The following is a 144,179-nucleotide window of genomic DNA, read 5'->3' as shown; positions in this document are numbered from 1 at the left end:
GCCTCTGACACAGTCCTCCTTACGTTGTATCGCGCCACCTTGTGGTCATTCATGTTGCCTGCCTCTAGGCCGTCGTTGTATGCTTTGGTGCGCTCTCTCAGAGCTTCACGGACGGATTTGTCTACCCAGGGTTTTTGATTTGGGTAAACTTTCATTTTGGTAGTGGGGATTGTTTCTTTCACCCTAGTACAAACATAGTCCAGCACTGTCTCCGTGTAGGCATTAATGTTATCTGTGTCGCGGAACACATTCCAGTCTGTGTTGTGAAACACTGACCGGATCGTATCCTCTGACGTCACATCCCATTTCTGCACCTCTCGCGAGACTACGGGAGTACTTTTAATTTTCTGTCTGTACTTCGGTGTAAGAAAAATTGATGCGTAATCTGACTTACCGAAGCCACTATCAGAATGAGCCTTGTAGCCACCTTTAAATTGCGTGTAACAGTGATCTAGGATGTTACCGCCTCTGGTGTTGCAAGTCACATGCTGATAGAAGTCGGGCAATACCTTTCTCAGATTGGCGCTATTGAAATCTCCCAGAACTAAAATGGCGGCGTTAACATTCGCCTCTTGGATTCTGTTTACCTCGTCGTGTAGTCTGGAGAGCGCAACCTTGTTGCTGGCTTCAGCTTGCGGTGGAATATACACTCCGACCAGGACGATCGCCGTTAACTCCCTCGGGAGGAAGAAAGGACGACACTTGATGGTTATATATTCCAGTTCTGGGGAGCAGTGGTTGGATAGTTCCTTCACGTTCGTTGGGTCACTCCAATTTTTGTTAAACATGAAGGCAATACCCCCTCCACGTTGTTTACCGGACTCTGATGATGACCGATCCTTTCTATGGATAAAGAAGTGATCCGCTGGTTGAATCGCGTGATCTGGAACCTCCGGCGTCAGCCATGTTTCGGTGAAGCAAAGGACATTGCAGTCCCTAACGTCTCTTTGATATTGAATCCTTGCTCGGATGTCATCCAGTTTATTGTCTATTGATTGTACATTGGCTAGCAATATACTGGGAAGTGGTGTACGATGGCGTCTGGATCTCAGCCTGTTTCGGATCCCAGCCCTCTTTCCTCGTCGTCTTTTCCTGGGCTCTGGGAACAAAGGGTCTGGTCCTAATCTCCGGAGGATTTCTTCAGGCCATTGATGTGGTTCGGAAAGCTGATCCAGCGAGTAATCCAGTTGGTAAGTTTCCCGTAATCCAATGTCTATGAGTGACTGACGGTCATATACATTAAATGCACCAACAGTTGGTACGCACAAAACTCTAAAAACTATAAATATTAACAAAAGTAAACACAGTCTCGACGGAGCGAACAGAGAGGCAGCCGAACGGGGCGGCGCCATCATCCTTAGGGGTGTTCTGCCCAGCGGTAGAATATGAATATTGCACCCCGGAAATAAGCTTCCGTGCATTAGTTTCAACACTGCTGTGTTCTGTATGACCCGTAATTCATTATAGTTCATTGTAAAATAGCGACAGTAGTGTAATTATAACGGGCTCACTCGCGAACAAGAGGTTGGCCTGCTTGTTTGTCACGGGGGGGCAGACGCAGAACACCCACCTCCAAACACGATTAAATATTGTTCCCGCACAGACGTGATATCAATAATAATAATAGCTTCATTTTATATAGCGCCTTTCAAGAGACCCAAGGTCGCTTTACATAGATAGGGGAAAAAAATAACAAAGTAACAAACATAGTGGACAGACACAACATATAAATATGATGATGGAATTCATTCAAGTTCGCGTTTTTATTGATCACATAGGCAGGCTATGGCAGTGAGATTCATTATAGTTCATTGTAAAATAGCGACATTAGTGTAATTATTGTCAAACCCTATAAATATAGCATTTGGAATAGGTCTTTCTTTCTGAATGAATGCAGCATGGTTTATATATAGGGTTATCGGAATACTATGGGGTGAACTGACTGCGCTCCGCGGGGAACTGTTTTCAGAGATAGCAGATAGGAATGAATGAATGAGGGGCAGTCTAATTGCAGAGAGAACATAATATTAACTAGAGTAAGTAAGTAAGTAAGTATTTATAAAGCACCTTTCATACATGTCATGTAGCTCAAAGTGCTGTACACAATTATAGGCATATATAACGATAAAAGCAATAAAGTCATAGTGATCAGTTAAGATCAATGTTTAAAAAATAATAATAATAATAATAGTAACGTAAAAATGAAAATAACGTAAAAACAGTCATTTGCTTACCAGTTTGGGAGAACAGGTCCGCACAAACATTTCCGCTCAGTGGCAACCGGAAGTGCACTAAACCAATGCACTTGTATTGTAGGTAGCAATGTTTAGCTCTTATAACGCTAGTGTAGTTACGTTTTTATCAGTGGTCATAGTTGGGTCCATAGTGCTTTACCAAGTCCCATGGATCCATCAGTGGCCGTGTATTGTGGTAGAAAGAAAGAAAAAGAAAAACGTATAAAGAAAACAGTCTAAAGTTTGAAAGTTTGGGAGGTCCGCAAAAACACGCCTTCAGCTCAGAAGCTGAGGCGTGTCAAAAACTTTTGAAAAACTGGAGGCGTGTCTCCTATTGTACCCATTCCTTCATCTAAAAAGTTTGAAAGTTTGGGAGGTCCGCAAAAACACGCCTTCAGCTCAGAAGCTGAGGCGTGTCAAAAACTTTTGAAAAACTGGAGGCGTGTCTCCTATTGTACCCATTCCTTCATCTAAAAAGTTTGAAAGTTTGGGAGGTCCGCAAAAACACGCCTTCAGCTCAGAAGCTGAGGCGTGTCAAAAACGTTTGAAAAACTGGAGGCGTGTCTCCTATGTACCCGTTCCTTCATCTAAAAAGTTGGGTCCACAAGGCTTATCCTAGCCTCATGGATCCATCAGGTTTTTCCAAGCCATAACTATTTGTAAGCTAGACTGTATAGGTATGTTTTTAATTTTCCTTTAAAAATGTGTATAGAGCTGGCGTTTCTGATGTGTGTTGGTAGTGTGTTCCATAGTTTTGGGGCATAGTTGGCAAAAGCCATACTTCCTCCGCTATACCCGAGACACCTCCTTTATTTGTACCGCAATTTGAGACCGAAATTGGAGCGTGGAACAAAACTCACAAATGTCATCCCCATGCACATTCAAGTCCTCTCCACCCTCGGCTCTTTGGCCACCGGCACGGTCCATCGTGATATTGGAGATGGATCGAGCAATAGACTGTTACTGTACCACCCATGTAGCTGTCAAAGCTCCATCACAAATGCAGTTATGTGAATAGAAAGGGATTCCACTCAGTCAATGTTGCGATGCGCATTTGCCTGATACATATCGTTGCTGCATGCCGGGAGGAAGGCAATGCTGCATGTTTTCAATTCATTAAATAAAACTGAGACCTTTTGCAAGGGTTTACTGACTGTCATACAAATAATCAACCAACTACATACTGTAACATTTCAGTGCACGTTTTTATTTACATTGTGACAACAGCCTTGTGAGCTCCCGTACACAGACATGATGGAATTCAAGTTCAAGTTTGTATTGATCACATCAGTGGAGGCTGCTGACAAAATTTTTAGGTGAAGCACAAATTATTATATTATATATTAAATTATATTTTTTAAACATCCCCAACGCTGCAACACCCCCATTCCTCCCAGGTGTCAGGCTCCTCATTTGCTTCCATTCATTTTGGGGACCATGTTTAAATATCATACTTCTGAAGTATAAACAAACTATACTGCTGTGACGATTTCAATAAAACAGACCATTCTGAGTCAATGGTATGCAAAACTGTACATTGGAATATCTTAACATGTATTTACCACCTTCCTCTGCACGAGGCCACAGATGGGTTTTATGTAACACAAGGACAATGAATGAATGAATGAATGAAAACTTTATTTAACAGATTGCAGAATGGGTACAATACAGTACGGCTCAAAACACACAATTGTTAAGGGGATGCAGACCAGAGAAAGACTTTCGTCTTGTTTACATCAGGGTCCCCCATTTTCAATTCATCATAACATGACATACAGATAGACAGTACTGCTACATCTATATATGACATACAGAGATACATGTATAGACAGTACTGCTACATCCAGACATTTATGACATACCAGATCTACAAATATACATTACTGTTTAAGAGTACAACGCCTGTCATATTTAAGCATTACATCACGCGCAGGAGTGGTTTGTGAACAATAAACCATGCCTAGGGGTGGTCGTTAGGCCCGAGGCGCAGCCGAGGGTTGTTAGACCCCCCTAGGCATGGTTTATTGTTCACAAATCACGACTGCAAGTGGTGTAAAGCTTTTATACAACTGCCACATTCATCCAACCTTATTTCTATACAATAAACACACATTAATCGAAGATTTATTGAAAAAACCATCCGCCAGAAAAAGTAGTTCCCTCAACTACAAAAAAGACAATTTGCCTCCATGTGGAAGCAGATCGGAAGTGCATCCAACCAACTAACACATCCAACTGTGTATTATTGGAATGATTGAGAGAAGTTGCCTCATGTGGAAGCAGCTTGAAGTGCATCCAACCAACTAACACATCCAACTGTGTATTATTGGAATGATTGATTGAAAATTGTATTACCAGATGCAGAATGGGTACAATACAGTACGGCTCAATACACACAATTGTTAAGGGAATGCAGACCTACTTTCCATAGAACTTCATTCTTAGATGCTTCTATAGAAAGTAGGTAAAACAAATTAAAAAGTTTTCTTTGCCCTATAGGAAAAAAACGTTTTCTTCGCCCTATTCTTTTATTTATTTTTTTAAACCTACTGTAGAGGGCCTAAACTTAACCAGTTGGAAACCAAGCGTACAGTAATAAAATTAGCAATCAATCAATCAATCAACTCAATAGGCCATGCTCACTTAGAACAGCGCAGCGCCGCAGCACCCAGCTCTCTCTCAGTCTGACTATCCCCCGCGTTGCAGGCAGAGTGTGTGTGTGTGTGTGTGTGCGTGTGTGTGCGTGTGTGTGTGTGTGCGTGTGTGTGCGTGTGTGTGTGTGTGTGTGTGTGTGTGTGTGTGGGGGGGTGTGTGGCGGTGGGTGGAGACTAGAGCGAGCGCTGACAGTCGAATGGAAAAAGAAATTGAAAAAGAAATTGAAAATTAATCAATCAATCAATCCGCGATTTTTCTTTTGTTACAGAATGATTCAAGACCCATCAATTACATCATCCAACATTGTTTAAACGACTAAGACATTCGCTGTGACAGAATCGCTTGATATTTAGTCGTTTAGTCGCTATCAACATATCCATTTGTAAAGATTATTGTCCACCTTCTTGTGATCCGGCGGATTGATGTGATGTGATTCGGTTGTGGGCGGGTCTTGGGCCAGCAAGTGTGGACTGATCGCAATACATACGTGTAAATGGACTGTTTCAGCCAATCAGAATCGAGAAATTTGCATGCCGTTGTATAAAGACCTATAGCGTTGGAAACTCTGATTAAGGAGAGGAGAGGAAGAGGGAGAGGGAGAGGGAGAGGGAGAGGGAGAGGAGAGGAGAGGAGAGGAGAGGAGAGGAGAGGGAGAGGAGAGGAGAGGAGAGGAGAGGAGAGGAGAGGAGAGGAGAGGAGAGGAGAGGAGAGGAGAGGGAGAGGAGGAGGAGGAGGGGAGAGGAGAGAGGAGAGGGAGAGGAGAGGGAGAGGAGAGGAGGAGAGGAGGAGAGGAGAGGAGAGGAGGAGGAGGAGGGGAGGAGAGAGAGGGAGGAGAGAGAGGAAGAGGAGGAGGAGGAGGAGGAGGGAGGGGGCCACGGCGGACCAAAATAAATCGCTCGTTACCCACAGAAAGGCAGAACGCATACGCAGTAAAATACAACCAATTAAATCTTAATCAACACAGACCCGCCCCACACAGCTACTAAATATAAAAAATTTAAAACTCCGACAGGTGGTCACTCAGACAGTCACCCAAGCGATTCACCCAAATAAAGTTTTCATTCATTCATTAATTTGCTGTCTCATTATAACACAAACAGCTCACCATGAACCATGACCAGCTTAATTACGTTAGTTAGCATCCAAGCTAGCGTGATAACGTTAGTAGTTATTAGCATCCAAGCTAGAAACTGCTAGGCTGCCTGCTTACAGTACCTGCAATAATGTTGTCATCCTCCTGGACAGATAGACATGTTAAATCATAATATCCACATGTGTGTTGTGCTGGTTCTCAGTAAATGTCCCGCCGGCGAAAAATAAGTTGCTATTAAAGTGCTAAATGTTAGATACACTAATATAGAGGTTTCGAACGTGGCTGCTCTGTTAATAACATTTTCAATCAATCAATCAATCCCGCGAGGGGAGAAACAGCCGTGTAGCTACAGAGCTGCAGAGTAGGAGCCATACTCTGATTGGATGTCAAGGCTGTCAATCATTCAACCTCTGTGTAGCTACAGAGCTGCAGAGTAGGAGCCATATTCTGATTGGATGTCAAGGCTGTCAATCATTCAATCCCCCATTCAATGGCAAGAGTTTAAATGCACGGACCGTGCTTAGATGACATTAATAGCCTATTTTGATTGGCTATTATTTATTATTTATTTAATCCTGGGTCAACCTGTGCAGTTATTCTGCACGAATATTTACTGCAGTCATTACTGCAGTGCAGGCCTGCTCAGAGCTGTACATTTTGGCCATTTTTGAAGAAAAGAAAATTCACTGGCATTTTTTACAGAGGAAAAAATTTCTAATAAAAAAAAAAAAATATATATATATATATATATATATATATATATATATATATATATATATATATATATATATATATATATATATATATATATATGTATATATGTATATATATGTAAATTAATAATAATTATGAGTGAATTTGTGTTTCATGTGTTGTCATAGAGAAACCTCCACTGGATCACATTTAGGCAGGCTACACATGGCGTAGGCTACATGGCAGTGAGATTCATTGTTCTTGTATATGCTCTCATATTATTGTTTATATAGGCTACCTAATACCGACATCAAAATAGATTGAATGTATATAGAAAATCAACTGATTAACAGTATTAACAGACTGTTAACTGATTAACAGTCAATGCGGTTTCATTGCTGGGTTAAGTACTTCCATTTCTATTCACATAATACGCCTACTTCATATATCTACTCCTTTCACATATATGCCTACCACTTGTATCTATTGCTATGTCCGCCTACTACAATCTCATGAGCCGTCTAACGCCTGTCCCGTCTCCCTGTCTCCCTATGACTTGCTGTCCTGGAGTGTTGACCGGAGTGTTGGACGTCCCGTGACGAAGGCCGGGAGGTTGCGACCCCCTCTGCGTGCCCCCCTGTCTCCGGAGGTCTCGTAGTGGTGACCGGAGTGCCGGATGTCCCGCGATGATGTCGGGGAGTTCGTGACCCTCTCTGCGCCGCCCCTATCTCCCTGTCTCCGGCTGTCCCTGAGCAACGACCGGAGTGTTAAATGTCCCTTGACTAAGACGGGGAGGACGTGACCCTCTTTGCGCCGCCCCTGTGCCTCAAATAGATTGCTATCAGCTCTATCTTTAATCTTTCAAAATGTTCAGTTGCTATCGCTATTAGCTCTATCTTTAATTTTTCAAAATGTACAGTTGCTATTGCATGCACTCATCTGTGTTCCACTACACACATGAGTGCATGCTTACCAACTGTCCGTCTGCAACACTACTATCACCAACATCTAAGAAGGGAGATCCCCCCTTGAATGGCCCTTCTATGGTTTCTCTCCTCCACACTGCCTGTGGAGCTTTTTTTTCCCCTATTGTTAGGTTTTAGTGAGTTTTTCCTTACCTTCGCGTGGGGTATGTCTGGGAGTGCTTGCATTCTTTCATTTATTTGCATCCATCTAAAAATGTTTGCACCTTATGGTGTTCTTGTTCTGTTCTTGACTTATTGTTATGTTTTCTTCTTGACTTGTTTAAAGAAGATCTGTACGGCCCATGGGGACATTAACGTGTGTTGTTGGGCCCTATAAATAAATTTGATTTGATTTGATTTGATTGTATGCCTCTACAAATCATATGCAGGTAAAACATTTACGGAAAATCCGTCGCGATTTGGAATCAAATTGACGGAGAACTTTAATCCCTGGGTATTAATCGAACTAAACGGAAAAAGGCAGGACATATTCCAGCATGGTTATTAATGACACCAATGGCAAACAGTGGTTAACTTTTGGTTAATCTTTATTAGAGTTTGCGCTGCCCAGGCAGCAATGGTCTTTAGATATCATATCCGACATCACCGTACGTGTACATGTCTCTGTCAGCCTGTCACGTATTTCTCCCATAACACGCTTCGCTCGGCTTAGTCCACCTTTCACGTTTCATTACCGTATATGGTTAATTATGGGCGGTTCTATATGCAAATACTTAAAATCGTGCACGAGCGCGGAGCGTAGAACAAATGGTATTTATCAACACGGAGTGTGCGTAGAACCTGTGTACGCATGTTTGATCAATCCCGACTGTGCGTACACACATTCTAAATTCTGTGCTTAAGAACGAAATTAGAACACTTTCTACGCATTGTTGATAAATGAGGGCCCTGGCCCTGGACAAGCTCATTTACACACGACAGTGGAGAAAAACAAGTGCAGCACTAACGTACACAACGTGAGTTATAGATATGATGTAATGACACAAATAGATAGGAATAGCTTACAGAGTGTATGAGAGATGTAAATGGGTAAGAGAGAGAGAGAGAGAGAGAGAGAGAGAGAGAGAGAGAGAGAGAGAGAGAGAGAGAGAGAGAGAGAGAGAGAGAGAGAGAGAGAGAGAGATATGGTAAATGTTCCATGTCACCGTGTTTTAATTAGCGTCTCACAGAGTGGAGGCCTGTTCCAGTTGATGTTGACTGGCAACATGTGCTGACAAATTGCTCAAGTGAAAGGCATATATGGATATTAATAAGGATACCTGCTATCCACGGCACCGAATTAATGGCCTTTCATCTGTCCTTAGCGAGTTGTCGCACAGTACATTTTAATGTTTGTCGGACACAGTGAATTCAGAGATTCAAGATTCAAGATTCAAGATTGTTTATTGTCATATGCACAGTTAAAATGACAGTTTGCCATACAATGAAAATCTTACTTTGCTAGTCCACCCTTCACAAAAAATCACACAGTACTTAACTTAAACATATTTAAATACAAGCGAGTGCTAGAAAATAAGATAAAATAGATAAAAATAGATACAAATATATATACAATACAACAAGGCACAGTGAGTTACATTGCACGTTCCATGGAGGTGACAGTGGGTCATAGCAGCAGTTAAAAGTGTCTTTAGTGATTCATAGTTCATAGTTCATAGTAGAAGGTGTGTGTGGAGGGGGGGGGGGGGGCTAGGCATTCAAGAGTCTGATGGCCTGTGGGTAGATGGCCTGTGGGTCTCGTGGTTCTGGCTTTCAGACTCCTATATCGCCTGCCTGATGGCAGGAGGTTGAAGAGTCTGTGTTGGGGGTGTGCACTGTCCTTAATGATGTTGTGTGCTCTCCTGGTGGCCCTGGTAGAGTAAATGTCCTGTAGTGAGGGGAAGGCTGCTCCAGAGATGTACTGAGCAGTTTTAATCACTCGCTGGAGTGCCTTCCTGTCCTTAGCAGTGCAGTTTCCATACCAGACTGTGATTGAGCTGGTAAGGACACTCTCAACCGTACTTCTATAGAGATTTCATTACACAGCGCCTTGGAGTGCAAGCTGTGAGAGTTTTACCACTACCGTTAATGATTGACTGGGCAACTCTGAACGGCATCAGGAGTTGTATGGGTTTATATATGTATATATGTTTATATATGTATATTAGGGATTGCACAATACCACTTTTTCATTTACCGATACCGCTATCACAGCCTTGAGTATCTGCTGATACCGATACCCATCCGATACCCATTTTGTATAATGTCCATAACTCTGTATTTTATGGCAATAATGTTGAGGTTTGTTCGACCCGTGAGATATAAACACGACATTCACGTCAATATTTGTGAGAGAAAAATGGTTGGCATCGTCTGTCTACGGCTGGTGTGAGGTGGGTAGTGTATTTTTCTGAAATTCCATCGTAAAAGCACTGAATCTCTTCTTTCTTATAAAATTGTATAAGCTCATGTAACGGAGGTACCGCAGTATATCCACAGTCACGTGGTACAAGTAGTTCGGTGGCTGTGGATGGTAAGCGGTACTGCAAGTAAACTCACTCCCCAGAGGCATCCAAACTGAGCACTTAGAGGGGATATCCTTTCTTGATGCAGCGGTTTGTGATGTCGGCCCTATTGTGTATTCAAATAACGCACCGGACTGCGACGTAACGTTTTACCGTTTATTTTACCTGCTCCACCAGTGCACAACACATACACATCATCTCCCGTTACCACAACGCTTTACGGTATATTACAGCAGTGTCGCAACATTACCGTGCCATCTTAAAGGGCCCGGTGAACACCGTTGTGATTCACATACACAACATATCCCCCCCCCACAGGGAACCCCGAAGAACATCCCCATACAGTTTAATTCATATTTAATTCATACTAACAGTCCCTGCAACCTACCTAGGTGAACCGGGTAGACTGCCAGTCACCGACATAGTCTTGTGGATTATTCTGCCAAGCAACAGACTATGCTCTGACTAAAACGGTTAATGAATAAATAATCTGTAACATAAATAGTCTATCTCTCAAGTAACATAGTCTCTCAAGTAGGCCGGTCTATTCCGGACGCGGACTGGACGGGCGTCCCGGTGAACCTGGGGCTCGACTGGCAATGGCAATGGTGAGCCCCGCTGGGCGCGGTCTGGAGAGGCCTCCAGGTGAACCTGGGGCTCGGCTGGCAATGGCGGGCCCCGCTGCGGCTCATCTGGCAAAACCCAGTCCTCAATGTCCAGCTCTAAACCCTCCCTGGACTCTGGGTCCAAGATGGGGTCGTTTGCCACCTTCTTAAGCCGGTTTGCGTGCCACCGTGATCCATCGGCCAGACGAAAGGTGGCCGGGCCCAGCCGGGCCGTGACCCGTATCGGTGCCGACCAGAAGGAGAGCAGCTTGTGGTCCCGGTGGGGACGACGAATTCGGACCCAGTCTCCTTCTGTGAAGGAAGGCGCTTTCACCCTCTACCTCCTGTTGAACCGCTGCTTCATTCGACGCTGAGCATCTGCGACCCTGGTGCCCTGGCAGGGTATCACTGCCGGCGCGATGCTTGCCGGGACCTTCATTCACATACACAACAGGCCCCGGTGTGGGAGACCGGGGTTCAACTCCCACTCAGGGCGATCCCTTAACAGGAGTCGAATAGGAATTTGAAACACAACGCAGAGCAATACGAGACCGGTTACACTCATATAGCAAAGGTAGACTGACTCTAACGTTACTGAAGATGCATCGGCAGTAAGCTCTTCACCCAGCCCGGCCACCACTAGCAACCCCCCGGTCAGCTCCGAGTCCAGGCAGACAGCAGACACACAGCCCAGCCAGGCCCCCAGCCACGCTACAGCCGCCCAGACAGGTTAGAATAATAGAACGTTTTATTTGCCATAACCAGTACGAGTAGGCTACAGGTTACATTGGAATTGGAATCTAATCCGTAAATTTTTTAGTACATGGTTTGAATTGTGCGCATAACACGCCATAAGTTTTATGGTAGATAAGAAATTACCATTATCTATATCACCTATTTTCTCTCACTGACTCCGGAAAGCAGAGTTGCGAGAGGCCAGTGTTTTAGTGTACTAACATCAGTTATTCTGGTTAGGACCTTGGTCCAAAACCCCAACTCTCTCATAAAACTATCAGATGATATTTGCGTGTCAATGGTCAGATTATGTTTCCGCGTATCATAAACGACACATGCTGATGCTGCCAAATGAGAGCGAGAGAATTCGTGTTCTTTAGACCCTGCCAATAATTTATTCCTATTCTCCACGCTTGGTGGAGGTGATGGGCAGACGGTCTGTCACCGAACAGCCAGCACAAAATTATGTTGTGTCTGTCCACTATGTTTGGTACTTTTGTTATTTTCCCCCGGCCTTGGGTCTTTTGAAAGGCGCTATATAAAATGAAGCTATTATTATTATTATTATTATTATTATTAACGTTTCTAGTATTGAGAGCCGACACGTGCGCAGTCTAGATTTAAAGAGTGTTGGACTTTGCACAGAAGAATGCCAGGAGACGTGCTCGTATAAAATAATAGGCTTACTACAATAGAAAGCAGCTCCTGACTACATCCTCTACTATGTAGCCAATAGGATGTGTTTATTTTTATTTTTTTGGCTACTTTTCATTTATACAGAATTATGTTATGTGAACCATTCCGTTGTGTGAACTCTAATTATGATATGGCTATAACGTTCTACAATACCTTCATGTTACAAAAATGAATCAATCAATGAATGATGCCTGAAAAAATAAACATTTAAAAAAAAAAGCTTCAAGTGGCCGCGATGTCTATCCCATGTCACTTTATTATTGATTTAGGGGAGTGGGAGGGGCCCCATGGTCCGACCTGCGGGGGAGCCCCGAAATATTGCGCAACACCACTGAGCAGGATCTCCAAACAGTACCAGCTGCTGACTCCCTTTGTGCTCTGAGTTTACAGCTGTGGGTCATACCTATATGTAAATTAGTTTTTGTGTTGATCACATTCCAACCTTGGCAAACACACACAATGGTCTTGTTTTGATGTCTCAGGCGTTTTCCTTAACACTAGAACAGCCATGGAGAAAATTTCACTGATTCCCGCCGGAAGGGGTCAGATGACCCCACAGCTTATATGAGAAATATGAGAAAAATAAACAGTGTAAACTATACAATTACCTCTTAATATAAAAATACGAGGTTTACCACAGGTTTGAGTGACAAAAAAAAAAAAAAAATGTAATTGTTATTTAAAAAACAATAATATTTTTTTTGATGGAAGAGCCACACATTGACGGGCAAAGAGCCACATGCGGCTTGCGAGCCATGGGTTGGCCACCCCTGCGCTAGACGTTCGCAAAGTGCTGTGACTTTCCACATATATATTCCATATATATGTGGAATAACGTTCTAATTACATTTTCCTGAAGTCATTTTGAAATTTCAGAAACCATGCCAGATAAAACGGGTACTTTTAGGAAAAGTCATTGAGTGACAGAGCTGGAGCTCGACCGAGTGACGAGGATACATTTATTGAAAATACCTAGGGGTCATTTGACCCCTTGTCGGCTGTGCTAGTAACTCAGGTTCCAAGAAAATGTAATTATCAAGATATTAGTCAATGATTGTTTAAACTGGAAATATGAGGCATTCATATTACCACACATTTGTTATACTATAATTATACTTTTTCCGATATCCGATCCTGTGAATTTGGCCAGTAGCCTATTGGACCGATACAGATACTGAATATCGGATCAGTGCCATCCCTATATGTATAAACATGATGGGTTGCATACTCGTTTTCTTTCAGGTGGGTCCCCACGTGACTGAAGAGCACAACCCATTTTCAACACGCCTGGGATAATGCTCAGTTACTCACGATCTAAGGCGACACTCATCTAATCCACTCATCTTGCTCACAGTGTGTTGTAAATGCAGTACTAGTACTACTTACTGCCAGCAGTAGTCCTGAGGGCTCCTTCCTCTTATCTCCGTAGAGGAGAAGAAGACAAGACAGCATTAAGCACCAGCCACTGCTCCAGAGAGCTCTGCAGATCATACAAAGTATTTCACGACTAAAGAACAGCGAGGCCTGAAAGTTGCACAGAGCTTCAAACATACCGGGAGGAGTAATCCTCTGAGCCGTGTGCGGTGTGAATTGGAATGATGAAGACATTTTTATTTAAGCTGCAGGACACGCCGAATGTAACCATGGAAGAAAAAGTTGTGAAGGGGGTGGTGTTGGGGTGTGTGTGTGTGTGTGTGTGGGGGGGGGGGTAATAATAATAATAATAATGCAGGACCTGTCGCAGAGGTCGATCATCAATGTTAGCGGCACACACACACCGGAACACACACGCATGCATTGTCTGTAGGATCGCCGATGCGATACTCCTCTGCGCTTAACCCATCCCGCCGTCTTTCCCCCCAAGGGCAGCTGGGAGCAGACGAGGGCTGTGGCGTGAGCCACGCCCGGGGACCATCCAAGTGCTCCTGCCCGTCTTCGGCACGGACGCGACAGCGTTAGCGATCTGTTGTTTTGCATGTTTTTCCATTGGGTTGCTCTTATCGGGGGGGGACCCTTGCGAGCACGGGGAGAACATGCAAACTCCACACAACTGGCATCATGGAAACCTGGTTCCCAAGCGGGAATCGAACCCTGGACCTTCTTGCTGTGAGGCGACAGTGTTAACCATTACACCACTGTGCCCGAAGGGGGGGTGTAATGGTTATCTGAAACAGCAATGTTGTTATGGTTTGACACCGACCCCAAACGCTAACGACACAAGAGAGTTGGATTCAGAGTTGCCAAAAACGAGGGCTTGTTTATTTGATATATGAATAAGTGAAAACAGGGAAAGCAGGTCAACAAGAACAGGTACAATGAACAAGGGGCAAAGTTCTGCTGCTCTGCAGCTTCTCCCGGAAGGGTAGTCTTGGGAAGCAGGAGCAGACCTCTGTACCGCTCTGCAGACTCTCACGGCGGACCTCTCAGATGTTGTGCAAGACCGAGAGAGGGAGAGAGGGAACGGGTCAGTGACAGAGCAGACTTGAAAACGAGCTGGAGGACAGGGTGTTATATTCTTCGTGTTAAACAACACAGTGATGTGCAATATTCCAAAAACAGCCCAAGTGAAATATCTTCATGTAATCACACAGTGAGCAAAAATCCAAACACCGTCCAAATGTGAAATACTATCTTCGTGTAAACACACAGTGAGCAAAAATCCAAACACAGTCCAAATGTGAAACAATATCTTCGTGTAAATACACAGTGAGCAAAAATCCAAACACAGTCCAAATGTGAAATAATATCTTCGTGTTAATACACAGTGGGAGGTGGAAGATCCCAAAATATTATTCCATAAAGGAAAGGGCAAAAACGATAAAGGCTGGGTGAGTGACTGTCTGACAAAAAGGTGGTAGACTTCAGTGTAAAGGTTACACACGAAAATCGGAAATAGGTCAAGACAGTCAATCTAGAAAAACTCACCCAGACGAGCTGCGTAAAAGGAACAGGAACAAACAGTGGAGGCGAGCGCGCGCCACGGAGCAGGTATCCAAGCGAAGGCTTCTAGGAATTTCCTGGAGATTAGCACAGTGAAACAGAAGCAACGGGGAAAAACATCCAGCGACAAATCAAGACGAACCAACAACTTAGGGTGGGGAAAACGGGGTATAAATAATGAGGGATCGATTGATTGAAAGGCAGTGACAGCTGGGGAATGTGATTGAAAAGCGTGGGGAAGTGAGGGAACCAATCAGCGACGTCTCAGATGACGTCAGCGGGGAGAAACGTGTGAACGAGGGAATTGAAATACTTGACAGAAAAAATGAATGAAAACAAAGCGAGGGTGGTTAAAGGAACAGAACGAGTGAGAAGGCAAGGACAGAAACCTCACAAATGTGCTCAGAGGGCTGTATTAGAATAGGTTGCAGAAGAGAGAGTGACTAGGGCGGCTACGTGGTGCAGTGGGCAAGGCGCTCACCACAAATACTGGAGACGCTGGGTTCGCCTGTTCGAGCCCAGCGCTCCGCATTGCTTTCAATTTAGCTGGTCGTCCGTACTAATACACATTGGCAGTATTAGGGGGTGGGAAACTGATGGGTGGGGATCGGGCGTTGTGGACAGCGACTCCTACAGGTCGGTTGGTGCGCCTGCGCAGTAGAATCAGGAAGCGATGGGGGCGGCGCCCCTCCAAAGCCCAGACCCCTGACGCTGAAAGATCGAGCCGCGCAGGTGAAAAGATGCGACTGCTGTTACCTCAAGTACCGGAGGGGACTCGTGCTATGTATGACTTAGTCCACATTGCAGACGGCTTGTGGGAGGCATGAAACAGCGTTCGAGACAGGGGAGGGTTGAATTGGAAGATACGAAATTGGGATGGGAGAAAAATAGAAAAATGGGAGAAAAAGTGGATAAAAAAAAAAGAAGAGAGTGACTGGAAATGAGAGGAACAAAAAAAGTATCCAAATAACTCTTCATGTCAGACATAAAAAGCCTTTATTTACTGGCTAGTTTATAGAACAATGATAAAAACGGACATGCTTTGGCCACGTGTGTGTGTGTGTGTGTGTGTGTGTGTGTGTGTGTGTGTGTGTGTGTGTGTGTGTGTGTGTGTGTGTGTGTGTGTGTGTGTATGTGTGTGCATGTAAATGGTAAATGGCTGCCTTTAGATAGCGCTTTACACTTTGTTCCTCACGTTTTACCCACTCACTCAAACATTCACACATCGACAGCAGAGGCAACCATGCAGGGTGCCAACCTGCTCATCTGGAGCAGTTAGGGGTTAAGTGTCTTGCTCAAGGACACTTCGACACGCTGCCCGGGAGGAGCGTGTTATGGAAAATACTAAAGGACAAAATAACATTTTCCATAACAAGCGGGAATTGAACCGGGAACTTCCGGATAACCAGACGACTGCTCTACCTACCGAGCCACTGTTGCGCCATGCGAGTGTAAATGCATACACATTTGTGCACGCAGATGTAGTAGAAATGACTTGAGAGAATCAAGAATGCTTGGATCTATATCAGATAATTAGCGGTTTGACCTTCCCACCAGCCAGCTCTATCCATTAGGTACACTCCGCCCCTGCAAGACCCGGCCCTATAACAGTTAAGTGCTACTAGAAAACTGCTTGATCATAAATCATTTAAATGGGAACTTCACCAAAAACAATGTCTGATTTATTTTGCACATAATCTCGAACACATCCAAAAACCACCAGTGATGTCATCGGGGACATTGTGTTGTGTTCATTTTCAGCTCAAGGAAATTGTGTAGATGCATACAAAATAGCAATACCATGTCTTATAGGGACTGCTACCTTGTTATTTCATTGAGCTGTAATTAACACGGCAATAACAAGGATTCAATGTCCCCGATGACATCGCTGGTGGCCACTTTCAAACTAATTTACTCTGAATAGCTGTCAAACTAAATTAATGTGTGCAAAACGGTGTGTGAGATTATATGCAAAATCAAATCAGCAGTGTTTTTTTTGGTGAAGTGCCCCTTTAACACGTATTGTGGATCAATGCTTTCGAGAGAGAGAGAGAGAGAGAGAGAGAGAGAGAGAGAGAGAGAGAGAGAGAGAGACGATACATATTAGATCGCTGCTTGCCGGGGTAACACGGTAAATAATATGCTATACTACTTAATTGCAGCACTTTGGCTGCAGTACTATACAAGATAGTTTGCACCCAGAGAGAGATATTGGCATGCTCTGTAAGGACAAGTCCTGCTGACTGCTCAAGTTTCATCTTTCTCCAAATGTTACGGTGCTTGCACGTGTCTTGCGTGGACCTTTTATGGTGAAGAGAGGGATACTGTTCAAAGACTGAACCCCCCCATGACTTAATTAGTGGCTACAGTAGAGTACATTTTATAACTGTCCCCTTTGTCTTCAGCTATTCTTTTGGGTTATGCTCTTGGTTTGTGTGAAAATACATAATATTATGCATACATACTGTGTGTACAGAAATGTTCAGAAATATTACTCATCTAACCTTTTGAGTTTACAGAAATGTATAAGATAAGATACGATAAGATACGATATTCCTTTATTGATCCTCTTGGGGAAATTCACGTGTCATAGCAGGATGGGGGGGGGGTACAGGTATGGGCAGAGTGTTATTGCATCTTAAAGTTCTTCTTCTTCTTTAATACATTTTAAAGTCCTTCTAAAGGAAAAAGTTATTACATTTTAAAGTCCTAAAGGAAAAGGTCATTACATTTCCCAGTGTTATTACATTTTTAAGTCCTTCTAAAGGAAAAGGTTATTACATTTAAAGCCCTTCTAAAGGAAAATGTTATTACATTTCCAGGTGTTATTACATTTGAAAGTCCTTCTAAAGGAAAAGGTTATTACATTTCCTGGTGTTATTACATTTTAAAGTTCTTCTAGAGGAAAAGGTTATTACATTTCCAGGTGTTATTACAGCAAGTAGATGATGATGACAATCAAGAGCAAGAGACAGGCTTTTGTTAATTGTTGGCCCCCCAAACCACAGAGGCCTGTTTGAGGACATCTCCCTCAACTTTGATACTTGTCATGTATCCCAGAGCTCCACCATAAAAAAACTCTGAGTAATTTTTTATTCCTCTCATTTAATGCACATATTAAAAGATTTCACCAAAATTGCCTTCTTCCATCTTCATAATATCGCAAAAATTCACCCTATTTTAACTCTGGCTGATGCTGAAACCCTAATTCATGCTTTTGTCTCATCACGTCTAGACTACTGTAATGCACTTTTTTCAGGCCTACCTAATTCAAGCATCAAAAATCTTCAACTTGTGCAAAATGCGACTGCACGGATACTAACTAAAACTAGAAAATTGTATCACATCACACCAGTTTTGTCCGCCTTACACTGGCTTCCTATTCAAGCCCGATCTGACTTTAAAGTGCTACTCCTCACCTACAAAATTTTAAATGGGCTCGCACCGCTCTATCTATCCGATCTCATCTAATACTCATACTAATATTCATGGTGATCGGATTGGGCGCGCTCAGCATTTGGATCTGGCAGTCTTAACCTAATTCGGAGGAAGGTTGATCCTTTGGCTATGGACATGGCCAGGATGAAAGCCAACCAGGTGGAACTGTATAAGAAGATCGCTGTCTATAATACTAAGGAACAATTGAGCTTTATCTTTATCTTTATTACGGATCCCCATTAGTCATCACCGCAGCAACAACTAGTCTTCCTGGGGTCCACACACAACAAAAAACAGTACATACATACATAACATTATAGTAGCATACATTTAAAAAATATATTCCAATATTCCTACATATAAAAATATTTCCAAATAGCATTACAGTACACAAACAGAGTATCAGATCACAGAAAATACAATAAAAGGGATTAAACTCTCAGACAGTCATATCTTTACAGTGTAAACTACAGTATCTGTGTTTTTCTTTAATGTAAACTAAGCTCTAAGACCATGTTGGAGAGGATCGAGATCTACCACTCTGACGAACAATCGAGCTCGAAGGCTATTCTTGAGAGACTCGTTGCCTACCACGCAGATGAACAGTTGCGGTCTCAGGCCATTCTGGACATCACGAAGGAAATTAGGGCCGTGATATATGATTAAACTAAACTAAACTAAATTGGAGCAGCATTTTGCAGCAATCTGGTCAGGCTGCAGGCTGAATCCCCCCCACCCCCCCCATCTCTGTCTGCTCTGAAACCAAGGTCGAGGTCAAGACGGGAGTATGGAGTTCAGTGGAGCCGTGCCAGGAACGGATCCTCCCGAAGAAAAGCGAAGCTGTCTGGAGTAGATAAGATGGATGGCAGGCCCCCCCCCACCCCCAATCCCTACCCAGACCCCCCCTCCGCGTGTACGCCTAGCGCCTATGCCTTTATGGACGGCTGCCAACTAGTACGCGCGCTGGAGGGGGGGAGCCTAAGACTGTCTCATCACCAAAGCCCGATCCCCCCCGTCCCTGCCCCCTCCCTCTGGACAATCTTTTCCACCCTCCCTCCCGCCACCTGGCGCGACGACACTTTGTTTAACCACTTTGTTGTTGTTGCAGCCGACTATCGCATATGGTGTCTCAGGCATTCTGTAGTTGACATGTGTCAACAAATGTACATGTTTGTTTGGATTTATGTTGTGCCGTTGTTACTGTAAACATGTAATGATTGTGATATGTTGAGCTGTATGTGTGTGTCACTGGAATTTCCCCAAGGGGATTAATAAAGGAATATATTATCTTATCTTATCTTATCTCTTGATACTCGCCCGCTCGTGCTCTGTGCTCACAAAATGCGGGGCTTCTATCGATTCCTAGGGTTAAAAAGAAATCCGCAGGCCACAGAGCCTTTGTCTACCGCACTCCCTACCTGTGGAACAAATTACCTGCCATCATCAGGGGCGCCTGCTCTGTCGAAGCTTTTAAATCCCTGCTCTCTCCTTCAACCTACCCTGATCTCACCTGGTCGGGGACTGACCCTTAGATTAATCTGTCTAGTTTAGTTAGGATGTCTATTTGAACCTTTTTAACCTCTGTCTCTGTCTCAACCGGTCCCATGGAACAGCTTCATACCGCCTTCTGTCTGGCCTGCAGTGCTGAACCTTCTGAGTGGCTTCTCCTGCCCCCCGGGGCATACGGCCCTGAGCTATTGTCTTGTATCTCATCCTGTATCCATACGCCTGCAGTAGTTCTATCTATTACTCAATTTCAAAATGTTCTTATATACTATGATTCTACTGTCACCATGCATGCATATGCTCACTACATGTATTTATTGCTCCATCTCCGCCCACTACAAACATGGGAACTCTCTAACCCCTGTCCCAACCCCCCCCATCTCTCTGAGTGGTTGTCTCGTAGTGCTGACCAAGGTGGTGCATGTCTCGGGGTCTTGGCCAAGATTGCAGTGACTGTTCTACGTGCACCACCGAGGCCATGGATCAGCTTCTTACCGTCTTCTGTCCGTGGTCTGTCAATGTGGTTTAGACGTGGAGTTCATTGCTGGGTTAAGTACTTCTATTCTATTCACATAATATGCTTACTACATATATCTATTCTATTCACATATATGCTTATTGCTTACCACTTGTATCTATTGCTATGTCCGCCCATCACAATCACGCAAACTGTCTAACGCCTGTCCCGTCTCCCTGTCTCCCTGTGAGTGGCTGTCTCGGAGTGATGATCGGAGTGTTGGACATCCTGTGATGATGACCGGGAGGATGCGACCCTCTCTGCCTCAAATAGATCCGCTATCAGCTCTATCTTTAATCTTTCAAAATGTTCAGTTGCTATCGCATGCACTTATCTGTGTTTCACCACACATATGAGTACATGCTTACCAACTGTTTGCCTGTTTTACTGCAATACTACTATCACCGACATCTAAGAAGGGAGATCCCCCCTTGAATGGCCCTTCTAAGGTTTCTCTCTTCCACATTGCCTGTGGTGCATTTTTTCCTATTGCTAGGTTTTAGTGAGTTTTTCCTTACCTTTAGGAGTGTTGCATTTATTTTGCATTTATTTAAAAACAAAATTACTTTATGGTGTTTTTGTTTTGTTCTTGACTTATTGTGATGTTTCTTCTTGACTTGTTTAACACTTTGAGTGCCAACGACGAGAAATCTCGTTGTTCGCCGTCATACGACGAGAAATCTTGTTATTTAATCGGTATTGCTTTTATTAGCGATATCCATTCATTTTTCATCAATCCAGCCTCACGTTATCATTGGGACTGGCTCTGACCTCGAAAAGGGAAAATACAGCCCCCTATCGTCTCCCGGATGGTAATGTACCCATTGGATTGGACTCAATGGAAATGCATGGCAAAAAAAAATAAACAGATTCCACATTTTACTTCTCAGGCATGTAACCCGAGACGATTGTTGATGTACCTCCTGATGAATTGAAAATGGGGGACCCTGATGTAAACAAGACGAAAGTCTTTCTCTGGTCTGCATCCCCTTAACAATTGTGTGTATTGAGCTGTACTGTATTGTACCCATTCTGCAATCTGTTAATAACATTTTCAATCAATTCAATCAATCAATCAATTGCATTCATTGGGGACCCTCAGAGCAGCGTGGAATATGTGTTTCGAGGTTGGATCGTTGGATCAATAAACGTGATCGATATTTGGAATGGCGATCAGGAATTGGAATAATCTTTTTGCAGAACATCTGAGGTGAGGTAAGGAATCTATTTTACCAGTCTTGGGGTAATCAGATGTTTTTTTCACATATTCCACAACGTGTCCCCTATGTGTGTATGTGTGTATATGACGTTAGCTCTGACCAGGTCATAGATAATCGATTTTTCAGCCCGCTTCTCTAGCGTGCATAAGTACACATATACTATTGATAATCTAGCATTTATTTGAAAACGATTTATAAATCAGCCGGAAAACAACAACGTGTTGTGTGTATTCCAGTAAATGGCTATTTCTGTGGAATCTTTTAAATTTAAATTTGTTTTTGTTTTTTTTGTTTGAAATGTCCAATTTGATTTGATTTTGTACACGTGGAGTACACATTGTTTGGTTGTCAACAAGTTCATGCCTTATGTCATTCATGTCTTGTCCTCGAGTAGCTTTATCTCACTTTTTATATCGGTGTATTGCATTTATGAATAGCCATGTCTGTTTTAGGTGAATTCGTAATCTAATCTATTTTAATTCTTAATCTTAATTACTACTACTAATTGTTGGATGTCTCAAAACCTTTTGCAACTCAATGAAGGTAAATCAGAAAATGCTATTTTCGCTTGTTCCACACCATTGGTTCTTAATCTAATGAACTAGGCACAAATCATACACATATTTTTGTGGAACAGGTAAAGATTGTTCTGTCTCATTAGGGGCTCTGCTTGGCATCACTCTGCACTATCTCGCGTACGTGCACGCGCACTGAATAAATTCCACAAATGTACCTTTAATACCAGTATTAGTCTGACCACACCCCTCATCAGCTTACCTTCATAAGCAGGTGTGTGGTCACCTGCTCTCCTCCTTCTCGCTTTCACCACAAGGAAGTGCCTGGTAGTACCCCACTTGACGTGTTGTTAGTTGAAAAGAGTTGTGACGAGTTTACATTGTGCTTAATTTTTTCTTCTCTCACATCTGTTGTACAAGAAAAAGTTGGGTCATAATGTATTCCGCGGAGAGTAGACCCGCTAGACCTACTCTTCACCAGCGGTTCTCCATTCCCGCCTCCGTCGTGCGCCTTGGTGCTGGGCTGTTGCCACTTTCGTGGTTGCCGACCCAGCCCAGGAGGCAGCCGGTGGATAGTTTGCCTCACCGAAGAGCCGAGGAGTCGGTGCCGTCGCTCCGGCGATGGCCTGGTCTCGACTCTGGTTCCTCTGGTTCCGGGGAATCGCCCGTTGGTGAACGGGGGGTTGTCTTGGAGCCAGAGGATTTGCGACGCAAACTTTTCGCGTCTGCCCGTTCACGTCGCAAGATGGTAGCGTGCAGGCGCGAACGGCCTGGGTTTGGGGAACTGCTGGAGACCAGCGAAGATGCGTCCGGCTCTGGATTTCCAATGGAAACTGAGGACTTCATGGAAGAGGCGGACGGGTTTTTGTATGATGGCCCCGTGGAGGAGAGTATCCCTCCTCAGGAGACCCCGGAGGGGGGGGAAATGGCTCCATGGGGCGCCCTGTTCGAGGATGTCGAGGAACCACCTTGGCCTCATCAGCAGGATGCCCTACTGTCGGCCACATCAGTGGCTCCACCACTGTGGCTCCTTGACCAGTCGCAGCCTGCTGCATGTGAGGGATGCGGGGTCGGTGGAGGAAGGTCCGCAGGGGGAACTGCGGGCCTTGTTTCCCGAGCTCATGGCGGTAGCCGCCGCCGCAAACGGCGTGCCGCTGCCGCTGCCATTGCCTGCACCTGTCCCTGATGACCTCATAGGTCATCCCTGGCAGCGTCCCCCAGTGAGAGGGGTGGACGTTGTCTACCCATTTTTCCCATCGATGGGGGCCTATGTTCGTCGGGGTCAGGCGGTGTCCAACATCATGGGACTAACTCCCGCCTACGTACCAGTTACGCGGGTGTCGGGGTTAGTCAAAGGTATGGGGGAGGGCGTGCCTCGGCTTGACAGTCCGATGGCCGCGCTCCTCTGTCCGGATATGGTGTGGGAACCCCTATGCAAGCCGGTCCTCCAGGGGAAATCGGCTAGGCGATTGGCTTATTGGGGTGACCAGTCATTCATCGCTGGTACACAATCGCTAGCTGCGGCGTCTAACATCGCCCACCTGGCTAGATTTGTATCGGGGATAATGACGGGCGGCACGGATCTGAACGAGGTGAAATGCGATCAGATCACCCAGGCTGCGGGAGCTGTCCTGCACCTTTCCCAGGTGCTGGCCATAGCCATGGGGAAAGTGTGCGCCCTGGCCACCCTGGGCCAGCGTCACCTTTGGCTGGAGCAGGCCCGTGTGCCAGAGAAGAAGAGAGCTCCTCTTCTGACGGCCGCCCTCTCCGACGCTGGCCTATTCGGGAAGGCCCTGCGGTTGATGACCTCAACATGCAGAGAGATGGCAGAGGAGAGGTCCATTCTCCAACCCCATTTTCCGCCTCCCGTCAGAAGGCTTCCGCGACGTCGAGCTGTCTCCGTCGCCGCTACCACTGCCTCCGCCGCCGCTGCTGGCCCTGCCAAGAGGGCCAGGGGACGAAACGGCGCTTCTGCCACCGCCGGCCCATCCACGACCGGAGGAGACGGTAGGGAACGTCGTGTCCAGCAGACAGTAACCTACCGTCCCTCCGGGGCTCCTCGGGGTGGCAAGACTCGAGCGGCGCGAGGTGGCAGACGCCGTTGAGTGACTTTTCCCCTCTGTGTCCCCTCTCCTCTACACCCTCCCCGGCCCCTCTATGATTTTGTGCCTTAGAACACTTTATAGTTTAATAAAAAAAGTTCCCCGATATAAGGGGGACTGTGTTTTGGCCGAACAAACTGTGTGTTTCTTCAAACAATTCATATGGTGGGGTTGTGTATATATGAATCTGCCCTTTTATGTTGTGTGATGAGTTGTGTTGTGTTACGAGGTTAAGCAAGGTCTGCAACGTACACTCAGTAATAGGTTCTATTAGCTTGATGCTCCACATGCAGGTAGAAACTGGTGTTATTCCATTGCTTGAACTAAGTATATGTGTCTCACAATGCTGTGTTGTTTAGTTGCAGTAATACTCGTACACACACATTTCACGGCCTAGCCGTTTACTCTCGATCAGCGTTTTTTCCTATGTACGACATAGTCAACGGGTGTAGGATTCACACACAGGCGACTTGTGTTTTGTTGTAAAATCCTGTTCACATTTCTGTGGGTAGCGGGCATTGTATTAGCTTATGCTATGCATTGCTTTCTACCGGAGGTTTTCAAGATGGCTACGGTTGTTTTTCTGTGTGTAGGGTATGAAGGGTGTTTTTCGGGAGGGGGTGTCGAATAAACCCCTCCTTTTCCCACTTGATTGGTTTAGGGGATTTTTGATCTCTTCTGCTGAGCCAGTCAGGGCCAAGCCGGTGGGACGTCTTGGTGGGGGGGGGGGGGGGGGAGGGTTATTCTACCAACTCCTATTACATGACAGGAGCCGGCAGGTTTCCCCGCCCGTTGTAGCGGTGTTGCTATGGCGACGCCTTCCATGAGTTGAGGTGTCTTAAAGGTGTCGAGTTAGGGCGTAGGGCTCACAGTTCTGCTGCGCCCGATTTATGTGTAAACTTGAGTCGGTTGGTCACGTGACCATATCTTTTTCATGACTATGAACTCATGTGGGAAGGTGTTTCTGGGAGGGTCTGGTCTTACACTCTGATTAAAAAGAGTGACTGGATTAAAATCATGTGAAAACAGGTTTTTTACTCCCAGCTGTGCAGTTGGGTCATACGGGTGATGCTTTTTCTTTATTATTATAAAGAGTTGGATGTGTCTGTGTGGATTGGAAATGAGGGTCCCTGATGGAAACAAGACTAACGTCTTTCTCAGGTCTGCCTCCCCTTAACCAATTGTGTGTATTGCCGTACTGGGTTGTACCCTTTCTGCAATCTGTTGGGTAAAGTTTTTCATTCATTCATTCATGGAGTTGATTGCATCTCGCCCCTCTTGTCGTTCCCCTGGGCGTCTTGGGGATTCAATAAGGTGGTCTAAACAGCCTATTGTTGATGTGGGTATGTCAAAATGCACACATAGTGCTAGCTCAGGATGTTCTGTTGGACATTAGCTGACTGGCGCGCCTTGATTGCTTGGGGTTAAAACAGCGTTTTTATGAAGCAATTGGGATGGGGGTTTTTCCTCTTCCGACACCCTGTATGGTTGTCGATGGGTTCCCGTTCATGTCAGGGGATGATAACGGAATGGGTCTGGACATATGGGGAAGGGTCTCACGCCCTGGGGGTGGGCCGCCGGGCGCGGTTCGCACCGAAACGTCTGGGTGGCGCCTTCTTTTTATGTTTTAGGATCAACACGCATATCTGCCCCTTCTCCTGGGGTTGGCAGGTCGGCGTGGTTAGGGCACGGGACTGGTTCTGGTCGCGCTGGTCCAGATCAGTTACACCCGTTGTCCGCCGGGGATGCAGATCTGCTGTTCTGGTACCCTGAGGGACTTGGGTTTTTTTCAGGGGGAAAAAATGCTAGGTCGGTCCGGGTGTCACAGGGTTGAGCGTTATGGAACCCTTGTTGGGTACGTTGTATTCTGCACTGTCGTAATGGCTTACGGCCGTGCCAACCTGTACGCGCCCGATCTCGTCGGATCTCGGCCGCTGTGCAGGTTGGTCTTGGTTGGTACTTGGTTGGGTGACCTCCTGGGAATACCGAGTGCGGGGTGCTGGGGCTGGTCTTCCACTTTTTACGCTCTTCTCTTGCGCTTGGCGAAGAGGGGCCTGTTGGGGTGGTTTTAGCCTCCTCGGGGGACCCTGTGCTCCCCGTATCACGGGGCCCGGTCCGGGGTAATGTTTCGTTGACCCGTAGGCCCGGGATAGCCCTGTTGGAAACCGGAACGCGGGCTGCGGCAGTGCCGCAGGTGTGTTTTGGGGTTTCTTTCCTGAGGGGTTATGGGACCAACCATTGCATAGGGTAATGCCTGGGTGGTTGGTTCTCTGGTGTGTTGCTGCAGTGTCAACTCCCGGTTTCACCGGTTGAGGGTGCCCCTGCACGTTCATGACGTCTGCCGATCGTGTCAGCCTTCTCTGTGGAGGCTTGGTTATGCGACAACGCCAGCATACGCCCCTTCCGCCGGGGCGGCTGTGTTCAGCTGTCCTTTCTGGCGCCTGTCTCGTCCGCAGTCTCCAGGCTTGGGTTGACAGCCTGTTGCCTGGTCTTTTTTCCCGGTGCACTGCCTGCTTCCGTTGGTTAACTCTTGTGTGTTACGACCATGCTGTCTGCCTGTTGCAGGGCCAGTGTGCCAGGCGGTGTACTGTTGGGGAGGACAGGGCCCGCTCGGCTGAGGGGCCTTTGTCCGAATACACTGGCAATGTGGGGGGTGGGGTCACTAAGTGCCCACCTGGTGGGGTCTTGATGCTGGCATCATGGACTTCTCCGGGCCCCCATTCCAGGGAGTCCAGTCCTTTTGGTGGGTCTGGGTCTTCCTTCGCGCTCCGCTGCTACGGCCTTGCCACGGGGTTGGGTTTGCCCTTGATCCCGTGATTCTGGGGGCAGTAACGAGGTTGTTCCCTACGTTCGTTCCCGGGTGGCATGCGGGTTGTGCGTGGGTGTAGTCGTGGGGTCAAGCCACGGTCTGCTCACCCTGTGCGTTGAGTTGCTTGAGTGCCTCTTCGCGCGGTCGGGTCCGTCGCCCTCTCGGTAAACCTCTAATAGGGAGGGTGCCCTCCATTAGGGGGGGTCGGGGGGGCTCGGCCCTCCCTGTTCTGTTGGTTGTGGGGGGCCTTCAGCGGGGTGTATTTGTCGGCCAGTGGCTCCGCTTGGCCTCCCTTTGTGCAGAGTGATGCCAAGCAGAGCCCCTAATGAGACAGAACGTTAGGTTATAACTATAACCAAGTTCTGTTAATTAGGGGTGACGCTTGGCATCCGACGGCCGCTGCAGCCCTTGACCTCACCTTGTGGTGAAAGCTTGGGAAGGAGGAGAGCAGGTGACCACACACCTGCTTATGAAGGTAAGCTGATGAGGGGTGTGGTCAGACTAATACTGGTATTAAAGGTACATTTGTGGAATTTATTCAGTGCGCGTGCACGTACGCGAGATAGTGCAGAGTGATGCCAAGCGTCACCCCTAATTAACAGAACTTGGTTATAGTTATAACCTAACGTTAATGAACATCTTGACCTCTTAATAATCTGGAGAAAGTCATTCATGCCTTTGTCTCCTCTTGTTCAGATTACTGCTTCTCTCTCTATTCCTGCCACAGTCAAAGGTCTCTCTCACGCCTCTGACTTGTACAGAACAGCAAGAATTCTAATGGGTAGAAAAAGATGGAGTCACGTCTCTCCTACTTTAGCGTCTTTTCATTGGTTGTAAGTTTAAGAATAGATTTGAAAATGTCACTGATTTACTTTCAAAGCACAGCGAGGGCTAGCCCCTTGTTGCATTTCTGTTATCTTACCCCTGCAATGAGTCTCTGAAAAAGTGAAAATTGACAAGTTCTACTGAAGTGAAACATCCCTTTTAAGAGGAAAATACACATGCTGCACTGGTGGGTTGAGAAATACCCTGAATAATGGAGAAAATAACCCACACTCTTCTGTTTACTGGACAAGCTAGTGATTCAAGATTCAAGAGATTTATTAGTCACATACATACACGAGACATGTAGTGAAATGAAGGTGGCCATGACCGCCTTGATTGTGCAAAAAAATACAAATAATAATAGAATAAAATAGAATAGATAATAAAATAGACATGATAAAAAGTACTAGGATAAAATACAATACAATGCTAAGCTTACGAATGTAAGGTAATGAGTCCTATATACACTACTATACAATATACTATACAATATACAGTTATGCTATATATAACTATACTATACAAAAACATACAGTTATGTTTTTTAAAGTGACCTTTTCTTTCCTAAAGTGACCTGTAGTGTGTTTGTGTGTGAGAGAGTTCAGGATGTGGTGTGTGTGTGTGTGTGTGTGTGTGTGTGTGTGTGTGTGTGTGTGTGTGTGTGTGTGTGTGTGTGTGTGTGTGTGTTCATGTGTGCTTGTGTGCAGTGGCGGCTGGTGAAAATTATTCTAGGTGGGGCGGAACCATGTGTATAAGGGTTCTGCACGGACAATATTGTTGGTTGCTGTCGGCAAATCAGTCCCGGTTGCTTATAGCTTATCCGCAACAGTAAGTTACTTCCGGGGTAGGCCTGATTGGCCCAGACAGGCACGTGACGCGCAACTTTCTCTGCCGCGCGGCACGCTCCGCGGAACCGAGCGGCAGAGCTTGCGGAATAACGTAACCGTCCAAATACGCCATGACTTTCATTTGGCGCTTCAGCTCACCTGGCAGAGCAGCGGTCCTGCGATCCTGCGGTCCGTTGTTGATGAGTTCGAATCCCATCAAATTTTTTTTTTTAACATGATTTTTTTTTAACGTGTATTCTTTCGCCGGTTAAGGTTAGGCATGGTTAAGGTTAAGGTTAAGGTTAGGCATTGTTTCGGAGTTGGTTAAGGTTAGAACGGTTACGTTTAGGCGCTGTTAAGGAGCTGGTTAAGGTTAGAGTTTGTCTTAGAGAATGGCAATATTCTTTCTATGGTTAAGGTTAGGCATGGTTAAGGTTAAGGTTAAGGTTAGGCATTGTTTCGGAGTTGGTTAAGGTTAGAACGGTTAAGTTTAGGCGCTGTTAAGGAGCTGGTTAAGGTTAGAGTTTGTGTTAGAGAATGGCAATAGACAGCCTTTTTCCGCGCGACAGCTCTCAGCAGCCTCGTTGCGCGTCCTGAGTTTGCCGCGTCACGTGCCTGTCGGGGCCAATCAGGCCTACCCCGGAAGTCACTTACTGTTGCGGAACAGTTACAGGCGTCCCGGTTAGCTAGCATTAGCAAGCAGACAGTTTTAAGATGATAAGATGACGTTGTATTGATGTCAAATCTTAGCACTTTGAGATTTGGTTCCAATGTAAAGTGCACTACAAATTAAATGTATTGTTATTATTATTATGTTGAATAAACAAACTATTTTACCCAAGGATATATCCATGAAATTCGGATTTCGGACAGAGCAGATAGCTAACGTTAGCTCAGTTGTAAAATCAACCAGACAACTTCCATAATTGCCAAGGGTGTTGACTAAGTAGCTAACTTATATGTAGTTTTCCTTCAGCTCATGAACTGATCTGAATGTTTTAGGGAACTCTTTTGGGCGACGTTTTACCATGTTTTGTCCTGATTATATAGCATTAGCGTTAGCTTTCTACTGTTGTGTGGTGGAGGTCTGGAGAGGAGAGAAGATTAGCTGGCGACCTAACGACCGGCTAGCCATCTATCTATCTATAAGATAACAAGTGATGACTTCTGTTTAACTCAAATGTTGAAGCATACTGAAGCATATTTTTCACTTGCTTACCTTACCTTCGAGCATACAGCCTTGTTGATGTCTACATTCAGTGTGTCCACAAGCCTTAATCCGTGAAAAAAAGCCAGCTTAAACTTTCCATAAACGTGTCCATATAAATCCATTTAGTTAGATCCAAGTCCTACACTGTCTGAATGTACAGTATCTTGTGATTATTATCAATGTCCGACTACGATATATCTATGACAACAACTAGTAGCCGAGCGGAGAATATGGGATTTTCCTGGTGGACGTGATGTCACACGAATGCCACTCTATTACTCTACTTCAGGCGCTAGAGAAAAGCGCTCACAGGCATCATATTTGAAGACGCTGATTGGATAACATTTTGTTGCTATGTTCATTCATGTTGCCCTGTGAATTTTTCAATTGGCTGAGTTGCCACTGACGCTGGCGCTGATTTCTAGCGCCCGAGAAGAGAGAGGGGGGATGAATAGGACACACAAACAATGATTTATATTTGATATATTACACGTTATTGTGCATTTTAAACACAAACATACTTAAAATGAGTAATTATTATTTATTTAAAAAATTATTATTATATTTTTAGGGGTCGAAATCTAAAATCCAAAAAGACTTTCTTCTTTCTTCTTCTCTTTCCACCAGGGGGGGTGGCACCACTGCTTGTGTGTGGAGAGATCAGTGTTCAGTGTTCTGATGGCCTGGGGGAAGAAGCTGAGTCTGAGTCTCTCTGTTCTTGTTGCATGTATGCGCATTGCGTAGGCACTTGCCTGACCGCAGCAGCTTGAACAGGCTATTGTTGGGGTGGTGAGCGTCCTTTATTTTCTGCAGGCTCTGGATTTGCACCTCCTGTTGTGTAAGTCCTGCAGGGGTGGTAGTTCAATACACGTAGTACGCTATGCTGAGCACACTACTCTCTGTAGAGCCTTCCTGTCCTGGGCAGTGCAGTTGCCATACCAGGCAGTGATGTTCCCAGTCAGGATGCTCTCCACAGCCCCAGAGTAGATGGACTGGAGTATCTTCCCTGATACTCTGAATTTCCTGAGTTGTCTCAGGTGGTAGAGGCGCTGCCTCGCCTTTTTTAACACAGTGTCTGTGACTCCCAGGTACTTAAAACTGCTCACCCTGTCCATGATAGCCCCATTAATCCACAGTGGCATGTGTGTGTCCTGCTGTATTCTCCTAAAATCCATGATCAGCTCCTTTGTCTTACCAATGTTCAGGAGTAGGCTGTTATCCCGGCACCAGAGTAGATGGCGATTGGCTGTAGCCTAGTCTTTGAATGAACGTAAGCTGATTGGATGTAGCCTTTGAATGAAAGAAAACGGACAGCTTGAATCGAGGGGAGGTGTGTAGGAAGCAGTTTGAATAAACAAGCTCTACCCTTTGAAATGACATCATTTAACTCCACTAGTTTAGACACAGCAGCACAGACTATCTGGATACAAATCTGGATAATAATACATCTCTATTTCAATCATTTGTCTCTGGTATATGTTATGAATAAAGAGGAAAGGACCTGCTCCAACACTTTTCTACTGGACAGTGATTTGACATGATGAAGAGCCACAAACAAGATGGCGTGACCGAAGTCAGTCACCATCTGGCTATAGCTCGGCGCCATATTGCCTTTCCTTTCCTCTCATCCTCCAATCGTATTCCCACAGCATTTAAATGGTGTCAGACTCTCTGTATGAGAGTTCAGACTCCTGTGAATCCCTATGTGAGATGTTTCTATCCAAATCGGATCACACACACACACGCACACACACACACACACACACACACACACACACACATACACACACACACACACACACACACACACACACACACACACACACACACACACACACACACACACACACACACACACACACACACACACACACACACACACACACACTTTATACCACAGGTCCATAAGTGCACTAAACTCGGCTAAGATCTAAGCAAAACAATCTCCTCTGCAACCCCCCCCCCCCCCTGTACAGCACGAGAAACTGCTGTGCAACACCAAGGGAATCGTCCAATGTTCTACAACCCTGCAATATGCTTACATTACATTTACATTTACATTTAGTCATTTAGCTGACGCTTTTATCCAAAGCGACTTACAAGTTCTGTGCGACAAGACAGCAAGAAGGGTATAACTCTATCAGCTGAGTAACAATGTTCATCAAAGTGTTGCGTGTTACAGTGTAGGTTAGTTTATTAGGACAAGTGCATGACAGTAAGGTTAGTCGGGGTTAGATTTTTTTTTTTTTTTTTTTTTATCATTTCAGATAATGGTTGAAGAAGTGAGTCTTTAGTCGACGGCGAAAGATTGGACGGGATTCGGCTGTCCTAACTGGGATGGGTAGTTCATTCCACCATTGTGGGGCAAGGACTGAGAATAGGCGGCTTCTCTTTGATGACCCTCCGGGAGCTTGGATAGGAGTAGATCTGAGGCGGCCAGAAGATGCAGAGCGTAGGGGTCTTGAGGGTGTGTAGTTAGAGACCATTGACCGGAGGTAGGCGGGAGCGGTTCCCTTTGCCGCACGGTATGCTAGGTCGAGGGCCTTGAAGCGGATACGTGCAGCAATGGGGAGCCAGTGCAGGTCCCTAAGAAGTGGGGTGACATGGGCCGACTTCGGTAGGTTTGAGATCAGGCGGGCCGCTGCATTTTGAATGAGTTGAAGAGGCTTGGTGGCAGTGGCCGGGAGGCCAGCTAGCAGTGCGTTGCAGTAGTCGAGGCGGGAGATGACTGTTGATTGGACGAAGAGTTGGGTGGCTTCTTTTGTCAGGAAGGGGCGTATCCTTCTGACGTTGCTCAGGAGGAATCTGCAGGTTCTGGTTGTCGCTGCGATGTGAGCAGAGAAGTTCAACTGGTCGTCGAGGACAACACCAAGGTTCTTGGCGGTCGGCAATGCGGTCACAGCTGCATTCTCGACTGTGATGGAGAGGTCGGTCAGGGGGGAGGATTTGGCCGGCAGGTGGAGCAATTCTGTTTTGCTTAGGTTCAGTTTGAGGTGGTTGGTCGTCATCCAGGCGGAGATGTCGGACAGACAGGCCGAGATCCGCTCAGAGACGTGGATATCTGAGGGAGGGAAGGAGAGGAAGAGTTGAGTATCATCGGCATAACAATGATATGAGAAGCCATGAGACGTGATAATGTTACCCAGTGATTTAGTGTAGAGGGAGAAGAGAAGGGGTCCTAGGACCGATGCTTACATTCTTGTGTTATGGTTTCATATACTGTATATAAGTTACTAGTTCATATGTTTATATGCTTATAAAAAGTACACAGTTACATGCTAACTCCCCTGTAAATAGGCCATACAATGTATATAAGTTTACAAAATAGATACATTCTCAGATTCCTACCGATCACTCCCCCTATTTTATATCCCCCCTATGTATGTCTATTTATGTATCACTCTTTATTATCCTAGGACTGTGTTGATTGTTAGCACCTAGGGCTTGGATTTTAAGTTGCGTTGTGCCTGTTACAATGACAATAAAGATCATTCATTCATTCACACACGGACAGGAGTGATTGCAAGGTGTATGGTTTTATTAGGATCCCCATTAGCTGATGCAGGGCTAAAAGTCTAATAAAAATGTGTGGGGGGTATCATCTCATCCCCTGGTGGGTGGTGACATGACCTATCATCTCCTCCCCTGGTGGGTGGTGACATGACCTATCATCTCATCCCCTGGTGGGCGGTGACATCACATGACCTATCATCTCATCCCCTGGTGGGCACTGACATGACCTAACATCTCATCCCGTGGTGGGCGCTGACATGACCTATCATCTCATCCCGTGGTGGGCGGTGACATCACATGACCTATCATCTCATCCCCTGGTGGGCGGTGACATCACATGACCTATCATCTCCTCCCCTGGTGGGCGGTGACATGACCTATCATCTCCTCCCCTGGTGGGCGGTGACATGACCTATCATGACCTATCATAAAGACCGTCGCCCAAAACACATTCTAGAGATTCCCACTTTTTACTGGTACATACGTTCATATCTAATAGTCTTTAGATTACTAAATATAGATGAATACTCATGAAATTTGATATATATATTCTAAAATAAGTATAATTTCACTTCACCTACCTGTCGACATGAAATTCCCAAACGCTGACAGTAAAAAAAAGCCTGGATGTCGCGCAAAATGGGGCATGACCGAATTTGGTTTTGGGCGTTCCCAGATAAAGAGAGTGACCGAGATTGGTCTACGTTCCGTTATCATCTCATTTACATTTACATTTAGTCATTTAGCTGACGCTTTTATCCAAAACGACTTACAAGTTCTGTACGACAAGTCATCAGGAAGGGCACAACTCTGCAAAACAATCTCCTCTGCAACCCCCCCCCCTGTACAACACAAGAAACTGCTGTGCAACACCAAGGGAATCGTCCAATGTTCTACAACCCTGCAATATGCTCACATTCTTGTGTTATGGTTTCATATACTGTATATAAGTTACTAGTTCATATGTTTATATGCTTATAAAAAGTACCGTTACATGCTAACTCCCCTGTAAATAGGCCATACAATGTATATAAGTTTACAAAATAGATACATTCTCAGATTCCTACCGATCACTCCCCCTATTTTATATCCCCCCTATGTATGTCTATTTATGTATCACTCTTTATTATCCTAGGACTGTGTTGATTGTTAGCACCTAGGGCTTGGATTTTAAGTTGCATTGTGCCTGTTACAATGACAATAAAGATCATTCATTCATTCACACACGGACAGGAGTGATTGCAAGGTGTATGGTTTTATTAGGATCCCCATTAGCTGATGCAGGGCTAAAAGTCTAATAAAAATGTGTGGGGGGTATCATCTCATCCCCTGGTGGGCGGTGACATGACCTATCATCCCCTCCCCTGGTGGGTGGTGACATGACCTATCATCTCATCCCCTGGTGGGCGGTGACATCACATGACCTATCATCTCATCCCCTGGTGGGCGCTGACATGACCTATCATCTCATCCCGTGGTGGGCGGTGACACGACCTATCATCTCCTACCCTGGTGGGCGGTGACATCACATGACCTATCATCTCATCCCCTGGTGGGCGGTGACATCACATGACCTATCATCTCCTCCCCTGGTGGGCGGTGACATGACCTATCATCTCCTCCCCTGGTGGGCGGTGACATGACCTATCATCTCCTCCCCTAGTGGGCGGTGACATGACCTATCATCTCATCCCCTGGTGGGCGGTGACACGACCTATCATCTCCTACCCTGGTGGGCGGTGACAAGACCTAACGTCACGGTGACCAAATGCGTCCAATTTCTTTTAGGATTCTATCACATTTTCATAACAATAGCGAATATAACTTACCCTGCGCCGTTTTCATTGAGGTTTCTTACAAATGAACAATGTTTTATTTGTCCTTTATATGCGGATAACATTCAAATCTTAAATTGTACCATTATGTTCCCCTTTAGACAACAAACATAATGCTAATGATGCACTTTTGTTAAGATAATTAGGTGACCATTCTCGGTCACTATATGCAGGTCGCATTAATAGTTTAACGCTCCTGTGTTGAGATCACGTTTTCCTAATCCGGTGCTGACCTGTGAACAACTAGGTGATAAAGGTCTTGGGATTTGTAGTAATTTTGTAGTCATAACATTTTCACCTTTTAAACCAATGCTGCCATCTACTGACAACAGAAAGTGTTGTGTATAACGTCAAGTTGATTAGAGAGGCTACCCGCACACTTGTAAAGACCGTCGCCCCAAAACACATTCTAGAGATTCCCACTTTTTACTGGTACATACGTTCATATCTAATAGTCTTTAGATTACTAAATATAGATGAATACTCATGAAATTTGATATATATATTCTAAAATAAGTATAATTTCACTTCACCTACCTGTCGACCAGTGTTGTGCTAGTTACTGAAAAATAGTAACTCAGTTACTTTACTAGTTACTTCATTTCAAAGTAACTTCGTTACTGTACTAGTTACTTACACCCAAAAGTAATGAGTTACTGTGAAAAGTAACTATTTAGTTATTTAAAAAAAAATAAAAAAAATAAATTGCTCAAGTCCCATGCCCCATATACTCAAAATCGGTTGATCAACTTGACAGTTTCCATTCACATCACCGAACTCTGCTAAGCAATGTGGTCTAGAGCGTTTCATTATATATTCCCTCCCCGCTGTATGTATATTTCTCTCCCACCCACCCACCCCCTCCTAATGTACAGTCCCCTCCCCATCATATGTATATACTCTGTCAGGATCTAGGGGTAACAGTACTGTATATTTGAATACCGCTTATGTCACAAATGTATCAGTACTAAATACCTATATGTCCCTATGCCATAAATGTCATGTATGTTGTGTATGTCATAAATGTCTATATGAATTGAAAATGGGGGACCCTGATGGAAACAAGACAAACGTATTTCTCAGGTCTGCATCCCCTTAACAATTGTATGTATTGAGCCGTACTGTATTGTACCCATTCTGCAATCTGTTAAATAAAGTTTTCATTCATTCATTCATTCATTCATCCATTCATTAATTCATTCATAACCATCTTGCAGCGTTGTTATCAAAGCATTGCAATGTTAGAATAGTTAGGATATCAATTGTGCATGAAAGGACTATATTTATATTGTTTGATTAGTATTATGAGATTCCCTGGCAGATTTCGTGTATACAGTCAAAATCCGTTGATCTTGAGTTTCAGTGAACACATTGCACTCACCGTCACCAGTCTGCGGTGGTCGAGATGTAACGTTAGTCCAGTTGACTCCAGCAGCCCTTCAAACATGTTCTTTATCTCGTTTCCATGTGTATATTAATTATCTCTAAAGTAGTTGCTAAATGGTTTGTTAGTTCGTTATTATTACTGCGTTCTTATTATGTAGATTCATAGCGAGCGTCCTCTTGTTGTTTACTGTAGAGAGCGCCTATTTCTTTCAGAACGTCAGTGGCCAATCAGAAGTGCGAAAACAGAATGAGGCTACGGAAAGAAATAATAATAATAATAATACTTCGTTTTATATAGCGCCTTTCAGTCTACAGTAAACAAAACAAACGCAGGCGAAATAAGGACGCTCGCTATGAATCTACATAAAAAGAACGCAGTAACGAACTAACAAACCATTCAGTAACGTAAGTAGCGTTACTGAATTTCAAAAGTAATGCGTTAGAGTACTAGTTGCGGCAAAAAGTAACTTCGTTTCTGTAACGCGTTACTTTGTAACGCGTTAGTCCCAACACTGCTGTCGACATGAAATTCCCAAACGCTGACAGTAAAAAAAAGCCTGGATGTCGGGCAAAATGGGGCGTGACCGAATTTGGTTTTGGGCGTTCCCAGATAAAGAGAGTGACCGAGATTGGTCTACGTTCCGTTATCATCTCATTTACATTTACATTTAGTCATTTAGCTGACGCTTTTATCCAAAACGACTTACAAGTTCTGTACGACAAGTCATCAGGAAGGGCACAACTCTGGTGGGCGGTGACATGACCTAGGGTTGACACCACCCTCAAGTTGGGTCAGCACAACCTTGGTCGCCATGGCCCCCGGGCTGATGCCCCCCCTGCTGGATCCGAGTCAAACCAGCCTTCAATTAATCGTACGTCCATAACCTTAATCTTCATCCAATAATTTCATATCACACAGCTTGTACTCGTGAATTCAGTGTATTTGCTTTTTTGCAAGCGTACCCTACAATTATTGTATGTTATATTGGTACAAATAAATGGTAAATGGTGCATTTATATAGCGCTTTGAGCCAAAGCACTTTACAATTTTGTTCCTCACATTCACCCATACATTCACACAACGACGACGGAGGCAACCATGCAATGTGCCAACCTGCTCATCGGGTGCTATTAGGAGTTAAGTGTCTTGCTCAAGGACACTTCGACAGGCTGGCTGGGAGGAGCGGGAATCGAACTGGGAACCTTCTGATTACCAGACCGCCAACATGATTGTTACGTGTGGGGTGTGTCTGTACCTGATCAGGTGTTCCCAGTGTGTGATGTGTTATGTCTAGTTGTAGTTCCCTGTTCTGGTCTTGTAGTCCTTATCGTTTTCCCTCCCAGGTGTATCCATTTGCAATCAACTCAGGTGTGTCTTGTCTCGTCATCCCCTCCTGTATAACTGTTCTGTTCTCCCCTGTGTGAGGTGCTGATCCTGTTTGTACAGTTCTGTTTTGTTTGTCATTATTTTATGTTACTCTTTGATTACAAAATCATGGTACAAAACCACAGTGTTGTGAAGAAGGCACGGCAACGCCTCTACTTCCTCAGGCGCCTAAGGAAGTTCCAAGTCAGTCAGAAGATCCTTAACACTATGATCGCCGGGGACGAGTTAAGACGTCATTCCTAGCCATGCTCATTCTGCCGAAGACGCCGTAACTCGTCTTTGATGTCAATATTTCAAAAATCTGTGACCGAAATCATATTTCCCCTCCGGAGCCCTGAGACACACTGCAAAGCTCCACTCAACTCTCTAGCGGTTCAAGAGCGCCATCTGGTGGCCGATCGGCAGATCGCCAACCGGAAATGAGCCTTTGAACTGGTAGTGCTCATCCATATGTGGTCCGGGCACTCGCTATCGTTAGAGAGACTCAGTCTTGACACAGTGAACATCGATCGGTGCAAATAACTCGAAAAAACAACATGATTTGGACGTATATACTATTATACAACCTGGAAATGGATCGGGCATTTCTCCATCCCATAATAGAAAAAAATCTGTTCCACGCTCATCTGCCAGCGGCGCGAGGAAGCCACGGTAAGATTCAGCGTTATATTCTAACGTGTTCCATATAAACTGCTATGATGAACATATGACCCACTCTGGATGAATCATCTAACGCTGCCCACGGAATTATAAACGATCCCCCGCCCATCCGGTCATCATCAGATGACACGTAGTAACTTCTAGAACCACGTCCAGTTGAAATTTTTTATCTCGTGCCGATTGCTATCAAACTGTATTTCATCATCAATATAATGCATTTGGAGCTATAAATCAAGTTCTGGAGAAAGCTGCAGAAAACGATAAAAACATACTTATACTTTAGACCATATTTTAGTATCAATATGTGAATGAAAAAGTTTAACGTTGCTACACCCGGAACAATACATATAGGACATTGAATGGGACATAATAATGGCAATTTAGCAATAGAATTTAAAAAGTTATAGCCCTGCAAAGAAGGGGAACTTCTCCATAGACAAATAGAGCTGGCGAGGGATGGTAAATTATGAATTTAACCCATGGCGATCAAAGTGTTAAGAACTTCTACTCATGCACAATAGAGAGCATCCTGACTGGCAATATCACCTCCTGGTTTGGGAATAGCACCGCACAAGACCGTAGCAGACTACAGAGAGTGGGCCGTTCAGCCAAACGCACAATTGGAGGGGGGCTTCCCACTCTCCAGGGCATTTACAACAAGCGGTGCATGGGCAAGGCTAAGAGAATTATCAAAGACGCGAGCCACCCAAACAACTGCCTCTTTGAACTGCTGCCGTCAGGCAAGCGATACCGGAGTCTCATGGCAAGCACAGAGAGACTCAGAAGAAGCTTCTATCCCCAGGCCATCAGGGTGCTCAACGAACAATAACAATATGTAACAACCATCAAATGCACTCACAGCACACACATCCACACGCACACACTCACTTTAAACATACAACTCACTGCAGCACCCACTTTAACCACTTTAGAACACCTAAGCACACTTTATATTTATTGGTAAAGAATTTGCACTACAACCCATTCCTCATTACACCTTACTGTAAATTGTACCTAAATTGTACCTCATCCTTTGCACTGTATAGTATATTGTATGGTAACTCAGTTACTTCTACTCTACATTGAGCATTGTATATATGTATATACTGAAATTTTTTGTCTACGTACTTGACTTCTATTTTATACTTGCTATACTTATTTTATACTTATCTATTTTTGCCTAGCACAGTCTCTGGAGCGAAACAGAAAGAAGCATTTTGTATAAAAGTATTCTGTACTTTTAGTTGTATGACAACTAATAAAGAAACTTGAAACTAGAAACTTGGTAACTATAATTAAATATCTTTTGTTGGTTACTTTGGCTACCGTCTCCTCATTATGTTACATTGACAAGACAACGAGCACTCCTTCAGTCAATGGTAACGTAATACTGTATGTATGTTGCGATATGATACACACTTGCTCCGTATGTTCAATATCTGTTGTCGCCTGTATGTTGGTTTGTGATTTGGAATATGATATGCTTTTGTGTTTCATGTTTTATAGTTTCGTTTTATTTTTTGCGTTTATTACATTTTCAAAATGTCGGCCCTCTTGCCTGCCATGTCTCGCTCTCATCTTTATTATTGTTTTCGAAGCTACCGCTGACGCCGCTTGGTCTGATGAACCCTCTGCGACTCAGAGTCCTCCGCGTACGACACGACAACAGAAAGTCATAAACTAACGTCAGGTGATAACATTTTGATCGTTTCGCCTGTTTTACGATTCCGGACACAGGGTTCTCGCCAAAAGAAGGTTACGCCATCTGTCTTAAGACGACATCGGTGCCGGCCAAGGAAATGTTGTTTTAATCAATCACTGGGATGAAGGCCCGGAGCGGCATCATCATTATGTTCATTGTAGGAATAAATTATAACCCACAGTGAATGCACGGTTCTTCAGGGGCATCTTAGTCTTCATTTTGTCCCCAGTCATCCCCGACGGTCAGCACTTCAGTTTTCCATTGAACCATTGACAAGGATGAATGGTCCTGATTTACTCTGGATAATTGCACAGCCAACACCACTGATGACAGTTTGCTGTCTTCTGATACGCCCACACTCTCACCTCCTACACTCTGCCTGCCTTCTAAAGAGAAATATTCAATTATATATATATATATATATATATCCCATGTCTTGTGCTGCAGTAATGATAAACTATATCCATACATTTGTCCTGAAATGAACACCATTGTATGTTGCATTTACATTTAGCCATTTAACTGACTCTTTTAGCGACTTACAAGTTCTGTACGACAAGTCAGCAGGAAGATTAATTAGTGGAAGAGTGCATGATAGTAGAAGACGGTAAGAGTTTAATTTGAGATATTGATTGAAGAAGTGTGTTTTTAGTCGATGGCAAAATATTGGTCGGGTTTCGTCTGTCCCAACTGTGGTGGGAAGTTCATTCCACCATTGTGGAGCAAGGACCGAGAATAGGCGGCTTCTCTTTGATGACCCTCCCAGAGCTCTGATAGAAGTGGGTCTGAGGTGACCAGAAGATGTAGAGCGGAGAGGTCTTGAGGGTGTTGCTTGTGCAAATCAGAATGTGATGGTCCAAGAATGAGTATATATACTCAAAGCAAGATCAGATGTTTTGCTGTTATGTACAATCAATCATAACTGTAATGTGCATGTCTGCATCATAAAGGTAGACAAACTAGAGAGACAAATATCCACATTTGTATGTACGGCCAACTTGCTTTGGGTTTCGCTAGTCGTATAATTAAGGTGTCCGTGCGTGCACGATTTTTGTCTTTAGTCTTGTAATTGTGGAGGAGTCAGCTATTTGATTCCCTAAATAGAAACAAAATATATATATATATATATATTTTTTTTAAACCTTCATCCCACTAAAAACAAACAATACTGGATATTGTTGGACATTTCTTGATGCCAACATTGTTTTTGATGCAATTGCATTATGTAGTGGAGTAAATTATATTATTTCTCTAAATTGAATCGGAGGCTCTGGGTATTTCCTATAAAAAGAATACCCAGCAATTAGAAACATGTGTGTCCACATGCTTTTTAATATGTTTCAGATTCAAATAAAAAATCAATAACCACCCATTTTGACAACCTAGGATGGCTTAGAGTAGACGGCAGAGTACAGCAACTTGCAATGGGCCTGGTCTACAAGATACACTACACCACTAAGATACCCATGTACATGTCAAAATACTTCCCAAAGGTCAATGAATTCCACGACCACAACACCAGAGGGAGTTCCACAAATCATGTTCAACCCAGATTCGGCTCAAACAAGGGACTAAACTGTCATGGTTTTTGCCTTATTTCACCTTTCTGTGAGGGACAGCTGTCTATTTTTGCTTTATTTCACCTCTCTGTGAGGGATAGCTGTCAATCCCTGTTCCCTGTGGTTAATTGCCTTATGGGTCGGCAGGTGTGTGGGCTTGATTCCACCTGATGCAGTGCAGCTGTGCCTATGGCCATGTGGAGTCTATTTAAGTTTGGAGATTGCAGTGTTAACTGCTTTTTCATTTTCCTTGTGCTGGCTATACTTTTGGTCAGGCTTCTTATATTTAAGTGTAGTGCTGCCCTATTCAGCATTTAGCCTTCTTTTGTAGCTATACTCGTTTTCGTCTACTGGCTTAGTTTACACTTTATTTTATAAAGGCTGAGTCCTTTATGGTAGTGTTTTCTTTTGTTCTTTTGGAACTGCCCTTTGCACATAAACTCCCTTGGTGGAGGTTTATTGTTTTATGTTTGCAATATAAACTCTGTTTTTAGGAGTTGCCTTTGTGGCTTATTTATTTTCTCTACAATACCTCTTTATTAATGAGTGTCGTCCTGTTTTTTTGGACATTACTTATTTTGTTGAATACTCACTTTGAGGCTTCCACCTGTAAAGGTTGTTTTGTGTTGTTTATTTTTCCCCTTCTCCTAAAACGTCTGCGTAAGCAGTTAGTGGTTATTCGTTTTATGTATAACTTTAAGAGTCCCTATTATCTGCTCATGACCCACACACACACACAACCACAGAATCACGTTTCGCAAATATGCCACAACAATGTGGAACACCCTACCCACAGCCGTAATATAATGTGAATCCCTACTGTTACAAAGGATCAGATTAAACCGAATATATATATTTATTGATTGATATATATTGCATAGTATTTGTATATCGTTTGATATCCCTTGTATATTCCTTGTACATATACACGGAATATCCCTTTAGCCTAGTACAGACCATAATATTTCATTCTCCTATTGGACAGCGGTCCACAGGCGCCAGGGCCATGCCTCCAGAGTCAGGTTCAAGGCCACCGTCAAGACATGTCTGTACATGCCCGGCCTTGCCCAGGGATACGAGACAGAAATGAGGTTGGCACTAGATTGTTCGCCGTGCATATAAATATGGCGCAGGTGAATACAGAAGTAGAGTTACCCAATAAATTGAAGCCTCACCCACGATACTCCGTGCGGTGAAGTATGGCCTGTTTGGCCCCAAATAAGAGCATTGAGACCGCGTGCGAATTAATAACTGAATTGTCAGAGTTTGGCGCTATACCGTCGAGTGCGACATATTTCTATTAAGTCAGTAATAGTCTATTTGTGTATAGTGTATCGTGCGGCTAAAGTTCTACAGTGACCAGCATCACCAACGCTTCCTCGTACCAGCTAGAGTGCTTATCCAGGCTGGGCTGCTTTCATGGCGCTTTCACCCGAGGAGACCTAGACGAGAACCGTGTGGACATGTACACTGGATTAATCTACCCGACGACTACATAGCCCTTTGCGGCTGGATTATATTTGTTTTGGTCCTGTGATTTATGGAGCGGAGAATCGCCGACGCCTACACGTGTGGGATTTACCCTGTGAGGAGCCACGTCGAGTCTGCGCCTCAGAGAGCCTGAGGCCGGCTAGCTTTCTTCACTGTGGAGCTACAGTCTACGGAGAACAGCTGTATTCGTCTGTGGATCAAGAGACTATTGCACCGTCTCCTGTACTTGGAGTCTCCTTAGTCATCGTTGACCAGACTCTCTACTACCGACAGATCCTCTACCCCTGCTGGCTTACAACCGGGGGGACCCTTCCAGTATCTCCCGCTATATATTACTAGTGTACCATAGATATAATTCCCTAAGATTCAGGTTGTATAATTACCTCCTGCGTAACCAGAGAATGGACATTCATTATTGATTTGCCTACGCACATTCCTTTGCCTTATAAGCGCATCCAAAGTAAAATAGAGAAGTATATTATGTACCTTTTGCTGCAATAAATACTTAATTACCACTTTGTGTGGAACCGATTCATTGTGGGAAGTGTTCATCATATTTATATATCATGTACTGTATGGCCAATAATTAAAGTACATAAAGCGGTAGTGGTTTAATGATACCATACTTATCAATACAGTCAGGGAATTGTACCCCTCAGTTACACCTACCCTCCTTCCAAACCGCTCTCAAAGAGCACCTACGGGAGGCTGCAATTCGAAACTCTCGGCTCTGGGGTTGAATTAACATCTCTTTTGTTTTCCTTGTTATTTTGATTACTGCTGTCTCCATAGTCTTTTAGGTTCCCATGACTGAGACTATCTTTAACACTTTGAGTGCCAACGACGAGATTAGTCGTCCTAACTCTCCATGCGTTGAGTGCCAATGACGAGTTTTCTCGTCTTTTAATCATTATTTCTTTTATTAGCGATATCCATTAACACTTTAATTGCCGATGACGTGTTTAGACGTCATTCCTCGCCATGCTCATTCTGCCGAAGACGCCGTAACTCGTCTTTGATGTCAATATTTCAAAAATCTGTGATCGAAATCATATTTCTCCTCCGGGGTCCTGAGATATACTGCTGATCTCCACTCAACTCTCTAGCGGTTCAAGAGCGCCATCTGGTGGCCGATCGGCAGATCGCCAACAGGAAGTGACTCGTCAAACAGGAAGTGCTCATCCATATATCGTCCGGGCACTCGCGATCATTAGCAGGACTCTATCTCAACACACTGGATAATCAATCGCTCGCCCTAACTCAATAAACAACGTTATTTGGACGTATATAGTATTATACAACCTGGAAATGGTTCATCAGGATCAACATCCCATAATCGAAAACTGTCTACTCCAAGCTGATCGTCCAATGGCGCGAGGAAGATACGGTGAGTTTCAACGTTATTTTCTAACGTCTTCTATACTAACTGATCTGATGATCATATGACCCACACTAGATGAATGGTATAACGTTGCCCACGGAATTATAAACGCCCCCTCGCCCATCCGGTCAATATCAGATGATACGTAGTAACTTCTAGAAGTACCTCCAGTTGAAATTTTTCATCTGGCACCGATCGCTACCAAACTGTATTTGATCATCAATATAATGCATTTGGAGCTATAAATCAAGTTCTGGAGAAAGCTGCAGAAAACGATAAAAACATACTTATACTTTAGACCATATTTTAGTATGAATATGTGAATGAAAAAGTATATCGTTGCTACACCCTGAACAATGGATATTGTTGACATTGAATGGGCCATAATAATGTCAATTTAGCAATACAATTTAAAAAGTTATAGCCCTGCAAAGAAGGGGAACTTCTCCATAGACAAATAGAGCTGGCTAGGGATGGTAAATTATGAATTTAACCATGGCGATCAAAGTGTAAATTTTTCATCCATCCAGCCTGACGTTATCATTGTGAATGGGTCTGAGCTCGAAAAGGGCAAATACCACCACCTATCGTCTCCCGGATATTGTTTATTACTAGGCTTGCTTAAATAGTGATGAAACAAAGGAGAATATGAATTATGAAAAACGTTACCTTTTGTGGCCTATTATCGCGAATCATAACAATTATTGATATGATTCATTCAGAACGCTGAACTTTGAACCCCCCAGTCTCTGACAGGAAGTGTAGTTCGGAAAAATTCCAACGCTGGTCAACAGCTATGCATGTCCTCTACAAAATGGCCGCAAAAAGGCTACAATTCCCATGGTTCAAAATGTCCATTTCCGTTTTAGGCTTGGAATAGACGATCGAAAATCGAACTATCTAAGGACACTTTTAACCTATTGCTAAACTAACGTATTGATGATAATATACATTCTACATGCTTTTGTGACATGTTAGTGATGTTAATACTTGAAAACGTTTGATTTTAAAATCGCGAATTTTTTGCATCACTCTGAAAAATATGGATCTATGACCATAATGTCATTTTGGGGTCGGTACCGATCATAAGGGGTGGAACAGGGATATCGTTTAAGCGTTCGCAAATGTCCCCCTTCTCCCATTGACTTCAGCGCTGGCACGGAACGGCCATATATGGTCAAAGGGGCATGGCACTCATGTGTTAATGGTACTGAAATTTGAGTTACACTGCTTTCTAATCTAGCAAACCATCTGTCTCACAGTCAGGTCTAACATTTCACATGTTGATGTATCGGCCAGTTCCATTGTCTCCTGATTAACAGCTGCCACGCCTGCATTTATATGTAAATGTTTTTATCAGCTGACGACATTCCAGTTTTCAGTCACACTCAGAGATCTCACTTAGTGTCACCATTTCCTGAGGCCTCTCTAATCAAATTGTCCCAGGTCTGTTTGATTCCATCAAGGAATATGCTGATTATTGAATAACTTGGTTATATAATTGAGTGATATTGGAAAATAAACACTGATTATTAAAAGACTGGTATTGTGAGGCATTCATGATACCACAACAGTACATTTGTATATCTTGTATGTCATAAATGTCTGGATGTAACAGTACTGTATATCTTGTATGTCATGAATGTCATAAATGTCATGATGAATTGAAAATGGGGGACCCTGATGTAAACAAGACCAAAGTCTTTCTCTGGTCTGCATCCCCTTAACAATTGTGTGCATTGAGCCATACTCTATTGTACCCATTCTGCAATCTGTTAATAAAGTTATCAATCAATCCAATTTATTACTGCCATCGTAATGTAGACCCAGTCCTAGATGTTTTATTTCTTTAGCTAAATTGTTGATAAATACAGCAAACAGAGTGGGTGAGAGACAATCCCCCTGTTTGACCCCAGATGGCATGTGGAACCACCCTGAACTATATTCATTAACTTTAACACAAGCCTGAGGATCTTTATACAATGCATTGTATGGCCCAGTAGAATTTCCCTTCTATCCCTTCTTCAAGAAGATGATAGGAATACATCTCTGTTGACAAAATCAAACGCTTTTTGTAGTCGATATAACAGGCAAATGATGACTCTAGCCTTTCTAAATCCATTCTGCTCCTCCACTAAACTGTTGTTTTCTTCTAGATAGGCCATACACCTCATGTTGAGAATAGTTAATTTATATGCTGTACTCAATAAACTATGTATGTGTATGTTTTTTTTTTACAATTTACTCCTTTCTTTTTATCCGCCTGATTTTTTTTTTTTTTTTTTTTTTTTACTTCAACTTCTTTTATTCATTGTATATAAATGTTTTGGTCAATAAAAAACAACATGTACATGTATGCTAAATACATACTATTTTACCAGACAGCATTTCAAATAATTTAAATTTAAATCATTAAAATATTTTGAACACTTTTTAAAGACCCTATAATTCAAGCAGACACCACAAAGTGCTGACTCAGAATATTACTCAGAATATTTTGAAGCTTCATTTCTTATTAATGAAGCTTCAAAAGCCCCTGTACAATAGCTAAATAAGAAACGCACAAACTCTCGCCAAGCGTAAATTGCATAAATGCCTCTTGACAATTTGTAAACAGTTTTCTCCTTAAAAAGACAACCTGACAAATGATATTCACGTGTAAATTAAGATATAAGTATCTCAAAGGCTAGTCAGTGCAATATCATCCTTCAAGAGCAGGGAAATTAAAAACCTGCCAGGAGTCAAATGCTGGGAGGACACTTTGGCAAGTATATATATATATGGCCAGAGAAAATGTGTATATTATATATATGTTTGGCCAGTAAAAAAGCTAAAATAGGGAGTGCATTTCTCTGGTGGACCACAAAGTTAAGTTCCCTGAACCTGGAGATGTCATTGTCGATCGATGGCAGTACAGGGTAACTATACCACTACACTTGTGCCCATGTTTTTTCAAATACACCTGACCCTTTTTATGAACCATCATGAAATTACAGAAGCCATTACACTGTCATTGAAAACCAACAAATATTACCCGTACTGGCTGTAACATGCCAAGGGGATTTAAATAACCCAAGGGGAAATGGCAACAAACTTGGAACTATGGAACTATAGTTGGAACTATATTGTTGTGAATTTAAAATAATACATTTGACCAGACAGCATTTAAAATAATTTAAATTTAAATCATTAAAATATTTTGAACACTTTTTAAAGACCCTATAATTCAAGCAGACACCACAAAGTGCTGACTCAGAATATTACTCAGAATATTTTGAAGCTTCATTTCTTATTAATGAAGCTTCAAAAGCCCCTGTACAATAGCTAAATAAAAAACGCACAAACTCTCGCCAAGCGTAAATTGCATAAATGCCTCTTGACAATTTGTAAACAGTTTTCTCCTTAAAAAGACAACCTGACAAATGATATTCACGTGTAAATTAAGATATAAGTATCTCAAAGGCTAGTCAGTGCAATATCATCCTTCAAGAGCAGGGAAATTAAAAACCTGCCAGGAGTCAAATGCTGGGAGGACACTTTGGCAAGTATATATATATATGGCCAGAGAAAATGTGTATATTATATATATGTTTGGCCAGTAAAAAAGCTAAAATAGGGAGTGCATTTCTCTGGTGGACCACAAAGTTAAGTTCCCTGAACCTGGAGATGTCATTGTCGATCGATGGCAGTACAGGGTAACTATACCACTACACTTGTGCCCATGTTTTTTCAAATACACCTGACCCTTTTTATGAACCATCATGAAATTACAGAAGCCATTACACTGTCATTGAAAACCAACAAATATTACCCGTACTGGCTGTAACATGCCAAGGGGATTTAAATAACCCAAGGGGAAATGGCAACAAACTTGGAACTATGGAACTATAGTTGGAACTATATTGTTGTGAATTTAAAATAATACATTTGACCAGACAGCATTTAAAATAATTTAAATTTAAATCATTAAAATATTTTGAACACTTTTTAAAGACCCTATAATTCAAGCAGACACCACAAAGTGCTGACTCAGAATATTACTCAGAATATTTTGAAGCTTCATTTCTTATTAATGAAGCTTCAAAAGCCCCTGTACAATAGCTAAATAAGAAACGCACAAACTCTCGCCAAGCGTAAATTGCATAAATGCCTCTTGACAATTTGTAAACAGTTTTCTCCTTAAAAAGACAACCTGACAAATGATATTCACGTGTAAATTAAGATATAAGTATCTCAAAGGCTAGTCAGTGCAATATCATCCTTCAAGAGCAGGGAAATTAAAAACCTGCCAGGAGTCAAATGCTGGGAGGACACTTTGGCAAGTATATATATATATGGCCAGAGAAAATGTGTATATTATATATATGTTTGGCCAGTAAAAAAGCTAAAATAGGGAGTGCATTTCTCTGGTGGACCACAAAGTTAAGTTCCCTGAACCTGGAGATGTCATTGTCGATCGATGGCAGTACAGGGTAACTATACCACTACACTTGTGCCCATGTTTTTTCAAATACACCTGACCCTTTTTATGAACCATCATGAAATTACAGAAGCCATTACACTGTCATTGAAAACCAACAAATATTACCCGTACTGGCTGTAACATGCCAAGGGGATTTAAATAACCCAAGGGGAAATGGCAACAAACTTGGAACTATGGAACTATAGTTGGAACTATATTGTTGTGAATTTAAAATAATACATTTGACCAGACAGCATTTAAAATAATTTAAATTTAAATCATTAATTTTTTTTTATTTTTTTTTTATTGCAAAACAAAAATTATTAAAAGTCAGTACTCAACACACAATGCATAATGAAACTTTCAGTCAAGGTGGTTAAAATACATGCAAGTACAGAAACAAGATAAAACAAAAATAGTCTATAATAACATTTTAACCGTATACAGTGTATATCCCGCGAAATTACTATTATATAAATGTTAGTATAGAATATACCCCTAATACCTATTTTCTAAAACCCTACACACATATGGTCCAGCTCGAACCCCCCCCTCCCGGACCCCCTCTTGGATAGTACCTCCATTATCCCTCACTCCTAACCAGACACTACCACTATAAGCTAGCTTTTATTCTCTCCACCACTTCTACCCACATTGACATTTTGGATTCATTGAGACCCAGAATTCTTGCTGTAGATATTTCCTGATATATCACATCGAGATATGTAAGGAACCAAACTCTCCGGCACATTTTTTCCGGTTGAAACCAGCGTGATGCGATCAGTTTTTTAGCTACTGTGATACCCGATAAAACCAATCTCTTTAGCTGTGGATTCACTGCAAACTCAAAAACATCATTCAATAGTAATACCGAGGGGTGTACAGGTATATTCCAAGATACGAGTATTGATAATTGTTGGGACACATCTTTCCAGAATGCCTTAACTGGTGGGCAGTCCCAATACATGTGCATAAATGTTCCTTCGTCCCCATTTGTACATTGGGAGCATTTGGAGTCTTGTTTAAGCCCCATTTTGCACAGCCTTATAGGAGTCAAGTATGTCCTGTGAATATAGTTCAGATTGATTTGTTGATGATCCGGGTTCCTTGATGTAAGTCGGACATTTGCCCAGGCTCCTTGCCAATCAAAGTCATTTTCCAGGTCTGGTATATCCCTCCTCCAGACAGTGTCTAGTTGAAGGGTTTCATACGAGGACGTTAGTAATTGATAATAAAAACCTGATACAAAACCTCCCAATGTATCTCTTTCATAGAAAAATTTGTGGTATCTGTGGTGTTCGATTGGTATGAGTAATGGAACACCGTGAGACCTCAGACATAGCTTTAACTGTATGTAAAAAAGCCATGTGGACTCGGTGAGGTTAAACTTTGTGCATATTTCGACATAACTGCAGAAGCCCTGGTTATTAAAAATATCCCCTAATGAGTGTATGCCTTGCTCTTCCCATATAGGGAATCTTATAGGGCGTTTTCCCATTAAGAGTGCATTGTTATTGAATATGGGAGTGTGATTATGCCATTTTTGAGGGTTAGGATATTTCTTTTGTGTTTCCCGCCATGTTCTGATTGCATGGGTAATTATGGGGCCAAATTCCCGCTCACAATGCTTGATTGAAAGTTTAGTGTGTGCTATGTCTTTCAGTCTCTGTGGGGCTACTATGTTTTCTTCTAATTCTCTCCAAGATACCAAAGCCTGGGGATCAAACCATATTTTCAATGGTCTTAATGTGAAAGCCTTAAAATATTGTAAAAAATCTGGAACTGCCATGCCACCGTCTGCTTTATTTCTCTGTGCGGTGGATCTTTTTATGCGAGGTGGTTTGTTATTCCAAATAAATTTGTATGTGGAGGATTGTAATCTTTTCCAGTAGCCCTCTGGAGGAGGTAACGGTAGCATTGAGCTGATGAAATTGATTCTTGGTAATACATCCATCTTAACTATTGATACCCTTGCCTGTACTGAGTTTTTAAGTTTTGCCCACCTGTCCAGGTCGTCTTTGATTTTGTTCTGTATTTTTGTGTAATTGTGCTTCGCCGTTTGTCTTATGGTGGGAAATATTTCCACACCCAAGCATCTAAAATGTTTAACCATGGGTATCGCACCTGGGAGGGTTGTGTCTTTTTTTGCACGGATGTTAAGAGGAAGAAAAGCCGACTTCGGCCAATTTATTTTAAATCCCGATAAATCACCAAAGTTCTCTATCAACTTGAGTAGATGCGGCAATGTGGTGTTGGGGTTTTGCATGAACAATATTACGTCGTCCGCATATAAACAAATTTTATGTTGTGTGCCCTTGATTACTATTGGTTCTATGTGTTGGGATTGTCTTATAAATTGTGCTAAAGGTTCTAATGATAGATCGAATAGTCCGGGACTAAGAGGGCAACCCTGTCTGGCTGAGCGTGATACCGGAAAGATTTCGGAGATGAATGTGCCTGTTGTAATCACGGCCGATGGGTCCTTGTATAGTACTTTAATCATATCAATGAATCCTTTTCCTAACCCCATCCTTTCTAATACTGCCCATAGAAACGACCATTCCAACCTGTCAAATGCTTTCATAGCATCCAGGGATAGCATCGCCTTAGGTGTGGTGTCCTCTTTGTCTGCATCTAGTACGTGCAGTATTCGCCTTATGTTATCATTGATCAGGCGACCTTTTATGAAGCCTGTTTGGTCCGGATGAACTAAAGACGTCATATGCTTTTGCAATCTGATGGCTAATATCTTAGAGTACAGTTTGACATCGGTTCCGAGGAGGCTTAAAGGTCGGTAACTACCGCACTCAGTGGGGTCTTTGTCTTTTTTGAGAAGAACTGAAATGAGTGCGATATTGTGGTGTTTATGGAAGCTCCCCTCCTTGACTGAGTATAAGATCATATTTAGTAATAAGGGTCCAAATATGTCCCAGCAGGAAAGGTACATTTCTGATGGGATACCGTCCTTTCCCGGAGCCTTACCGTTTTTCATTCCGGATATGGCCTTCTTGAGTTCTTCTAATGTGATCGGTGCTTCTAACTGTTTAGCGTCGTCCTCCGAAAGTTTAGGGAGAGTAATTTGATTAAGATATGTGTCTAATTTGTTTTGATCGAAGGTCGTTTCTGAATTATACAAGTCGGAGTAGAATTCTTTGAATGTATCATTTATTATTTTGGGGTCTGTTACAAGAACTTGTTGTTTTCTAATGGCAGTTATGTCTGCAAATTTTGCATTAATTCTTAATCGCATGGCTAATAGGTGACTAGGTTTAGAACCTTGGAAATACTGCTGTTGTCTTGTGCTGCGTATTTGCATTTCCGATTTTTGTCTGTATATTGCTTTGATCTCTGTCTTTAGAATGTTAACTTGGTTTTCTAGTCTAGTAGAGTTGTTGTATTTTAAAGAATTAAAAAGCGTTGAGTAAAGCGTTTCCATTTCAGACAGTTTTGTGCATTGATTTTTGCGCAATATGGAGGAAAATCTATCCGTGAAATCCTTGATCATACCCTTTACCGACATCCATAATATTCTGGGGTCTTGCTCCGCGTTTGCATTATCCCGTAGGAATACTGTGAGTGCTTCTTTAATTTGTGTAATGAATTCCTTGTTGTTAAGCAGCATAGTATTAAAACGCCATCTTGGGGCCCGGGAAGATAGTGTACCAAATGTTGCTTTCAGGATTAAGTAACAGTGATCTGATAGCGCATTGGGTATCATTTCCACTTCATATTTATCAAATATTCTCGGGGATGCAAAGACGTAATCAATTCTGGATAATGTGTTGTGTCTCGTCGAACGACAGGAGTACTTACGGGTCATGGGATTAAGTGAACGCCATAAATCAATTACCCCTGTAGACTTTGACCAATCTTTTAATGCTTTAGATGATTTTTTTTGTTCGCTGGAAAAGGCAAGGTAAGATTTGTCCATCCTTGGATTCCAAATGGCATTAAAATCCGCACCTATTATATATGAGTACTCGGGATGGTTTAACATTTCTCCGGTTAGTGAAGTGAAGAAACCCACTTCGTACAAATTTGGGGCATATACCGCTGCCAACGCAATTTTCCTGTTATTATGTACAATCCTAGCTATAGTTATACGCCCCTCAGCATCCGACCATACCCCTTTCAATTCGATATTTATTTTACGTCTGACGACTATGGCTACACCTCTAGTTCTCGTACCAAAAGAAGAGTGACTAATATTATGGTATATGTTATCCGCTAACGTATTTATGTCTGCCTCTAAAATGTGCGTTTCGCTTAAAAGAGCCACGTCCACATGTTCTTTTTTCATCAGTGTGAGCACGCTTTTGCGTTTGTGTTGTTTGTTTATCCCACCGGTGTTCCATACCATTATATTCAAACTAGCCATAATCTATGCATGTTATTGTGTAGTTTTTGGTAATGCTTCTGGAGTGTGAAGCTACAATAGATGTACATCCAATTAATGAGGTCCCGTTGAGAGCCGAGCTTAAAAACATATATATATACAAATAAAAATCCCCTATTTTCCCCTCGCCCAGAGAGTCGTACAGGCCTGTGTTCCAAAAACACATCCTCCGTGAATGACTCTCCCCCTTAGTCCACCGGATTGCCCAAACTGAGCATTGTAATCCTAATCTTCCTATGCTAATTGCCATAGGATCTAACATTTTCATTCTAATGCAATAGAATGTCGCTTTTGGTCTTGCACCTTCCCTTACTGTAAAGAAATATTGTGATAAATGACAAAAAATAAAAAAGAGAATAAACTTTCATCGACATATTCATTTGAACCCTCTACTAACATGTAGGAAAGTCAGGAAAAAGGAAAAGATTGTAGAGAAATATTGACACCTTAATGTGAAGAACAATGGAAAAGAACAATGTAAGTTAAAAGATAAAGATAAAAAATAGAATGAGAGAAAAAAGAAAAAAGAAAAAAGAAAAGAAAGATATAGATAAGGAATGAGTAATCAACGTGGAGAAGCCACTAGAACCGAATTAACTGATTAGATAAAATAGAAAATAAAATAGAAAAGCAGAGCCTTTTAGAGCTTCAATGAGCCAGTCACTTCAACAGTGGAGTGATTACTTAAATTGTTAGAATAACCTTGTAGTGTTCATACGTTTAGATGTGGTTGATTTTTAAAGTATTATTAAGGACTGATCCGCCTGATTTTCTATGCTTTTCTCCCCATCCCAATTGAGTTGTTATGCCAATTCCCCCCTCCCCTACCTGGTCGTTGTGCGCATGTTCCCCCTACTGGTCGGTACAAGGGAACCCTGAAGTCTACCACATGCTTCCTCCGACACATGCAGAGACAGCCAGTGGCTCTCTTTTCACCTGGCAGCGAGGACTCTCATTGGTGAAGTGTAACGCGTGGGAGGTCACGCTGCCTTCACCACTTCCTGCCTTTTGCTGAGCAGGCGCCCAGACCTGACCTGTAGGCGTCACTGTCCACAACGCCAGATTACCACCCACGACTTCCCTCCCGCTAACTCAGCCAAACGAGTTAGTATGACGATCAGCCCAAGCCGCAGACAATGCTGACTCCGGGAGTCGAGACCGCAGCCTCTTGCATTGGTGACGAGCGCAATCTCCGCTACGCCACCCGACCGCCCCAATTTACTCTTTTTGACATGAATTAGGCTAATTATATTTAAGATTCAAGGTTGTTTATTGTCAGGCGGCTGGGTGGCGCAGCGGACATTGCGCTCGTCACCAACGCAAGAGACACCGGTTCAAATCCGGCTGTCGGCGTTGCCTCCGGCTTAGCCCGGCCGCCATACTGACTCAATTGGCAGAGTCAGCGGGTGGAAGTCGATGGGTGGTAATCTGGATGTTGTCGACAGCGACTCCTACAGGTCGGTTGGGGGACGCCTGCACAGCAGAGACAGGAAATAGCGGGGGTAGTGTGAGCCTCCCACACGTTACACCTCGCCAATGAGAGTCCGCGCTGGCAGGTGAAAAGATGTGACAGGCTGCCTCCTCGTGTACCGGAGGGGACACGTGATGCAAGGCTTCTATCCTCCCTATAACAGGCCAGTGGGGGGCATATGCGAGCAACATTCAAGACAGGGGAGGAGAGAATTGGATACAGCGAAAATTGGGATGGGAGAAAAATAGAAAATAAGGAGAAAAAGTGGATAAAAAAAATATCGTTTATTGTCATGTGCACAGTTAAACAGACAGTTTGCCATACAATGAAAATCTTACTTTGCTAGTCCGCCCTTCACACAAAATCACACAATACTTAAATATATTAAATACAAGCGAGTGCTAGAAAATAAGGTAAAAATAGATAAATATAAAACAATGCACAGTGAGTAACATTGCACGTTCCGATCAGTATTTACATATAAATGGAGGTGACAGTGGGTCACAGCAGCAGTTAAAAAGTGTCTTTAGACACTAAAGTGTCTTTAGTGATTCACAATCCTGATGCAGAAAAAGCCCATTTTATTCAAAGGGAAGATACTGATCTATATAATCCTTTTATTATAATAATTTGAATAAAAACCATGAAACAGTGATATTTCCTCACAATAATCGTAGCATCAAAATATCATATCGGGACAGCCCCAGCGCCGTTACCCACAATGCCACCTGCCACGCCACCCACCACCACAATTTTAACTATTTTGAAATTAATGAATGGTTAAGCATCGTCCATCCCTATGCATGGGAGAGTGAGGGACAACTGTGTTTACGGATTTCTTGACGAGTAGTAGCGCAAAAATCTCTGTATAGCCACCGTTCCAGAGGAGCCACACAACTTTCATTTGTGCCAGGGAGCGATCCACCACCCGATCTCCTTGAAATCTGTGCATATTCCCTCTTTCATTCCTCTTTAACACTTTCAGTGCCAGCCATGCCGTGCCCCGGAACCCCGTTGCGTGCCAATGCCCACTTCAATGATAGAGCTCTCATATTTGCAAACGCATAAACTATATCTTATATTATGGCTATGTGTATAATATGGCCGGCGCTTATCAATGACTTGTTTGCATTCATTCAACGTTTCATTTCCGTTTTATACCATTTTGAAAAACGCTTGTTTTATGAAAGTTCCAGAAAATGTCAGAAGATTCTGTGATAATCGCCCTTTACTGGAATATACTGGAATACACAAAAAACGTTGTAATTTTTCGGCCTATTTATGAATCGTTTTCAAATAAACGCTAGATGATCGATAGTATGTGTACTTATGCACGCTATAGAAGCGGGCTGAAAAATCGATTATCCATTTCCTGATCAGCACACACACACACACACACACACACACACACACACACACACACACACACACACACACATACACACACACATATGGGACACGTTGATATATCTGTGAAAAAAGCTCTGATTATCCCAAGACTGGTAAAATAGATTCCTTACCTCAGATCAGATGTTCTCCAAAAAGATTATTCCAATTCCTGATCGCCATTCCAAATATCGATCGTGTTTATTGATCCAACGCTGGGTACTGGGAACACACATTATCCGCTGTTCTGGTGGTCGGCAATGACTTCGATCGTCTCAGGTTACTTGTCTGACAAGTAAAATGTGGAAGCAGGACCTTTTTTCCCCCATGCCTTTCATTCAATCCAATCCAAAGTTCAAGTTCAAGTTTCCTTTATTGCCACACAACCAGGTTGGTGGTATTCTTGATCGGTACAGGCCAGGGTGGATACATAATACAGTACAACATGACACAATAAATACATAAATACAGCACAGCACAACTGCACAACACAGCACAACATAAACACACAGAAGAATCTAGTCCATCAGTCAGGAGCTTGGTTAGTGTGGCGGCGGAAGGGGGAGAGGGGGGCCAAGGGAGTTCAGAGTCCGAATGGCGGTGTGGAAGAAGCTGCCTTGAAGCAGGTGGTTTTTGAAAGGATGGACTTAAAGCGCCTACCTGAGGGTGTGCTGGGTGTGAGGGGTCCTTAGCAATTTTTCTGGCGCGGGTGGTTGTGCGGGAGGTGAAGATGGAGTCCAGGGAGGGAAGGTCACATCCTATGATTTTGGAGGCCTTGTTTATGATGCGCTTAAGTTTTTGAATGGAGAGTTTTTGTGCGGAACCGTACCAGACTGTGATTGAAGAGGTGAGTATGCTTTGTATGATGGCGGTATAGAATTGGACCAGCAGGTGGCGTTTGACCCTGTACTTCCTCAGTTGCCTGAGGAAGTACAGGCGCTGCTGGGCCTTTTTTGTGATGTTGGTGATGTTGGTGTCCCATTTTAAGTTATTGTTGATGTGGGTGCCGAGGAATTTGAGTGAGTCCATCAGAGTTATGGATTGGTCAGAGATTGATAGTGGGAGTTTGTGTTTTGTTGGCAGATCTGAAGTCGATGGCTATTTCTGTAGTTTTGGAGGTGTTGAGCAGGAGGTTGTTGATGGAGCACCATCTCGCTGCTCTGTCCACCTCTCGCCGGTATGAGGTCTCGTCGTTGTTTGTGATCAGGCCGAGGATGGTGGTGTCGTCTGCATATTTAAAGATTTTTACTGAGCTGTCCAGGGAGATGAGTTGGTTGGTGTAGATGGAGAAGAGCCAGGGGGAAAGGATGCACACAGTGCGGAGTGTCAGGGAGTGGGATGTGAGGTTGTTCACATTGACTTTTTGGGTTCTCTTGTTGAGGAAGTCAAGGATCCAGTAGTTTATGGCCGGGTTGATGTTCATGTCCTGAAGTTTGGAGAATAGTTTGTTGGGGGAGATGGTGTTGAAGGCTGAACTAAAATCGATAAACAGGATGCGTGCGTATGTGTTGGGGGTTTCTAGGTGTAGGAGTGTGTGGTGGAGTACTAGACTAATGGCGTCCTCTACTGACCTGTTGGCACCGTAGGCAAATTGGTATGGATCTAGTTGAGGTGATATGACGGTTTTTAGGTAGTGTAGGACCAGGTGCTCAAATGATTTCATTGCTGTAGATGTGAGTGCTATGGGTCTGTAGTCATTGAGGCAGGTTATTTGAGGATTTTGGGATTGGAATGATGGTTGACTGTTTAAACCACTGGGGGACTGAACATTGGCTTAGTGATGTGTTGTAGATGTCGGTGAATACAGGGGCTAGCTGGTCAGCACAGTAGCTGAGTACTGCAGGGGAGAGATGGTCAGGCTCAGCTGCTTTTCTTTTATTGCTTTTTTTGAAGACCGCCCTTACTGGATGGAGAAAGGGGGAGGGAGGAGGGGGGGCCGAGGTGGGGGGCAGGGGGGGTGTGCTGTGAGTGACATTATCGAACCTTGCATAGAATTGATTGAGTTTATCAGGGCGGTCAGGGTCTTCATCTGCTGCTGGGGGGGGGGCGTGCTTTGTAGTTTGTCATCTGATTTTTCCAGACTGCTCTGGGGTTATTGTCATTGAATAGATTTTCAGTTTTGTTGAGTGGTTTGATTTGGCCTTCCTGATAGCAGACCGGAGTTCATATTTGGCTGATTTGTATGCTTCCTGGTCACCACTGAGAAATGCAGTGTTTTTCTTTTTGCAGAGGGGTGCAGTACCATCCGGAGAGACGGTAGGGGGTGGTATTTTCCCAATGGAGCTCAGAGAGAGTTCCAGTGGTAACGTGAGGCTAGATTGATGAAATATGAATGGAAATCGCTAATAAAAAAAAAACTATCAAAAACGAGATCTCTCGTCTCTCTGGCACTCAACGGTTGGCATGAACTAACGAGAAATCTCGTCGTTGGCACTCAAAGTGTTAAAGGCGAACTACTCCAAATTCATACATGTTATCCGTGTGGTCTAAGAGAGTCCAACAGTATTAGTGAATGTTACGACCCCTGTGGGTCTAAGGGTAAAGGGCTGTAACATAACTGTTGGTTGAAAGAAATGATGGACCAGGTTTGTAAATACAATGATATTAATTAATAAATGCAAAGGAAGCACATGTAGCTCAAGGGGGAGCCAAGGCCAAAACAACAAACAAACACCACTATTCTCCAAATAAACCAACCTAATCTATGGTAACATAAATTACATTACCTAAACTACCCTTACCTAACCAAAACAGGAGAATATCCAAATGAAATGGCAGCTCACCCCATCTGTGCTTCCTGAAAAAGAGGAAAAAACCCATTAATGATACATACAAGAATGGAAAACATATAACAAAACAATCTATAGCTAACAAAGCTCTCTCTGTGGCCATACACACAAATGCAATGTCACTAATACAAAGGCCAATAAACAAATGCAATATTATCCAAGTCCAGGTTACAAAATCACACCAGGCCTAGCCTCATAATAATAATGCAGGACCTCTTTAGGGGGGTCTTTATTCGGCATGCAACGAACTGGACATGCAATTGGAGCGGCACACACACACACACACATGCATTGTCTTTCCTCAGTCGCCGATGCGATTGAGTCTCTGCGCTTGACCCATCCCGTCGCCCTTCCCCCCATGGGCAGCCGGGAGCAGATAGGGCGTCAACGTGAGCCGCGCCCCGGGGACCAATCCAAGTCCTCCTGTCCGTCTTCGTCAAGGACACCACAGCGTTAGCGATCTGTTGTTGTGCATGTTTTTCCATTGGGTTTATCTTATCGGGGGGGAAACCCTTGCAAGCACGGGGAGAACATGCAAACTCCACACAGAAAGGCCTGGGAGATACCGCACCTGGGTACCTGGCATCATGGAAACCTGGTCCCCAAGCGGGAATCGAACCCTGGACCTTCTTGCTGTGAGGCGACAGTGCTAACCACTACACCACCGTGCCGCCAGAGAGAGAGAGAGTGACTGAAGTGAGCAGCCATGTTTTAACAGGGTGTGGTGATCCATGATTGGGTGATGGCTTCTGATTGGGTCTTGAAACCCATCCACCAATCGGTGCTGTGCTGCTATGTAGTCCACCAATGGAAGGGCAGGCATAGCAGGGACCAATGGTGAAGGACAGGTTCTGGCTGGAGGGAGGAAACAAAATGGAGAACAAGACACACACTGGGGAAGCACATACATTGGGATGTAACACCCCCACACATAAGACAAAAACATGTTTGACATATAACGCATAACATCAACAAAACATGTTTTTTTTTTAAATTTTTTTTAGATTATTTTTTTGGCGTTTTATCGCTTTATTACTACTGGGCAGTCCAGTAGGGAGAGACAGAGGAGAAATGGGAGGAAGACATTCGGGAAATAACGGCGGATTCGGGAATCGAACCCGGGTCGCCCGTGTCGCGGCTGAGCGCGCTATGTGGTTCGCCACTGGGGCGCCCAACAAAACATGTTTTTAACAATGAGATTCCCATCTCCAAGATAATATGTACTTGAAAGTAAAGAGCTATGAAAAAAATAAAACAAGCAGTTGGTACAACAACCACTCGGGTCAACAACAAATAACAAGTCAACAGCATGAGATTCTCATCTCCGAGATAGAGCATCCGCCAGCACATTCTCGGATCCCTTCTTATGCCTTATTTCGAGGTTATAATTTTGGACTATGAGCGCCCAACGCATGAGGCGCTGATTGTGGTTGTACATCCGCGACAGAAATATCAATGGGTTGTGGTCGGTGTATACTACCACTGGTAACACGCTTGAACCGACATATACCTCAAAATGTTGCAAAGCATACAACATAGCCAAAGTCTCCTTTTCCAATGAACAATTCTCTCCCATATTCAAAAACCAGAAGTGCTACTGATTCAGAACCGAGAACACTACTGTAGAAGAATGCTCATTTGCAAACTCAAACAAGCACACCGTGGGTTCACAAAATCAGCCTCCCATTCATTGTCAACAAAGCAGCTCCGGACTTTATACCTGAGGACATTTTCTCAATAATTTCTCTGGTCTCTGGCTTTGGGAGAGAGTAGCTCATGTTCACAAAATATCGATTGAACTTTCCTAGGCCATGGAAATAACATATTGGAATTGTTCATTTGGACGGTGTTCCCCTTTAAAGCTGGGTTGTGCAGTGAGCAGTGACGGCAGCACAACCCTGGTGGAAGACCGATGGCTCGCCGCTCACGTCTCCTCGCTCTGTGTCGGGCCAAATATATGCCATGCATGACATTCAGTGATTCACATTACTCTTGTGCAAGTCAGTTGATGAAGAAGGAGCTCAAACAAGCAAAGTGGAAGCAAGAGAAGGTTGAAATCCGTTCCATAGAGACGTGGTCAACTCCACAGAGCTTTGTGTTTATCATAGAGTGTAATTGTCATAACTCAGATAGATTTTTTAAAATTTTATATTGTAATACAAATATTGTAGTGGCCGACTGTCATTCCTCTGTGTGCTGACAGTCGTCCACGATGCACCCGCTATTGCCTTTTCACACTGTACCAAGGTTGTGATGAGAATGAATTGAATGTCCAAAGTTGCCGCCGGTTCGGTTTACAGGTTTATTGTTGTCCAAGGGTAAATGATAGTGATAGTGAAATAAAGGTTACACAGAACAGTCGTCAGTTGCTCCGTGGTCGGTTCCAACAGTAAAACAGTGAAACAGTTCCAACAGTGAGACAGCGAAACAGTTCCAACAGTGAGACAGCATTTGAAGGTAAGTCCTCCGCAGGTGCATAAGATTCCGTTGATCACCTTGGCCATTTATAGGAGTGGGCTGCAATGGGTGGTGAGCCCTCTAGTGGCCAAACAGTCTAAAGGTTCTAACAATAAGACAGTCTAAAGGTTCTAATATAAGACCGTCTAAAGGTTCTAATGTATATATATAATATAATATATATATAAATAATAATATAATAATATATAAATCCACCAAGTCGGTTTCTGCCTCTACACACCGGCCCCTTAATTGTGCACCAAAACACAATTATAAAATTATATATATCAAAGAGGCAAAGAAGCCGACATAACTTACAGTCAATGCCAATGTCCTCAATAATAAACAACATGAAATCACAATTCTAAACATAAAGAAACTTGACTGGGTCCTGTGGTTTTCACCTGTTGTCCCTGAGCATGGGAAGAACAAATCAGTTAGTGAGTCAAGTAACAGATAAGGTAACTCAATAATATATATATATATTTTTTTATATATATAACAAACAGAGCCATAAAGCTCCGACAGGCATATAGCCAATGTCTATTCAAAGTTCAATGTTGTGACTCTCCACCAGGGTTAATCAGGACTGTCTGCGGTAGGTCGGTCAGGAAGTCTCAGCCGTTCTTCCCAGGTTTCCCTGCTCCGTCTTCTCTTATAATTCTTTCTCCTGGAAACTGGCATGATTGCAAGTGCTTGGTCATCACCGGCCCCGGTAACACCATGGGCTTCCAGAGAAACCATTCCACTGCCGGTTGACATACCCGTTTCAACCGTCTTTTGTCCTTCATCCTCTTCATCTTCATCAGATATCAGAACACTTTTGTCATGGTGTTCATCTGAACACGCCTCCTTTTCTTCTGATACTTCTACCTTGGTTCTGCTCTTTCCCGTTGGCTTGGCATTTCCTCCAACACTCTTGACCTCAGCAGGTCCTTGCAGAGTAGAGCTACGTTTTGGGAGATGCACTTCTATGCTTGTTTGATGTAGATCAGTGTGAGACTGAGGGGCTTGGATATGAGAGGTTGTTGGCAGCACATGCCGGCTTCGACCAGCAGGGGTAGCACATCTTGTTTTAGCAGTATGGCTTGGCCACTGGTCCACCTCTTCTTCCTCTTCTTTATCACTGTCCTCCTCCTCGTCTTCATCACTGTCCTCCTCTCTTTCATCACTCTGGCTATGCAGTTTGTTTTCGTCATCGGCGTCCTCTTCTTCATCATCGACGTCGACGCCGTCCTCTTCTTCATCATCGACGTCATCGACGCCGTCCTCCTCACCACCATCATCATCGACATCATCGACGTCGTCCTTGAACTTGAAACTTGAAACTTGAACTTGAAACTTCCTCTTCCTCACCATTGTCATCTGGTTCATTCTGATGAAGTGTCTGAGGAACAATCCACTCCTTGGAGGGAATATGAGGCGCGATCGAATAGTCATCCTCATCTTCATCCTCGCTGCCCTCTTCTTCATCGCTGTCCTCATCTCCTTCATCACTGTCCTCTTCTTCATCGCTGTCCTCTCCTCTGGACTCTGTATTTTGTGCTCGCACTCCTTGGAGCTGAAATCAAGACAGTGATTAGTAAAAACATTATCATTGGCCGGTACAATGTTGCGCCTCTCAGCCAAGACTCCCATCGATGATGCCCGCCTGGCCGTTTGCTTGGCTGCTCGGTTAAGTTCGGCTAATAACTTTTCTTCTTCCATTTTCCTATCACTTTGTTGTTTCTTTATCCTGGTTTCCAACTCGTGTCTCAAGTCTTTAAGGTTTACATTGGCAAGGGCAGTTTCATATTTCCAATTATGTTGTTGTTTCTGAAGCAAGTTTACAGTGGCAATGCGTATAAACAAGCATTCATTTTCGTCTTCAGCCTGTCTTAGCCTAGAGCGTACCCATAAGATTTCCTTTTCATCTTCAATCTTTCTTAGCACGGCTTCTTCTTTAATTGCAATTTGCCTCTTTCTCATCTTGGCTACAGCGTTGTTATTTATTCTTTCCAATTCCAATTTCAAATCTTTAAGGTTTAAAGCGTATAAATGGGCAAGGCATACAGATTTGCTGGTTTGCCTCTTCCTCATCTTGGCTTCAGACATTGTTACTGTATTCTTTTTATTTTTTATTTATCCTTTTGTAATTTGAATGTTGCATTCACTTAGCGTGACGTCAAAGAGGGTTTGCGTTTCTTCCTGCTTATGAATGCAGTAATGTAGTTATAGCTTTTGCCACACATCTACATCAATGTCCAAGAGAACAGTTTACACACGTTCAGTGACGACACTAATTACGATGGCTCCACCTCTAAACGATACGGCACATAGTCAGTTCCATATCCTTCCACAATATCGTAATCATTCAGTTGCCAATGTGCCAACGTTATTCCGTTTCCACACGTCCATACAATATTAATTGTGATGGTTCCACACTTAATTCTCCGTTGCACTGTCCACTGTATTATATATCGGAATTAAATCATAGTTCATTGCGTCATCTAGTGTCCAGTTTCCACACCTCCAGACAATATTAATTGTGATGGTTCCACAGTTTCCACTTTCTTTTTTTTTTAAACTTTGACCAGTCAGCTGGTTCTTTTAGCGTTTATCGCTTTTTCATCGCATTCATACTTGGTCAAGTTCGACCGACAGAAGCAGGCTGAAAGGGTTCAGATGGGGGGGAAGACACTCTGGCACTAAGGCACGGCTGCCGTCCGGGATTCGAACACGCTCAGCCCCAGATCCGTGACGAGCACGGTTGTCCACGGCGCTGAAATAGCACTTGCGGTACGTGGTGAGCTACTGGAGCTCCCCTACAGTTTCCACTTTCTAATACGGCGCATAGTCCGTTCTATAATCCACAGCATCACAATTTAATTAGTTAGACGCTAGAATTCTCCACAGCGTTCGCAAGGAAGCAATGTCCCGAGTCAGTTCCATTCATAAATACAGCAGCGTCCACCAAACAATTTCAGCATAGCATTCAAACTATTTATCGTCACGGAAGGCTTTTGCTCTTCACGCTACTATCCATTTCCTTTATCCAGGTCTTCATCAACAGAGGTGTATTTCATAAATCTTCTTACCTCTGGTTTCCTTTTGTGAGGGAGGTTGTCCAACCTTATACTCACATGTCCTTCTATAGTGAGGGTAACTTCAAACTTTGTACTCACGTCCTTCTGTCGTGAGGACACTTTCAAACTTTCTTCTTTTCACTCACATTCTTCTGTTGTGAGGGAACCTTCAAACTTTGTAGTCACGTCCTTCTTTCAGGAGGAGACCTTCAAACTTTGTATTCCCACGTCCTTCTTTCAGGAGGAGACCTTCAAACTTTGTATTCCCACGTCCTTCTTTCAGGAGGAGAGCTTCAAACTTTGTAGTGGCCGACTGTCATTCCTCTGTGTGCCGACAGTCGTCCACGATGCACCTGCTATTGCCTTTTTACACTGTACCAAGGTTGTGATGTGAATTAATTGAATGTCCAAAGTTGCCGCCGGTTCGGTTTACAGGTTTATTGTTGTCCAAGGGTAAATGATAGTGATAGTGAAATAAAGGTTACACAGAACAGTCGTCAGTTGCTCCGTGGTCGGTTCCAACAGTGAAACAGTGAAACAGTTCCAACAGTGAGACAGCGAAACAGTTCCAACAGTGAGACAGCATTTGAAGGTAAGTCCTCCGCAGGTGCATAAGATTCCGTTGATCACCTTGGCCATTTATAGGAGTGGGCTGCAATGGGTGGTGAGCCCTCTAGTGGCCAAACAGTCTAAAGGTTCTAACAATAAGACAGTCTAAAGGTTCTAATATAAGACAGTCTAAAGGTTCTAATATAAGACAGTCTAAAGGTTCTAATATAAGACCGTCTAAAGGTTCTAATGTATATATATAATATAATATATATATAAATAATAATATAATAATATATAAATCCACCAAGTCGGTTTCTGCCTCTACAAATATTATATTGCTTAGCTTGCTTATAGGCATATTGTCCATGTATAGCAAGCAAGTCCAGGTAATCCTCCAGCCAAGAATACCTAGAGAAGCAGGCTGGTTTATGCTCCTTCCAGTTTTAAATAATCTTTAAATAATCTGTTTAAAATGTATTTTGGTGAATAAGTGTCCAGTGCCAGCATAAATCTTTTGTGTTTGTTGTTCATCTTGGATAATCGGGGGTATATTGTATAAGGCTAAATTTAGACATGTAGATGAGGTCAAAGCTTTGTAGTCAAATTGTATAATGTTAATGCCATGCTCCCAGCTGGACAGAAGAACAAGTGGTTCATTAATGTACTTTATCCTCCGTGGTCACTGGATTTGGTTGGTCACACTGAAAATATCCCAGTGTTAGGCAGTGTGCATAAGTTGCATGGTGTTAATCGTTGACAAGGGGAACTTCACCCCAATTTTTTTTTAAATGCTGATATATTTTATATCACACACATCCAAAAACTGTAAACGGCACAGTGTGCGCATTCATTTAGTTCGATAGTTATTGGATATACTAGGATAGCTGGGAAAACACCCAAAACAGAGTCATGACGACCATGTTTTCCCAAATATCCTGCCCCTTGCGCCAATACACAACTCGGCTGTCTCACGGGACAATGACCAGTATCACAAATGCTAGCATTAATGCCTGGCAGCGCAGGCCCTACCTGTGCGCGACCTAGCCCGACAGCTAGCAGCCGCGCGACGTCCCTCGGTCCGCTGTCAGGAGACGAGGAAACCCAGGACAGGCCCGATGTGCTGTTAGGATGTGCCGAGAAGATTCCAGGGGCTGGTGAATCGATGGCGAAAACCCAACATTGTTAAATTTCTCTCTGCATTTCATAACAACTAGTTCATGGAGTGCACTGCAGCGTCCGGTGTCTTATAGGAGGACACTGGGGCGGGGCCTGGTCAGGTGCATGGGTGCATTGTTTTGTTAATGAGCACAGTAGGTGCTGGAGATAAGAGATATCTCATTATGGCAAAGAGCGAGACGCGAGGCCAGTAATGCTATATAACCATAACCCTAACCCTGTTACCTTAAACGAACCATAACCTTAACCATAACCACACTTTTACCATTAAACGAACTATAACCTTAACCACACTGTTACCTTAGACTAACTATAACTGTTGAACCCTAACCCTGACCCTAACTTTATATCTTAACCATAACGGTTAAGCGACCGAAACAAACCTTAACTCTAACTATAATCATACCATTGCTGTGTTTGTATAATATAACGTATACAACACGTAAATATATTACTTACGGCTATAACACAATGTACAATATGAAGCTTTTGTCCTGTGGTCGATTAGTACTTTATTTATGTTTTCTGATGAGACCGTGTTGTTTAATCACACCACCTGCCACCAACATGTTCTATTGCAGCTGAGCTGAAGTCACTTCTTGCTTCCATTTAGCTGGCGGTGTAGTTTGGGGGTGAATTTGCTCATGATGAAAACTGTGACTATACCCAGGCCAACACTGAAAATAAATGTTGTATTTTGAAATGCCTGTGCCTATTGTGTTTGTGAGAGAGAGCGAGAGAGAGAGAGAGAGAGATAGATGTTTTGCAGATCATTGAACTATCTTGTCCATATTGTAGTTTAATTTGCCTTGTGACAGTTACCTGTATCTACCTGTATCCAACCTGTATCAGGAAACACTTCCTCAACCTGTATCCAGCCTGTATCAGGAAACACTTCCTCAACCTGTAACGTTCCCCCCGGTCCTGCTCCACCTGTCCCTGGACTCTTCCCACCTCCCACCTCCCACTGAGTTGGAGAGATGCGCTGCTCATTCTGGGTGCCACGGTCTTGGGTGCTAACCCAGCTGCCGCTCCTGGTCTGGACCCATGGGAGGGAAGTCGCCTGGTCCGCAGGTGAGCTCCCGGGAAGGGACGGGGTTCCCGACGCCACAGCCCCAGGGGGGGACAGGGTTACCGAGGTCCACTTCGCCGTCCTGGTCAGGGTCTCCTACTCCCGAGGAGGTCCCTGGTTCCGACCCTACGCTCTGGGGTAGAAAAACCTGGCCAAAACCGTCTCTGGAAGTGGTATGTTCTTTAACAGCAACAACCTGGGGGAATCTTTTATGACAGTTTGATAACTATTTCGTGGTGCTACTTCATTCCGGTTCTATCAGCATTCAGTATCTGCGTCAGTCTCCGTCAATCTATGATCTCCTTCTGCGTAAGGCGAGGCGCAAACTGCTCACCTAACTAGCGTTCTGAGGTAACTTAAAGAGGCAGTGAGGCAATTCAAAGGATTTGGTCAAAACGTTGTTAACCTCACATGAATATACATATAACCAAATAACATTAACTGTTTATGTTCTTACACAATAGCAGTAACTATTTATGTTCTTATTCAATGGCATTAACTATTCATGTGCTTATAACTAAATAGTTATGAATCTGAAACCTGGGTTACATGGGCGGTCTGGTTGGCCGTCTGGTAGCCGTCCATTGAGGGGGGGGTACTGTAACGTTCCCCCTGGTCCTGCTCCACCTGTCCATGGACTCTTCCCACCTCCACTTATGAACAATACGCTACTGCCATCCTGTGGCCTAATTCAGGTGGTGCAGCTCTGTTGTCTTGTTATTAATTTGTTCTCTGTTATTATCACCAATCTGCTGTCTGTGCATTTGTTGTCTGTGTTGTCTGTGATGTTCCTGGCCTAGAGTCTCCCCTGTCTGTGTTGGTATTGTGTTCTAGTCTAGTGTTGTTCTCAGTGTGTGTATTTATATTTTGACCCAGTTATGTTTTCTGTTTAGTCTGTTCCAACCCAGCTGTGTCTAGTTCCCAATCACCCTCATGTCTCTAATTAGTCTGTGTATATAAGTGTTGTTTGCCCAGCCTTCCTTGCTGGGTCATTACTTCTGTTTCCTGTTTCACTGTTGCTCTTGTTACGTGAGTACTCTTGCCGTCTGCAAGATCCAAGTGCCGTGCTTGCTAGTTCTATATTATTGTCCAAAGTGTATTCTCGTGTAGAGAATTATAGACTCAGTTGTCTCGCCTGTCTTTCCTGGATTAATTAGTGTTGTGCTTATCTCGTTTTTGGAGACTACGGTCTCTCTTTTCTTTTCCGCTTTTCAAAGTGTTTCTTTTTGTGTTATGCTCCGTGTGTCACAATAAAGTCCATGTTATTGTGAAAGAGCAACCAACGCATTCCACCTCCTGTCTATCCTCTCCTCGTGTCTATTCTGCATCTGGGTTCTACACACCACCATGCTGTCTAAACGTGTTCACCCTAACACAACCTGTATCCAGCCTGTATCAGGAAACACTTCCTCAACCTGTATCCAGCCTGTATCAGGAAACAGTTCCTCTACCTGTATCCAGCCTGTATCAGGAAACACTTCCTCAACCTGTATCCATGTTGTTGTTTGGTCTCTGGGTGGCTGCACAGGTGGCATCATTTTCCACTAGACTGAAATGTTATTTCCCCTCCCACTCCAACAATTTATTTTTGTTCTCTCATGCTTGACGAAGATTTAGCTGCGGTAGCCAAGCAGCTCAGCACCAAGCTGTGAGAGACTTCCACATTCATTAAAATTTCACGAAGCCAGGCACATATACAGAGGTTCTTAACTCTGTGTGTGTGCGAGCGTGCATGTGCTCCTCAATGTGTGTATGTGTGGTGCACACAAGTCCTTTCATACGAGTGCAAAGTATGCAATGGATTAAAGGAACCAGAGTGTGTTTTGTGCCTTAACAAAGGGATGTTAGACATGCATTTTGCTTTTATCTTGGAAAGCTTAAGAAAGGCTTTTCTATAACATCCTTTTGTGTAAATGTTTTCTCAACAGAACAGCGGTATAGAAAGGAAACCATGGGGAGAGCGTGTGCATTATGTGCCAAAAATGGCTATATGTTTCCATAGAAAGTATTTCCATTCAAAGAATGTTGTTTCAGATGTGAAAAAGGCGGTCGCCTATGTGTTGATGGTTAATTGACTGTATTTTACCATGTGCGCCTGTATGCTTTCTTTGCGCATGTGACTTTGGATATTATATACTAAATAATTGATGTGGCATTGACTGCGTTTCATGGTGTGGTGTGTATTGTTAGTTAAACTTTTGATCTCCAATCCCTGTAAATATTGTGTGTGTGTGTGTGTCAGTCGCTGTTCCATTTCCTATGGTGCTGAAATACAGCAACAAGTCATATAGGCTATGGTTATTTCAGAAGGTTTGTCTTGGGCATGGGGGATGTGGGGCGTTCCACTGTGTTGAGCACCCTCGGCAGAATCACTGGTGTCGCGAACACATGGCGTCTTGTTTCCAGACACTGAAGAACATGCAAACGGCTCGGCTGTGTGGTCTTGTGGGAGACACGCCGCCCTCCTCGACTTGTCTTGACGAGAGAGCTAGTTGTTCACCATAATCCAATATCATTACAACGAGAGACAATTCTATTCAGATTATATTTGGCAACGAGTAACAAGGTGTCCAATGTTAACACATTGTGCGCCATAAACGGCGTAAGTCCTTATTGCCCGCCATGTGTTGAACGCCAACAACGGCGTAAATCGTTTTTGGGATCAATATTTCATTTTTTCGCCATGGCATTCATAATTCATCCAGCCTCCCTCCGGACTGCAGCGGCACCCTGTCTGAGATTGCAACGCCTCAATACCGCCGCCTGGTGGATGGTCGGGCGAGTTACACTCACGTCAAACCGGAAGTGGCGGTCGTGCATTGAGGAAATCCCTCCGGCAGTCATATCTTGTTACGGGACTCCAGACAAACACTCGAGTGCATTTGGATCGCTTTCTAAACGCAATAATCGATATGATTTCAGTGTTTATTGCGCCATACAAACCGGAAATGGATCTAGGAGATTGGCGTCAAATAATTGGGATCTTTTTCCTACAGTCTCATCGGCGAACGGTAAGAGGACACTAACGTTATTTTCAGTATCTAGGGACATCTATGGACCTCAGTGAATGTATTCCCAGTGTCAGAAATATTGTGTCTATTACTAGGCTTGCTTAAATTGTGATGTAACAAAGGAGAATATGAATTATGATTTTTCTTTGCATCTTTGACAGTGAATAACACCATGCTAATAATGACCAAACATTAAAAACTGCCACTGATCTCGTTCAGTACCTTCTTGAGATCATGTGTACAAAAAAATCGAAGGAAATGAATAAAGGGAATACGATTAAACAGAAGGTTCTGTAGATACAGTACTGAATTCTCCCATCCGGACCAATGCAATTTTAAATATTATTATAGAATAGCAGGCTTATAAATTACCCTATTATAGCCAATTTTCACATTTATTTATATATATATATATATATATATATATATATATACTATCTTGCAAATGCCCGAGTTCAATTTGGATTTAGTATCACCAGGCGTGCATAAAAACAGATAATGAAATCTACTGTAATCTACTGTACCTTTTGATTTTCTCCACAGTGCAACCGTTTTGAAACTAATTTCAGATCTAATTGTTGCTGCATGCTAACAATAGGGAAGAGAAACTAACTGTGTTTCAATATTTGTCAAAAACTTTACCTTTTGTGGTAGAATTATCCCGAATAATAACAGTTCCCATGATTCAAGGTTTTACAAAATGGTCGCCTCTTGCGGATTATACAGACATTTCGAAGAGGAAAATCTATCTAATACACACTTTAACCTATTCCTAAACTAACGTATTGATAATATACATTCTAAATGCTGTTGTGACATGGTTATGATGTTTATACTTGAATACGTTTGAAATAAAAATCGCTACTTTTATAGAACAGTCTGGAAAATATTGATTCATGACCAGATGTCATTTGCGGTCCGCCGACGGACCGCACGGGCAGAAGAGGTTAAAAGTGAAAGTCATAAAAAGATGTAAAAACTGAAGTAAAGTATAGATCCTTCACAAAGAGCTGCTGATAAACTGTATTGCACATTGCATTTGACCCACAGCTAATTATTGCACCTTGCTAATTGCACACTTTTTTTCCTAGTTGGAACTACTGTACATAGCCATTTTGTTATTTAAATTTGCACACTTTTTTAGAACTGTATATAGTCATCTTTATTGTAGTCATATTTTATCCTATTTTATTTTTTATTCTATGCCAATTTAATTTAGTTTATATTATATTGGATGCTGCTATGGTCGAGGAACCACAACAAAGTGAATGTCATTATTTTCTTGCTGTAAGGTACTGAATGACGTGACAATAAATTAATCTGAATCTGAAAAAGTACTGTAATGTGTTACGGTTTGGTAGGTGTGTTTGACCCAGGTGCAGTACAGAATAGATACGACGAGAGGCAGATGTTGGTTTTCAAACAAAGCACTACTTCTTTAATTAGAGTAGATAAATGAACACCATTACGATGACGGATAAACAAAAGGGGAGACATCTCCTACTCCAAAATACATATGTAGCAGGGTGGATTATCCCTGCTTCGTGGGAACGGGTGGGCACAATCACTGGGTAGCGAGACACAGTAGAGCTCTGTCTGACTGCACCTCCGTCTTTGAGTCTGGAGCTTCAACTGGAGGCTGGCAGTGTGAGTGGATGGGGCCCGGGATTTACCAACCTGGTCTGGTACTCTGGTCTTCCTCCCCTGCAACAGGGCGGTCAGCAGTACTCCCCAACACGCTCCCACTTCCCCCAATTACTCATGTGACCCTCCCACACCAAGTGACTGAATTGTAAATAAATAACTTGGTTCCCCCCGCAAGCAGTACCCTCCCTCAGTGACACTAGAAACCTTACAATAAAAAGGGAAAGGTGGAATAGGAAGGGGTTAATTGTATTAACGTTACCCACACCAAAAGAGTTGTTAAACGGCTCATGAATGGACACGCACACAGAACTCCCATCTAATTCTTTATAGTTAATTATACTGGTCAGTTACAAAGATTTAAAGGCACTGGGTCAAATAGAATGAAATCTTACTATTACCCAATTTGTAACTCGATACCTTATGTCCACGTATATTCTACACACACCTCTGTGTTAGTACCAGGAATAATATACTTTAATGCATTTGACTCATCGCTCACGTCTGGGTCAGTACCATGTATAAGACCTCTAGTCTGTAACCTCCCCACTGGGAAAGGGTTGATTAGATGGGAAATTATTATTAAAGACAACACGTTATCACACTCAAAGGAAATCAAAAATGTGGGCCCACAATACCAAACAAAAGTCCTATACTAATGCCGGCATATATTGTTGATGGGGTACCCCTATGAACTGTAGTTAGCAACGTTAGCTTCGCCCGCAGGCCGCATCACACTGTGTACTGTGCAATAAGATCCTGGGCACCGAAGCCCTAATGTACTCAACCAAGATGGCGGCCTCGCCGCGCCACCACCGTCCGGATAGCAAGATGGCGTCGAACGCTCTCGGCACGGGCGCTAGCAAGCGGGGCTGGAGCAGAGGGGCAGTAGTGGGCTAGGAGCGCGTGCTGGGTGATGGCGACCTCTGCTGGTCGGGACGAACTCCTGTGTTGACTGAAGACAGCCGGTGCAGAGCCGACGTTGACGCCGGTGAAGACTGGTTGTAGACAGCCGGTGCTGGGTCGACGCACATCCATAAACTTGCCCTCACTGACACTGAAGCTACACTCTGGGTCCCAAACAGCCCTCCTGCTAGCTGTGATATATAATAACGCAGGGTGTCTCTAAACACCGGTCCTCTTCACGCCACGCTGGCGGGGCACCTCACTAGAGGGAATATCTTTAACTTAAGCCACACTTGGCTATACCGCATTTCTTCTAGGATAACTCGTTGTATCGCTAGGGTATTCAGTAGGGAAACATGCAACACACTACTACGTTTACTTTTATAGGATAACCCGTAATATACTCAAGTTCAATCCGTTCACCCGTGGTCCACTACGGGGCTCTGTCCAGACACGACCGAACCGATCCAAGTCCAATGTCGAAGAGGCTGGTTCCTCGCACTTCCGTCTCAGTTGGCTTGCTTCCTTCTCCGTCTCTCTCGTACGCTCTCTGCCTGCCACCGGCGCCCCCTGCTGGTACCGCCTACTAGCCCCAAAGGGAAACACTGAGTGGAGAATATGATCCAGGGTTATTGTTCATAATCCATATTCCAGCAAAGAAGAACAAGGAGGAGCCTGCGTCGTTGTTCGAGGGAATATTAATGGAGACTAATTAGTAGGTCTTGGTGCATCAGGGGAGATAAAAAGGCAAGTCAGCACTTCTGAATAATAGCCATATTTTCAGGGTGCTACACATAGGACACTATATAATAATTGGGGAAAGCAAAGGGGAGGAAGCAAGGTCTCCAAAACACGTGCGATGGAAAATACGTCAAACGACGATGCTGCATGCCAGCGGTGGAATTGCGGAATATCCCTCTATCCTAGAGTGTGGGAGCTGATTCTCCTGGATTCTGCACGTTTTCTAAATCACCACGTGCCCTCAGTCTTTGCAGACCTTCTGGGTTCAAAATGTTCACACAATTCTCAACTCATTCATCTGATCCTTTCAATTCTGATTTGGGCCACTTTCATGTATATTTCTTTTTGCAATGCGACCTCAGTCTGAACAACCACTTTTATTTCACTCTGTGAATGCAAACATGGAAGACAGCTGTGATGGAGGTAGTCATTAGAGGGCCAGTGAGGTGTTTACCTTATAATTATTTGGAGTGATTCTTCTGTACAAGCAAAACTTGAGGGGATGTGTCATAATCGGTCCTTGAAAGCATATTGAAATGCATATTCACGTCATCCTCGCCCCCATTATCATCTACTCATGAATTAGCTGGCCTCCACTGTACATTAACTTATAAAACAATAAACTGTTACAGTGTCCTCCATATTTGTTATTGTTCATTAGCGCATGCGGGTCAGTTCAGGAGCGTGACCAGTTCACACTGGAATCTTATCTTGGCCACATTTGAAAAAGAATGTGAACAGCCAAACAAAAGGTATGCGCGCATACACACACACAATGTTGTTACAGTAGGTAATAAAGACTATAAGGATATAGACACTCTGCAATGGAAATTACAGAGGAGGGAGTGGGTGGACTGTTGACTTGCATCTTGTCGATTTGACAAGTTTGTACTATAGATAACATATAGCACAAACAAGCAGAATGTTGTCTCATTGTAAGCTATCATTACTCCATAACCATATATTGCGAAGAGGATCACGTCATATCACTGTACAGAAACAGGCTGGGATGTGGACCCAAGTGTCGACAGTAGACGGACAGAAGCAGCAGAATGATGCAAAAACAAAACACTTGGCGAAAGCAGGCAGGCCGGGAATACAGACACAAGTAGCAGAGGGGCCGTTTCAACTGACAGACTACAGAACTACTCTTGAAGAAGTGGCACAGCACCAGAACAAACAAGCGCTGACTGACTGGGGCAAGAATACACAAGGCAGCTGTGACTGACTGGGGCAAGAATACACAAGGCAGCTGTGACTGACTGGGGCAAGAATACACAAGGCAGCTGTGACTGACTGGGGCAAGAATACACAAGGCAGCTGTGACTGACTGGGGCAAGAATACACAAGGCAGCTGTGACTGACTGGGGCAAGAATACACAAGGCAGCTGTGACTTATTGACATCAACTAGGGGGGTGATGGCAGCTTGACGAACAGCTGGTGATACGCCCAGTGCACGAGGGGACACAGACGAGGACATCTGCAGGACCTGGGTGGAAACACAAGAGCGGAGACTTGGTACAGCTGTGACAATCACTCCCTATAGTGATGATTGAGAGACACACATGCACGCACAACCTCCACCGGCACTTCGCATTTGGGGTGCGCGTTGCTGAGCAGTTCCCCCGCCAGCGTTGTGCTCCGGTTATGCAGCTGGATACTATGCCGTGAGAGACGGTCGGCTGTGAGAGAGCTGACGGTCTCTCTAGGGCGGGTGGTGTTTTGCAACGCGAGCCTCAGGTGTGTCAGTTGTGCGGAGGCAGCTGCGCAGCTTGCGTCCCCGCACAACAGCCGGCTCCAAGCAAGAATCCCTTCGTTGCCTCTCCATAGCGGTATGGAGGGGATTCTTGTTTGATGCCCCACGATAACACAGTGCTCCTCCTCAAATAGTTCGTAGCTTTGTTTTCCTGGGAGCTCCAATTCCGAGTCTAGGGTTCGACGGGCGTGTCCAGGCATGTTGAAATGAGATGGGATGTTGAGACAAGACGTTGCCCAAGAGAGAAGCACGGAAAGATACCGTCTCTTCACGAAACTACTAGAAGTTGACGATTAAGCCAACACAACTTCTAAGAAGAAGTATCGGACATTAGAGCGGACAGTCTAATAACCGTGTGTGGTCGCAGTGTTATCATAACGTGAGTTTGAGAATATCAGGCTAACTACGACAATGGCGGTGTTCGTTTCTGAAAAGTAACATTCGACTGAGAGCGAAAGAGGCTTCGTCAGTGCTGTGAGTTTCAAGAAATTTAATGACATTGTTGAAGAAAGGAGCAGATTAATATTCTGTGAGAGTTTTGATGGACTTTTAATAAGCTAAAAGTCAGTAGCTACCGCCGAGACTTGCGGTCAGTACATGAAGTGTTAACGTGAAGTAACGCGCAGTAAATACCAGTGAGTGCGTTATTGCGGTCGTGTTCGTTGATGTTCCTATCGTATCGAGTACATAAGATGAAAGACAACCTCAGCAAAGACTGAATTGTGCATTCGTTCTGGATTGAAAAAAGACGTGGTGCCTGCTGTCCAGGCAGTTCCAGGATTTGATGGAGACCGGCTGGTGTCCATCAACAGCTTAACACACACACACACTATCCCACACACAAACAGACTGGAATACACGCACACACAAACAGACTGGAACACACACACACACAGACAGATTGAAATATACGCATACGCACCAAGCAGTCACACGCATTACAGGGACGCGGGAGCAGCACCCCCACCTGGCAGGGAGTGTAACTGCAACTGCAAGGTTGTTTTGGCTTTTATTCCATTGTAATACCGAGGCTACTCAATGTCACAGAGCAGCTGCACTGCAGATTTACCCTACTCTTGGAATTCATTACCGGCCAGATCCTCATAGGGGCGCTGTCTCGATAATGCAGTGTTATTAAAGCAGCGTGTAGCCGATGGCCTGGAAGCGTCAACGCGGAACTAGACGCGTCCTGGAATAGTTTTTGGGACGCTAAATTCGCAGTAAAGGAATATATCATCAGAATTCAATGGAATATTTGCTCACACTGCGGTTTCCCTGGCGGATGGCGAACAAGCCAGCAGAGCTATCCGAGCCACAGGTAGGGTGGTCGAAGACCTTTTGCATGTCGGCGATGTATGCGGGGAACGAATTGCAGAGGGAGGACTGACTGAAGTGGAGAGCTGTCGCCCATTCTAATGCAGGACCCTTGAGCAGACCCGACAGTTAACCGATTTTAGATGTATCACTTTGGAAGGTGTGCGGCTGTTGTCCGAATACTAGTGAACATTGAAAAATAAAGGCACAACATTTAGAGACGTCCCTGTCGTAGCGTTCTGGTGCGGGACATGGGGCTCTCTGTACGGGGGCGCGACAGGTGGGGTTAGCTGGGCCGCGACATGGGGCTCTCTGTACGGGGGCGTGACAGGTGGGGTTAGCTGGGCAGAGACGTATGCATAAAAACTGTCACATTGTTTGTCTCGCTCCGCAGAGCTGAGCGTGAGAGCGCGGAGTTGGGCAGTGGTCTCCTCTAGTGAACGAGAGTGTTGGTTTACCAGAGTGGTAAACCTATGACGTTATTATATCACTTATCTCAGTGTAGCAGGTATATATAAAATATACTGTTATGTATTCCACGAAGAATCCCTCCCTCACGTTTTATTTAAATTTGGTTATTATTATAAGTATTCTTAGTCTTTTATTTTGAAATCGTCACTTCCTGCCGAAGTGACGTATTTCCCCTTGCGCTTCCCCCTTCACGCCAGATTGTCTGGATGCTTGAAGGGGTAAGATGGTCGTTCATCACCTGTAAATATATTTCTGGTTTAAAAGAACGTATTGATGGTTTACATATTGTAAATAAGTTGCCGGGCAATGAACCGGGGTATATATAATGGTATCTATGTAATATTGAGCAATTCTGCACTTGTTGTAAGGTAATTTAGCTGTGGTGGCGAACTGTTGTAAGGACACATGTGATTGAGCTAGTAGTAATGGCTGAGCAAAGTGTATGAGGCCCAGGTCTGAAATGTGACTGGTATTTCCCCATTGCAGCATGTGAGCGTTGACGCCATCTGCTGGCCAATGTTAATATGTGCCTGTTTGGATGTCCCAACAGGTAAATTGAGATGTCTTATTGTTTATTTTGTATTATTTCATTGTATTGTTTCATTTTAATGTGATATTTCAGTGATTGATTCTAAACGCCAGATTGTCTGGATGCTTGAAGGGCATGTGAGCGTTGACGCCATCTGCTGGCCAATGTTAATATGTGCCTGTTTGGATATCCCAACAGGAGAAATAAATACTGAATGGATCACGGCCTGTCTTGACTTCACATACACGACCGACATTAACTCTTTCAGTGCCACGCCTGGTTTTCCGTTTTACCGCTTGAATGCCACCATCGGCGCCAATGTTAACGTTAATATCGCCTAATCTATGTTTTAAATTATGGCTATGTGTCTAATCTGCCCATCGCATTATCAAAGACTATTTTCCAGTCAGTGCTGTGAAGGCAGATTGTTTTTTTATCGCGTCGTTTCCGTTTCAGAGCAGTTAGAAAAGCCCCCGTTTTGATATAAAAAACAGCTCATTCTGGAGCATTCTATGAAAATAGTCTTTTAGTGGAATATTCCACAACGTCGATATTCGTCGGCCTTTTTATGAATCGTTTTCAAATAAACGCTAGATGATCAATATTATACGTGCACGCAAGCACATTACGGCCGCGCACTGATAATCGCTCCGTTGATTTCCTCACAGACTTTTACAGTGAAACCGAAACAAGACATTTCACAAAACAGCTTATAACTTCATCAAACTTACTCCGATTATCCTACCACTGATAACATAGAGTCCTTACCTGACATCAGATGGTATCCAACTGGTATATTCCAATTCCTGATCACCATTCGAAAAAATCGATACGTGTATGGATCCAACGCGACGCTGTAGATCTCCATGATCCGCGGGGATCTGAGGCTCCAGAATGAACTGTGGTAACCCCGGCTGGATCAGTGAACTGGAAAATGTGGAGTACCGGATTTTTTACCCCATCCATTTTCATTGAGTCCATTCCAAAATCACTTATGTCATCTGGGAGACGACAGGGGCGCTTTTTTCCACAGTGATCACCGGCGCAGCTCGGCTATACTCGGGTAGGCTCGGGTGATGCAATAATTTTTCAGATCGCAAAAAAATATATATATATATAATTCCGAGAAATCTCGTGAGTGGCACGCAACCACCTATAAAAAAAACCAAGAAATCTCGTGAGTGGCACTGAAAGAGTTAAAGAGAGTGGCCTTAAACCAGCTAGTTCAGCACCCCCAATGCTGACTGAGTTCCTGCCGCCCTGACTCATTATTTAGAACATTAGAGAAAGAATGTTTCCCTGCCATCAGAAGACATCTTCCAGCAACTCAGCTCATCCCGTATGCAGTCTACAGGAGTGGTAATTGTATCAAACCTGTACCAAACCTTTTCCAGTTATAACCATGAATGAATGAATGAATGAATGAAAACTTTATTTAACAGATTGCAGAATGGGTACAATACAGTACGGCTCAATACATACAATTGTTAAGGGGATGCAGACCTGAGAAAGACGTTTGTCTTGTTTCCATCAGGGTCCCCCATTTTCAATTCATATAGACATTTATGACATACACAACATACATGCCATTTATGGCATAGGGACATATAGGTATTTAGTACTGATACATTTGTGACATAAGCGGTATTCAAATATACAGTACTGTTACCCCTAGATCCTGACATGAGTATATACATATGATGGGGAGGGGACTGTACATTAGGAGGGGGTGGGTGGGTGGGAGGGAAATATACATACGGCGGGGAGGGAATATATACATGCGGTGGGGAGGAGACTGTCTATTAGGAGGTGGTGTTAAAGTGATAGTTAACTGTATCAAACCCATGTCAGTTGTAGAAGACTGAATTAATACGTTAACCCTTAGTGGGTGACAGATATCCCGTTTATACCCAGAGTGAATACTCTCTCTGGGAAGTTGTAAGAGAGTTCTTGTTGTGAGGTAATTGCAACTATTATAAGTGAACTGCCATACTTATATGTAACTGTTACAGGTGAACTGTTATAATATTGGGATATATTGAAATGTGCACTGTGAATCCATTTTTGAAGTAGAAATAACTATCCGGGTTATGTGTACACTGTGAATCCATTGAAGAAGTAATAATAACTATCCATATTGGGTATTGGTTATAATGTGAGCTGAAACAGATGTTGCTGTGAAAAGTGCATTATTGTGTTGTTTGGGATAATTGTCCTTAAAAGAAAGAGATGTCCAGCAGAAGGAAGGACTAAGAGAAAGAGAGTATTTCTCTTCCTCAAAATAAATATTCATTTTGATTGACAAACTGAATCAACTTCTCAGGTGTTCTTTAAGTAATGGTTTACCTTGGAGCAGGGGCGTCTCACCTATCCTGCTAGACTTGGGGAGGGAGGGTTTATGTTTCAGCTAAAGCTGTTGAGAGTTGAGCATAATTGTACGCTTCAGGTTGCCACTGTGTCAGTCAGAGTTAAACCCTGAAGCCCACCTCGTCATATCTATTTATATTCATACTAACTGTAGAGTAGGCCGGGATAGTTACAAACATACTTACACACGTAGGTAGGGAGGCTAATTGTATTGGGGGCGGGGACTTAGCTCCTTTCGTCGTCTCGATCTTCCAAGGTAAGATCACACCATATTAACCCCTACAAGGGCGGGCATACTTACCCCCGCTACAATTTGTATATTTGTTTGTCCTTCATTTCAACCAACCTTCTGTAGTTATATTTCTGTGTATTCACATTTGTTTTTGCACACAGGGACAAGTGAGTCGCCTGAGACGGCCGCTGCTGCAGATCGCTCTACCAGTTTTGTACTTTTTTGTCAAGTTCTACGTCTTTATTGTACATATTCTTTTTACCTGGACACTAGTCCTTATTTATTTAAGTCGTGCCCTTCTAGACATGCAGTTTAGAATAGTTTTAGAAGAGTTTTTGTCCATCTGGCTGATGGGGGAATTACTTTTTCAACTCTCGAGCGGACAACAGCTGACCGGAGCGTCCTTTGTTTACACGAGAGATCAGCTGTTGTCGCTATGCGCGCTACAGCCAGCTAACCAACCCGGAGTTATCAAACATATTCCCGGAGGAGATACTAAGGACAAACGGTGGCTTTCGGGGATGTCGAGGAAGAGGGCGACGTGCGAGACAGAAGAGGGCTGAAGCAAGGAGAGAGAGAAGGAGATTTAAACCATATCTCCCCTCCGTCGTCATGGGCAACATGAGGTCTCTGGCAAATAAGATTGATGAGCTGGCCGTGCTTACCGGCAGTCGGAAGGAATACCGTGAGTGTAGCATTGTGTTTTTCTGAGACATGGTTGCACACAGATATTCCCGATAGCAATGTCTCTATAGACGGGTTTCAGATTGTGCGCTCTGATCGCAACCGCGGGAGCGGCAAGCGTAAAGGAGGGGGGCTTGCTTTATTTATTAATAAGAGATGGTGTAACCCCAGCCATATTACGATCAAAGAGCGACACTGTGACCCGGATATAGATATGTTAGCTGTAGGACTCAGACCATACTATTTGCCAAGAGAAATCCCCCACGTTATCATGATGGCCGTTTACATCCCCCGCTCGGCAAACCCGACGGCCCCGTGTGACGTCATCCACGGCGCAATTGCACGTCTCCAGACGAAACACCCGAAGGCTTTAATCCTCATCTCAGGGGATTTTAACCATGTAAAACTGGACAAATCACTACCAAACTTCAAACAATATGTCAGCTGCCACACCAGGGAGAACAGGACCCTGGACCTGCTTTATGCCAACATCAAGGAGGCATACAGCTCCTCACCACTACCACAGCTGGGCCGGTCGGACCACAACCTGGTTCACCTCAACCCCTGTTATGTGCCTCTGGTCAGAAGACAGCCTGCGACCAAAATAACTGTAAGAAGGTGGTCGGAGGAGGCTCAAGAGGCACTACAGGGCTGCTTTGAGGTCACAGACTGGCAGGCACTGTGTGAGCCCCACGGAGAGGACATCGATGGGCTCACAGAGTGCATCACAGACTACATCAACTTTTGTGTGGACTCCAATGTTCCATCTAGGACTGTTACCTGCTACCCTAACAATAAACCATGGGTCACTGTTACGAACAGGTAAGTGACTTCCAAGTTGTCGAGAAGAAGAACGAGACGGAGAAATGTTTACTCTTCCAAAACAGCTGTACTGTTTATTATCAGGGAAAAGCGTATAATGCAAGTACAGGATGACAGCACCCAGGTGTGACAGACAATTAGTGATGACAGCAATCAGTGGTGACATACAAGGTGAACCCATAACAACAGGAGTGACCCAGGTAGACAGTGGGATACTATCCTAAGGAGGATAGTCTCCCGAACGTTACAGTATCCCCCCCCGACGAACGGCACCTGATGTTCACCTAGGGGCCTCGGGATGCAGCCGCCGGAAATCATCGATCAGGCTGGGATCTAACAAGTCCCGTTGAGGCACCCAAGAACGCTCTTCTACCCCGTACCCCTCCCAATCCACCAAGAACTGAAACCCCCTACCCCTCCGCCTACAACTCAGGATTCTCCGCACCGTATAGACAGGCTGACCGTCAATAATGCGGGGCGGAGGAACCGCAGGGAGTGGCGGGGACAAGGGCGATGAGAGGAACGGCTTCAACAGGGACACATGAAACGTCGGATGAACCCTCATAGAGGCCGGAAGGCGTAGCCTGTAAGCCATAGGATTCACCCGACGCACCACTTTAAAGGGGCCTATAAAGCGAGGAGCCAGCTTCCTGGACTCCACCCGGAGAGGGAGATCACGAGTGGAAAGCCAAACCCGCTGTCCCGGACGGAAAACCGGAGCCGGACGACGCTTGCGGTTAGCTTGCCGCTGAGCCTTAACCGAGGCCTTCTGCAGCGCCGTCCGCACTCTGTTCCACGTCCTGCGACAACGAGCCACATGTGCCTGGGCCAACGGCACCTCCACCTCCTGCTTCTGTTCGGGAAACAGAGGAGGTTGAAAACCATATTGACACTGAAAGGGAGACATACCAGTAGAGGAGGAGAGGAGGGTATTATGCGCATACTCAGCCCAGGCCAACCTCCTACTCCACGTCGCCGGACACCCAGCAACGTAGCACCTCAGAACGCCCTCCAGATCCTGGTTGACACGCTCCTTCTGCCCGTTCGTCTGCGGATGGAACCCAGACGACAGGCTGACGGAGGCGCCTAGACCGGCGGCGAACGCCTTCCAGAACCTGGAGGCGAACTGAGGACCCCGGTCGGACACAATATCCACTGGAAGCCCATGAACCCGAAAGACGTGCTGCACCACAAGGTCAGCCGTCTCCCGAGCCGAGGGGAGCTTGGGGAGGGGAATGAAGTGGGCCGCCTTGGAGAACCGGTCCACCACCACCAGGATGGCAGTGAACCCATCCGATAGGGGAAGGCCGGAAATAAAATCCAGGGATATGTGTGACCAGGGACGCTTGGGAATAGGAAGCGGTTGGAGGAGACCCGCCGGCGCACAGCGAGAGGTCTTACTGCGCGCGCACACCGGACAGGCCGCCACAAAGGAGCGTGTATCCCCCCCCTCTGTCGGCCACCAAAACCTCCTACGGATAAACTCCAGGGTTCTGGTGGCCCCAGGGTGGCCGGTGAGAGAGGATGTATGCGCCCACTGCAGCAGGCACGAGCGTGCCGCCTTGGGCACATACATCCGACCCGGAGGACCCCCACCTCACCACCCTATCTATGCCCCATGACACGGGTGCCAAAATCAAGGCCTATGGAATAATAGGGTGGGGCTTCTCCTCTCGACCCGGAAGATCAAACTGACGTGACAGGGCGTCAGGCTTGACATTCTTGGAACCGGGTCGATAGGAGATGGAAAATCGAAATCGAGTGAAGAATAACGCCCACCTGGCCTGGCGAGAGTTAAGGCGCTTAGCCCCTTGGATGTAAGCCAAGTTCTTATGGTCAGTCCAAACAATGAAAGGATGTGCCGCCCCCTCTAACCAATGTCTCCATTCCTCCAATGCCAATTTGATTGCCAACAACTCCCGATTACCCACGTCGTAGTTACGCTCGGCCGGAGACAGCCGGCGCGAAAAGAAGGCACAAGGATGCACCTTACCCCTCCCACCGCTGTGTCAGAGGCATCCACCTCCACAATGAACGGAGCCTCTGTGTCGTGACGGATCAGTACAGGGGCGGAGGTAAATCGACGTTTGAGGTCACAGAAGGCCGACTCTGCCCTAGGCGACCATTCAAAGCCAGGGAGAGAGGACTTAGTGAGAGCTGTTAATGGATTGACTAAGGCGCTAAAATTGCTAATAAAGCGCCTGTAAAAATTTGCAAAGCCCAAAAAACGTTGTAACTCCTTGAGCGACGAAGGCCGTGGCCAATCCAAGACTGCACTCACCTTGGCCGGATCCATGAGAAGATCGCCCTTCGTCAACACAAAGCCCAGGAATGAAACGGTGTCAGTGTGAAACACACACTTCTCTGCCTTAACAAACAGTTGATGCTCAAGGAGACGTTGAAGCACCTCACGAACGTGCAGTTGGTGTTGCACCATATCGCGAGAAAAAATAAGGATGTCATCCAAATATACAAACACTGACACCCCAATTAGATCCCGCAGCACGTCGTTGACCAGGGCTTGGAAAACTGCTGGAGCATTAGCTAAACCAAAAGGCATGACTAAATACTCATAATGCCCATCAGGAGTATTAAATGCAGTTTTCCACTTGTCCCCTTCTCTAATCCTGACCAAGTTGTATGCATTACGTAAGTCAAGTTTAGAAAATACCTGTGCCCCCTGTAAGCACTCAAAGGCGGTGTCTATGAGCGGTAAAGGATAACGGTTCTTGATGGAAACGTCATTCAACCCCCTATAATCTATGCACGGCCGCTGATCACCATCCTTTTTAGCCACAAAAAAGAAGCCAGCGCCTGCAGGGGATGTGGACGGTCGGATATGCCCCGCGGACAGTGCCTCTCGAATGTAAGTGTTCATGGACACTGTCTCAGGGCGGGAGAGAGAGAACATCCGTCCCCGGGGCGGAGAAGCGCCGGGTAGAAGATCAATGGTGCAGTCGTAAGGTCTATGAGGCGGTAGTGCTTTAGCACGCGTTTTACTAAAAACGTCCGCCAGGTCACAATAAACCGCAGGAACACCTGCCAAATCGGGGTTGGGGGATAATAAAGAATCTGCAACGTCCACAGTCAACCTGGAGAGAGACAAAAGTGGGGGGGGGGGGGGCGGATGAACTCACGCCAGCGTCAGCGCTGACGCCGCTTCCCTTGGAGAGTTCACCCGTAGCCCAATTAATAAGAGGATTATGCAGCACAAGCCAAGGGTGGCCTAAAACAATGTCAGAATGAGGAGGCATAACAACAAAAAAATTCAAATATTCCCCCTCGCTACCCGCCACCCGAACCCACAGTTTCCCGGTGCGCTGGGTAATAAATCCACAGCCAAGCGGTCGGCCGTCTAGCGAACGGACAGGGATGGGCACCTCTAGCGTTTCCAAGGGAACCCCCCATTCTAGAGCCACCCCCACATGAATCAAGTTGCCCGCAGCCCCCGAATCCACTAAAGCCTTGGTCGTTTTAGAAGAATCCCCCCACCTGACAGTGACATCAAAAAAAGTATGTGAGTCGTGAACGTCTATGACCGGAGAGACATGCCCACCTGCTAGCACCTTCCCCAGGCCTAGCGGGCTCCTGCGTTTCCCGAGCCATGACAGGCGGCGAAGCGATGCCCCGTGCGGCCACAACGAAAACAGTGCCTCTCGTTGACCCGCCTCTGCTTCTCCGCTTCAGAGAGGTTCAGCGCTCCCAGCTGCATGGGATTGTCATCGCCCTGGTGCTCTCTCATGGGCTGGTATGCTGGCCGATCGACACTAGGAGAGGGGCGGAAGAGTACCTGTGACGAAGCCTCCCTCTCGCGTCCCCTCTCCCGGTGACGATTATCCAACCGAATGGCCATGTTGATCAACAGATCCAGGTGTTCGGGTAGCTCCCGTGTAGCCATCTCGTCCTGCATGCGAGTGGAGAGACCATGCAAGAAGTGGACACAGCAGGGAACCTCAGGCCAGTCCGCCTCTCGAGCCACAATGCGGAAATCAATGGCGTAGTCTGCTACGGCGCGAATGCCCTGCCGGCAGGACATAAGTCGACCGCCGGCCTCGTAAATGGAAATCACCCTGGAGGTATCGAATACACGACGTAACTCCAGGGTGAAGGCATCCGCGTTGCGGCAGACCACAGACCCACTCTCCCACTCCGCTGTGGCCCAAGAGAGAGCACGACCCGTGAGGAGAGTTATAATATACGCTACCCGAGCCACATCACTGGGGAAAGTACGCGGCTGCAATTGAAAAAATGAGAGAGCACTGGGCGATGAACTCACGACAGCCGGTCGAAGCCCCTCCATAGTGATCCGGCACCGGCAGGCGTGGCTCTCGGTAGTCCTCCCGATCTACCGGATACCCCTGCTTGCCTTCCCCGCCGATCGATGATGCTCCGGCTGCGGATCTCATCGTTGGTGTCGTCCCAGCGGCTGCAGAGCGGGCCTGGTTCACCGCCGCCAACGCTGTCTCCGCCATCTCCTGAGAAGACAGGGAAACATCTCCCAGTCGACCCAGCTCGACACCGACTGTCATCTGCCGCTCCATCATTATCCTGAGCTGGTCCCGTAGGCTCACCATCTCGTCCCGTATCTCCTCGTTGGAAGTCATGATGGCTAGAGCTTCTGTTACGAACGGGTAAGTGACTTCCAAGTTGTCGAGAAGAAGAACGAGACGGAGAAATGTTTACTCTTCCAAAACAGCTGTACTGTTTATTATCAGGGAAAAGCGTATAATGCAAGTACAGGGATAAAGACAATATGTCTGTGCTTGTTCCAGCTGTATCTTGTCCGTAGGTTTAGGTGAAGCTCTAGCAAAGGACAAAGGATAGAGCAAACGTTAAATAGGTCACATACTAAACATTCCATGCTGTCAATGAGTCACAGCAGTCTGTCAACCAATGACAGCAATCAGTGGTGACATACAAGGTGAACCCATAACAACAGGAGTGACCCAGGTAGACAGTGGGATACTATCCTAAGGAGGATAGTCTCCCGAACGTTACAGGTCACTAAGGACATCAAAGCCCTTCTGAACGAGAAGAAGAGGGCTTTCAACGCAGGCAACAGGGAGGAGGTCAAACGAGTTCAGGGGCGTCTGAGAATTAAACTCAGTGAGGGCAAAGACAAATACAGGAGGAAGTTGGAAGGGCAGCTGGAGAACAATAACAACAAACAAGTGTGGTCTGGAATGCAGACAATAACCGGCATTAAACCGGCAGGGGGAAGGGGAGTGGATGGAGACGTGGACCGGGCTAATGAGCTAAACCTGTTTTACAACAGGTTTGACACAGCGGCCCCGGCCAGTTTGCCCCCCCCCCCCGACACTTCAGTTGCCCTGCCCACCCCCACACATCTCAGCCCTTCAACTCGAGCAACCCCCCCCCCCCCATCCCCCCAACTGCCCACGCCCCCTCATCTCTGGTGCAGCCTGTCTGCCCCCCGCGGCTTGAAGACCCGCTCCCCCCCCCCCCCCCAACACCTGAGATCCCCACAGTATGGCTCTCTGCAGACCAGGTGAGTACACAGCTGAGCAAGTTACACGCAGGCAAGGCTGCGGGTCCTGATGGGGTGAGCCCAAAGGTACTCAAAACCTGTGCCTCTCAGCTGTGTGATGTGCTCCAGTTCATATTCAATATGAGCCTGAGGCTGCAGAGAGTCCCGACACTGTGGAAAACCTCCTGTGTGGTCCCTGTCCCCAAGTGCCCGCGTCCCAGCACGTCCAAGGACTACAGGCCGGTGGCTCTAACCTCTCATATAATGAAGACCATGGAGAGGTTAGTCCTGGAGCAACTCCGCCCGGTGACCAAACCCCACCTAGACCCACTCCAGTCCACTCCGACTGGGGGTAGAGGATGCTGTCATCTACCTGCTGAACCGAGCCTACACTCACCTAGACAAGCCGGGGAGCACTGTGAGAATCATGTTCTTTGACTTCTCCAGTGCTTTCGATACCATAAGGCCTGGGCTACTGGGTGAGAAGTTGGAGGCGATGCAAGTAGAGGCCCCCCTGGTGTCCTGGGTTGTGGACTATCTGACGGGAAGACCACAGTATGTGCGCCTACGGAGCTGTGTGTCAGACAGACTGGTCAGCAACACCGGGGCACCGCAGGGGACAGTCCTCTCTCCCTTCCTCTTCACTGTCTACACCAACGACTTCCACTATCGGTCAGAGTCCTGCCACCTTCAGAAGTTTTCTGATGACTCTGCGATAGTGGGATGTATAAAGGACGGTGACGAGAGGGAATACCGGGAACTGGTAGTGGACTTTGTCACATGGTGCGATAAAAACCACCTGCAGCTAAATGTGGCGAAGACCAAGGAACTGGTTGTGGAGCTGGGGAGGAGGAGGAGTGCACCTGTGACCCCCGTTTCCATCAGGGGAGTTGATGTGGACATGGTTGAGGTGTACAAATACCTCGGTGTGCACATCGACAACAAACTGAATGGGTCAAAACATGCAGAAGCACTATACAAGAAGGGCCAGAGCCGACTCTACTTCCTCAGAAAGCTGAGATCCTTCAATGTCTGTACAAGGATGTTGAGGATGTTCTATGAGTCGGTGGTGGCGGGCGCCTTCTTGTACGCTGTGACCTGCTGGGGCAGCGGACTGAGAGCAGTGGACACAACCAGGCTGGATAAGCTGCTCAGGAAGGCCAGCAGCGTGGTTGGGGTGGAGCTGGACTCTCTAGCGAGGGGAGGAGCCTCGCTAAGCTCCAGGCCATCAGGGAAAACCCCACCCACCCACTATACACAGACTTGGCTGACAGGAGGAGCATGTTCAGTGCTAGGCTCACACTACCCAAATGCAGCACTGAACGGCACAGGAAGTCCTTCATTCCAACAGCCATCAGACTATATAATGCATCACTGTGCCTCACTGCATCACTGAGCACAGAGCGGCAGCTCAATAGTGGCAGGAGGACGCGACTAGCGGCCTCCAGGCTCCACAACAGGGGGCAGCGACGGCTGCCAGACATTGATCTAGGTCTTATTGGAACCCAAGGAGGACAATACACTACCTAAAGCATACTGCACCTTGTGACACTGAATACTGGAATATATATTTCATATTTCATTTAGTTAGATTTAAATTATAATTATATTGACCAAATTGTTTACCCCATGCTCAGTATGCTCAGTATATTCTTACTGTATTTATTTCTGTATATTTTATTTCATTTCATTTTATACTATTTAATTTTACTCTACTCTTATCCTAGGCAACTTGATTTGATTTGTGTTATTATTCTAATTTGTGACCTGTCCTGTCTAAATGTTTAAATGTTGAGCGATTTGCAGTGTCTAATTTCCCACGGGATAATAAAAGTATTTCTATTCTATTCTATTCTATTCTAAGTGAGGACAGGAAGATAGGATATGGTTATAACAGGCTATAACAAGATATTTTCACATTATAACAAGATATTTTCATGTTATTATGACTTTTCATAAACCTTTCATAAATAGTATATCGTTATAACAAGAATTTCATGTTAGAACATGATGAGTTTGTATGTTGTAATAATATGAAAATATCTTGTTATAACGTGAACATATCTTGTTATAAAGTGAAAACATCGGGTGGTTAGGTGGCGTAGCGCGAGATTGCGTTCGTCACCAACCCCGGAGCTGTGAGCTGGATTCGCTCGAATCCAGCTCACAGCTCCGGGGTTGTCACCAGCTTGGCTGGCCGTTCACACACTCTGGGTCATTGTAAACAGCGACTCCTACAGTTCGGTCGGGGCGCCTGCTAAGCGCGGATAGGACCTGAGTGGGATAGTGTGATCCTTCCACATGCTACGCCCTCTCGGGGAGGATCCGCGCTGCCAGGTGAAGAGAAGCGGTTGATTGGCTGGACGTGTGTCGGAGGAAGCACGTGATAGCCTCCACTCTCCCAGATGATCTGACTGTGGGGGGTGAGTGCGCAGCGGCCAGGAAGGGGATTGGGAATTGGCATACGACTAACATTGGGATGGGAGAAAAATCGGAGGAAAATGGAGGGGGAAAAAGATCAAAAAAAAATAAAGTGAAAACATCTTGTTATAACAACGTTTTCACGTTATAACGTGATACTGATCCATTTAAATAATTTTGTGTGGCAGCAATACGCTTCGGTACAAATGCCTTTTTGTCTCATCATTCGCCACCGTTGTACCAAAATTGTGGCACACCGTTCGTCTTCTGTTGAACAAAGCCAGCAAAGGGGTCCACTCCTGGTGGTGGTAAACAATACAAACGATTTACGATCACTGTATGGATTTACCCCCCACCCCCAGATTCGGCTCAAACAAGGGACTAAACACGTTTAGCAATTATGCCACAACAATGTGGAACGCCCTACCCACAGCCGTAAAATAATGTGAATCCCTACCCTCCTTCAAAACCGCTCTCAAAGAGCACCTACGGGAGGCTGCAATTTGAAACTGGCCCCGGTAAATGTCCAATATCCCGTGGTACAAGTTAAGCAACCTCTGTAACTTAGTTATACAGTACGGTTCACCAAACCCCATTCCAACATCAGCATATTCTGTTCCTCCTTCAATGTAACATTTCCAGCTGCTCGCTATACTAAATATATATTACTAGTTAAACCTCTGATATGACTGGTGATATCCGGCCACAGTAATATTCTCATTTCAAGATGTTTCTCTATATTCTTTCTCGTGACAAGCGGTCTCGACAGAATCACTTTAGAAATCACAGAGGGGGTGCGTATAGCTGCTGCTTTTTCTCCAGACGCGAGCGAAATAATGGGCCAGTGAGGTGCTTTATATCATGAAGGAAACTAATGAATCAATTGAGACGCGAGGTGCACACGTGCCCCCCCCCCCTCCCCCGAAAGCTAGAGGAGGGAGGAGCTGATGAAAGCTAATTGAGAAAAGCAATTTATTTAGCTGATTTAAAGTTTCACAGTGACTTTAATTACAGCTCAGTGAATAATTCCCTCCAGTTTTCTCCCTGTCTCACACAGCCATTCTCAAACCGAAATACAGCACCACACAGCCACCTCCCTAACAGGGCCCATTATCTCCCGCCTTTCCTCCTCCCTCTGCCTGCCCCCCCCCCCCCCCCCCCCCCCACTCCTTTGGCTCACTTTACTTTTCCCGCTCCATGGCGCATCTCACTCACTGCAGCCAATTTAACACAGAACTTAATCCAGGAGAGGATACACTTGCGGCTTCCAATTGCGCTGGCCCGTGATTGACGTCTGGCGAGATCTAATCTAATGCAGGATGCTTTGCGTGATTGACACTGCTCAGGTGCGGTTTGGCGGGAGTGGGTGGAGAGGAGAGGAAATAAAACACCAACGTGACGGCTGCTTTAGGTGTGTGGCCTGGAGATTAGAACCAAAGCTGCAAAATCCGAGAGAGAGGAGTTGCCTCTTGATTACTCTCCAAATCGGCCTGAATATCGCCGTGTCTCTCTTGTCTTTCTCCGTTCTTCCTCTCCTTTCATTGCATCTGTCTCTGTGTCGACCTTTGATCTTGATTATAATGTGAAGAAGACACGTCGCCATACCTAGATTGTGGATGATGGGAGGGAACGCTCAGAGGTAGTAGACCTAGTGCATGTGGACGTGAGGGGAGATGTGACTTGCACTCGAGCGAGCTAATGTGTTTGTGGTATAAATGGTAAATGGTGCATTTATATAGCAGCTTTTATCCAAAGCGCTTTAGTCAAGTCAAGTCAGCTTTATTTTTATAGCACATTTACAATGACTAAAAGCCAACCAAAGTGCTTTACAGGAAGGACATGATAAAAACACTGTTAGGATAGGAGTTTGGCGGAGCCCAACTAAAAACAGCCTCTAAATCATGATAAATAGCAGGAATAGCAGAAAGGTCAATGGGTTCGTTGGGAACGCTGAGGAACCAGCGGCCTCCAGTGACGGCCGAGCTGACTGTAGACAAGAGGCGTGGCAGTGAGCGCTCCAGCTCGTGACCAAGCCTGTTGGCCAGTTTATCACGGGGTTGTGCAGCTTTAACCAAGCATGCTGAGAACAATGGGATTATGGGGGGAATTAGTGACGTGAAAGCGGATAACCTCGCTATGATTCCCTGAGAGCAGGAGGCGGAGGGGTCTGGTGTGATGAGTTATTCGCAAGAGAAGCCTCCCGTTTAGGCCGTGAGCATCGCGAGGAATAGGCAAAATGTCAGTAGAAATATGGAAGTGAGACACTACCCCAGCGTCGATGAGATTTTCGTCTGCGCCTGAATCGACCAGCGCGGACAGCGGGAGCAATTGGCCGTTGTGACACAGCGTGGCACTGAATTGCATGTTTGGACCGGAGCTGGGAGCATAAATTTGGCTCGAGCATGCCCCCAGCATTACTGTCGAGCCGGAGCGTTTGGGCGAATCGGACATGCAGCGAGGGAGTGGCAATACAGGCATGCCCCTGTCTGGAGTCTGTGACGGCGTCCGCTGGGAGAGAGGTGAGAGCGGTCGAGCTCCATTGGTTCAGAGAGGCTGTGCTCGGCGCGGACGGCGCGCCCGAAGGGGGGAGAGCGAGGTGAGCTGGACAATGGAGGACGAGCACTGCTTGCTTTTTCACGGCGGCGTTCGCGAAGGCGCGTGTCCAGGTCTCTGGCTAAATTTATTAGCTTGTCTAGGGAAGACGGCTTCTCCTTAGACGCCAATTCATCCTTTAGGATGTCACTGAGGCCTTGGCGAAAAGCCCCTCGTAATAGCGTATCAGTCCACTCGGAACCTGCTGCTAGGATACGGAATTCAATTGCATATTCGCTCACGCTGCGATTACCTTGGTGGATTGTGAACAAGCCGGCAGTACTATCCGAGCCCCCAGGAGGGTGGTCGAAGACTTTGCGCATGTCGTCGATATATGCAGAGTATGAATCGCAGAGGGGGGACCGACTGAAGTGGAGGGCGGTTGCCCATTCTAGCGCGGGACCCGTGAGCAGACCCGACAGGTAAGAGACTCTAGATTCATCGCTTTGGAAGGTTTGTGGCTGTTGCCCGAATACTAATGAACATTGGAAAATAAAGGCACAACACTTAGAGATGTCTCCGTCATAACGTTCTGGTGCGGGGACATGGGGCTCCCTGTGCGGGGATACAACAGGTGGGGCGTCTAGCTGGGCAGTGACGTATGCATCAAAACGCTCACATTGTCTCGCTCCGCAGAGCTGATCGAGAGAGCGCCGAGTTGGGCAATGGTTTCGTCCAGTAACTGTGAGTGTTGGTTTACCAGAATGGCGTGTCCATTGAGGACGGTCAGGATGTTCCCCCATTCTCCGGTCTCCTGTGGTGCTGGAATCGATGTCGTGGTCGGAGTGTTCTGTTAGGATATGAGTCTGGCGGAGCCCAATTGCAGAACACAGGAGGAGAGAGAATGGAGCGGTTTAGGTGGGTTTTAATTGTGATTCCCCAAGCAGACAGTTCACAGACAGGAATGTGCGACAGACAGGTACAAGAATGTTTCTTGGAATGAGGATGGTGCGTTCCATGTGCCGCACGGGACGTCCAGGTGAGCGGAGTACCGGGGCGGTGGTCCTGGGGCACAGAGAGAACAGGATTAGCGACAAGGCAATTCAACAAGGTTCTGAGTAGCAAGGCTAGAGCTAGTCGTCGTACCTACAAAGTAAGGTTAACACTCCGACGAGGGTAGAACAGGATCCGTGGCCTGAAGTACAGTACCATCTCGCTGATGAGGGGATTCCTCTCAGCCGTGTCAATTAGTGTGCTGGCAGCGTGGGAACCCGGGGATCAGACGCTGCCCATATAAGGGTGTGAGAGGACGAGGGGTGAGGAAGGCTTCCGCCGTGATGGTGATGGTGAGGAAGGAGGAGGGGTGAGGAAGGCTCTCGCCGTGATTACAACAAACACATACAATGCAGTAACAAGTAAAATACACTAAAATGACAGAAAAAGGTATTGTACATTTAAGAAAACAAGAGCAAGGTGCAATATAAAAGAGACAAGAAAATTGATAAAAAGTCCAGAGTAACAGCAAACGTAGTGTACAAGTGGCAGGCTAACTCTGGTCAAAGGCCAGGGAAAAGAGGTGCATTTTAAGCAGTGATTTAAAAGCCTCTGGGCAGACATAATGTGGGGGAGGCTGTTCCAGAGCCGAGGGGCAGCAGCAGCGAAGGCTCTGTCTCCCCTGGTTTTGAGCCTGGTCCTGGGCACCTCCAGCAGCAGCTGGTCAGCAGACCTTAGGGCTCTGGATGGGGTGTGGTGGTGCAGGAGCACAGCCAGGAACAATGGAGCCAGCCCATGTAGTGCTTTAAAAACAGTCAGCAATCATTTAAAATCAATGCAGAAACGGACGGGGAGCCAGTGGAGTGAAGCCAGGACTGGTGTAATGTGGTCAAATGTTTTGGTACCAGTGAGAAGACGGGCAGCCACATTTTTGACTAATTGTAGGCAACGGAGCAGCGACTGGTCAATGGCAATATACAACATTACAGTAATCCAGCCGGGTCGAAATGAAGGCATGGATCACCCTTCTGAGAGAGGTATGCTTTGGTCTTAGCCAGGAGTCTGAGGTGGAAAAAACTGGTTTTAACCACCGAGCTAACAGTTATACAGGAGGGGATGACGAGACAAGACACACCTGGGTTGATTGCAAATGGATACACCTGGGAGGGAAAACGACAAGGACTACAAGACCAGAACAGGAAACTACTAGACATCACACACTGGGAACACCTGATCAGGGTACAGACACACCCCACATGTAACACTTGAGTTTAAAAAAAGAAAAAGGCTGACCAGGGGACCGGGGTTGTAAATGAGCTCTCATTAGAGATCCTTGTGCAGTGGATCTTTTTCATGTTTTAACCTGTACCAAATAAATAAATAATTGTTTGGTGTCCGTTGATCATGTAACTGAATACTATGTAGGCCTATACCGAGTACTATACTAGCGTGCTATGTATCACTTAAAAGAAGCCCTTTGGCACTTCTTATGTTGCTTTATATCCCTGTGCCCTACCTGCTATTGTAGACCAGTCTATCCAGTCTGGGGCAAACCAAGCCAAACAAACCCCCCTAGTTGGACCAAATGAAGGCATAACATGCACTGTTGTAATGGTGATGATTATTTTTGCTGGTAATTTAGAACCACATCTAAAATCCCCACGGCTAAATTCAGCGTTATTTAGAAAATCCTACACACAATATCTTTAACATAATATAACAACATAACATAATCCCATGATCGAAGTTATTAATACAATTTCAAGAGAAGGGAGTTATGATCAATGACCAATCACTTCACCGCTATTTTCCGTCCAAGAGTGAATTACCGAAAACAAGATAGTGTATAAGCCACACTTACCGTTTGCTCCTCCACCAGTTCCAAGATTTCTCAGCTCCGCACGTCCCACCTCCACCCCAGCTGCTAGGCTAAAATATAAATATAATATACAGTATTGTTAAAGTTAGAGGTTATATATGATTGCTAGTAACTGTCTAACTATGCATAACTGTTTCCACTAGAGGGCGCTATAGGCGGAGCCGCTAATGCTGCCGCCAGGTGGAGGGTATTTAAGGAGATGTCTCCTCCCCCTCTATCTCTTCCCACCTGTCTCACGGAGAGGAGAACTCATGTGCTGCTGTGTGCAATTGTAAATAATAAACCACGCCGATTAAAGGCTGAAGGGAGAAACCATGTCTCATGAACATATTATTGTCGCCCCATAGCCAGACTCTGTCAACAAGTATAATGCACACGTTATGATACTGTACAGCTCCGTAAGCTAACCGCCAGAGAGACAAGCATCTAGTGATGACATAAAGAATAATGGACTCCTTGGACACTATACCAGTGATGATTTTACTGGGATATGGGTACATTATCTGATTTAGAGTTGTAAGCCCAACATAAAAATTATATCTGAAAAGGTGGTCACTAATTCATTTTATTTGGAAGAATCTATTGTATTTGGTCTTCTGATTTGCAGCTTAGAGAGACAGTTGTCTATGTTGATATATATCGACTTAACCATCTAAGTGGAACGCCCTACCCAAAGCTGTAAAGGAATGTGGATCACTACCCACTTTCAAAACCTCTCTCAAGGGACACCTACGGGAGACTGCAATTCAACACTGGCCCCTGTAAATATCCTAACCCAACCCCCTCCAATGTACAGTCATTTACCTAGTATGGTTTTGTCAATAGTTCAATGTACAATTGTGTTTGTTTGTACAGTGTCTCCCCCCCCCCCCCCTCAATGTACAGTGTTACTTGTTTATACAGTGTGCCCCCCGCCCCCCCCCCCCCCCCCCCCAACCACCTCCAATGTAAATTACCCAGTATGGTTGTCAATATCCCAATGTACCCAACCCCCCCCACCCAACCTCCTCCAATGTACAGTTTCTACGTCAAATGTATATACTCCCTTTTCTTGACTCCTTCTGTATCACAAACAGTACTGTATTTGCAAATCTGGTATGTCATAAATGTATAGATGTAGCAGTACTGACTATCTGTATGTCATGTATGTCATATATGTCTATATGAATTGAAAATGGGGGACCCTGATGGAAACAAGACAAACGTCTTTCTCAGGTCTGCATCCCCTTAACAATTGTATGTATTGAGCCGTACTGTATTGTACCCATTCTGCAATCTGTTAAATAAAGTTTTCATTCATTCATTCAGATAATTGGATTAGCGCAATGTCAAATCCCTTTTAGGGGGGAGTTAAATGTATTGAGTCGGACAGAAGAAGTGCCCCAGCTTGTTGTCACTAACAGCCATCAAAGCTGTATTACCCATGTAAATCCTGTTAATTGAACTTGTGTGCAGAGATCCCTGCCTCCCTATTGCAGGATAATACTGTCCTCACTTACAGTAAGTCTGTCCCCTGGCTCCTGCATTAACTTCCAATGCTCCCTTAAATCAGGCTGAATGCCAAGCCACCAGACAGGTCTCCATACCAGCAAGTGTTTGTGTTAGTGCATGTATGTACATGTACATATGTATATGTATATGTGTGTGTGGTGTGCACGTACACATGAATAATGCAGAGCATCAGGGCTAACCTTGTACAAGGTGTTATCGACTCCAGTGCTCTTGTCTTGGGAGGTGTTTGTGCTGCATTCAAGTTTCAAGTTTCAAGTTTCTTTATTAGTTGACATGCAAAGATACAGAATACCTTCACATGGAATGCTTTTTTCTGTTATGCTCCTATGAGGATCATAGGACGCTTGGATCATACACATACAGCTCATTACAGTAATATTCCACAATTACTGTAATGAGCTGTATGTGTATGATCCAAGCGTCCTATGACTGTCTGGTGTCAGCCAAGCCGATAAGGATCATCCTGAATTATAATGTCTCCGCACCAGAAAAGGTTTTGCAATTGTCCCTCAACTGACTCAGAGGCTGAGGGATAGACAATGCTCATATGCCTCGTCTGCATTAGCTATGTTCAGCCTGGCTAGGTCTACCCATGCTCTAGCATGGTATGGTTGGGTTCGTCCTTTCAAAATTCACACCACAAACTGTGGTACACAAGCTAAACCATGATGATACAAAAGTCCCAATCGGCTTTGGCCAGGTTGTGAAAGGTGGCTGTCTCAGCCGGGATCCAGCCAGGTTCTAAAGACAATAGAGCCAGACCATGGCATGGCTAAACCCTGGCTAATGGAGACATGGCATTACTATATAATAATAATAATAATACACTTTTTGTATAGCACTTTTCATACAAGAATTGCAGCTCAAAGTGCTTCACAGCAGTAAAAAATAAAGCACCAAATTGGCAGATCAAGAGCAATGCATAAAGTGCAGTTGTAAAATGTGGCATAAAATAAGCATAAAATTAGCATAAAATACACAGCAGCTAAATAAGTCAAGATAAGGCATATAACATTAAATCACACAGTTTTTCATATTGGGATCTAACATCTTAACACTTTGAGTGCCACGCCCGAGAATATTCGGGTTTACGCCCCGACCGTTGAGTGCCACGCCCGTGGTCGGGCGGCAAAGTGTTAATTTATCAATACATTCATTGATCAATAACCTACGTATTGTTACCATTCTACTTATGTTCATTATTATTAACAGGAACAATTTAAATAAATAACGTTAGTTGGCCGCTTGTCATTAACTAATAAATGAACAATGCGCCACGATGCACCTACTAGATGTTTTTATACTCGGGTAACAAAAGAAGTTGTGGATGTTGACAGAGTTTAATGTCCAGGCTGCAGCTGATGTGGTTTATAAGGTTTATTGTCCAAAGAAAATGATGGTTGAGAACAGAACAGCGTCTTCAGTGAAAAAACATTATCTCTCAGCAGGTGCATAATACTTGTCCAATCGGTGGTAATGAACGTATTGTAGCGATCAGTCATGCAGTAATGTCAGGAAGAATGAGGAGAGGTTGTATTCGTATAGGTGGTTTAATTCCAGCTCAATATGGGTTTAGTTCCCTCGTAATGCACAACACAGCTACCTGCTAATACGCTCGCTTCACAACAACGTCCGGTCCGTCCTCTGATATCTCCCTCTGGTGGGAAACAAGTAACCACACCCCCAGCTAGACAGAGTGACACATATAGCTTATTATACCTGAACGGTCGGCTCTGGTGTGGGGGGCCAAGCGATTGTCGCCAGGCGACAGACGATCGCATCGACCCACTGCAGAGGGGCTGAAGAGCCGCATGAGGCTCCACAGCCGCGGGTTGCCAACCCCTGCTCTAGACAATACGTCTAGAGTGGGGGGTTGAGAATTGAGAATACGTCAGCTGATAGAGTTATACCCTTCTTGCTGTCTTGTCGCACAGAACTTGTAAGTCGCTTTGGATAAAAGCGTCAGCTAAATGACTAAATGTAAATGTAAATGTACACGGATCCACTGAAATGGATATTAAAAAAACGTCACTTTAAAATGCGTTTTGCTAAATAGCCATACTCGTGTGGACAGGGCCTCTCTGTAAATGTGGCGGTCAGAGTCAGCTGTTGTACCTTGGTGAAATAAGAGCGCCAATAGAGATGCTCTTGTTAACTAGTTGGCAGTCAGCACGTTGGTGAGACGTGGCTCCCAATGCCACGTGAGTTAACACCTGCTGCACCTCATCAGAGAGGGTGTACCCCAGGTGTGCTGTCTTGGCTTGAGTACCTTTTTAAATGGGGTGGTTTTGTTTCAGTTTTATTCTTGAAACCCACAGAGACTGGTCATTTTGTGTTTTGTGTAAGTACTTTCTGTTGAGTTAAATAAAAGACCAGGGCCCTCATTTATCAACAATGCGTAGAAAGTGTTCTATTTCCGTTCCTACGCACGGAATTTAGAATGTGTGTACGCACAGAAAAATCTGGATTTATCACACGTGCGTACACAGGTCCTACGCACACCTGCAAGTACTCTGTGTTGATAAATGTCACTTGTTCTGCGCTCGTGCACGATTTTAAGTATTTGCATATAGAACCGCCCGTAATTAACCATATACAGTAATGAAACACCCCCATGAAATGTGGAAAAGTGGACTAAACCGAGCAAACGCGTCGGAGAAATACGTGACAGGCTGACAGACGTGTACACTGTGATGTCGGATATGATATCTATTAACTTCCTAAAGACCTTAACCACTGTTTGCCGTTGGTGCCATGCTGGAATATGAATGCCCTTTTTCGTTTCGTTCATTTAAAGTTCGATTACCCAGGGATTAAAGTTCTCCATCAATTTGATTCCAAATCGCGACGGATTTTCCGTCAATTTTCTACCTGCATGGTTTAATATGATTTGTAGAGGCATACAATCTATTTTGATGTCGGTATTAGGTATAGCCTATATAAATTATATATGCATAGCCTACATTATGCAACAGTTATTTGCGCATAACGCAGCATGGCACAGACATGTCACACGGAGCCCCACGAAGCCTGCATACAGTTAACTAACTTGATCGTTAATATAACTGTTGTCCTTGTATCTTTACGCTTATGAAAACATATAATAATATTTATAGGCTATAGGCCCTCGTTTGGCCATAATAGCCTATTCTCAAATGGCTAAATCTCCTCGCTGACGGACCCAGTATAGCCTATAATTCAGGGGTTCTCAACCTTTCTGCTGCCAAGGCACCCCTGTGTTCAATAAAATATTCCAGGGCACCCCTACATACGATAAAGACTTTTCCGGTCCTGTCTTTTTTGCTACAATGATGACAAAAGTGCTTGCTTTCAAAATAATGTTTATTTAAGAAACCGGGAAACACATTTGTGTGTATATGCAGGCTATATAATGCATTATTAACAGGTGTTTCAGGTCTAAATGGCTTAGTACTGTTGATATTACACTGCTTGTAGTAGTAAATCAAATATCATATTTCTTTAAATAAAATTACAGACAATTATCACTAAAGTGCTTTCTGTTGCAGCTGCACACTTTTCCATAAAAATAGCATATTTGGATAAGTGTGACCATTTATCAAAAACTGATAATAGCCTATTCTCAAATGGCTAAATCTCCTCGCTGACGGACCCAGTATAGCCTATATCAGGGGTTCTCAACCTTTCTGCTGCCAAGGCACCCCTGTGTTCAATAAAATATTCCAGGGCACCCCTACATACGATAAAGACTTTTCCGGTCCTGTCTTTTTTGCTACAATGATGACAAAAGTGCTTGCTTTCAAAATAATGTTTATTTAAGAAACCGGGAAACACATTTGTGTGTATATGCAGGCTATATAATGCATTATTAACAGGTGTTTCAGGTCTAAATGGCTTAGTACTGTTGATATTACACTGCTTGTAGTAGTAAATCAAATATCATATTTCTTTAAATAAAATTACAGACAATTATCACTAAAGTGCTTTCTGTTGCAGCTGCACACTTTTCCATAAAAATAGCATATTTGGATAAGTTTGACCATTTCTCAAAAACAGAAAATCATGTATTTTTTTTAAATACAGAAAAGGATCACCAAGTTACCATTTCTCAAAAAAATATTAATAAATACAGAAAATAAGCACTCGTTCACTCAGTGGACATTTCTAGCTCAATGCGAGGTCTGCTGCCATGCTGGCTAATAATACGGTCAATACGCGGGGAGATCTTTGACAAGGCAACACGCATGTCATCCTCAAGGCTCAACTTGGCCCTATATTTTGTTTTCAGAGCTGTCATGGATGAAAAGCCAGCTTCACACAGATATGTGTTGCTGAATGGTATCAACACCTTAACTGCTGCATCATGAGATACTTGGTACTCAGCACCACACTCTGAAACTAGCTCTCCAGGTGGTATCAGATGAGATTTCAATGAGTTCTTCCAAGAGTTTGGATGGGGATGTGTCAGGAAGCTTTGTATCAATGTTGTTGTTGTTGATTTTCAGATTTTGAGAAATGGTCAAACTTATCCAAATATGGTATTTTCATGGAAAACAGTGCAGCTGCAACAGATAGCAATTTAGTGATAATTTTCTGTAATCCAAAAAGAATAAAACATTTTTTTTTACTCTCAAGGCACCCCTGGCAGCTCCCTGTTGAGAACCGCTGGCCTATATCATATATGTCTCCAAGGAATCGTGGGGCTCTGGGGAATAAAGGTTGGGAACCCCTGCTATAGCCTATCCTTTATAATGTTATAGGCTACCGGTATTTTATTTACAGTAGTCTATTTAGGATTTATGAAGCTGATAGGAGACTGCTTCTCGGCTATGAATTAAAGCCACAATTGAAAATAATGTACTTCCTTCTTGACAATAGCATATACTATAACAATACGAGAGCATACAAGAACAATGAATCTCACTGCCATGTAGCCTACGCCATGTACAGCCTGCCTATGTGATCAATAAAACGCGAACTTGAATTCCATCAGTCTCAGTGAAGTTTCAATGGAGGTCATCTATTCTAACCAATGTGGTAACATTGACTGTATTTCATAATCCATATGTCTATAATTAGAGAAACCATATGCAATACTAGCGTGACAGAAACTGTTTGAGTCCACATGAAACCCCCGCTGGGGTTGAAATTGTATTTAGACAGCCATTCTCAACCCCCCACTCTAACAGATGTAATCAGTGGAGAACAAAGACTAAAGGTCACACCTTAATGTTAGCAGATTTCAGCAGAGACCAGCCTAGACTGGTGAACAGGGAGAATGTGTTTACAGAATGATAAAACAAGATCATATTAATCTATCTGAGGTATTAGATCAAAGAATATTTGAATATCATTTAGAAATGTCAAACTGGATATTTAAGTAATAATGCTAGTTCACTCTGGTTGTAAAGCTTGCTAAAACCTAAACCTTAGAACTATAAATTTAGTCTGGGAAAAAGCAGGCTTGTGATACTTAATATAGGAAATCTGGTATTAAAATATAGATAAACTCCACATGGGTTAAATGCTGAATACAAATGTAACTCATTACATTAAAACCATAAATATAGAAAAGGTTCTAGTGTTAAAAAGCTTAAACTCATCAAGCCCCCACAGCTCAAAAGGAGGGGGGGCCTCCTGAGGACCCCCGCTGTTGACATACTGGAAGAAGACACCCACACAGGAGATCGATTGGGGACCGACTCCCAGAAAGAACAACCTGATTGGACCAAAACGTATTATTAGACTGTTATGATTGGTGGAAATTATAGCATTTAAGAGAGAGAGCGGTGTTTGAGAGACAGGCCAGAAACCCGACAGGGGGGTACTGCGCCTCCAACCGCTCCCATCCAGAGAATGCTGTTTGCTGATTATACGTGAGTAAATCATGGACCTTGGTTAGAATAACATGTAAAGATGCCTATCTTAAAAACCAGGTTTACTCATGTGTAAAATGCTCAGTAGATTCTCTATTTTCATTGATGTTAACATGACTGTTGTATGTACATGTTGGGGTTTGATGTGCAACCCTTATTAATCCTTTGTACAAACATATGTTGATGTACTCTGAATAATCCTTGTATGAAAAAGCAACCTTCTAAGCCCAGAGGCAAAATAAATGAGTTTGAACCATAGTTCTTCTTTTGCCTGGCCTAAACAGTTATTTTCTCCACTCAGTGGAGAAAGACCATTTGAATCTTGATGACCTTCTTTCCTCCTTCCAGATAACAACCTCATTGTACTGTATATAACCTTAGATATTGATTAAGAATATACCACACCAACAAATTGAAGTAGAAAGCATTTCGTTGTGACCAATCTTATTTGGAAACATGACACAAAATAATAGTATTTAGCTATTTATTTTAAACAATATTTAATCGCGTTTGGAGGTGGGTGTTCTGCGTCTGCCCCCCCGTGACAAGCAGGCCAACCTCTTGTTCGCGCGTGAGCCCGTTATAATTACACTATCGCTATTTTACAATTAACTATAATGAATTACGGGTCATACCGAACACATCAGTCAAACGAATGCACGAAAGCTTATTTCCGCGTTGCAGTATTCATATTCTACCGCTGGGCGCCAGGTACGCATGGTCAGAGCTGTGCGTAGATATACGCACAAAGTCAAGCACACGTTCAAATTGATAAGTCCCACACTTTGTTTCGAAATTATCATACGCACGGGTTACGCACATCTATGCGTACGCACCATTGATAAATGAGGGCCCAGGTTCGGCCGGTTCAAGTCTTTTCTGCCTCTTGCCGATGTATTTAATAATCTGACTTGTTGAATTGAATCCTTCTTTAATATTCTACAATCCTTGGAAAAGTTATATTGAATGAGGGTTTGCTACTTAGCCAGGGGGAAATTGTGAAGTCAGTTGGCACATTTAATAACTAGTATGATTTGATGGAAAGCTATTTCTCTACTCTTTTAAACACACAGAGAAGTTCATTGCTGCATGGGAAACCAAGCTGAGGCTTTCAGAGCTATCTCTCTACTTTCTTGTTACAGGTCTTGCATCTGTGCGTGAGATTCTCATCCAATTAGGATTCCACATGCTTTATGTATCGCACACAGCATATTAGATGGCACAGTGGTGTAGTGGTTAACACTGTCGCCTTAGAGCTAGAAGGTCCTGGGTTCCATTCCCGATTGGGGACCAGGTTGCCGTGTTACCAGGTACCAAGGTGGGGTATCTCCCAGGTATTTCTGTGTGGGGTTTGCATGTTATCCTCGTGCTCACAATGATTTCCCCTCCTAATAAGATAAACCCAATGGAAAAACATGCAGAACAGATCGTGTGGTATAATTAATGCTTAATAATACTAGGGATGCACGATATTGATTTTTTGACACCGATACCGATAACTTTATGCTCCTCAAGCCGATAACCGATATCGATAACCGATATTTATTGTATTATAATAATTTTTTTTAAATGTATATATATATTTTTTTGATCAAATTATTATAATTTTTTTAGTATTTATAAGCTCCGACGTCATCGGTACTGCTATCGGTACTCGAGAAATTATGGATTTTTTTTTGAGGAATTTAAACGTTGCAAACTAATCTTGTTGGCCGTTTTCTATATCTCTCCTGCCTCGGTGTCTCTGCCTGCGCGAGGAGCGGGCTGTGCTCACACACACACTCACTCTCACTCACACTCACTCACTCACACACACACCTACACACACACACACACACACACACACACACACACACACACACGGGTGCTGCCGAGTACAGACAGCTCTGCTCTCATCATGGCGGACAGAACGAAACATTCAAAAGTCTGGGTCTATTTTACTAAAGTCGATGCTGACAACGCTCGTTGCCACAAGTGCAATAAGACATTTGCCAGTAATGTATAAGCGCTGGTACTTGTCAATGTGGCTGGCGGGGAGCTAACGTTATTAGCCTGAGCTCCGAGTAGAATAATGGCCGACAATCCGGAGGTAAATAAACGAACGAGAGCTTCTGATTGGTGGTAAGAAGAAGAGGTGGGTGCAAGCGGTGGGACGTAATTGGCAGATCGACTGTCTGCCTCCGAATGTAACGTGACTACGTCACAGCCAAGAAAAGGAGCGCTGGATTTGTGAAAAACTCCCTGTTCCTAAACCACACGCTGTCAGTCGTACCACAGTACTGGCAAAACAGGAGGAGGCTATAATAAAAACAAGCGCCCTTCATCCAAATCCACCCACACCGGATTTCTTTTAACCAAAAAATTTATTATTATCGGAGCTATCAATAACGTTATCGGGTTTATCGGGATGACGTCATAATTGCTGATATCGGCCCGATAATTATCGGCCCGATAATTATCGTGCATCCCTAAATAATACCAGTGTTTTAGCAATCAGTGTTTATCTTCCCATATAACTCAATAATTGTTTGATAAATCACATGATCAATCCAAGTCTCAAGAACTCAATATTGTAGGGACCTCATGTCTCTATAGGACCTTGGAATGTTGCCACAGACACCACATTTTCATACAGAACTAGGCCAGGACAGCTGACTCCCGCCTAGAGAACAATGGTAATGGTGAATTGCATCTGTGGTCACAGTTGACCAAACACCTGGTTACCCTAGCAACCGGCTCTTGATCAAAGGTGACCCTCTGATTATACTGCCGACCAAAAACCCACGGGAGCTTCAAAGCAAATTTTGTGTTAGAATGGAATGCAGATCTTAAAATAGCATGTAGATGGCAAACAGATGCAGGAAATAGAACACAGGCCCCCCAGAGGGAATAATACGATTGCTTTGGTGGGAAACCAATTAGAACTTTGGTCACAGGCTAAGGAAAAAGGAGGGTCTAAAGCTGTTTGTATTAACCAAATTGGTAAAATGTTAGAATGTGATTTTCTATGTGAAATATAACTCATTATGCCATTATCACTGAAATAATATGCTCATATAGATGAACGTGGTGATATAAGAGGTGAGATGTTTAGGACCAGAATCACATGTATATTTGGAAAGTATTGTCAAGATTGGAAATGGTTTGGAGTAATTCAACTGGTTAGAAATTACATGTTTTCAGGTAGGAACTAAATTAAAATAGGGATTACAAAAAGGGTTGGGTGATAATAAGGGTACAAACTGTAATGAGTCATATTGAAATGTGCCCCAGAAGCAGACATACAATATTATGTAAATATTATGCCAAACAAAAGACTGGTTTAAGCTGATTTTGATATAAAACCAATTTGGAATTAGAGTCTGACTGATAAAGTCAAGGGCGGGTTTAGAACCGGCCGCCATTTCGAATCTGACCCAAGTAAGCTACGATTGGATGGGCGTGGTGATGTCACCCGGAGGTGACGTCACCAGGCCGACCTCTTAAGTTCATTCATAAAAAGAGATGTTCTTGGAACTGAAGGAGAGAAGAAAAAGATTGTGAAGAAGACGGCTACAACTTCCTGTGAGACCTCAATGATGAAGAACTTTTTGATATCGAGTCGACATATTTAGAAGCAGGGGTGCAGTGCTGGGCATACGCGGTCAAACGACGTTTGGGCTTCGTCACTGAGGCCGAAGTGCGCGCATCCTATTATTATGCAAAGTCTAGGTGATAAGTGTCTGTCCTTATCACCTAGACTTTGCATAATAATAGGATACCGACAACCAAATACAAGCCCTGTAGGTGTGGTGGGGGGTTGCTTGATCTCCCGACTGGAAGGATATCATCTGTTCTGTGCGCAACCGAGGGAACATGTATGCGCGTGCACGTGCACGGGCGCTTGGCCTTCGCCCATATTACGACTGCACCCCTGTTTAGAAGACAAAGCCTCACGCTGGTCTTGACATTTTTAGTACAACCACTTTGAGAATCTGTGAATCTTGTTTTAGTTTCAGTGACTCCCAGTGTAGGCGATTTCTATCGCTTGTGCTTCTAAAGCAGGGGTGGGCAATTATTTTTCCCAGGGGGCCGAATGAGCAACTGAAAATATGTTGGAGGGCCGGGCCAAAATTCCAAACTCAATTATGCATAATATACATTTTATTTCTATATAAAAAGCAGTAAAAAAATGGCATTGTTTTGACCCCTGGTAAGAGTGTATGTTATTATTTGGCAATTAAAAGGTGAGGTTAGCTTTCAAAAAGATCATTTATTCAAATAGAATATATTTCCAAAATGATAAACAAAATGTGAAACATTAATAACAAAGGGCATTTTGAGTTTCATATACTATTGAAACAAGGATTTTCTTAGCTTTCTAAAGACATCACATCATCTTATAGCAAAAATAAACAAGACATGTCACTGAACTGTGTAAAGAAAAGTGTCCCAGTTTTGTAGCCTTTTTTACTTTACATGCCTATATTAAACATTTAATGTTTTCAGAATTGTGCAAAAAAAAGAAAAAAAATATCAAGTGTCCCATTTCACTTGTTATATTTCCACATTTTAGTGTTCTTCAGTTCTTTTTTTTTCATTCAGTGTGAGAAATCCAGTCTCTGTTGAGCTTTAACAAGTCCATCAAAGTCAGGTTGCATGTCTGAGGTGGAGATGCGAAGCACAGCTGCCAGATGTTCATCAGTGAGAGAGGATCTGTCCCTGGACTTGGTAAACATCATGACTGAGAATGTCTGTTCACATATGTAGGTGGATCCAAAGAGAACCAACATCTTCTGAGCATGTCTCCTCATGTTTGGAAAGTTCTCCTCCTTGAGAGCAGAGTAGAACTCTAGCAGTGATGCTGACTTAAAGTGCTCTTTCAGTAGTGAATGAGACTGCAGGTCAATGAGTTCAAGCTGAACAACTATCAACACTGCAGGTAAAGGGAGAGGAAACCAGCTGCATTTCATCCTCAACCTTTTTGAAATCTTGAAAACGCCTTGAAAATTCATCATGCAGTGCTCCCAACATGGATGAGTACCTGTGCCGGTGATCAGCTGATGGTTTGACTTCTTTCAGGGTTTTCATGTGTTTGAGATTGTTGCTGCCTAGTTGCCTTGAAATTAATTGCAACTTTGTCATGAAGGCTTTCACATGGCTATGCATTTCATGAGCAAAAATGCCCTTGCCCTGCAGTTGTGTGTTCAGTAGGGATGGGTACCGTTCACATTTGAACCGATAGGGTACCGGTACCTGTGAATCGATACCGGTACCCAACGGTACCTTTTTTCTGTACTTTAGTCTCTAAAAATGTAATCTACCTACCTCAGTTGTGAAAAAAATAATCCAAACTTCAAATAACCACACTTTCGACCGTTGTCGGCTTGCCCCGACTGCTTTGTTGTTGAATCAAGTCAAATCCTAGGTAAGCGTATATTGTGCGTGTGAACGTTGACACGAAAAAGAAAAAAAGTAAAAAAAAAAAAAATCAAATTTTTTTTAATTTTTTTTTATTATCATGTAATCTTTCGCGGGCCGGTCAGAATCATCCCGCGGGCCGTATCCGGCCCGCGGGCCGTACAATGCCCAGGTCTGTTCTAAAGTGAACACCTATTTTTTTAGTGCGTATTTTGTAAACAGTTATTGATTACGACCTGTGTGTAGTTAATAAACCTGCTGCTTTTTACAATTGGAGCAAACGTTTGGTTTCCAAATCATTCTACAGCACCTCATCACTTTTTGGGACATCAGGAAACAACACAGAGTACATTTTAAACTTCTTTTGAAGAGACAATAATTGCTAACGTACAGGAGCACTTTGTATTTTTCATTTATATTATTTAACCAGGAAGTCCCATTGAGATACAATATCTCTTTTGCAAGGGAGACCTGGTCAAGATGACAGCAATAACATTAGCAATATATCAGACAGCAATAAAATGTGCGGTACATCACACAAGAACATAATAAAAGTGCATGTAAACACAAAAACACAAAACAGAATAGTCTACATAATAGTAAAAGTGTACGACAGTAAAATACAGGGTAATACAGTAATTTTGCATTTGGGACCCGACTACAGAAAGCAGCGACATTCTTCTTGTAGGAAGTTATGTAATACAGATTTAAATTCACAGAGAGAGACCGGGGTATCTAAGTGGATATGGTCCTGTAGCCCATTCCATGCCCAAGGTGCGAAGCTTGAAAAAGCTGTTCTTCCTAGTTCAGTGTTTATTCTCGTTTTTTTTTTTAAAGTAGCCATCTTGTGGACCTGGTATGGTAGCTGCTAGAGGCAAAGCTAATTAGGTTGGAAAGATATAGGGGAAGCTTCCCTAGGATGGCCTTATATATAAAAACAAACATGTGGGATTTCCTCTGTACGTACAGAGAGGTCCATCCTACCATTTGGTAAAGCACACAATGGTGAGTAAGCCCTTTGGCACTAGTGATGAAGCGCAGAGAAGCATGATACACACTGTCTAGCTTTTTTATCATTGAAGAGGCAGCATGTATATATATTATGTCACCATAGTCAATTACAGACAGGAATGTGGCTTGAACAAGTTTATTTCTGGCCTCAAAAGAAAAGCATTGTTTGTTGCGAAAGAAAAAAACAAGTTTTAGTTTACGTTTCTTTGTGAGGTTTCCAATATGCGCTTTAAAAGATAGTTTTTCATCCAGCCATAGCCCAACATACTTGTAGGATGAAACATTTTCTATGGTTGCTCCCTTTAGCATAACGATATGAACATGATTCACTGGCTGTGAGCGAGCCCTTGTGAACATCATGGATTTAGTTTTATTTGCATTTAAAACTAGTTTAAGATCAAAAAGGGAGGTTTGAAAACAATTAAACACAGCCTGGAGGGTTCTCGATCACCTGAGTAAGGGAGGGAGCACTTGTATACAGGACTGTATCGTCCGCATAAAGATGCATCTTGGCCCATGTCTGCTCCCGGCTGCCCTTGGGGGGGAAGAACGATGGGATGGTTCAAGTGCAGAGAGACATTTCATCAGCGACTCAATGTGTGTGTGTGTGTGTTCCTGTGTGTCGCTCGCATGTGTGTGTTAATCTGCATGACAAATAAAGACTTCTTCTTCTTTAGCTTACCTGATGTCCTCTGCAGAAACTATGTGTATCCAAATGATCATAACACAGCAGCTTCATCAGGAACCATTATGAATGCCTGAAGCCTTCCGCTAGTCTCATTACCCTCCCCCACAAAAAAGAATCCATACAACTTTAAATATAATGATCACTGTCAATAATGCTTATATTCAGTAAAAATAGAAGAGTATTATTGGCTGAGGACGCAGAGCTGGAGGCCGTCCTCTCCTACATAAACGTTTGTGCTGTAAATGTAATCTCTATAAACGGATATCTGCATGGATACAGAATCTGCAGGCCAGGGACAATAGTTTGATATCGGAAGCGTTCTGCTTTCTTGGTAGTCTGAGTAGTATTTGACCAATTAGCGGCAATGGCACTTGAAATGCACAGTAGGTGGGGATTTGATTTATACAGGAAGATTAGATTAGATTAAAATGTATTGTCATTACACGGCACAAGTACAGTACAACAAAAGGACGTTTGGCATTCAACCAGAGTGCAAATGTAACAGTAAAGTGCAATAGTAATATACAATGTACTAAGTGATTAAACTGGGTATGAAATATAGTTCTGTATCACTCTAGCTCCCGCTCTGCGTCTCTATTGCATATATCTCGCTTCAGCATATATACACTGAATAAATTTCAAAATGTACCTTTAAATGCCAGCATTCATCTGGCCACACCCCCATCCACTTACCTATATAAGCAGGGGTGGTGCCACACACTCATCTCCTTCTCAAATTTCATCACAAGCAACGTGTTGCTATATGCCCACTTGACGTGGAGAAAAATATTTACTCTGAGGAAAGGAAGAACAAGGAGATACGTTGACATCATATCTTTATTTTCTCTCTCACTATTTTCGAGAAAATATGGCGATATTGTCTTCGTACTGGAGTGTCTGGAAGATGATGATCATTCTAAAAATCCTCCACCGGTTTTCGTATTGGGAGCACGCCGCTGCATGCCTCTCAACTGCAGTTCCTTGCTGTGTTGGTTGGGGTGAAACCTTTCAGGGCACAGCTGAACTGTAGGACGCGCCGCTGTTGTGAGAAGCGGTGGGTTTCAGGTTGGGTGAGTACTGTTTGCTGGCAGGCTCCACTTGTCTGTTAGTGCTATGGGGGCTAATTGACAATGTTTATGAAAACCGGCCCCAGGCTAGGGTCCTTTGTTCAGCCTCTTAGGCGACAGAAGACCTTGGTCTGAAGCCCATTATAGTTTTAACTAGTGGGCCGCGACCATTAACACTGGTGATCCCTGTGTTTTCTGGACGAGTGGATATCTCTTCTGTCACCGTGTAGCCCCTTCTTTCATATCCAAATGAGAGTATTCCTTCACGAGGAGATATGGGCATAGATGTTCGATAGCGGAAGATCTATGTTCTAGTCAAGATCTATGTTCAAGCTACACAGGCCAGTTTGGGTATTGTGCTGGCTCCGTCGGGTGTTGGTAAAATCACCGTTGTAAATCTGTGTTGACATCTTGTTTCTCTTTTCTCTTAAAAAGTGAGGAGGGTTTCAGAACGGCGGCCTGTCTGGGTGAGTGTTATATCATTGTGTACAAGTTCAGGTGATAGCTGCTTAGCTTACGGTTAGCCAGTCAGCTGTTAGCTGCAGCGTTAGCCTGCTGTGATCACTGCGTGGCCTACATATGTTGGGCCTACTGTTAGCCAGTCAGCTGTTAGCTGCGGTGCTAGCTTGCTGTGATCACTAGGAAATGTTAGCTTGCTGCTATCGGTCAAGGCCCAGCGCGGGGTAGCTCCGGCTCCTCGCGCGCCGCCGCGAGCTCACCTCTGGTCGCGTGCGCCGTTCGCTCGGCGTCTCGCGGGCAGGGGCAGTAGCGACCGACGGTTGGAGCGGCCGTTAGCTTAATGCTACTCTGTTGAACGTGCTTTTGATTATAACATGTTTTAAACACTCTTGACTATGACGTCATCTTTGACAGAGGATGTTCGTCGAACCTGCCCTGGGCCAGGACGGCAAAGCCTGCGTCAACAAAAGGGACCGTAGCGACGGGTTGGAGCGGCGACGCTGCCCAGGTCGAACAACACAGGACGGCTGTGTTTTCTACGGGGCCTTGAGACTGCACTTCGTTGATCTACGCTCCGGGTAGGACAAGGTTTGGCCAGACCTTATACACGTCTTCTGGCTTTACCTTCTACATGTTTTGTAAATAACGCTGTTTTCCAAAAACGTGTGTTGCTGAAATACATTTAGGATACGACGCGAGTTTTGTGTGAATTGTCTTGTCACTGATAATTAGCTTCTCCGTGCAAATCAGGTTGTTGTTACAGATGTGAAAATGATCTGGTTGTTGTGTGAGAAACATCATGTGTGTTTATATGTACCGTGTACTCACAACTAAGGGGTAACTAACCTATGAAGCTATGCTTAGTGACAAATGAGTAAAGAATATTCTTTTCTCAGCCTGTGATGACAATGAACAGTGTGTTCACATATTAACAGGTTTTCCTGTTTTAACTGGCCGTATTAAGGGTAAAGTAGGAGGATTGTGTTTCCCCCCGGTTCCCTGGGGACTTCTTCATCCTCCTATCAGACATGTTGTTGCACTACATTGTGTCTTTGTGTGGTAGCCAGGGATGCGATGTAACCCTTAGCTTGATTGCTGAGGTTGTGCTAATATAACCAATGTGTTGTGTACTTTTTTAATTGAAAGACAGACACTTGATCCACGGTCTTGGGTGGTTTATTCTGGTAACACACAAAAGATCCTGGTTAGACAGGTTATGTGGTCGGCTCATCAGACCCCTCGAACACCGTTCACATGGGCTGCTTCCTCATGTAATGGTTAATATAATAACATGAAATAATAAACAATGTACAATCAAATGACAATATTTTGTACCTGGTAACACACAAAAGATCCTGGTTAGACAGGTTATGTGGTCGGCTCATCAGACCCCTCGAACACCGTTCACTACAGAAGAATTGGGAATAATTAGCCTATTAACATGTGGGCTAGTTATACATACATTTTCGACACCATCTCATTATTATTTTAACACATTTACCATAGGGTCGCTACCTTCTACAATTTATTGTCAACATGCCTACATTAATACTTCCAACTAGTAGTGAGAGTTAAACATTTAGGAACATTATGTTAATTCTGGGTGTACATCTGTGAACCTACCATGGGCTGCTTCCTCATGTAATGGTGCCACGCTAACGTGAACACTTGGGTTGAAGCCCACAAGGAAACGCCCACCAACCAATAAGAATCCCTAGAACCATTAAGTGCCATGCTATTGGGTCTTAGTTACCTTGACAAGTGGAATCACAATAAACTCTGTTACACTAAGACTGCTGGAGAAACTTTATTTTCCTAAAAGAAAAGATTGTTTGGTCGCTTTCGTGTGTGCTTAGCAAGGCCTGTGGCCGATACTAATCGAGAATTATGTATTCTCTCATTATGAAAAATGGCGTTCCGGGGTGCTCCAGTAGCACACCATGTTACCGCGCTGCGTCGCGGGACTCCGTGCTGCGTCACGGATCTGGTTGACTCCGAGTTCGATTCCCGGACTCGCCGTCATTTGCCGAATGTCTCCCCCTGCTCTCTCTCCCGTTTCACCCTACAACTGTCGGTCACGCTTGACCAGAAAAGCGATAAACGCTAAAAAATAAAGTTAAAAAAATAAAGAAAAACGGCGTTCCTCTGTAGAGTGTTTTTGCCATTTTTTGTAGGTGATGATGGGTTGTGTGTGTCATGTGACCTACAACTGGGTTGGACTGGCCACAGAAGCACATGTGTAAGTTTGGACCGGGGCTCTTAGAGAGCCCTCTCTATTCTGTGTTTTTTCCTTAGTAAAAATCAGATAGCAGGTTAGCTCATGCGCTGTGTGAAGCTGTCAAACGCTTCATAGAGCTGACTATGACTGTGTCATACTCTCTTTTTGTCATTACATCGTATCATGGGTGTGGGGTCGTAAAGGGGTGAACTGGTAACCTTTCCTCTCCCCCTTTTTTCTGTTGGTCAGGGGTACACCCCCTGTCCTTCAAGGTTCCTGTCACGTTGCGATTCGGCACGTTACGGGGTGAGGGGGGGAGGGAGTTTCCTGGTCCCACGGCCTGGAATATTGGGCGTGTGCACCGCAGAAATTCCCCCGCCATAGGGACGTCACCGTGCGCGTCTCTGTTGGTAGGACTTCCGTGTGCTGTTCAGGTCCATGTGATGGATCTGTTTTCGGGGGGTGGTCAGGGCTCCTCCTCACCAAGCGCCTATTCGGGCCTTCTGTGAGTTCGGACTCCTCCTTCCATGTGAGGGAGCCTCCTTCAGAGTACAGAGCCTCCTCCTCAGATTGTCAAGGTGAGTGGACCCTCTAGAAGGTGTCCTATTCTATTGTGTATGTATTCGATTCAATTCGATTATTGAGTGTGTATGGGTTCAGTGCCTCTTCCCCGGAGAGCCCTAAAACCATTTTTTTACATGGCTCAAGGTGCAATATATTCTTTTCAATCTGTACAGCTCGCGTGGGAAGTCTCTCTCGGGATTCCCGTCTCCTTCCTATGGGAGGGTGGTGGGACGTAAAAATGTGAATTTTTTTTTACCCCCGGCTGTGTAGACTGGGATAAATACTGTTGGTGCTTCCTTCTTTTCTATTAAAAAAGAGTTGGAGTTAGGAAGTGTCACACCCCTCTTGTCGTTCCCCTGGGCGCCTTGGGGATTCAATGACAGGTCTAAATAGCCTGTTCATTGATGTGGGTGTGTCCCGACGCACGTATAGTGCTAGCTCGCTGTAAACAGGCGACTGACTGGCACGCCTTGGTTGCTTGAGGTTAAAACGGCGTTTTTATAAAGCAACTGGGATGGAGGTTTTTCCTCTTCCGACGACCACATCCCACGACCTGGGTTGGTTATCGACGGATTCTCGTTCATGTCTGGGGGATGATGACTGAATGGATCTGAACATATGTAGAGGGGTCTCACGCCCTGGGGGTGGGCCACCGGGCGCGGTTCGCCCGAACGTCTGGGTGGCGCCTTCTTTTCATGTTAAGATCAACACGCATATCTGCCCTTTCTCCTGGAGTAGGCATGTCGGCGTGGTTAGGGCACGGGACTGGTTCTGGTCACGCTGGTCCGGATCAGTTGAACCCGTTGTCCGCCGGGGATGCAGATCTGCTGTTCTGGTACCCTGAGGGACTTGGGCTTTTTTCAGGGGGAAAAATGCCAGGTTGGTCCGGGTTAAACTGAGGGTTAAGCACTATGGAGACCCTGGTTGGGTATGTTTTTTACTCAGCACTGTCGTAATGGCTTACGGCCATGCCAACCTGTACACGCTCGATCTCGTCAGATCTCGGCCGCTACACAGGTTGGTCCTGGTTAGTACTTGGTTGGAAGACCGCCTGGGAATACCAAGTACGGTGTGCTTAGGGGCGGGTTCTCCATTCTTTTTAGCTCCTCTCTCACGCATGGCGAAGAGGGGCCTGTTGGGATGGTCTTTGACCTCCTCTGGTGACCCTGTGCTTCCCGTATCGCCAGGCCCGGTCCGAAGTAATGTTTCGTCGACCCGTAGGCCTGGGTTAACCCTTTTTTGAAAACTGAAACACTTGTACTGCGGTATAGCCGGTGTATACCCGCAGGTGTGTTTTGGAGTTTTTTCTTGAGGGGTTATAGGAACAACCACCGCATTGGGTAACACCAAGGTGGTTGATTCCCTGGTGTGTTGGAGCAGTGTCAACTCCCGGGTTCACCGGTTGAGGGTGCCCCTGCACGTTCATGACGTCTGCCAATCGTGTCAGCCTTCTCTGCCTCAACCCCTCTGGGTGGGGGTTTTAAATGGAGGCTTGGTCATGCAACAAACGCCAGCATACGCCCCTTCCGCCGGTGCGGCTGTGTTCAGCTGTCCCCTCTGGCGCCTGTCTCGTCCGCAGTCTCCAGGCTAGGGTTAACAGCCTGTTGCCTGGTTTTTCCCCGGTGCGCTGCCTGCTTCCGTTGGTTAACCTTTTTTGTGTGCTTACGGCCATGCTGACTGCCTGTTCTGCAGGGTCAGTGTGCCAGGCGGTGTACTATTGGGGGGACAGGGCCCGCTCGGCTGAGGGGCCTTTGTCCGAATACGCTGGCGATGTGGGGGGCGGGGTCACTAAGTGCCCACCTGGTGGGGTCTTGATGCTGGCATCATGGACTTCTCCGGGCCCCCGTTCCAGGGGGTCCAGTCCCTTTGGTGGGTCTGGGTCTTCCTTCGCGCTCCGCTGCTACGGCCTTGCCACGGGGTTGGGTTTGCCCTTGACCCCGTGATTCTGGGGGCAGTAACGAGGTTGTTTCCTCCGTTCGTTCCCGGGTGGCATGCGGGTTGTGCGTGTGTGTAGTCGTGGGGTCAAGCCACGCTCTGCTCACCCTGTGCGTTGAGTTGCTTGAGTGCCTCTTCGCACGGTCGGGTCCGTCGCCCTCCCGTGAAGCCACCAATAGGGGGGGTGCCCTCCATTAGGGTGGGTCGGGGGGGCTCGGCCCTCCCTGATCTGATGGCTGTGGGGGGCCTCAGTGGGGTGTATTTGTCGAGCTTCTAGCTCCCGCTCAGCTCCTATTATGCAATAGAGACGCAGAGCGGGAGCTAGAGTGATACAGAACGTTTTATATCACGACTACACTCAGTAAATCGTTAGGTTATGAATATAACCAAGTTCTGTTAACACTAGTGGACGCTCTGCGTCTAGACACCGCTGCGGCCCTTGATTTTTCATTGTGGTGAAATTTGTTGGGAAGGAGATGAGTGTGTGGCACCACCCCTGCTTATATAGGTAAGCGGATGGGGGTGTGGCCAGATGAATGCTGGCATTTAAAGGTACATTTTGAAATGTATTCAGTGTATATATGCTGAAGCGAGATATATGCAATAGAGACGCAGAGCGTCCACTAGTGTTAACAGAACTTGGTTATATTCATAACCTAACGATTTACTGAGTGTAGTCGTGATATAATATGTACAGTGATACAGGTATAAAGACAGTATGGTAGTAGTCATACTGACAAGCACCATATATAGAATTTATATATTCTATATAAATATATTCACATGTCATATTTTGTTGAAAACAGTGCTGCCAGGATCCTGATGAGGGTGCGCAGATATGTGCACATCACTCCCATCCTCAAAACACTGCACTGGCTCCCCGTGGAATACAGGATTGTATATAAGGCATTGGCGTATTTAGACCACTATCAGTAGGGCACGTGCCCTACTGATGATCATCTGTGCCCCACTGATTTTTTTTTTTAACAAATGTTTTTTATTTTCCCTTTTTTAACATGATCAAATGATCATTTAACATGATCAAATAATTATTATAATATTTTTTTTAGGGATGTCCGATATTATCGGCCGACCGATATTATCGGCCGATATCGGCAGTAAAATGTGATATCGGAAAATATCGGTATCGGTTTAAAAAAAAAAAAAAAAACAATAACAATATTTGTTATATATCCAGTGAAATTATTAGTTACCTGAAATTATTCAGTTTTTTGGACGGGGAAACCCTGCATATATCGGTATCGGTTGATATCGGTTGATATCGGTATCGGAAATTAAGAGTTGGACAATATCGGAATATCGGTATCGGTAAAAAAGCCAATATCGAGCATCCCTAATTTTTTTTACTTCGCTTTGAAATATTAGTGAAATATTTTGCACTGCATTTATCTTGTTGAAATCCTCCAACAGGCTCTTTTTTGTAAGTTGACTGGTTTGCACACCAATAATACAGTGCAATAATAGAATAGTAGAATATAGTAAAATTATGCAATAGAATGGCCACAGTAAAATAGCGCTACAATACAATCAACAGCTGGGTGTATTAGAAGGCTATGGTGAAGAGGTACGTTTTTAGCTTATTTCTGAAAATATTAAGAGATCTAGCTTCCCTAATGTCCATAGGTAGTGTGTTCCATAACTTTGGTGCATAGTTAGCAAAGGCTGCATCCCTGATTTTCTTTAGACTGTGGCTTGGAACCTTCAATAGACCAGTAGTAGATGATCGCAATGTTTATACTTTGTATATAAGGAGGAGGACCTTGAAATCAATTCTAAATGTTACCAGAAGCCAGTGTAGGTTACTTACTTGTAACTTCGGGTTTGATCCAAGGAGTAAGTTGCCCTATTGCTCTTTTTGTTATAGGACCGACTAGTAGGATTTCAGTTTTGCCCTCATTTAATTTTAGGAAGTTGTTCGTCATCCATTTGTTTATTGCTAAGAGACAGGCGGAAATGGAGTTTATAGCTGTGTGATCATTTGGTTCAGCGGAGATGTACAATTGTGTGTCATCTGCGTAACTATGGAAACATACATTGTGCTTTCTAATGATGTCTCCTCAATGTTCAATGTTCAATGCAATGTTCAATGCAAGTAAAGCACTTTAAACTTTAAGTATGACTAAATGCTTTCTTGACTATATATATAGTAACTGTTCCAAAATGCATAGATTTCTATGTATTTTAGGGGTTTGGGTGGCTAGCTCTTTTTAATATAAATGTCAGATTGTTTTATTTATTTCATAGATTTCTATGCATTTCAGGAGTTTGAGGGGCTGGCTCCCCAAAATAATTAAATAACAACCCTAACCTAACCCTAAAACCGAAATAAAGTTAAAAAAAAAGTTACAAAATCCACCCATTTTCGGCCAAAACCGGCCACATTTTCTTTCATAGTTTTTGGTGCCCTTCTGTGCCCTACTGAAGTGCTGGGTCTAGATACGCCCCTGATATAAGGTGTCCCACTTCACCCACCAGTGTCTTCACAGAAGTCCCCCCCCCCTACATTAAGCAACTCCTCACCCTGCAATCCTCCATCCGCACCCTCCGCTCTGGCAGAGCCATCCTCCTCCAGAAACCCAGGACCAGGCTCTGCACCATGGGAAATCAGCAGCCCAGGACCACGATCGTCTCCCTGACCACCTGAGAGCTCCACAGTCTGTGGACATTTTCAAACAAGGCCTAAAAACCCTCCTCTTTAACTCATTCTCCGCCAAACATGAGATTTCTTGTGTTTCAAATCCAACCGCTGAGCGCCAAAAAAGAGATATCTCGTTTTCAGATCCTTTTTTCTTTTTTATCGATTTTCCCATTCTAAACACTCGCACGGACCTGCCTGTGTCTCCCTGGCACCGCTGCCTACATTATAATTGCAATGACGATCGAATCCCGACAGGTGGCAGTATCACCTACCTTTTGAACTGGGTCTCTCAGTTGTCTTTCAGTGCCTCGGGCTGCAGGAATCCCCTCCCCCTCAAAGTGAGCAGCACACTCGCTGATTTGCTCGCCTGAAACCTATTGTTTTCCATATTCTAGCCAGGCCCAACCCAATGCACACCGGTGATGGCGATCGCGATGGAACTACTGGGATTATTCATTTTGGAGTACCTTCTGACAAAGGTAAGGTCTATTTTATGTCTATTTTACCAAACCTAAAACATGCTTTTGTATTGATCACAGCGTCGTAAAATGACCCCCCCCTGATGACTCTATATCGGTATATACCTTTGATTTGGAAATAATATAGGTTTCAGGCGAGCAACCCGAACAACATATAACAAGTCATATCTCACGATCTAGAAAACGAGACTGGATTATTTTGAAACGGGGCAATGTTTAGCGTGGAATAGCGCACAAACGAAAGTATGTAGAAATGAACTGGTTTGTCCCTGTTGGACTATAAATAGTGCCTGTCAAATGAGCCATTCTATTGTCTCTATAGCTATAATATAGAATAAACGATGGGTCCGCAAACATCGTGAAAATTGTCAATAACGCTGGCGCCAGGGAGTAAAGATGGGAAAACAGTTTTTAACCTGTAGCACTCTGTGATTTCATTGTGAAATGTAAAGTGCACTACAAATACAATTTATTATTATTATTATTATTATTATTATTATTATTATTATTATTATTATTATTATTATTATTATTATTATTATTATTATTATTATTATTATTATTATATATGGTAAACAGCATTATTGTACATTCTATCATATATGCAGGTATATAAGTAAGTATATAGAAGGATTATATCCAGCTATATTCAGACAAATATTGATATATCTATATGCGGTAAATATAAATATATAATTATAAATGTAAATAAAAAGCACTGTTGTACATGCTATTATAAAGAGTATATGGGTAGACTCTAGTATGAGGTGGGTAGTTAAGATTATTATGATTACAGTGTAGGGCAGTAGGTAGGGATTATAGGCAACATAATTCAGAGTCGGAACATGCTTTCGTAAACAGTCCATGTGGGAGGAGGGAAAGAGGCGGAACACACTGGCCCAAATGTTGCCTGTATCTAAAAAACCAACAAATAAATTGTGTGGAGAAACTTTCGACTTGTGTCATAAAACAATCAAATTGCTTTCAACATCGGATCACACTAACAATTACCGACATACGGAATAGGAAGTCCTGACCCGGATATTGGGAATCGGAAGCGAGGCGGCCAGCAGCTACTCCAGAACTGTCGAAACATTGGCCGTTGCCCCCAGAGGCTATATTGTCGTCGGTAAAAGAAAAATATGATAGCTGATGGGTTCCAAGATTGCCGCAAATGTGACTGTAACAAAGACAGTCAAAGTATTTCCCAATCAGAAGCCCTGGCTGAACAACATTGGTCGATAGTAAAGGTCAAGGCCTGCCCACCTGGTATTTAAACGGGTCACAGTCAGTGACCTCTCTGAGCATCTTGGTTGGTTTTTGCAAGTGATACAGTTATTGAGATAGAGAGAGATTAGCGAGAGAGATTAGCCTTTGATTTGATTTGACCGTTGAGCATTGATAAGTAAGAGAGAAGATAGTATTTCATTAGTAGTAGGGATGTCCGATATTATCGGCCGACCGATATTATCGGCCGATATCTGCAGTAAAATGTGATATCGGAAAATATTGGTATCGGTAAAAGAAATAGAGAGAACCCGGCATATATCGGTATCGGCTGATATCGGTTGATATCGGTATCGGAAATTAAGAGTTGGACAATATCGGAATATCGGTATCGGTAAAAAAGCCAATATCGAGCATCCCTAATTAGTAGTAGTGGTAATATTTGTTTTATTTGTAATATTTGTATTTATTTGTAGTTATAGGTAATATTAGTCGCAGTACTTTAGAAAGTACAGTACTTTTAGAAAGTACAGTACTTTTAGAAAGTACTTAGTCGTGTTAAATAGTAACACTAGTAGTAGTCAGTAGTAGTTTTTTTTATAGTCGTTTTTTATAGTCATAGTTGAGAGTAGGGTTATCTTCACCATGAAGAGACAACGCAAGAGCAAGTCTGGAGCGAAGGATAAGTACCTCCAGACAAAACTGCCTTTCGTCGCTACCGAACCGGGACCCGCTGCTCAACCTGTAGCTGGTCCTAGCCGTGCGCCTCTTGCGAGTGCGCCTGCTCCGAGCGCGCCTGCAGCCAGAAGCCAGAGGAAGCGAGTTGCTAAATCAACGTACTTCCAGAACATCCTTCTGGCAGCTAATGCCCCCAGCTCATCGGATGAATCCGACGGTCCATCCGAGGACGAATGGCTTCCAGGTAGGAATGAATATAATTTCAATTCAATAAATCATAAATGTTTGTGTCTGGTGGAAATGTTTGTAGCTTGCGTGCATTGAAGCTATCATGTGAACACGCCGCATCCGTTTCAAGCTACTTTATAGATTGTATTGTATACTGTCTCTCGTTATTTGCTATGTTCTATATTATATATTGCATACTGTAAAATGCGTTATGGTGTTTTTGGCTCGTCTGGTGGAAATGTTCTGATTGTACTTGCGTTCACGTGAACGCGTTGTAGTACAGCAATGTATGATGAACGTTACTTTCTATATTGTATTCTAGTATTGCATACTGTCAAATACATTAGTTCGCCAACTAACTGAAGGCATGCTTCCATTTATTTTAGGTAATTCAGCTGGCGTCTGGCCTAATAATTGACGTTTTGATTGATTGATTGAAAACTTTATTAACAGATTGCAGAATGGGTACAGTACAGTACAGCTCAATACATACAATTGTTAAGGGGATGCAGACCAGAGAAAGACTTTCGTCTTGTTTACATCAGGGTCCCCCATTTCCAATTCATCGTAACATATGACATACACATACATGACATACAGATAGACAGTACTGCTACATCTATACATTTATGACATACCAGATTTGCAATTACAGTACTGTTTGTGATACAAAAAGAGTCCAGAAAAGGGTAGGAGTGGGGGGGGGGGGTGTTGGGTAGGAGGGGTGGGTGGGGGACACTGTACAACTGTACAAACAAAACTGTACATTGGATTATTGACAAGACCATACTTGGTAATTTACTGTACATTGGAGGGGGTTGTGTTCGGACATTTACAGGGGCCAGTTTCGAGTTGCAGTCTCCCTTAGGTGTTTTTTTAGAGTGTTTTTGAAAGTGGGTAGTGATTCACATTCCTTTACAGCTTTGGGTAGGGCGTTCCACATTGATGTGGCATAATTGCGAAACGTGTTTAGTCCCTTGTTTGAGCCGAATCTGGGTTTAACATGATTTGTGGAGCTCCCTCTGGTGTTGTGATCGTGGTATTCACTGACCTTTGGGAAGTATTTTGACATGTACATGGGTACCTTGGTCGTGTAGTGTATCTTGTAGACCAGGCCCATTGCAAGTTGCTGTACTCTGTCGTCTACTCTAAGCCATCCTAGGTTGTCAAAGTGGGCAGGGGTGAGGTGGGTTCTAGGAGTAAGGTCAAGCAGTAGTCTGACCAGTTAGTTTTTTGAGATGTTTGTAATTTTGTTTTTAGCGCCTTTGAGGTGCTTTGGTACCATGAGGTGCAAGCATAGTCGTAGTACCCTTGAATGAGTGCTCCTGCTAGAGTCTTCAGGGTATTCTTGTTTACCAGTGAGGAGATCCGGTACAAGAATCAAGTTCGTTGGTTGACTTTTTTTATTACATTGGATGCCATTTTGTCACAGGAAAGATTTGCCTCTAGGATGGAACCCAGGTAGGTAATATCTTCTTTCCTTGTGACAATATTGTCACCCACTGTAACTGAGAAGCCGTCGGTCTTGCTGAGTTTGTTATTTGAACCGAAGAGAATGGACTCTGTTTTGCCCATGTGTAATGATAGTTTGTTATCAGCGAGCCATATGCAGATTTTGCCTAGTTCTGAGCTGAGGGTTTTTTCAACCTGTAACTTGTTCTTGTCAGAGACCAGCAGGGCTGAGTCGTCCGCAAACAGGAACAAGTTGCAGTCACAAGCTGACGACATGTCATTTGCATAAATTAGGAACAGTAGCGGACCTAGTGTGCTTCCTTGTGGAACACCACAGCTTACTGTGAGGGGGGGGGATAGGGTACCGTTTACCTCCACCATCTGCTCTCTCCCCTTCAGGTAGGATTGCATCCAGCTCACTGATAGACTATCAAAACCAACGTGGCAAAGGTAAATTCTATTTATTTATTTTTTAAATGGGTTCCTTTGTTCCTTTGCAACGACGTCAGCTAGTGGGGGAAGTGCTGTACTTTGATGATAAATGTATTTGATCTGGTGACCTGTGCTCTGGTGTGTGAGTCCATTGCATATGTCTTGGTGACGATAAAGATGACTGTGTTTCATGTACTTATTTATCTAACCTATATATATATATATATATATATATATATATAAAATCACATGCGTTTTTCTGTCTTTTTTCGAATTTGTTCCTTGGCGCCGCTAGTGGGGGAGGTGTTCTTTGATGAAAATATATATGCAATATATACAATATAGAAATAGATATATAAAATATAGAAATGAGCAAAAACAACAGAAATTAGCAAAAACGACAGACGTCGTTTTTTGACAGTATACAATATAGAACCATTCCTGTACTGTTAGCTGTTTGAATTACATTTAGCAAGTTCCTCATGGGCTCAACCCACATACTCAGCTGTGTTTGTGCTGCACATTTACCTGTGTTCCATGGTGTAGAGTCGTCCATACATGACGGGTAGTATGACAAGTATTCTGACATTTTTGCATTGCATTATAATGTATTCTGTATATTCTAATCTAAGACACACAAGTTATAAAAAAGCATTGCATTATAATGTATTCTGTATATAATAAACACACTTGAAACTTGATGAAGTGGAAAAAATGTCTTTACCTCAGATAAAGCAGCATTGAGTTTGTGCATCAGAACACACATATTTACATGTAAAGTGCATTCGGTTTGACCTGGCACAATGGCCGATCACCATTGAATTTGTGCATTTATTCATATATTCCAGCCAGACATCTTAGAGCTCCACGACTGCATTACAACATGCAAAGTGCATTCGTTTTGACCTGGCACAATGGCCGATCACCATTTAATTTGTGCATTTAGAAGATTCACAGTAAATGTATTCATATATTCAAGTGCATTACTTTTGACCTGGCAAAATGGCCGATCACCATTGAGTTTGTGCATCAGAACACATATTTGCATGTAAAGTACGTTCGTTCTGACCTGGCAAAATGGCCGATCACCATTGAGTTTGTGCATAAGAACATAATATGCAATATATACAATATAGAAATGAGCAAATAACGACAAAACCACCTAGTGTTTATGATTTATGAAATGCAGTAAAGATATTATATAGGAAATTTTGATTGATTACGTTATATGCATATATATATATATATATATATATATATATATATATATATATATATATATATATATATATGAGCTATATGCAGTAAGTGTGTGGCAGTAAGTGTGGAAAAAGAAATATAGGCATATAACGTAATCAAATCAAAATATCCCTATATAATATCTTTACTGCATTTCATGAATGATAAACAACACTAGGTGATGTGTTTTACCCTATGAACTTGGAATAATGTGTCTCAGACGAGCAAATATCATGATTTACGCAGGAAATGCGGCTAGATTTCGGCCAATGTTTACCTTTTTTAGCGTGGAATTGTGAACGAACGAAGGCATGTAGAAACAACGTTTTTTTTCATATTGTACAGCAACTAGTGTTTGTCAAATGAGCCGAACCATTTCCACATAGCTAAAATATAGAATATAGAAATAGATCTGCGAAAATCATGAAATATCGCAAAATCAGCCCTCTTAACACATTGACCGCCAATCACATTGTACGACGGGTTTGCTGGTCATGCGAATTCTGCCAAACCACGGCGTACGACGTTATTGAGATCATATTTAATTTTTTTCGCCATGGTATTCATAATTCCGCCACCCAGCCTCTGCTGAGACAGTGGGACTCTGCACAACTGTGCAACGCTTCAATACCGCCGCCTGGTGGATGATTGGGCGAGTTACAACCGGAAATGGATCTCTGGTGATCTCGGTGCATCTGGGAAATCCGTCCGGCAGTCACATATTGTTGCGGGACTCTAGACACACATCCGTGTATATGGATCCCTGCCATAACTCAATAATCGATATGATTTGGGCGTTTATTGCGCCATACAAACCGGAAATGGATCTAGTCGATCGACGTCAAATAAGTGGGATCTTTTCCCTCCAGTCTCATCGGCGAACGGTAAGAGGACAGTAACGTTACTTTCAGCTTGATTGTTTATTCTTTTCAATGCAAACCGCTCTGATCAATATATCACCCATACTACATAAAGCATTTACTGACGATCACAGAATTATAAATGACCCCCCCCCCCTTTCATCCGCGCATGATGAATCATAACGTTTAGGATCGTATTCAGTTGGATTATTTAATATAGCGTGTATCGCGAATAAACTGCAATCGATAATCTATATTATGCGTTTAGGCCTATAACTAGCGTTCTAGGTATTACTGCAGAAAACGATAAAAACACTTATATTCTAGATGGTATTTTCGTATGAATCTATGAATGAATAGATAATTGATGTTGAATGGGCCATAGTAATGTCAATTTAGCAATACAATTAAAAAAGTTATAGCCCTGCAAAGAAGGTGAACATCTCCATAGGCTTAGACTGGTGGCAGTGATCATACATTGATGGATAGAAGCGTGGCAGTCAATGTGTTAAGGCTGGCAGGCAACGATGTTCTGGGGCACCAAGCTCCGGCATTGAAAGTGTTAATATCTGGAGACACTCTGGCTTACAAAGAAGCACAAGGCTGAGGAGGGGCATCACTTATAAACAGTGCCTTGAGGAGCACTTCAATCACAACAACTCCCGGTGCATGTGGACGGGGATGAGGACAATCACTGGCTACAAGGACAGTTACACCGTCTCAAGTTCCAGACACACTGCAGTGTTTCCCACAGGATTTTCAGAGACTATGGGGGGGTGAACCTCCGACCCTCTAGGGGGGTCCGGGGGCATGCCCCCTGTAACTTTTTTTTGTCTGTACATTTTAAAGTTAAATGCATCAATCTGGTGCACTTTGAGAGCGAAATAAAGAGGCTAGATCTATGATGAACTTTGTGCTCAAAACACAAAATCGACTAGACTAGTGCTTCCCAATCCTCTCCTCGAAGCACCCCAGCCGTTCAATGTATTTGTTAAATTCCACTACCAGCACACCTGATTCAACTTAACTAGCCCTTTATTCATTGAATCAAGGTGTGCTGGTGGTGGAATTTAACAAATACATGGAACGGCTGGGGTGTCTCGAGGAGAGGTTTGGGAACCACTGGACTAGACTAGAGCATACATGGTTTATTTTTTAGAAAATAAAAAAATATGGTGGATTACTATTACGACTACTACCACTGCCACTACTACTGATACATCCCTATTGGCAAACTTTATATTGAAAAAAAGAGTAAAAAAAAAAAAAAAAAAAAAAAATTTTTATTAACATTCTTTTTTGGTTCATTATACAACTGTGGCGGGACCAATTAGACTGTGGCGGGCCGCCACAGCCTAGGTAATTAATGGGAAACCCTGCACTGTACCAGACATCCTTTGATCGTCAGAATGGAGAGGTCATCACATGTCCTGCGCTACCAGGGAAGGACCAGACCATACGACTAGATCAACATCAGGTCAAATCCGCCCCCCTGCGCAGAGTTGACATCAGGAAAGCGGCCGGATCAGATGGAGTCTCCAGACGAGTACTGAAGGCCTGTGCAGACCAGACCTGCTTTCACTGTCTACAACTGCCCTACACTGTAATCATACTGTAGTAATCATAATAATCTTAACTACCTACCTCATACTATAGTCTACCCATATAACTACTCAGTATGATACAGTAGCATGTACAATAGTGCTGTATATACCGTATACATTTATATATACTGCATATACTGTATCCATTAAGCACTATACACTTTACAGACTTACCAAATACTATTATATTGCAGTATTGCACATACCACCGCATATGCTGCTACTGTATCACTACTGTACCGTTTAAGTCACTTTGTCACGTTTTTATTGCTTGTCTCTATGTATATTTTGCTTTTACATTTGCTTTTATCTATTGGATTTTATTTCGTTTTTTTTATGCTGCACATTGCTGAAGAGCTGCTAAACAGACTTTCATTGTTCTAAGAACAATGGCATTAAATATCTAATCTAATCTAAAGACTGAAGCAATCATCTTTCCAGAAATACCAAATATGGCTGACCGCATGTGTACTGACATTACACATTTTTACATTGGATTGTGCTTACCTTTCAGTTCTCATTGACAACAATATTGTTCAACTGGGCATTATATCCAGGTAAAATGCCATCAAGGGTTGTCATTTTGTTAGAATTAAAATTCCATCAGGTCCTCTACTTCTGCCACTGCCAGCTGCATTTAGATTAGATTAGATTATTCTTTATCGTCTGTTGGTACATACATTCGTTTTGTGTCGGGACACACAGTATACTGAATTATGAAAAAGATAAAACAAGACGACCATGTTACAGAATAGATATACAGACAATAGGCTACATCAGAGAAACAATGTAATTAAAATCTTTCTTCCCTCCCAACCAACATTTTACCAACATATTCTTAGTGTAAAGACATTTTGAGGCCGTTTTAAGGACATCCATGACATTCTTTGCTTCAATGCTGCTTTTATCTTGATTATTATTTGCTAGTTCCGTGTCTCCCTTGAACTTTTCTATTATTTCTATTTATATGGCGGGATCACTGCCTTGAGTCTTATCTTGGGTCGATATTGCAGACGACCATGTTTAATTAATTGTGGAGGCCAAAATCATGATCACGATTAATAGACAATTAATTGTGCAGCCCTATATTTACATCCGTGCAGCGTGAAGTGCTGGAGGGGGTATTACAATCACTCTAGTGGTTCTGTTTATCTGTCTACACCAGCCATAACTTCTACAGTTGAAACATGGCACATGGGCTCTACAGTTGAAACATGGCACATCAGCTGACAGCATGCCAAGGACCTGAAATCTAGAATATTTTTCAAATCGGTCAACGACGAGTCATTTATTTGAATTAATTTCCCAGTGAAATCAATAATCATGGTAAACAGAAGAGGGCCTATAGACTCCTGTAATCAGATCACTTTTACATGCCTGAGTCAGCCTCGTATTATAGGTGAAATACTTATGCATTCGAAATATTATTTTACCAGCTAATTTCTTAGTAACATCAATATTGTGCTGTCAGAAGAGTTCATGTTTGTAGGTTAAGTAGCCTATTTAATGTTCGCTATATGGCCAATATGTCCTGTCATCTTGTTATATGCCTGTTGAAATCCAGTGATCTTGTATTGTTTTTTTGAGCAAATCTCTTAGTTACAAGTTGTGTTAGCTAACAGTAGGCAACGTTGTGTTTAACCTCTAAAGCCATATTTTTCACACGCCTCATTCGCCTTATAAGGAGCTGGCAGGGGCGTGTCTGCATGCAAATTCAATGAAGGAGAACACACATTTCAGTTTAAGAATGAGTGACGTATTTCATTCATGCAAACATTTTGCCCAGTTACGGAGACCATTTCATGCGTTCAGGAATCCGGAGGAGGGTTTTCGCAAAACTGTTGGTACGAACATTTTACCAAGATATTTACAATGGTACTTACGAACACGTTCGAGAATGAGGACCAATGACCACAAGGAACAAACAAAGAAAGCAAACAAATTGGAACAATATGGAGGTGAGCAAAGCTATATAAAACTAAACTAAGTCCTTGAAGCAAATGAGGAAACGAAAAGTATACTGCATACAATTAAAAAAGGATTGGATTCTACAGACAATACACTTCAGGCTCTAACAAAATATCAAGGACTTCAAGATGGCGGTGGATTGTAATTTCTGAGGGAAATCTCTAAGAGACACTCCCCCATGCTTGATATACAAGGGAAAAGGCATGGGTATATATGGCGGGCCCCCCTTCTTAACAGATAATTGATATGAATATAATATGTGTATGGGGGCTTTATGTAGGAATAAGAGGTTCAAGGACCCGACTTAAAAGAGGGAAGGGGGGGGGGGGGGGAAAGGGGATTCTGAGAACAGCTGAAGCAGGGGAATGGTATATTCTGGGGGAAAGGGTAATTTCTATTTTTCAATATGTGGACTGGGCGGTTAGAGTTAAGTAGTTAGTTAGTTAAAGGTAATATGGAGAGGTCGAGGGCCAAACATAGACAGAAGGAGGAGTGGATAGTTAGGAAATGGGGATGAAGGGAAAATGCATATTTCATAAAAACACTGCAATTTTTGGTATAGATAAGGGAAACTAATAGAGAAGGAAAAGTGTACAAGTTAGAATGCCTGGCGACCTCTACCGTTCAGTATAAGTACTGGACACACACAGACAGAAAAAGGAGATAGCTATATAGGAATACAACGGAGAGGTCAAGGACCCAACATAGAAGTGAGGAGGAGTGGATAGTTAGGATCTGTGGAGGAAGGGGAAGAGTATATTACATAGAAGCGCAACAAGTTCTGGTTTAACTCTACAAAAGATACCCCCCTTCTTAACGGGTAATGGGTATAGCTTAGGGGTTTTCGTAGGCCATATCCCCTTTCTTAACAGGTATTGGATATGGTTGATGCCCGGTAGGTGGCAGACTTGGTTTTGGTTTGTTTCAATAGTTTTATTTCAATGTTCCAATGTTTTAAAGTGATGGAGACCTAGAAGTTTGGAGGCTGAAATAGAGGACTCCTCGAGATGATTACAGGAGGAGGAAGGGGGAGAGTAATGATACAGACTCAAGTTGAAGATAGTTTAGTCAAGTTAGACGTTAAATAACAGAAATGATCAAAAGGGAGCATGGGGTTAGAGCATACTAGGAGGGAAGAGCGGCAGGAGAGAGAGAAAGGCAGGTAAGATGCATCCTGTTAATAGGAAGCAGGGAGGGACCTGTAGGAAGTCGGAAAAGAGGAGGGTCAGAAGTCCACGCCCAATAGGGGGGGACGTTAGCTTTATATGTGGGGTCTGGGGATATTTGTGTTTTTTCTCTTTTTTTATTTATTATTACAGGACGCTTCGGCTGGAACACCACATCACAAAACATGGAGGAGAGAGGGAGGAGGGGGGCAAGAAGAGAGTGGGCAACATAGGACATAAGGATGAGTAGGAACGAAATAAAATATATGAGCTGGAACGTGAGGGGAATGAGCCACATTATTAAGCTAAAACAGATTCTAGGGAAGATAAAAAGATCAGGAGCGAAAATAGTTTATTTACAGGAAACACACAGCACTGGGGAAGATGTCAAGAGAGTTGAGAATAGATGGCAAGGACAGGTCTACTCGGCCCCATTCAACTCACAAGCTAGAGGAGTGATGATACTAATAGACAAGTCAATACCATTTACTTTAAGAAATAAAATTGTAGACCCGGGAGGGAGATTTATAATATTAAGCGGTACTATAGTCTCCATGCAGGTGAACCTAGTAAATATATATGGACCAAACAATGATGACCCGCTGTTTTTTCAAGAACTGTTTATGAAAATGGCAACTCTCACGGGCCAGTTCATCATGGGGGGAGACTTTAACTGTGTGAGGAGACCGGAAATAGATAAGTCAGGGGGAGGGGATACCTCCCACGGAAGAACAAGGAAAGTAATGGATACGTTTATGAGAGACCTCGACTTGGTGGAGATATGGAGAAAACTAAACCCAGGCAAGAGGGAATATTCGTGCGCTTCTAAATGACTAAGTAAGCCAACGTTCTCTAGAATAGACAATTTTTTTGTTTTGACGAGCTTGATATCTAAATTTACGGGAAGTGAATATGACAGTAGATTACTGTCTGACCATTCTCCAATGACGTTAAGTATGAACATGCCGGAAATAGCGAAGGCACCCCCTAGATTTAGACTCCAAACCAAATGGCTCAACAACCCGAAGTTTATGACTTTTATAGGTGAAAAAATAGACATGTACTTCTCCATAAATACGGACCAGACAAGTGCAACGGTGAGGCATTTAAGGCGTATATAAGGGGAGAAATGATAAGCTATACTAAACATAAATCTAAAGAACATTATAAACAAATGGAGGACATAGAAAGACAGGTGAAAGAAGTGGAAAAACAGCTATATAGAGGAGAAGACCCAGCAAAACAGAGAGAACTGCGGGTATTAAAGGCCCAGTACAAACATCTATCCACTACAAAGATAACATCGGACTTACAGTGGCTAAAACAATCATACTACTACCAAGGGGAAAAAGCAGGCAAGATACTAGCGTGGAGAATTAGAAAGGCACAAACGGAAAGAATGATAAATACGATCAAATTAGGGAATGGACTTGAAACGAATGACCCAATAGAAATAAATAACGCCTTTAAGGAATATTATAAAAAGTTATATAAATCGGAATACCCGAAAGACACAGAGCAACAAGAGGAATTCCTGGACAAGTTAGAATTCCCAAAAATAACGGAAGAGGAACAGAAACAGTTTGACCAAGAGCTAACGATAGAAGAATTAAACGCGGCGCTTATGGTTATGAATTGTGGGAAGGTGGCGGGCCCAGATGGGATACCAACAGAAATATACAAGAGATTCGCAGGGAAACTGCTACCCCACCTACTGGAAATGTTCAATGAAGCATATGAAGAGGGGACTTTGCCTCCATCCTTAAGATCGGCGATGATTTCGGTACTTAAGAAACCGGGTAAACCACCCTCGGACACAACTTCATATCGTCCTGTGTCCCTCATGTCCTGTGATACGAAAATTGTATGTAAGGCGCTAGCTAGGCGCATAGAGGAGTCGATTCCACGTCTGATTAAAAATGACCAGAACAGATTTGTATTGGGAAGACAGGGGTTTCATAACATTAGGAGATTACTAAATGTTCTTCACACTAAGAAAAACTAAAAAGACCACGCAGTTCTGTCATTAGACGCCGAAAAGGCATTTGACAGGATTGAGTGGGGATATCTGTTTGAAACACTTAAAAGGTTCGGGTTTGGAGAAGGATATATAAAATGGATCAGGATTCTATACACAGACCCAATGGTTGAAATAACTACGAACAACCAAATATCGACACTGTTTAAACTACAGAGATCTACCAGACAGGGATGTCCGATTTCTCCGTTGCTATTTCTGTTCGCAATCGAACCATTAGCGATGACGATTAGACAGGACCCGGGAATCACAGGGATGAGAATAGGGGGTATGGAGCATCGCCTATCGCTTTTCGCGGACGATATAATACTATACTTAACTAAATTGGATACCTCAATTAGAAATGCGAACGAAATATTAGAGAAATTTGGAGTATTTTCAGGATATAAGACTAATCAAAATAAAAGAACACTTATGTTACTAAATGAAGTTTGCGAGCTCCCCCAAGGGGTTTACATATTTGGGGATAAAGATAACCCCGGAGATTAAAGACTTAGTACAGAGTAATTACGATCCAATAATGACAGATGTAGAAAATAGCCTTGAAAGATGGAGCAAATTACCAATATCAATGATAGGCAGAGTGAATGTTATTAAAATGACTATATTGCCTAAATTCCTATACCTATTCCAGTCAATCCCAATGCCCTTGCCTGAAACCTTCTTTCGGAGATTGAAAACAATGTTCACACGTTTCATATGGAACAATAAAAATATATATATTCACGACAGAGTAGCTTGTTGATAAAAAGTACAAAGAACCCGTTCCTCAAAAATACAGTAAGGATCTGGCACAAGGCGCATTTACACTTAGGTAGAAGAGATAAATTATCGGGGTATACACCAATCTGGGGGAATGAGGAATTTTAACTGGGAAGGAATGATGGGGGATTAAAAAATTGGGCAGAAAGGGGTTTGGGTAAGATTAAAGACTTATACAAAGAGGGGGAATTGATTACCTTCGAACAGATAGTAAGCACATTTGAAATCCCAAGATCACATAGATTTAAATACTTTCAAATCAGGAGCTACGTAGTCTCAAAGAACAGGGGCACAGAGGAACCACCCACATCCATATTAGAAAGACTTACTAGGAACAATATGGTGGGAAGAGGACAATTATCCAAGTTTTATGATGTGTTATCAGGATCGGATGAGAGCTCTTTGAGCAGTTTGCGGGCATGGGAGAGGGACATGGGGGTAGAAATAGCAGAAGAGGACTGGGAGCAAGCATGTGAGATGTCACAGACACTTTTAATTAATACCAGATGTAAACTCCTACAATATAAGTGGATACATAGAGTATATTATCATTATTATTATTATATGACACCAGATAAATTACACGCGTTTATCCCGTGATCCCGGATGAATGTACTAGGTGTGGGGTAGAGATAGGGACCCTATACCACTGTATGTGGGAATGTGAGAAGATACAGGAATATTGGAAGGAGATATTGGAACTCATATCGGAGATGACAGAGATAGAAATCCCGACCGATCCTAAGTTATGTATACTACACTTATACCCGGAGAAGTTCCCAGCTTATATTAGAAAGAGGAAATTGATAAATTTTTGTTTGCTACAGGCCAAGAGAGTGATAGCTCTAAACTGGAAGGAGATACAGAGACCAGGGGCTAAACAATGGTTAAAGGAAGTGTCAGAGAACTTAGCAATGGAGAAACTAACATACATACTGTACAGAAGGGAAAAACAGAACAATTTGAAAGGACTTGGTCATTGTTTATACATTTCCTGGAAAATGTAAGAATCTAAAGGAGAGGGATAGGAAACATGAAAGGTAAGGGAAAGGAAAGGAAAGGGAAAATGGGAGGAAGGTTTAGGGGAAAAAAGCGAAGGAAAAAAGAGAAGAACAGTTGTTTAGTTTTATCTTTATCTTTATTTATTTTTTATTTATTTAATTTATTTAATTTTATGTATTTTATTAGTTTGTTTTTATTGTATTTTTATTTTTATTTTTGTGTTGATATTTCCGTGGTTTCTGGTAGGTAATTTAAAGGAGAGCTATTTGGATGTTTCTTTCACTATGTGGGGACTTGTGGGGACTTTAGCACAGTTCCAGTGAGTCTATGGAACACCTCGAAAAGGTTTGAAAAAATATATATATATAAATAAATAAATAAAATAAGAGGATCATTGTTCTATATTTCTAATCAGGTACTGAAAAGCAACATGGTTCTATCTCAGGATCTTGGGACATTTTAAGGCTGGGCTCCTACCACTGTGTGGACGGGTGCCAAATGCCACACAGGCTGCCACTTAGGCGGGTGAGAAATCTCTGACATTGAGAGTTGGATATTTGGTAGGAGCGGTCGTTGAGGTACAGTAGGATGTCAGCCATGCCAGTGCAGAGCCAGTCACTCCCATTCCTGCAAGGGATGCAAGGAGGATCTGATGGTTGACTGTGTCAAAGGCTGCTGACAGGTCCAGGAGAATCAGGACAGAGGAGAGGCCCTTTGCTTTTGCTAAGTGAAGAGCCTCTGTGATCGCTATGAGGGCCGTCTCTGTGGAGTGAGCAATCCTGAAGCCTGACTGATTAGGGTGTAGGAGGTAATTCTGTAAGAGATAATCAGTAAGTTGGTTTGATATAGCACGTTCAAGTGATTTAGAAAGGAAGGAGAGAAGAGAGACAGGACAATAGTTGTCTATGATGGTGGGGGAAAACACATTGTTCAAGGGGATAGATTTGAGTAGCAGGAGGAAAGGGGAGTAAGAGAGATAGAGAAATGCCAAAGAGGAAGGGAAAGACAATTTTCAAGAATAGGATAATGGTGTACTTAGCACTCTGGTCGGTTTCTCCCTCGCAGAACTCCTGTAGGAAAACTCCTCTTTGTCCCTCTTTATTTGCGACGCTTCACTAACGCTTATCCAGCATGCATTTAAATCTCTATCAGTAATTACTGATATATAATAACAGATTTCGAAAGCTTACCCTCTGTTCCAGTTTAAAGCAATGTTTCTCAGTAGCTGTCCTTTATCCTGATCAGACAGGATAAGGATTTTTCGGGTGTAAATATAAATGACAACGAGTATAAAATAAATATTTTTGCAAATGATTTGGTCTTATATCTAAACAAATATAATACATTTATACCAACATTATTAACATTAATAATGGGTTAATAATTGGGTGCCAGACACTTAATATTACGTTTTTTTTTTTTTCAATGCCAGGGACCCGTATGTTGCCGTTAGAAGGCCTACTGCGAAACCGAGGGTGCAGTACCGGCCAGATTCCCCCAGGTGGCGGTATCGAGCTGCAGTAAACGCTGTTCCAGACCCTGTGTTACACTGAAAGGTCTCCGGGCGCAGATTTTCAGTAGATGGCAAGGCTAGAGGTTCAATTGGTCGCATCCAAACGTCTACGGGGCATCCGATGCATATGCTGTGGTGGGTTATGTCGTGGGCCAATTGGAAATCAGATGGTGCAGATATCGATCAAACAATTGGAATATTATTTTTGGAATACTCCTGATCAAAGGTAAGGATCATCTGACGTAAATTCTGGCTTGATTGTGCAAGGTTTTCATACCGATCCAGCTGATCAGCGTTTTTAGCGTTCAATACTAATGCCGTTACTGGTAATCAATAGGGTAAAAACCAAGATTATGAAAATCAACACAAAGTGCCAGCAAAACATTGAACTAGAGGGAGAGGCCATCGAAGAAACTAACTCCTTTACGTACCTTGGGAGCGTAGTAGATACAGCGGGTGGCACAGAAGAAGACATCAGAGTGCGAATCGGAAAAGCAAGAACGGCATACAACCTACTTGGTCGAGTATGGAGGTCTCGCAAAATAAAAACCAACACAAAGCTGAGGATCTTTAACTCCAATGTTAAATCAGTCCTCCTGTATGGCTCGGAGACCTGGAAGACAACCGTAGGGCTGAATCAGAAAGTACAGTCCTTCATAAATTCCTGCCTCCGCCGCATTCTAAGAGTGAGATGGCCAAATGTCATTACAAATCTGGACCTGTGGGAGCGCACAAAACAACTACTGTACCCCCGCCAGAAGAAATAAAGAAGAGAAAGTGGATGTGGATAGGCCATACCCTGAGAAAGGAAGACACAAACATCACCCGGCAAGCCCTACGATGGAACCCACCTGGAAAGAGGAAACGCGGCAGGCCTCGAAACACCTGGCGCCGTTCTTGGGAAGGGGAAATGAAAGAGGCTGGACTGGGATGGCACAACATCGTTCGGGAGGCCAAAAACCGCGCAACATGGAAAGAAATCGTCAGTGGCCTATGCTCCGCAGGGAGTGCAAAGGCTTAAGTCAAGTAAGTCAGGTAATCAATAATCAGAAACGACCCCCCCACCCCCCCTTTCATGCATTCATGATGAAACATAATAGCTACTGTATATATTTGATTCGGGAATACTAGAGTGTATAGGCACGAAACGCCAACGCAAATAGTAGAATTGACCTATATGGCTATTACGCAGCCTTTCAGGAATTACCCCATACCGCTGTACAACCATACTTATATTCATCATGGTATAACACGGGAATGTATGCATGGAAAAAATATCTCTTATTTGCATCTTGACCGGAAGAAACACAGTGTCAAATGACTATAATATTGTATCCATGGCTATAATATAGAATATAGATTTAGCTCTACAAACAAGGTCACGCAGTCGTATCTTTTAACGCTTGGCTCAGCTACAGCGGTCCGCGTCTAATGGCTGGCATCCATTGTGTTAAGCATCGGATTTTACGGCGGGCCGCCACACACTAGCGCGCACGTCGCGGCACTTTGCCCCATGTCTGTCGGGTCCGGGCTGCGTTTTCGCCGATCAACCAATACATTTTTGGAAAGTTTAATTTGCTGCCTTTCGATCGTCACCCCACTCAACCTATTGTGTGATTCCATTCAGTCATCGCTGATGGTGAAAATAATTGACCACCGTTGTAGCCAAGGAGCATCTGCTCCGAAAGTGATCCCAGATGGGCGCTGAGAGTGGGGGAAGGTGACACAAGAAGATGAAGAAGTCCATTGTTTTGACGCTGAATGAATGGGAGCGGACAGCCATTTTGGAGAATCATGCCGAATTTTTACCGGTACACACATTACAAAACCTTTGTAAAACATACATTTTCCATGGGATTTTTATAAACTTTGGACCTGTACTACATAAGACTTCAGGCTATGGAACCGTTCCCCTAAAAAAAACTAGCCCCATTTTTGCCTGACGCTATCTCTTCCAGGTCGCCCCTCACGGTGCCGTTATCTAGGGCGCGGTAGTCATTCTGATCCACCCTGTCTGGCAATTTTTTGGCGGAAGGACACAATTTTTTTTAGACCATATTAGGAAGACCGACCACCACCAGCACAGCAAGTATTAGTCCGCAGGTCTTAGAGGAACTATATAAATGCCCCCCTTGACGGCGGGCCGAGTTTTTTTGTATATTTTCCCAGAGCGAAGGAGTCAAGGAATACATTTCTCCGGGGATTCAAGACGCGTTTTTGAGAATTTCTAAACGACCGTGTAAGTACTGTTTATAGTAATTTGTTGGACTTATTATAGCATTCGTTAACGTTCATGACCGTCTATAGTGTTTGTGAGATGTTTTTCCAGAGATTCTGGTCATATTTTCCACTCAAAAAGCTTGTTTTCAAAAGTACCACTGTGTACTTATATTTTCCCCTGGGCTAGTAGGGGCTAGCATGCATTAGCTGCTGAGCTAACGCGTGACACAATTGACATATTTATTTCGCAAATGCAGTGTTTTCAAATAAACACATTGCTGTATTTAGTGTATTCATTAGTGGGTCATATTCGTATATGTAACATATTTCATTTGATCAACCTAGAATTGATGACAAGCCCTAGCTGCTGGACGCTAGCTCCCATGCTAGCGTTGGCTATCAACACCAGCTGAGAGCCATGGTCTTGACACTATCACCCTACGCAGGCAGCGTGGATACTTTACCCAAGGCAGTTGTCCTTCCGCGTTCGGTTTGCGCACCCTGATTGGCCTCTCAGCGCCCAATCGCGTTAGCCCTACTATCACCGCACGGAGGAATACTATCCTCGAGTTAACCTAATTTATACAAATGGAAGTATTGATTTTGCCGTAACGAATCATTAAAAAAATATACCGTTAACTGGATTTTGTTGTTTCTTTACACATATGTTGGATTATGTAATTGGTTTGTCATGACAAACCAATAAAAAATCGCGAATTAACCGGTGGTTATCCTATTATATTAACATAGCTACAACAACACACGTTAATATAATTACATGCATCATTGTTTACAATGAACGGTGGGGCTAATCGAAAGGACTGGACACGGACAAGTTAAACAGCAATCAATTAATTTCACGCGTCCAGTTCTGTGTTTGTTGGTGTCTGTAGATTGTTGGTGAACAACTAACTTTAGGTTAGTTTTAACGTTAGCTAGCAGCAGGGATGGATGCCTTTGTGCAAATGCAGGCAGCTACAGGCACTCGAGGTGGAAGAGCTGCTGAATTTAATCGGCAGGAGAGAGAGAGCTCGTCAAAGCCGGATATATCCCTGTGGCTGTGGTGTGGTTGTAGGCTGTTTAACTTGTCCGTGTCCAGTCCTTTCGATTAGCCCCACCGTTCATTGTAAACAATGATGCATGTATATTAACGTTACTGTGTGTTGTTGTAGCTATGTTAATATAATAGGATAACCACCTGTTGTGAAGGGCCAGATTAAACCGAATATATATATTTATTTATATATATATATTTAATTGTATTTGTATATTCTCTAATATTCCCTGATATCCCTTGTATATTCCTTGTACAATATGCATTGAATATCCATTCTAGCCTACTGAACATCCCATAATAGTCTCCATTCTACTATTGGTCGAGACCTTGGTGCCAGGCTGCCATACCCCTCAGACCCAGTTCAAACGTACCGATCGACATGTACGAACAAGTCCTAGTTCCGCGTAGGAATTTGGCTACCGCACCACTGATGGGACTATTTGTTCATAGTGCGTATATATACTGCGCTACTAAAGTAGGACTTTCTTTTCAGTCCAGTTTCTTACCCTCCAATAGAGTCACAGACGTCAAGCCTCCCCGCGACGCCACGTGTGGGAGTAAGGCCAAGTTCGGCCTACCATCGGTATTGAGACATCGTGTATATTAATATTTGAATAGTCATATTTGGCACTATATCGTCGAGTTGGACGTAGTCTATTAAGCTAATAATAGTCTGTTAATATATAGTGCTTCGTGCGGTGAGAATACTACCGTAGTCAGTACCCCATCGTTTCGGGCAGAGAACTGGCTGCTTACCCAGGGTGGTTGACCCTATGTGAAGCTGCACCCGAGGAGCCCCAGAGCTGACGAGCGAGTGGACCTGTATACCGGATTATTCTACCGACGACAGCCCGCCTTCCCAGGCACGGATTATGCTTTGGATACTTTGATTATTCCATGGATAAAGACCCCCGACACTGCCGTGTGTTGGAACCCCCCCCCCTGGAGAGGACGCAAGGTGAGGAGACGCTCTGCAAGACGAGGTCTCTTCACGTCTCTCCCCCGTGGACCGGAGAGAGCCGGCCCACAAAGAGTCCACCTGCTTTCATCTGTGGTCCAAGGATCGCCGGCGCATTGAACGGCACTACAGTGGGTTCACCTGGGATACCCTTGGCCGGACGAGGCAGCTGGATTCTACCCCCCCCCCCTCCTACTCCTGTCGGCTTACAAGCGACCGGATTAACCCCCTCTAGTGTATCCAGCCTATAATCATTAAAGTATCATTGCTGTTATTCCTTAACTATTCCAGGTCGTATATTTACCACCTGCGCCTTCAGAGATTGGACATTTTCTATTGATATACCGACGAATACTCCTTGCCATAAAAGTGCATACTATTTCAATTCATAAATGTAATTAAGTGACTAAGTGCTTATTCTACACACCATCGCTGTGTAGGAAATAAAGACCTGTTTCTAATTCGTACATTTGTGTTGGATCCGTTTCATCTACGTGAGAGTGTTCATGATAATATATTTATGCCGTGTACTGGGTGGCCGAATATTAAGTACAAAGGTAGTGGTAGTAAGTATCATATCTAGTAATACAGTCAGGGAATTGTACCCCTCAGTTACAATTGGTCCTTCGAGCCGGATGGTAATTAGTGTAATATTAATATAGTGTTATTAATATTGAAATGGCCTATGATGAACACTCCACGAAACGATCCTCCTAACCAACGCCCGCAGCGCGAACGACGGCTCCCTCAGTACTTAGAGGCTTACGCTGTCAGTCAACAACCTAGTCTTCTACTAACAGTAAACGCGGTAAAACTAGAAAGTAAAAGTATGTCTAACCCCAACGCCCAGACTACCCCGACCATAGAGGCCCCTACAGGCTCTAATGTAACTGACCAAGTTCACGGTGGGGACCAGTGGGAACCAGACATGACTTCACACCCCGCCAGTACTGAAGAAGTAGTCCCCGATGAGTCCCGGGAGGAATACAACGCTACCGAGAGAGAACTCGGCACGGAAGAAGACGGGGAGAGCACCGTGGAGATAGAGCTCCAAGGCTCCGCAAGGAGTACCCCGAGGGAAGGCTCCCCTATACAACCGCCTTCTCCCAGCGAGGCAGAGAGGACCCTACAGCAGGCCTTCCTCATCAGCCTGAACGCCGCTGCTGAACGCGACCGACTGCAGATCCAGCAGCGGAGCGAAGAAGAGCATATACGTCTAGAAATAAGACGCATTCAGATGGAAGAGAATGTGGCCCGAGACCGAGCAGACAGCCAGCGAGCAGCTGCTGGTGCTCTACGGGACGCAGAGCGCGACAGACAGCAAGCGCAACTAATAGAACAGCTGATCAGACGGACAACACCCTCTCCCTCCGCCAGAGGCTCCAGGAACTCGTCTAGACACACCTCCAGGGCGGCATCCCCTAGCCGAGTAAACAACCCTGAACTTGACCAACAGACGAGGTCTATACCCCCCACAGACCACCTCCCCCCACCGGTCCAAGCGAGACCTAGCAACCGGGAAGGAGCAGCATATCCTGTGGAGAGGCTAAACCAGAGACTACAAGCACTGGATGACCTAACTGAAGACGAAGAGGAAGAGGAGGAGAACCACGCCCGAAGACAGCACAGTACTCTACCGGACCAGGAGGTCCGGTACAGCCCAGGCTATACTCCCGCGGAGCTGCGCTACAGACCCCCGACTCTATACACGGGTGAGCACGACGCACGACCCGCACCGAGGAACAGCACCTGGACAAGCGGGCCATGGTACACTGCCGGTACCAGCCCATACCAAGGAGCGGGAGGAGACTCGCCTAGGAGGCCTCTCCCCCAACGCTCGCCGATGTATCCACAGTCAGCGTCATACATTGGCACGCCTATGGTACCCGACTTCACCCAAGAGAACCGGGCCCAGTATACAGAACTCCGCATGTGTCTGGAGACCATGTTGGTGGATGTATTGGATGAACGCCACAAATACGCCATCCTACTGCAGCACTTAAAGGTACCCCGCGCACATAATATAGCGCTCGCCTACGCGACTTCCACCACCCCATACACAGCAGCGCTGGTAGCATTGGACCAGAGGTATGGGCGCATATGGGATTACGTGATCCAGGAGATCCGACACATCGACCGCTTACCCCCAGCAATAGACAATCGAGCACTGGACGACCTGTCCATCAGAGTGCAGTCCCTGGTAGGGATGTTGGGAGCGCAAAGAGAGAAGGGGAGGCATGAACTTTACGCCAACTCAAATGTGGAAAGGATCCTGGAGAAGCTGCCGCCCGCTCGTCAGGAGCGCTTTAGGCGGCAGAGGGACCACAGAGACCCGAATGGCCCCGAACCGAACCTCCTCGATCTAGCAGACTTCCTGGCGAGAGAAGTCAGCAGCCTACGGCTAGATACATTCGGACGGAGCACCCCTGGCTCCAGAGAAGGAACCAGACGACTAAATGATGGAAGAAGATCGGTGACTGTGATGCACCAATCGGAGTCAGTACCGAGCAGCAGGAGCCACAGTACCCCCTCCAGAACGGAGAAGTGGAAGATAGTGTGCCCCTACTGTGAGAAAGAACACTGGCTAGCGCAATGTGACTCCTTCCCCAAGCTGAACGCGGAGGAAGCAGGTCAATGGATAAAGTCCAACAAGCGCTGTTTTCGCTGTGCGCGCTCACACATGGCAGCCGAATGCCGCTTAAAGAAAAAGTGCACCAAGTGCGATGGAGCCCATCTGGACATACTTCACGACAGTAACAGACGGCGCCCTTCACCTGCACCATCCAGCCGCAAAGCGAGCGTCATGTACATCGATCCCGCCAGCAGCAGTGGAGCCCGAGTACTCCTAAAAGTAGTGCGTGTGACACTAAGCTACCAGAATAAAGTCCTGGACACTTACGCCGTCCTCGATGATGGGTCAGAGAAGACCCTTCTGCTCGCCTCCGCTGCGGCCCAGCTAGGGCTGCGGGGAAGCGAAACCCAAATGACAATTCGGACAATAAGACGAGATTTGAAGACGATAAAGGGCGAGAATGTCTCATTCTCTATCGCAGCAAGCGGCCAGCTTGAGCGACGGTACCAGATTACAGACGCTTTCACCAGCCAAGAAATAGGACTGTCGCGGTACACATACCCCGTCGCCAAGCTGATGGAGAAATATGCACATCTGCGCAAGTTACCGATCCCGCTCATAGACAATGCTATGCCGACCCTGTTGATAGGCTCCGACCATGCAGACCTCATTGTCCCGATAGACCGGGTTCATACCGGACCCCGAGGCTGCCCTGCAGCAGTCGAGACCCGTTTGGGATGGACTCTCCAAGGCCCGCTCGCCAAATCTCTCAACCGAAGTACAGCCACTAGATGTCTCCACTCCCGAGTCACAGAGGGAGAAACCGCACTCCTGCAACACGTAGAGCGGCTATGGACCTTGGAACAGATGCCCTTTAAGAACGGAAAGAAAGACATTCGCTCTAAAGATGACATTTACGCCATTCACCTCCTCGAGACAGGGACCAAGAGAGTCCCGGTCAACGGCGTGTTGAGATACGCCACGCCACTCCTGCGGCGAGAAGGAATGCCTACTTTCCACGCCAAGACAGACGCCACAGAACGGTACCTGCTGAACACGGAGCGGCGCTTAGCCAAGAACCCCGCCCAAGAGAGTGTATACCGCGCTGAGATTGAGAAGCTCATCACAGCGGGACACGTCACAAAGATGGACATTAAAGAGGCTGACCAGACCACTGAATCGTGGTACGTGCCCCACCACAAGGTCCATCACAACGGTAAAGACCGCATAGTATTTAACTGCAGCTACCAGATCGGATCCCAAAATCTGAATAAAGAGTTACTGCCCGGTCCCACACTCGGCCCCTCCCTACTCGGCGTTCTACTCCGCTTCCGCCAGGAAAAGGTGGCCATCAGCGGGGACATTAAAGGAATGTTCCTGCAGGTGAGATTAGTAGAGGCGGACAAGCCCCTGTTACGGTTCCTATGGAGAGAGAAGCCAGGAGATGAGCACCCAGCCATCTACCAATGGGAAGTCCTCCCCTTCGGAACGACGTGCAGCCCCTGCTGTGCTACATTTGCACTACAGAAACATGTAGCAGAGGACCCAGCAGCGGACGAAGAGGTCCGACACAGCGTAAAGAACAGCTTCTACGTAGACAACTGTCTACAAAGCCTTTCAACCCAAGAAGAAGCCGAGGCTCTCCCGATTAAACTCCGCGCCTCATTGATCAAAGGCGGCTTTGATCTCAGGCAGTGGGCCAGCAGCGATCCGCA

Source organism: Notolepis coatsorum, assembly GCF_963971535.1.
Source record: "Notolepis coatsorum genome assembly, chromosome: 7".
Taxonomy (NCBI): Eukaryota; Metazoa; Chordata; class Actinopteri; order Aulopiformes; family Paralepididae; genus Notolepis; species Notolepis coatsorum.
Note: the sequence above shows the minus strand (reverse complement) of the source record.